The 144,179-nt window shown below is 43.3% G+C and overlaps 2 protein-coding genes across 7 annotated transcripts; one reads left to right on the top strand and one right to left on the bottom strand.

The window, feature by feature from the left end:
* Positions 1-47,052: 47,052 nt before the first annotated feature.
* OTC (ornithine transcarbamylase) lies at positions 47,053-79,165 on the bottom strand. 2 transcript variants are annotated; one of them, XM_068155081.1, is made up of 10 exons: positions 79,039-79,165; positions 77,278-77,416; positions 76,612-76,693; positions 69,472-69,559; positions 64,539-64,692; positions 55,327-55,449; positions 54,041-54,094; positions 53,777-53,926; positions 51,043-51,180; positions 47,053-48,313 (listed from the first exon to the last, which is right to left on the bottom strand). In XM_068155081.1, exons 1-10 carry the CDS (start codon positions 79,113-79,115, stop codon positions 48,254-48,256), a joined length of 1,065 nt encoding a protein of 354 aa, XP_068011182.1. In that variant the 5' UTR covers positions 79,116-79,165; the 3' UTR covers positions 47,053-48,253. The 2 variants fall into 2 exon arrangements, with proteins under 2 accessions (XP_068011182.1, XP_068011183.1); XM_068155082.1 differs by lacking the exon at positions 79,039-79,165 and adding an exon at positions 78,751-78,818.
* A 4,338-nt stretch (positions 79,166-83,503) lies between these two features.
* RPGR (retinitis pigmentosa GTPase regulator) lies at positions 83,504-135,956 on the top strand. Of its 5 annotated transcripts, XM_068155075.1 has the most exons (14): positions 83,504-83,590; positions 86,139-86,264; positions 94,325-94,417; positions 96,999-97,061; positions 99,083-99,241; positions 100,684-100,833; positions 111,268-111,426; positions 122,231-122,386; positions 124,783-124,907; positions 125,647-125,829; positions 127,636-127,801; positions 129,874-129,980; positions 130,988-131,053; positions 132,340-135,956. In XM_068155075.1, exons 1-14 carry the CDS (start codon positions 83,515-83,517, stop codon positions 135,010-135,012), a joined length of 4,302 nt encoding a protein of 1,433 aa, XP_068011176.1. In that variant the 5' UTR covers positions 83,504-83,514; the 3' UTR covers positions 135,013-135,956. The 5 variants fall into 5 exon arrangements, with proteins under 5 accessions (XP_068011176.1, XP_068011177.1, XP_068011178.1 ...); XM_068155076.1 differs by lacking the exon at positions 94,325-94,417; XM_068155077.1 differs by lacking the exons at positions 94,325-94,417; positions 96,999-97,061.
* Positions 135,957-144,179: the final 8,223 nt, after the last annotated feature.

The raw sequence follows: 144,179 nt of genomic DNA, 5'->3' as shown, positions 1-144,179 counted from the left end.
ACCTCTGCTACGAGGGTAGGCTGAGGGAGCTGCGGTTGTTCAGCCTGGAGAAGAGAAGACTCTGGGGAGACCTTATAGCTGCCTTCAACACCTGAAGACATCCTACAGAAAGCCTGGAGAGGGACTTTTCATTAAGGTGTCTAGTGACAGGACAAGGGAAAGTAGGTTTAGGCTGGCTCTTAGGAAGAAGCTCTTCAGTACAAGGGTGGTGAGACTGGAATAGACTGCCCAGGGAGGTTGTGGATGCCTCCTCCCTTGGAGTGTTCAAGGCCAGGTTGGATGAAGCCTTGAACAGCCAAGTCGAGTTGAAAAGCATCCCTGCCCATGGCAAGGAGGTTGGAGTAGATGATCTCTAAGGTCCCATCCAACCTAGGACATTTTATGATTCTATGAAATTTAGGCTGGTTTCTGAAGCAGCACTCCACACTATAGGTTACATGGCATCTCCTCTTTTGAGACTTATAAACCCCCAAATTTATACCAAGAGGTGTTGCCTTACAGCTGGTGTCAGCTTCTTTTAGATGCAGAGACTGGAAAATGAGCATCTTGGCAATGGTGAAAACTGCTTTGTGTTTGGAGAGCAGGAAGTAAAATGGCTGGGCTGCGTCAGTTTTTTTTCCTGCCTCAGCTGCAGAGCAGTGCTAAAAACAGACAACACACCAACAGCTTGCCTGCTTTTCTGGATTCAGGTTGCCCTAGTTTGCATGGCTATACGTGCCTGTGCGTATGCATGCGTAATTACCCTGGGTGAATGGAAAGAAGAGCTCCACCCAGAAGAACTCTCATCTATTTGGGGACTGGTAGAGTTTACAGGGGCACTGGCAAAGGATGGTTAATGCAGCTGGGCATCTCAGTTTAAGGCTGGACAGATCCTCTGTTGCCCCAAGAGGGACAAAAGAATGACACTCTCACAGATGGGTCGGAAAGTGATGGAAAGTTTAAATGGAAAAGCAGTAACTGTTGTACAGAAACTGCAAAGCATAGTGGCAAAGATATCCCAAAGCATACAGAGTCCTTTAGAGCACATCCAAAGGTCTCCCAACACTTCCCTTCTCCCCACCTGAAGGTATACCCAAAACCCCCAGGGCTCCCCCCCCCCCCCCCCCCCCCCCCCCCCACTGCTAGGCTAGTCTCAGGCTGTCCAGGTCTGAGACTGCTCCCTGCTTCTCCTCCTGGCATTAGGCCCAGCCAGGCCTAAGAGTCCTTGAGATACTCCCCCACCGTTACCCAATAGGGAGCATCTCCCATGGGAGCAGAGAGGGAAGGAAGAGGAAGAGAATGACTTTGCAGATGGATTTATAGGGAGCAGGATTTATGGGTATGAAATACTCTGTTTCCTGTGTCCACCTTACTGGGTTGGACACTCGGGACACCAGAGGTGTAACTGATGTGGCAGGAACAGGAGGCACCCAGCCTGAGCTGCCACACTGGAAAAAAAAAGTGGCTCATAAATCAGGAAAAAAGAAAAATAGCCTGCAATGAGTTTGTAACAACCACTTGTGCTTAGCATACCCCAGAGGAGTCAGCAGCGCTGCTGGACACAGAGTGCAGCTGCACATCCTATATATAGATGGTGTAGAAGACCCACATGGCTAGGCTTGCCTTTGCCACATGAAGCATGTGGTCTTTGGTGTGATCTAAAGAGGTAAACCAGCTCAGTGGGCTTTTTTTTTTTTATATATATAATAGAATTTATCACCGTTAATAATAGAATAAATGTAAACAGAAGGCAGCATGCTACTTAATTTATTTTAAAAAGAAATCAAAATGCTGAAATGCAATAAGCAAATTACACTCTCAAGTGAGAATGAATGGGTTAATAATAGCTTTAAAGTGCTTCCATATCAAATTAACACAATAAGCAATCAAATCAGATGATGAGGCTGTCACTTTCAGTCCTTGTCACTAATGAAGTTGTGCTGAATGAGCCAGAGAAAGAGTTGTTTGCTTTCAGACCAAAAGTATCTGGCACCCTACCCAAAACATTCCTTTCACTTTGCTATGGAGGACCACAGAATCACAGAATGTTAGGAACTACAAGGGCTTCAAAAGATCATCCAGCCCAACCCTCCTGCCAGAGCAGGATCACCTAGAGTAGGTCACACAGGAACCCATCTTGAAAATCTCCAGAGAGGGAGACTTGACAACCCCTCTGAGCAGCCTGTTCCAGTGTTCTGTCACTCTCACAGTGAAAATATTCTTCCTCATGTTTGCATGGAACTTCCTATGCCTCAACTTCCACCCATTGCCCCTTGTCCTGTCACTGGGCATCACCAAGAAGAGCCTGGCTCCATCCTCTTGGCACTCACCCTGTACATACTTATAAACATTAATGAGGTCACCCCTTAGGCTCCAAACTGAAGAGCCCCAGCTCCCTCAGTCTCTCCCCATAAGGAAGATGCTCCACTCCCTTGATCATTTTTGTGGCTCTGTGCAGGACTCTTTCAAGCAGTTCCCTGAGGTCCTTCTTGAAGTGAGTGGCTCAGAACTGGACACAATAGTCCAGATGCAGCTTCACCAGGGCAGAGTAGAGGGGGAGGAGAACCTCTCTCAACCTACAAAACAAACCCATTCTGATACACTCTAGAATGTCATTGGCCTTCTTGGCCACAAGAGCACATTGCCAGCTCCAACCCTTACAATGCAAGAACAGCAGAGGTGAGTGATATTCCCCTTTCAACCTAAGTTGTGTGCAGCTATCCAGGTACGAAGAATAACTCTTCACATAACATTTTCTACAGTCTTGTGGCTCTTTCAAGGTGATGAGTTTCATTCCCAATTTCCCTGCCTGCTCACACAGTTTGGAGGGTAGCAGATTCTACCTGCTTCACACAGACAGGATCGCTAAATAATGCATGATGGCATCTTTTGAACAGCTTTCGACCTCCTCACAACTTCCTCACAACTTCCTCACTACCTCAGTGGCAGGCTGACATTTATTTTTATGAAACTGTGAAAGGTGTTTCTGCCTGAGTTGTACACAAACACTCATTTGTAACTGGGGGAGGAAGGTGGAGGGAGGAAGAGAAAAAATAATTGGACTGAAGTCAGCCTGTCAGAAGAGCAATTCCGTGAGGAGTATGCAGCTGTGCTTGGGAGCCAGGCAAGTGCCCAATGTCCTGAGCTGGACCATGCCCAGGAGCCTGGCAAATTCCTGCTGATCCAGGGTGGACAATGCTGAGTCCCTGGAACAGAGCTGCTCAGGTATCATTTGATCCACTTCCTGGAAAACCAGGAAGGAATGGAGGATACACTGCTGATTGATCCCTATGCTACGGGAGGCTGTGCTCTCTGGTGACTTCCATTCTGGAGGCAGAGCTGAACCCCACTGAGTGATGGGGGTGGTAAGAAGGGCTGGCTTTATCCTGCATAGAGATATGCTGAGAAAAAAAAAAAAGTCTCTGGATATTTCTCTCAGTAAAATATTCTCACTAGGAGAGTTCAAAGGCAGATACCAGTAGGCTTTATCAAAAGGAAATGCTTTAAACCCATCAGAGAGCAACAATGTGCTGCCCAAGGAATATGAAGATAAGCCACTGTAATTTCATGCTGTGTTATTTTATTCCGTAAGACAAACTATTACTTGCTTTCACAAATTAATAACAGTGACCATACAATTTATGGTTTGATGTCACAAGCAGTCTCATGTAGGGGAGAGGAAAAGGTAATTGCAAAGTGTACAGTGACAGTAAAAAACAGAGCTAGGTGGTTATGTTAGCAGTTATTCCTGATGCATAAATATTTCCACTATAGCTAAATTTTAGGAGGAAATTTTATTTTAAAGAAAAATCCACCCCAGAACTCTAATAAGGGACAAAAGAAATGGATGCTGAACATTGTGGTGAGTTGGGTAGATAGCAGGAGAGGAGGTAGCAGGAAAGTCAGCTGAGGTCATAGAATCATAGAACCATTGAATGGTCTGGGTTGGAAGGGACCTCCAAAGACCATCTAGTCCAGCTCCCTCTGCAGTCAGCAGAGGCATGCTCAACTAGATCAGACTGCCCAGAGCCCTGTCAAACCTCACCTTGAATATCTTCAGAGATGGGGCTCCAAGCACCTCCCTGAGCAACTTGTTCCAGTGTTCCACTATGCTCATGGTAAAGTACTTGCTCCTAACATCCAGTGTCACCTGTTGATTTCTGACAGCATCAGGGAGAGGATGACTCTGAAGAGAGCAGACATCAGCCTTGGTGTCACTGCTGGCCAAGCAGCTGCTGTGTTGCAGTGTTTGGAGATGCAGTTCACAGACAATGCAAGAAAGCAGTACAACATCACTTCTCTGAGCAGATCACCATAAACAACAACCAGAAAGGCCTAACAGGTGGTGAGAGGAAAGCCCCCGCTGCAGGTCTGAGTGGGTGGCTAGCAGGAGCACAGCGATCTGCTTCTTTTCTGATATTGTGCTGAGAAAAATGGAAGGATACCGAAGACAACCTTGCTGGGACAATGGCATTGACTTTAGTAACTCTTTTAAGTGAGGATTAAGCCAGCAGAATATGGTTTGTGGGACAGAATAAAAAGCTCTAGAATGTTGTGACTATTGCAGTAGGTGCTTGTTCAACATGGCTGGGAATACTGTTATTAAAATAAATATTTGTTGCTAAGCTACCCTGCTACTTCAATAGTCTTGAAATCTAGTTTGTGTCATTAGACTGGAGGTGCAGATGTTTTACAGATGGGTCATTACAGCCACTGCAGGCAGACCTGGGAGGTAGGCAGGGAACTCCTCAAACAGCTGTAAGACATAAAGCAGTTACTAGCAGCAGCTCTGACCTGAAGAGCAGAACTATCTTTGGAATACAAGCAGGCTGTGAGCAGGAAAGCAGTGGTAAAAGAGGAGGGAGAAAAGCAGCAAGATGAGCCACAAGGGAAGGGAGGGTGCTGTCTCTTAAATGCCACCATAATTACAGCACTCATCAGTTAGGTTGTCCTCACATCAGCCAGTGAGGAGAGGCAGCAGGGGCAGACCTTGGAGGCCAAGGAGTGGTTTTCTGACACCAAGAATCTGTCATCCTTACTGCATAAATTTCAGGAATTTTCCTTGCCTGTGACTCTGGAGTTGTTCCATGAGCTGAGGTCCAGTGGTCCAGTCAGTGGCTGGAGCACCATAAGCGTGCTCCTACTGTGTGTCAGTTCTGAGTCAGTGTTATCCAAGCACAAATGAGCACCCACAAATAGCTAATTTAGGTCAGCACAAGGCTACTTTTTAATCCTCTGGCCCATGGTGTAGAAATGCTTCTTCCAGCCTTCCTAAAGCAAATTCTCTGTACCATTAAGAGAGGGAGAGTGGTGTCCCTGGAAACTTCCAGATATGAATTCCGTGCCTTTCGTCGAGCATCTTTCTTTCTCTCTCCATTGATAATTTAAGGAGTGAGTAGGAAATGATGGATGACTCATTCCACCAGAGGTACTGCTTTTCCAAGGAGGATCAGCAGCTTTTTAAAGAAAAGGCAGTGGCAATAGCACATCTTTTGCTTCATCTGCCTCTCCCTACCATCTGACCATGTAATAAGACTAGGGAGATGTGGAAAATGTACATTGAGTGCGAGCAGCCTCAGCTCCATGTTTTTCTCAGCCTAAGAAGATCTAGTTTTGTCTGACAGGAGAGTATGCTAACCTCAGCATGGAGAGTGCTGAGGGACTGCTCCTTCTGTCTTTCATGGTGACAGGGAACCCCTCTGCAATAATTAATGGGGCTTAGCTCCCAAATTTCATGGGGCTTAGCACCAAAGCTAGTAAGAGGGAGTCTTACCTGGGAAGTGGCAGGAGCTTCTGTTCTTTGGGGTGGTTCTGGAGCCCTTATTAAAAGAAGGATCTAGATATGCTGGAATGTGTCCATAGAAGGGCCATGAGGATGACCAGAGGGCTGGAGCTCCTCTGCTGTGAGGATAGATTGAGAGAGTTTGGGCTGTTCAGTCTGGAGAAGAGAAGGCTCTGAGCAATCTGATCCAGTGTGATGTGTCCCTGCCCATTGGAGCTAGATGATCCTTGAGGTCCTTTCCAACCCTAACAATTCTATGATTCTATGATTCAATATGTCAGTAATAACACAAGTGGTCACCTAGTAAGACTCAGGGCTTTTTGGGGTAGGACACTGATTGCCCTTTCTTCAAGGCAAACTGGAACTATTTTCCTCTTGCCTCTTCTGCTTCTGGCTCCATCACCCTCACCTTCCAGCCAGAGAGGGATCAAGGTAAGCAGCAAGATCCTCTGCCTGTTGAGAAGCCTACCAGAAGAGTTCCCAGAGGTGCACTGCACCCTGCCCACACACATGGGCACCAGAAAGGTCCCAGTTCTCAGATCTCCTTACCAGCAACCACATAAAAGCCTGAAAAAAAAATAAAAATGTGACCCCTCTCTTGTTAGAGACTGAGTCAAAGGGCAAAGCACCAGGGTTGGATTCTGGCTTCAGACAGAAATCCTGGGGCAGTGCTGGCAGACAAAGGAAATTTTGCACATATTCCCCCTATTTCTTGAGCCTTTAGTAGCCAATGAATTATTAACCTCCATATTTCTCAATTCAGTTTCTACCATTTCATTACCAAGGGCTGTGCAGGTTGATAGCTCTTGCTTTAGCAGGTTAAGCTATTATTGCCTCCAGCTGCACATTCTGTGCCTTCTTCCAGGTTATAGAACCACAGAATCATAGAATGGTTTGGGTCACAAAGGACCTCCAAAGGCCATTTAGTCTAATTTCCCAGTAGTAATCAGGGACGTCCTCTACTAGATCAGGTTGCCCAGAGCCTTGTCAAGCCTCACCTTGAATATCTCCAGGGCTGGAGCCTCAACCACCTCCCTGGGAAATGTGTTGCAGTGTGCCATCACCTTCATGGTAAAGAACTGGTTCCTAAGATCCAATCTAAATCTAGTCTTCTCTATCCTGAAACCATTGACCCTTGTCCTCTGTAAACAGACCTTCTCCAGCCTTCTTGTAGGTACCTTTCAGGCACTGGAAGGTTGTTATTAGGTCTCCCTGGAACCTTCTCTTCTCCAGGCTGAACAACCCCAGATCGCTCAGCCTGTCTTCATAGCAGAGATGTTCCAACTCCCTGACCATCTTTGTGGCTCTCCTCTCTACCCACTCCATCAAGTTCATGTCCTTCCCATGTTGAGGGCTCCAGACCTGGACAGAGTACTCCAGGTGAGGTCTCAGCAGAGCAGAATACAGTGGCAGAATCAGCTCTCTGGATCTGCTGGCTACACTTCTTTTGATACAGGCCAGGATGCCATTTGCCTTCTGGACTGCAAGTGTGCACTGTCTGCTCATACTCTGCTTCTTGTCCATCAGCACCCCCAAGTCCTTTTCTGCAGGGCTGCTTTCAATTTCATCATGCCCCAGCCTGTATTGATAATATGGATTGCCCTGACCTAGGTGCAGGACCTTACAGATACTTATGACTTTGTAGGCAACAGGAGGGGATATGCATCCAACTTCATCTGCTACCATTCACAATTCCACTCACTAAGACCTTCAGCTAATGCTGTGGAGCAAGCAAGGAACAGGCAACATTTCCTTCTCCTCACATTGCTAAAGGAGCAATAACCTTTGCAGCTGGGAGTGAGTGACAGTTGGAGCTGGTCACATATTAAAGCAATAGCTCAAGTTTCTCAAAGCTTGTGTGTGGCAGGCATAAGTTGTGCTGGACCCAGCAGGACTTTACTTACACATTACTATAGGTACACCAGTTTCAACAGAACAGTTCGTGCTTGGGTGTGTAGCTCTATCACCATTTCTGCTCTTTGTGCTTCTAAGGAAAGCAAAACAAAGCTGTGCTTTATAAGCAAGTTGAACTATCCCGGCAAACACAAACTCTTGCCAGTATAGCTGGATCTGTGCCAGAGGCTTCTGCTGACACAGCTGACACAGTCAAGGATTATTCTTCTTCTCCCTCCTATCAACACATCAGGCTGGAAAATATCTGTTATAAAGACTGGAATAAAAGCAATCACAGTAGTTTGTCTTTTCTGCAGTGCTCCAATTTAAACAGGGTCATAGAGGCATCATCTGTGGGTGCAGTTTTACTGCTGAGATCAATTTCAGTGCCCTGCAGAATTAGACTGGTGGTAATGTAGTGCGGCTGTAAAATTAGAAAGCCCAATTACAGCCAGGCTCTGGCTGTACAGCTCTCAGCTTTGGTTGCTGGAGCCACCGGCACATTCACATGAAAGCAGAAATCTGCCAGAGATGCCCTGCAACCAGCCTCTGAAAACAAAATCCTGGGAGCGTGGAAGAAGAGGAGCGCACAGTTACATCTGGCTGCTGTGCCCTCTGCTTGTATAAGCATTTTTACTGGTAGAGAAGTGATTCTGGTGGAGTATAAACATTGCCACAACAGTTCTGAGAATGGTGCTGAAGGAGAAGCATGGGAATTAGCAGGGATGGCTAGCAAAGCCCTCATGTCACCTCTCTGCAGGGTGATGGAAACATTTTATTATTACTAACCTATGCTAGGAAACAGACATCCTCCAGCCTTTTTCTTTTCCCTATTGTTTGATAATGACTGCTGAACCGTAGGGTGTCCTCTACAGTCTTCAGTCCAAGAACCTGTGGACAAACTACAAAATGCATTAAAACCAAGCAGGTAAAGTCTTGATCCTACTGACTTCAGTGGGACAAGAACTTTACTTTGTGTACATAAACCTGTCCACATGTATAAAGTCCTTCCTTACTGTGATCTGCTGTTGTATAATAGCTCAATTATTTCCCAGTATTAATGTTTAACATAGATTCCCCCCACCCCAACCCCCAGTTACACTGTAGAGTTAATTTATTCCAGTTCTGCCCTGAGTCTCTGTTAGTGAACCATACTTCCTTTGCAGAAGGTATGGGGACCTTATTGAACCTGGTTGGATGTTAGGAAGAAGTTCTATACAGAGAGAGTGATTGCCCATTGGAATGGGCTGCCTGGGGAGGTGGTGGAGTCACCATCACTGGAGGTGTTCAGGAGGAGACTTGATGGGGTGCTTGGTGCCATGGGTTAGTTGATTAGGTGGGTTGGATTGGTTGATGCGATGATTTTGAAGGTCTCTTCCAACCTGGTCTATTCTATTCTATTCTATTCTATTCTATTCTATTCTATTCTATTCTCTGAACCTGGAAGCAGAAGACAAAGAACTTGCAGTGTTGTTCCCTGCCACTCCTGTAGCCGTTTGAAGCAGTTAGCAGTACATGCAGTGCTCCCCAACCCTCCATCAGTGATAATCTCTATTCCTTTCTCAGTGTTGTGAAGAACAACCCATTTCGCTGATCAGTGGAGGGTGAGGCTTACAGATGCCTGCTTCCTCATGTTGCTTACCCTAATAACTCCTCAGGAGTCATAGAATCATGGAATGGTTTGGGTTGGAAGGGACCTGCAAAGGCCATCTAGTCCATGCCCCTCTGCAGTCAGCAGGGGCATCCTCCGCTAGATCAGGCTGTCCAGAATCTTGTTGAGCCTCACCTTGAATATCTCCAAGGATGAGGCCTCAACTACCTCCCTGGGCATCTGGATCCAGTGTTCCACCATCCTCATGGTAAAGAACTGGTTCATTACATCCAATCTAAATCTACTCTTCTCTAGTTTGGAGCCATTGCCCCTTGTCCTATCCCCACAGGCCTTTGTAAACACTTTCTCTCCAGCCTTCTTGTAGACCCCTTTCCAGTACTAGAAGGTTGTTATTAGGTCTCCCCAGAGCCTCTTCTTCTCCAGACTGAACATCCCCAGCTCTCTCAGTCTGTCCTCGTAGCAGAGGTGCTCCAACCCCCTGATCATTTTCATGACCCTCCTCTGGACCTGCTCCATCAGGTCTGTGTCCTTCCTGTGTTCAGGGCTCCACAGCTGGACACAGTACTCCAGGTGAGGTTGTACAAGACCAGAGTGAAGTTGCAGAATCACCTCTCTTGAGGTGCTTTTGTTGCAGCCTAGGATGCCATTTGCCTTCTGGGCTGGAAATTTTGGGCGTTTCACTTATTTCCCCTCCCTTTTTCCTCATATTTATGAACCAGGGATAATATTTATACAGTCTTTCAGCTGTTATGATGACTATTAATTACTGTTCATGCACTACTCTGGAAATTAACATATTGTGCAAGCACTAAGTGTAATTTAATTATCGACTATTCAGAATTATTTGACTCCAGTGGCTATTTTTAGCTCTTGTTTCTTCATCTGTACAGAAAACACACTTATATACCTATTTCCTCCAGTCTGCAGCTGCTACAGAAATATGCAACTCTAGATACTTCAAAACCATAGAAACATTTGCACCATCTTCTATACCAGCTTCTTTCTTCCCTCTCCTCCTTTCTTGATGTGATTTTCCCATGAGATGCTATATCAAACAGACCTGGAGATTCTACCCATGTGGAGACACTTTGATTTGAAGATTGACCCATCCTAAATCTTATGTTCAAAACTCCCTTAAGTTTTCTCCTTCTGATCTCATGCTAATCTCATTATATCTTTTCAAATTTTAGACTAAGGAAAATAAATTCTGGGGTTTTAACAATTTATGCCTGAAAATTGTTGAGGGTTTGGCTGATGTGATAGAATAGAATAGAATAGAATAGAATAGAATAGAATAGAATAGAATAGGATAGAATAGAACAGAACAGGTTGGAAGAGACCTTCAAGATCATCGTGTCCAACCTATCATCCAACACCACCTAATCAACTAAACCATGCAACCGAGCACCCTATCAAGTCTCCTCCTGAACACCCCCAGTGATGGTGACTCCACCACCTCCTCAGGCAGCCCATTCCAATGGGCAATCACTCTCACTGTGTAGAACTTCCTCCTAATAGTGCTAGGCTATGCCTTTACAATTGTTTCATAAATCCTGAAAGTAGTAAAATGTAAATAAATCATTCATGGGTGTTAAAAGGAAAATGAAGATAATTCTAAACAATCCCTTTGGAGAGATATCTATCATAACATTTAGCTCCCAAAACAATGTCTTCTCTTCTCGCTTCTTCACTCTGAGAGAGATACTAACCTGCTTCTGCTTGACCTTGGCTGCACTGCTTTTGTTGTGACTGGTATTAACTTCTCTGCTTCTTGTCTCTTGTCCCATTTGTACAGTGGGGTAAGGGGGAGGCAGGGAGAGAGAAGCTAGTAGCTTCCCCTGGTCTTTGACCAGGGCAGTTCTTCTGCTGTTTATTCATTGTAGATACCTGTAAATATTGTAAATCCTGTATACTTTGTACATATTCATTGCATTTCACTGTAGATTGTAGTTTTGCTTACAAATACAGCTTTCATTCGCTTCCAGCTGAGCTGGTCTGGCAAATTTAATGTTGGGGGCAGGGGGGAATTTTAACCCCCCATAGCTGAACTCTATGTGCATGGCTCAGATAATGAATTTCCATGTCATCAGATATTCGTCAGTCATGGCTTGGCTGAATGGATGTTGCTTGATCTCTGTCTGTCTTCACCAGCTCATGACCTGAGTTGTATGTGTGTGTGCACTGGTGGAAACAGGTAGAGAGCTGTGCTTCCCCTGTGTGGCAGCTCAGGCTGGGTGCCTCCTGTTCCTGCCACATCAGTTACACCTCCGGTGTCCCGACTGTCCGACCCAGTAAGGTGGACACAGGAAACAGAGCATTTCATACCCATAAATCCTGCTCCTTATAAATCCACCTGCAAAGTCATTCTCTTCCTCTTTCTTCTCTCTCTGCTCCAATGGGGGATGATCCCTATTGGGTAATGGTGGAGGAGTATCTCAAGTCCAGGAGGAGAAGGGGGGGGGACGGATGCCCTGGGGGTTCTGGGTATACCCTCAGATGGGGAGAAGGGAAGTGTTGGGAGGCCTTTGGGTGTGGTCTAAGGGACTCTGTGTGCTTTGGGATATCTTTGCCACTATGCTTTGTAGTTTCTGTAAAACACCTATTACTTTTCCATTTAAAGTTTCTATCACTATCCAATCCATTTGTGTGAGTGTCATTCTTTTGCCCCTCTTGGGGCAGTAGATGATCTGTCCAGCCTTAAACCAGGACAACCTGACCTGATCCCTCAGGAACATTGATAAAAAGCAGTGCCTATCTTCTGGGGACTGTGGGGACCATGGGGACCACCACTAAGGAAACTGCATTTGCTCCTTGAGTAGGCTATTGACACTATTATGGCTTTTGTCTGTTGTATGCTGGGTTGTTTTCACACTCCAAAGAAGAGCAGCTCTTCCTCTGTGGAGAACTCAGAAAGATCTCTTTCCCAATGTCTACAGCAGCCAAGGAGAACAGGGTCCTAATATTTGTAGCCAGCTAAAAGAAAATAAAACTCATGCTCTAAAAGCCATGGGGAAATGGATGAAAGTTGCATGCTCAGCCACTCATCTTTATGACCAGATAGGATCGATGATCAGGCAGCAAAAGGTTATAATAAGTTTCTCTACTGGATATTTGTTTCTGCAGACATGGTGAATCTACAGAGACTAACTCAAGAAATGCCCATAATTTCTCCAACTCTTGGGGCTGTGCACTCCCAGTAATTCTGTTCAGGGAGTGCTGGATAAAATCTAAAAGGCTCAGTGACCATCCTCTGCTACAGAAAGAGCACAGCTGCTGCAAATGAACCTAGGGAAAAGGTGATCAGTATGTTTATACTGGAGAGAAGACCAGGAGACTTTTCAGACTGTCCCATAACCTTACTGTTGCCCTTGAGATCACCCTGCCTCGTGTAAGGCATGATTGGGGATGCTATAAAGCCTTCATTGACTCATGCAGCACCTTTTGCAGTAGGAAGAAAACACAAATGTTATGAAGCAATACAGAGCCATCAACTGGTTCTTCTGGACCAGTCCCTGAAGAGGAAGCTGTAGAGGCAGAGCAGGATAAATGGTTGTTGTTCCAACCTGGTCTTGACACATGCACAAATCTAAAAGTCAGTTCTTTCTCTGGGGGGAATGAAAAAGGTGGTGGTGTGTTGTTTTCCCTCCTGATTCAGGCTGTCATTGGGTGACAAATGCAGGCACGAACCCCACTGCCATATAGCAAGGAGATTCCAAAAATGCAGAGAGCAGAGAATCTCAGAAGTCCTCCTACACGTCCTTTATTGCTGCATTGTCTAATCCCTAGTATTACAGAGTCTCGGACTCCCACTTACAGAAGAAGTCCTGGAACCCTTAACAGATGAAGCAGCTAACAGAAGTCCTGAGCATATCCCTTGCAGCATCCCTACACCAAAGCCCTAGCCAGAAGTAGCAGCTAACTAGCAAGCAGAAATCCTTAGCAGCTCTAACCCCTCAATCTACCTTATAGCTCAGAGTGGCTGTTTGTATACTCTTTGTTATCAATTACTTAACCAGTAAAATCCAACCACGTATATAAGGTAAAAATCTTTTCCCAAGGAGTCAGCAGGTCAAGGAGGTGCCTTCTGCAGCACGTTCCAGTCCAAGGCTGCCAACACGAGGATGTTGTTCTTGGCATACATGGAACATTATTGTTTTGCTCTACACAGTGTGCTAAGGAATTGGTCAGATAAGGAATCCTGCACTCTGCACTTGTCCAGCAGTTGCCCCCTGAACAGTGGCTGCAACAGTGATGGGGCAAGAAAGGATCTGTCTGGCCTTAAACCAGGACAAAGGTCATCTAGTCCAACCCCCCTGCAGTAAGCAGGGACATCCTCAACTAGATCAGGTCACTCAGAGCCCCATCAAGTTTGACCTGAATGTATCCAGGGTTGGGGCCTCCACCACCACCCTGGGCAACTGGCTGCAATGTTCCACCATCCTCATTATAGAAAATGTCTTCCTGGTGTCCAACCTACATGCCCTTGTTAACAGTCCCTCAAGGCTTTTCTGTAGGCCCCCTTCAGGTACTGGAAGGCTGCTATGAGTCTCCCCAGAGCTTCTCTTCTCCAGGTTGAGCAACCCCAACTCTATCAGCCTTTCTTCACAGGGGGGTGTTCCAGCTCTCTGATCATTTTTGTTACCCTTCTCTGGACACCCTCCATGAGGTCCATGTTCTTCTTGTGCTGGGGGCCCTAGAGCTGGACACAGTACTCCAGGTGAGGTCTCCACCACAGTAGAGTGGAAGAATCACAGCTCTTGACCTGCTGGCCACACTTCTTTTGATGCAGCCCAGGATGCAGTTGGCCTTCTAGGCTTCAAGTGCACATTGTTGGATCATGTCCAGCTTTTCATCCACCAGCACCCCCAAGTTCTTTTCTGCAGGGCTGCTCTCTGTCACATCGTCCCCCAGCCTCTATTGATAAAGAGGATTGCAGGGACCTTGCACTTAAACCTCATGAGGTTCACCTGGGCTCGCTTCTCCAGACTGTCCAGGTCCCTCTAGATGACATCTCATTCCCCTGGCATATTGACTGCATGTAAAGGACAGGAACCAAATAGGATACAGAAATATACACTGTGTATACTGTGTACTGTAACAAATACCTACAGCAAAACAAACAAACAAACAAACAAATAATTAAGCAACAAAACAACAATATTTTGAAAAGGCAAAGCTTGCAACTTTCTGGGAGGATGAAATTGAGCAAAAGGATTCTTTGCTGGAAAAAGAAGACACAACCTGTTCAGAAGAGGCTGTCTTCAGTGACATCTTGTTTGTCTCTTGGTATGACAATCCCTGTATTGAGTCTTGGGGCATGAATTGTGCTACAGTAACACAAACAATTAAATGTGTCTCAACAATTAATCACATCAGAAAAGAAAGGAAGGAGTACATGGGAAAAAATAAAAGGAAATTGTCATTCCACAGAAGAAAGAGCTTGAGTAACAGTCAGAGCAACTCTTTGTATATTCCCAGCATGTCCATGCAGCAGCTACAGCAGTAATTTAGTAATCAGTTAGAGTCAGGGTGCATTTGAGCTGCTATGAAACACATGGTTTGATCTGGTTCCATACCACAGCTCTTCTGCTATCACACTTATGGTTTTCCATTAGTATATAATATTCTGCCTAACTATGTTCTAAGAGCACACTATGGGCAGTTCTGTACTCTTCCCCAAACACAGTATTTAAACAAAGAACTGTGGATTTTTAACCCACTCATATTTCATGACTAAGATTATTGAATTTCTTACAGCACATCAATGATTTTCTTCAGAGGTCACAGTGGCCTTTTGCTAATAGGCAGCATGACAAGTTGTTCCATTATAATGGGGCCTCTTCTGAAGTTTGAAACTTGGCACCTGAGCAGTAGAAATGGAGACGACATCAGGGTTCTTCCCAGAGACTTCCTGAGCAGGCAGGCACGAAATTATTAAAACAGAGGCAGAAATGTGTGCTGGCTATTGCTTCAGGGATATAAACCAGAACAATGTCCATCAGGAAAGATGGTGTGATCTCAGATGAGGCTACATCAGGTGGTTGAGGCACCCTCCCTGGAGATATTTGGGGTTAGGCTCGATGGGGCCCTGGACAGCCTGGTCTGGTGAAAGATGGCCCTGCTGGCTGCAGAGGGGTTGGACTAGATGACCTCTGGAGGTCCCTTCTGGCCCAGACCATCCTATGATTCTATGTTAAAAAAGCCCTGAACTGGACATTTGGACATAGGCTAAGCTTGGAGAAAGAACTCACAGGAGCAGCTAAAGCCAGACAGATCCTCACCCCAGGGCCTGAGTGGACTCAGTCAGTATTTGACCTAAACCCCACCTTGGGTTCAGCATTATGCATAGACAGATTCATGAATCATTCCCCAGCTGGGGCACATTGTTCCCAGGCTTCTCTGAATGATTTGTCAGCCCTGAGTGTATGGAGGCTACAGGTGATGAAAAATAAACCTATTTGTACCTGGTGTGCTAAGATAACTTCAAGGATGTGCCCTCTGACTTGGGTTGCTCTGCAACTGCTGCAACAGAACCATGAGTTGGTTCCAGCCACTGCGCAACGTGCTGACACAATGCCCAGCAACAAGAGCATGAAGAACTGTTGTTAGTGATTTGGAAAACACAAAATCTCTGATTGCAGGAAGTGGTAGCACCCCAGCAGAAATTGAAACCCATGTACTAATGTCCCTGTTCTGAACAAGTCACAGAAGCTTTCAGCTGCCTTGAGGATGTGTGGTTGAGTATGTCATTAACAGAGAGGGCATGTCACAGGACCACAGGATGTTAGGGCCTGGAAGAAGGGACCTCCAAAGATCATCGAGCCCAACCCCCTTGTGTGGTGGTTTTAGGCTATGCCTTTAAAATTTAGTCACATTTCAACCCACCACACCCTGCCAGAGCAGGACCATAGAATCTATCACAGGTCACATAGGAATGCATCCAGATGGGTGTTGAAGGTTTCCAGAGAAGGAAACTACACAGCCCCACTGGGGAGGCTGTTGCGGTGCTCTTTGACCCTCACAGTGAAGAAGTTCTTCATGTTGAGGTGGAACTTCCTGTGCTGTAGTTTATATCCATTACCCCTTGTCCTATCACAGGGTGCAAGTGAGAAGAGCCTGTCCCCTCCCTGTTGACACCCAGCTCTCAGATATTTATAAGCATGTATCAAATCCCCTCTCAGTCTTCTCTTCTCCAGACTAAACAGCGCCAGGCCTCTCAGCCTCTCCTCATAGGGCAGTGCTCCAGTCCCTTAATCATGCTGGTAGCTCTCTGTTGGACTCTCTCCAGCAGATCCCTGTCTCTCTTGAACTCTCTGTCCCTCTTGAACTCTCTGACATCACATCTCTGCACTGAACATAACTAGGTAAGCATGTCATCTACAGTAAAACAGGACACAAGCATGACTGTGTAACAGAATATATCTCTGGATGACACAGCCGTGGAAATGACCACCTGTCAGCTGTGCACATTTTGGGAACACAGCACAAGGTCCTCATCGGCCAGGAAGACACATGGCAGAATATGAGAGTGCCCAGCGTTACAGACAGCCTGTCTGTAGCATGACTGAGAAGGGCTATCCGTACACAACACCAGCACACACTCAGCACAGTACAAGGTTTGTATCAAGTCAGGTGATGTCCCATTTAAATTAATGTTAACCTATTTTTCCTTGTAGTTCTTGGTAAACTTGAACCTCTGGTTTGTGTAGCTGTGGTTATATTTTTGCTAGAGTGCAATTATCCCCTCTGTCCTCCTTGGTCTTTCCATTTTGTAATCCCCAAGCAAAACCTCATTCTTCTGAAAACTGCTCATAAAGTTGCCCTTTCCATCCGAGCAGCTGATTTGGCATTCCAGGCTTAGTAAGCACCACAACAGCCAGTGCAGGGGCTTGGCACAGCAGTACTCACAAGTTCCAAGACGATTTGCCTGTCAGGCACCCATTTAAATGGCATGGTTTCTGTGATAAGCAACTCTCTCCTCATTATCCTCTCTTAAAAGCCTATACCACTTAATCATTACTTCAAGAGGAGCAGATAAGGGCCCCATCATTTTACATTCCTTATTGCTTGCCATTACAAAAGACCATGGGGATGCTTCACAAGAGAGTTTCTTATATTCAGTCTGGGGGGTTTTGTCTGTGTGTGTGCATTTTCAGCAGCAGTAAAGCTGTTAAAGCAGAATTCTTGTTAGGTTTTGGATGACTAATTGTGAAGAAGTACATTTACAAAAATAAAAAGAAATCAGCCTTCTTTTTCATCTTTGGGAAAAACTTTCTTTGTTGCCAGCACCAGTTTTCTGAGCATGGGCTATGGTTGCAGCAAAACTGTTCATCTCACCTTCTCAGGATGTTGCAGTAGCTCTGCTGAAACCATCAGTGGAGTCCTAGTAGACAGCAAGTTGTCTATGGGACAACAATGTGCCTTTGTGGCCAAGAGAGCCAATGGTATCCTGGGGTGCACCAAGAAAAGCATGTCCAGTAGGTCTAGGGAGTCCCCTCTACTCTGCCCTGGTGAGACCACAGCTGGAATGCTGTGTCCAGTTTTGGGCTCCCCAGATCAAGAGAGACAGACACATGCTGGAGAGAATCCAATGGAGAGTCACAAGGATGATTAGGGGACTTGAGCATCTCCCCTATCGAGAGAGACTGAAATCCCTGGGACTGTTTAATCTTGAGAAGACTGAGAGGGGAGCTCATCAATGTGTATAAATATCTGAGGGGTGGGTGTCAAGTGAAGGGGACCAAGCTCTTTTTGGTGGTGTACAGTAATAAGACACGGAACAAAAGGTTCCAGCTTGAACATAGAAGATTTCACCTCAACATGAGGAGGAACTTCTTTACAGTGAGGGTGGCAGAGCACTGGAACAGGCTGCCCAGAGAGGTTGTAGAGTCTCCTTCTCTGGAGGCTTTCAAAACCCACCTGGATGCATTCCTGTGTGGACTACCCTAAGTGATCGTGCTTTGGCAGGGGGGTTGGACTTGATGATCTCTGGAGGTCCCTTCAACCACTAATGTACTGTGATACTGTGAGAAACAGAAGAGAAGTTTTCCCTCTCCCGGTACAATCACACATTTTTTTTCTGAGCCCAGTACACAGCAGCACAGCATCTTCACGTCTGGGGCACCACTTCACCCTTTGGCTCCTTACTCCCAATGCATGATATGGAGATTCTCTATCCCCACAAAGTAAGAAAGAAGCAGGCTGAGCTTCTCAGTCCTGCATATTTCTGTTCCCTAGCTTGGAGGGGACACTCGAGGCTCAGTTCAGCTGCTCAAACATAACTGTTTTTGATATTTCAGATGTCCTCCCTCCTGCAAATTTCTGTGGGGCTGAAGGAAAAGCATCAGACCCACAATCTTCTGGAGAGATGGCTGGAGAGTAAATGGCATTCCCTAGAGTATTTAATACAGCACCAGATACATCACAGTCTGCAATCAGAGAACACATTCAAACCCTCCTATTCATCTCCACTTTCAGACACTTAAATATAATTGTCTGCAGCACAGGTATCTGCAGGTGGAGGAGTTGTCTCAGCTCCTATTACTGTCACTGGCAGAACCAGTTAGTATCATTCAGTAGAACCCAAAGAGCTGTGAATGCAAAATATGCCTGTTTTAGGGAAGCCATCGATTATAGTGGCAGGATAGGTCAGCGGCTCACATGGAGACAGCTATTCTGGCAGCACCTAACTTAGGTGTCTGGATCTGGAGCCAAGTCCCATCCTCCCCATCTGGGTTTCAAGTCCTTCTCACAATGGCAGCAGGTTGCTATAGCTACATATAATTAGTTCTTTATAGTTTTCCACTCTATGGAAAATACCCTTGGGAGTAACATTAAAAAACCAAAACAAAATGTGCAAAATATTTATGTTAAGAAATGAAATTCAAGTTGTGAAGTCAACACTTGAAAAATAAAACTGCTGTGTGTAGTTACCCCTGGAACACCTCATTCAAGTCAAGGTGCTGGAGCGTGTCCAGAGCAGGGCCACAAGGATGATCAGAGGGCTGGAGCACCTCTTCTATGAGGACAGACTGAAGGAGTTGGGGCTGTTCAGTCTGCAGAAGAGAAGGCTCCCAGGTGACCTAATTGTGGCCTTCCAGTATCTGAAGGGGGCCTACAGGAAGGCTGGGGAAGGACTTCTCAGGATCTCAGGGAGTGATAGGACTAGGGGGAATGGAATGAAGCTGGAGGTGGGGAGATTCAGGCTAGATGTGAGGAGGAGGTTCTTCACCATGAGAGTGGTGAAACCCTGGAATGGGTTGTCCGGGGAGGTGGTCGAGGCCCCGTCCCTGGGGGTGTTTAAGCCCAGGCTGGATGAGGCTCTGTCCAGCCTGATCTAGTGTGGGGTGTCCCTGCCCATGGCAGGGGGGTTGGAACTAGCTGATCCTTGTGGTCCCTTCCAACCCTGAATGATACTATGATACTATGATACTATGATCCTGTGACTATATTGCCATTTTCTAGGTTTTCAAGCATTTTCTTTTTCATATCCACCCTAATTTTGCATTTCAAACTGCTTTCTTCCCATGTTTACTGACACAAACACATTACAAATATCACTACATGAAAGTTACATTTGTTTGGGTTGCACAGTCAAGCACTAGAAAGTTAGGAAATGCTACTGCAAGGGCAGTGAGATACATTCTCTATCCCAGAAATGTTATTTGGATGTGGTGCTTGGGGATATGGTTTAGGGGTGAACCTTGAAGAGTAGGGTAATCTGTTGGACTTGGTAATCCTGAGGGTCTTTTCCAACCTGAATGTTTCTGTGATTCTGTTAATACAAGATGAACCATCTGCTGCAGGGGTAGGAACACACAAATAAGGGTGACCAGGAACACTTTACATGAACTAGGCATGAGCATGAAAAGAAAATGAGGGATTGCCTTTATTTTCTTCTAAGTGGTTTCAGGAGACCTCTTGGCCTTGGTGCTGTTGGCATTCCTGGAATAATGTTCTAAGTAATATCTATATCCCTGAATCTTCTACAGTAGCATCACCAGAAAGAGTGTGCCTGGGGTACTCAGACATGCCTTCCTCAAATACCTGTTGACAGACACATTCCTGGTGTTAGGAATTTACATAATTATTAATTGGGAGTTCTTTTGGCAAAAGTGCATGGAACAAAAATATAAGTGGGTAGATTCAGATTGGATGTTAGGCAGAAATTCTTCACCATGAGGGTGGTGAGACACTGGCTCAAGTTGCCCAGGGAGGTGGTGGAAGCCTCATCCCTGCAGGTTTTTAAGGCCAGGCTGGATGTGGCTCAGAACAACCTGATGTAGTGTGAGGTGTCCCTGCCCATGTCAGGAGGGTTGGAACTAGATGATCCTTCAGGTCCCTTCCAACCCTGATAATTCTATGATTCTATGATTTCATGTTACAGAACATGACTCTAAGCTCCAGTGTAAGGGTAACCCACCCTGAGCCCACTGCCCCGAAAGCTCATTGCCTTGCCATGTGGACCCTGAGGTAAATAGCCTCACTTCATTGTGTACTGGCACATACTTGAAGACATCTTCTTCACAAAGACTTCATTTTGAAGGGGGGTTTGGGGGAGGAATTAATTTTCAGGGGCAGGCCTGGGTGTGTGCATGTGATGATGAACATTGTATGCAGAGTTGTGATCCTGGTCTCTGGGTCTTCGTGTGTAAGCACCTCCTGCTGTCTCTGGAGAGAGAGAATGACATTGATGCTACTTAGGACTCCACATGGGATATTTTAGACATTGAGGACAGAGAAAAGAGGATATAAAATATGATTAGGTTCTCAATTCTTTCTCCATACTAGTTGTTCTACCAGAACCTTGTCTCTGACACAACTCCTGATGTCTTTGAGATGTTTGTGGTTTTTTGCTCATGTACAGGAATGTAAACAACACCACTGTAAAAACAGGCAGTACTGTGATTTCCTTTCCCTTTTGCTAGGCTGGATGAATGCTTTTGCCCAAGCACATCTTTCTCCAGCAGGCTCTGCAAAGCATCCCAAGCTCCTTTGTGTTGCAGGTTTCTGAGGGAGGTTACTGGTGGAAAAGCAGACTGCTGGGAATGCTGGGGAAGGCTTTCAAGAAACTGTCTGAATTGATGCTTTATCTACCCATCTACCAAGATCAGTTTCAGATCTGTGTCTTCACTGTAGGACGTAAGGGTATTTCCCAGCTTCTGGATCTGTCTGTGCCTTCTTCCCACTTCCAGACCCAGGGCCTGAGTCAAAGCTTGGCTATGTATCATTCTCCCACCCCCACACCCCAAATTCTGAAAGCCTGTATGAGCTAGACAGAGAGGATCAGTGGCATGCTTTGCCTGCTCTAACGAAAATAAGAGGAGAGTAGATCTGCAGGAGTCACTGAAGTTTCCCTGTGGCCTGTGCTGCTGTAGCAGTATCTGATACAGTCATGAGCACTTCATACCCCCCTACAATCTGTTTTCAGTTTCTGGTGCATTAGATGATTCATAGCCCAGGGGAGAAGTTAACTAGATATAAACAGCAACTCTCACTATGCTCCTCTTAATCATCACAGAGTATTACTGTCCCACCACATTCCTCCCACTAGCTGATACCCCTCCAGAGTGTCCCTGTCCCATATGCTTGTGTAGCAGAGGGTGGCTAAACAGGCATGAAGCCGTGCCCACGTGCTCTTGCAGTTCTCCCTGTCAATAACCAGTGATTCTCCCTTTGTGTCTCCTGGAATCTCAGCAATCCCCTCCCCACCCATGTGCCCACCACCTGCTTCAGGCTTTTGGGTGCTGCTGCTATACCAGTGTGAGAACAGCTGCACAGAGCTCGTCCTCACAGACATGTCAAGTGTTGCCTTCTTTCCAGCCTAAAAGGAGGAAGTGTGGGAAGGATGTGGAGGTTTCCCCTTTTCTGCTTTCTGGCAGTTTTGAAAAAATATCTTATCTGTAGTGATCACAGCACAGAAATGATCTATCTTATACAATGCTCCTCTTCTTCTCTCCTACACATCCTTCATGCATTCCACCTGGATGCATTCCTGTGCAGACTACCCTAAGTGATCCTGCTTTGGCAGGTAGATTGGACTCAATGATCTCTTGAGGTCCCTTCCAACCTCTAATGTACTGTGATACTGTGATCCTTCCAAACATACTCCTTGCCCTGAACTTTCTTTGGAGAATGTACTATTGTTAGTACTCTTTGCTATTGTTAGTATGGCTTGTAAAAGTGTTTCCTAAGTGTCCTTGTTCCTGTAGGTGGCAAAAATGCAGTACTTCTCTGACCTTTTTGGACTGCTTCCTTTCCTTAGCTACCAACATAAGTGAAAGTGCAACATGCAAAAAGGAGGGAAGAACATACATGTGCGTTGGTTTCTGAAAGTGGAGTCAAGTGAATGAGAGAAAGAAATGTTCTGGATGTATTTATTTTCCTTAGGCTGTTCCACTCTGCTTCTTGGCCTCCACAAGAGCAGGCAGGTCCACACTTAGACTATGCAGTGCCATTAGGACTAGAAGGTTCTCTGGAAATTTTAATTATGCTGATGACTTCAACCCAAGCTACCAAAAGGGGAGTTCATTTCTGTAACTGGGTGATTTTTCTCTAACTTATTATGGAATCATAGAATTGTCAGAGCTGGAAAGGACCTCAAAGAGCATCTAGTTCCAACCCCCCTGCCACGGGCAGGGACACCTCACACTACATCATGCTGCTCAGAGACACATCCAGACGGGCCTTAAAATTAATTCCAGGGATGAGGCTTCTACCACCTCCCTGGGCAACCTGTTCCAGTGTCTCAACACCCTCATGGTGAAGAACTTCTTCCTAACATCCAATCTGAATCTAAACATTTCTATTTTCCCATTCCCCCTAGTCCTATCACTCCCTGACACCCTAAAAATTCCCTCACCAGCTTTCTTTTAGGCCTCCTTAAGATACTGGAAGGCCACAATAAGGTCTCCTCGGAGCCTTCTCTTCTGCAGACTGAACAGCCCCAACTCCCTGAGTCTGTCCTCATAGGAGAGGAGCTCCAGCCCTCTGATCTTCCTCGTGGCCCTTCTCTGGACACATTCCAGCACATCCAGATTCTTCCTACAACAGGGGCTCCAGAACTGGACACAGTACTGCAGGTGTGGTCTCACCAGAGTGATGTAAATCTTGTCTGGTCTACATGTTACTATTTGCTTTCAAAATGCCACCAGTTTCATGTGGGAACTTTCTGTGTCTAGCACATAAGTGGAGGAAGACATGTTATTGATGCAGGTGTGTTGGAGCTCACCTCTGCTACTTTCCATTACATCAATCACCAGGAAACAGCACATTTCCACATAGCAAAAGGCTACATAGTTATCGCTGCTGAAACAAAAGGAGAGGGTGGGGGAGAAGGAAGAAATAGCTTTCTTTTAAAACATGGGTAATAGTTCTACCCAATGACATGGCTTTTGAAAATAGTTCATAACAATTCCCTTCTGCCCAAGGCTAAGTTAGAGGAATTAGCCTGGAAGTTCAGAACTGAAATCACAAATTGAATAAAATATCTTCTGGAGACTTCACAATGGAAGTACTGTCCCCCTGAGTGTTAATAACATATTTGCTGTTGCTTTCTATGCAGGACAAAGAAAAGGAGGTTAAAAACAAACAAAGAAAGGGGACTAGAAGGCACAAATGCAAAAGCATTTATGCTTATGTATAATGCACTGTTATGATTTCTCTCCTAGCTGCCAACAATAGCAACTCTTTGAATTTGGGCTGATAATTCAGCTGGGAGAATTTTAAAGCAGTTTACAGATCAGCAGCAGAACAACTGAAACATGAACAGTCACAGAGACTGAGGAAAACAACAGAAGGCGAAAAGGCAGGCTCTCCATAAGAAGAAAACACTGTGCATCTCGCTGGCAATCCCTTAAGTCCCTGAAGTCCAACAATCAGCCCCTTACCTCTGCAGCAACCATGCCCAAGAAACATAAGCTTCAGGACAGTGAATCAAGATGTAACCTGGGCAAATTGTTTACATGTGATGCTTGAAAGTGGAGCTTTCTGGGATCTCTGAATTCACACTGCAAACCAACAGTGCTTTGTTATCCTTCTGCAGTGCCTCCTCACCACATGTTTGTGATGCCTCCTGTATTTTGAGGCCTGTCTCATGTGATCATTAGTTTATGGCTGTATTCTTCATCTCCAGAGCCTATAATAAGTTCACCATTGGATGATATAGATAATGTCACCCTGGCTCCCTGTCCAAGAGTCTTTAAGAACCCTTTTAGAGTACTGTGTCCAGTGCTGGGCCCCTCAATTTAAGAAGGACAGCACACTTGAATGTGTCCAGAGAAGGACAACAAGGCTGGTGAGAGGTCTGGGGCACAAGCCCTGTGAAGAGAGGCTGAGGGAGCTGGGGTTGTTTAGCCTGGAGAAGAGGAGGTTCAGGGGAGACCTTATCACCATCCACAACTACCTGAAGGGTGGTTGCAGCCAGGTGGGAGTTGGTCTCTTCTCCCAGGCAACCAGCGACAGAACAAGAGGACACAGTCTCAAGCTGCACCAGGGGAGGTTTAGGTTGGATATTAGGAAGAAATTCTTCCCAGAAAGAGTGATTGGCCATTGGAATGGGCTGCCCAGGGAGGTGGTGGAGTCACCGTCACTGGAGGTGTTTAGGAAGAGCCTGGATGAGGCATTTAGTGCCCTGGTTTAGTTGATTAGCTGGTGTTGGGTGACAGGTTGGACTTGATGATCTTGAAGGTCTTTTCCAACTTGGTTAATTCTGTATTCTGTAAGTGTAACCAGTTGTGAGAAAAAAAATTTTGAGGGGATGCTCTGTCTTGCATGGGAGGGGAGGAGGGAGGAAAGGTAATGCAATACATTTTCTCTTTTGTTGCTTTTGTGACCCATTGATCATCTTTAAGATTTATTATTTTGTAGAACTTTTTAATATCTTTTCCTTTAGGTGAGTTTGCAATGTTCAGAAAAGAACATATCACAACATACCATAAATTTGGAGATGCTAGAGACTTGAGGGACCTAGTGGATTTGTGGCAGTTTTAGGCTGTGCCTAGGAAAATTTCCCATAGATTGAGTAGAAATGTGGTAGAATGTAAATAAATTACCATTGGTTGTGAAAGGAAAAATAATGAAGAGGTCTAACTAGTCCCATTGGTCTGATGGCTAACATAAAGATAGTTGTGTAAATTAACTCTCTGTCTTTTTGGCTTCTGCACTCTAGCAGATACTAGCTGGTAGCTTTCGCTCGGCTGTTGCTGACTTTGGCTACGTTCTTGTTGTGGCTAACTACTAACAAGCTACTCTTTGCTCTTCCCTCTCCTTTCCCTTGTATAGTGTGGAGGAAGGGAGCAGGGAGAGGGAAGCTGTTGGTAACCCCCTGGTTTTGTCCAGGAGGGTTCTTGTGTTGTTTATAAATTGTAAATACCTGTAAATATTGTGTATTTTTTATATATTCATTGCATTTCATATTTCTACATTGTAGTTTTGCTTGTAAATACAGCTTCATTTGCTTTCCAACTGAGCTGGTCTGGCAATTTTATTTTGGGGGTAATTTTAGAGTAGAGTAGAGTAGAGTAGAGTAGAGTAGAGTAGAGTAGAATAGACCAGGTTGGAAAATACCTTTGAGATCATCACATCCAACACATCATCCAACACTATCTAATCAACTAAACCATGGCACCAAGCACCCCATCAAGTCTCTTCCTAAACACCTCCAGTGATGGTGACTCCACCACCTCCCCAGGCAGCCCATTCCAATGGCCAATCACTCTTTCTGGGAAGAATTTCTTCCTAACATCCAGGCTAAACCTCCCTTGGTGCAGCTTGAGACTGTGTCCTCTTATTCTGGTGGTGGTTGCCTGGGAGAAGAGACCAATCCCCACCTGGCTACAAGTTCCCTTCAGGTAGTTGTAGACAGCAATGAGGTCTCCCCTGAGCCTCCTCTTCTCCAGGCTAAGCAACCCCAGCTCCCCCAGCTTCTCCTCATAGGGCTTGTGCTCCAAACCCCTCCCCAACTTTGTTGCCCTGCTCTGGACATGCTCCAGCAACTCAACATCCTTCTTAATCTGAGGGGCCCAGAATTGGACACAACCCACCAAGGGACCCCAAGACTATACCTTGAGGCAGCATTCTTAAAAATCCCTTCTCTTTCCCAGGTCTTTGTAACAACTAGTGAACCTTCTGCTTGTCTTAGTTTAGAGCAAGACAGATTGCTCTTTTACCTCTTCCAAAAGGGGTAAAAGAAAAACACTCACACAAAAGGATTGGATAGAATTGAAAAGTTTAAATGGAAATGCTGTTCACAACTACATACAACACTACAGAACATATAAAATACACAAAAATCCATAGTCTGGATTTGACACAGTATCCCATTAAGCCAGAGCTTCACACCAACCTCCCTTTAAACCAGGCTAACAAACCCAAGCCTTCCTGTCTCCCCATACTAAGCCTCTCCACCTTCCATACCACACCATTGTGACACAGCTAATAGTTGGCTTGGCAGCTCCAGGCTCCAGTTAGATCACTCCAGGCCTGATTAGCAGCATTGCCAAGGCCAACACCAGACCTCCCCTGCAAGAGATAACAGCCTGTGCATCCTTCCCGGGAGGAGAGGGGGAGGAAAAAGGGAAGAAAACTGAAACTGCAGCCAGTTTTATAGGGATGCAGGACTTATGGTAATGAAATGCACTTTTCCAGTCCACCTCCTTGGATGTCTCTGGCCTCTGGAGGTCTGCTCCTTATGGTTCTTAAAGGTACCTAGCCTCTAAACTATCACTCTGCTCTACCTCAAAAAAAAATGCTCAGTGATATTTCCTTTACTTTCTAGAGGTAAAAGAGACAATAGGAGATCCAGGCTGTTTACAGCTTGTGCCTATATATGGGAAAAATCAGAAGGCTCCAGAGGTTTCACCAGAGCAATTTTCTTTCAGTTCTAATCAGTAGAAGTAGAAAAGAAGACATAGCTTTGCCATAGCCTGCTGGGTCCATCATTTTTCTTTGTTAGCAAACTACAGTATCTGTGTTCATAGCACAAGAATGCAGCCAACAAAACCTAGACATCCCATATATTTCATGGGTTTAGCAACCCATAAAAGTTGAGAGTAGCATCTGATTTATCTCAGCAAATGGTTCCAGCTGTTCTCAGGGACATATTTTTTTAATCAAAGGAGGAGATCCCTAAATTAAATCCCAATTTGAATCTCCTTGCTCAGGGATATATTTACAGAACTATCTGTGAAATATCATCTAGTTCCCCAAAAACATTTTGAATGCTTTGTTAATGCAGCATGGTGTGCCTCTCCTGCAATCATTGTTTCCTCCCAAAGGAAACTAACATGATGATTAGTAATTGCTGGATTATTAAACAGGGCACAAACTCATTTTCTGCCCTGAGCAAGTTATTAGTGTTTCAGAAATGCTCAGACACACACATTTTTTTCCTACTATACTAATCTATTACAGAAGAGACCACTGAGGAGAGGGCAAATGACCCATAGAGAGACAGAGCAATATTTACTTTCCTGAATGATCTGGGGTTATACTTGCTTGCTGCCTAGTGTTGCTTCTTTGAGGTGTGAGTGCAGTGGATAGCTGCCCCCTGTGTCCCACGACATATTGATCACAGAACCATGAAATGATTTGGAGTCATTTAAAGGTCATTTACTTCCACCCCCCTCCAGTGAGCAGGAACATCTCTAAACTAGAGCAGGTAGCTTAGAGCCCCATCCAACCTGCAGGGATGAGGCATCTACCACCCCTCTGGGTGGCCTGTTGTAGTATTTCACCACCCTTGCTGTAAAAAATGGCTTCCTTATATCCAGGATAAATCTACCTTCCTTTAGTTTAAAACCATGACCCCTTGTTCTGTCACAAAAAAGCCCTGCTAAAAAGATTGTCCGTCATCTTTCTTACAGGCCTCCTTCATGTACTGGAAGGCTACAATAAGGTCTCCTTAGAGCTTTCTCTTCTCCAGGCTGAACAACACCAGCTGTATCAGCCTTTCTTCACAGAACAGCTGCTCCAGCCTTATGATCACTTTTGTGGCCCTCTGGACCTGCTCCAACAAGTCCATGCCCTTCCTGTGCTGAGGGCTTCAGACCTGGACACAGTATTCCAGGTGGGGTCTCACCAGAGTAGAGCAGTTAATGAATCACCACCCTTGACCTGCTGGCCAGAATTCTCTTGATGCAGCCCAGGATACAGTTTGCCCTCTGGAATATGTGTGCACTTTGCTGGCTCATGTGAAGCTTTTCTTCCACCAGTACCCCTAAGTTCTTCTCCACAGGGCTGCTCTCAATCCCTTCATCCCCCTGCTTGTATTGATACTCGCAATTGCTTTGACCCAGGCACAGAACCTTACACTTGGCCTTGCTAAACCTCACATGGGGCCCAGTTGTCCAGCTTGTCTAGGTCCCTCTGTATGACCTCCTGTCTCCCAGGTTTGTCAGCTGCGTTGTTCACCTTGGTGTCAGCTTCAAACTTGCCAATGGAGCACTCAATCCTACTGTCTGTGCCACTGACAAAAATATTGAACAGCGCTGGTCCCAGTACAAGCTGGGACTGTATTGATAAGAAGCTAATGGCAAGCCAAAAGGTTATGCAAATACTTAATGCTCAGCTTGGCCTTGTTTTAAACAGTGAGCTCAGCCTTTACTTACCTGTGACCATCCAGCATGGCTGCTTTACAATCCCTCCCTGCTCAGCTTTCCACCGACTTTCCTATTTGTCCCTGAAGCCAAAATCCAGATATGACACTGAGATGAAAAATCTTCAGGCTGGTCCACATTGGGGAAAAAAAAATAATAGTCCATTGGTTTCCATAAATCACTGAATGACCTTCTTTCTTCCAGAAAGGAAATCGAAAAGAGGAGTATGACAGATACATATATTTGATTGGTTAATACCTAATTTTAACTTGTAGGTGAATGTATTGGAAAGAAAAGGCAGAGAGAGAGGGAGGGTTAGAAGGATTTATTTCCTATCCCTATTTTGGCAAAACTGATAGGGTTTTTTTTTACAGGTACATGTGGCTTTCATTATAATATTTGCTGAAGATGTTGAAATATTCTGTTCTTACCCTTTTTTTGTTGTTTGCTTGCTTGTTTTTGCCACAGCTTGTATGTTACACTGCTGTTTTACATAAATGCAAGGTGAAGGCTAATTAGTAAGTCCAAAGGAAAGAATTTGTCCTTAGTGCTTGAACATTTCCTTCCATGAAAAGAAATAAATAGGATAGGATAGGATAGGATAGGATAGGATAGGATAGGATAGGATAGGATAGGATAGGATAGGATAGGATAGGATAGGATGGGATGGGATGGGATGGAATGGAATGGAATGGGATGGAATGGAATGGAATGGAATGGAATAGAATAGAATAGAATAGAATAGAATAGAATAGAATAGAATAGAATAGACCAGACCAGACCAGGTTGGATGAAATGCAATAAAAGAAAATCCCTGACAGTCACTTTTATTTATGAATCAGAACAAAAGCAAATGTTGAAGCTCTGCAGCTTTCCCAAGGATGGGATGCCTGGTTTCTGACTGCCCCTTCTTTTAGTGCAGGCATGAGGCAGACAGCGATGCTGATCATGGCACAGAAATGACACCAGCAGGATGCAGCACACGACGTGGCCTGAAGTCTCTGCTCTGTGCCATAGGGTCTAACAGCCCCCAAAGCTCCGTTTGGCAGCACCCTTGGAAAACTCCCTTTTTACCCACTCTAGTTGCTTTTTCTTTTCTGATTTATTGTTAGGTTTGGGTTGTTGGGGTTTTGTTTTTGTTGTTTTTGGTTTTTTTTTCTCTTCCAGGGACTCTTTTCGCATTCTTGGCTTGCTTTTTTCTTTCTCTCTCTTCAGTGTGTTGCTGAGTGTAATGCAGTCTGTGCGTAGGTTAGAGAACATGGAAGAATGCGCTTGCCTAGAGGTGGGTAAACTGCTGAAGATTTCTCCCTGAGAGACAATACTCAGATCCCTGCAGGAAGGTGGCAACATGGATGACATAAGACTAGCTTATTTCATGGTGTATGACTTTGATCAGTATGCAAATGAAAGACAGTGAGTGGCTCTTTTTAACACTGACAGCAAGAGTGTTCATTTGGCCACTTTATAAAAAAACATAAGAGATGGTAGAAAGCATCAGAGGCAAGGATGTGACAAGGACATGAAATGGGTTGTCTTAGCCCTTACTTGGGGCTGTGTTGCAGACTTCATTTTTGACCTGGGGAGAGAAATTCCCACACATTTTCAAAACAGCCACTAGCTTCAGGAGCCCAGATTGAAACACTGTGCAAGGAACTCCTCTCATTGTAGATATCCATGTGTGGGGTGGAGTGGTGGGTTGAAATTACTCCCCAGCTGATTTGGAAAAAGTACCCCCAAAATAAAATCCCCAGACCAGCTCAGTTTGGGATGGAAGCAAGTGAAGCTGTATTTACAAGCAAACTAAAACCCAGACATACAAAAATCAGTGAATATGTACAATATACCATTTATGTACTTTATTTATCTATTTATCTACAGAAACTACTCAGAACCCCCTTGGACAGATCCAGGGAACCCATTCACTTCCTTCCCTCCCTCCTCACACAGTAGCCAAAACAGAGATACCCCTGGCAAGGCCATAGGACAGAGAGAGAGGAAAGTTGCAAGCAGAAATGACAGGAGAAGAAAAGAGAGCAAGAACTGTTTATGCCTCTGCTCTGTGTTCCCATTAGCAATCCAATGAATTATATCTGTGTCCAGTTCTGGGCCTCTCAGTTTAGGAAGGATGTTGAGATGCTGGAAGGAGTCCAGAGAAGGGCAACAAAGTTGGGGAGGGGCTTGGAACACAAGCCCTATGAGGGGAGGCTGAGGGAGCTGCGGCTGCTTAGCCTGGAGAAGAGGAGACTCAGGGGTGACCTTATTGCTCTCTACAACTACCTGAAGGGAAGTTGTAGACAGGCAGAGGTTGGTCTCTTCTCCCAGGCAGCCAGCACCAGAGCAAGAGGACACAGTCTCAAGCTGTGCCAAGGAAGGTTTAGGCTGGATGTTAGGAAGAAATTCTATACAGAGAGAGTGATTGCCCATTGGAATGGGCTGCCCAGGGAGGTGGTGGAGTCACCATCACTGGAAGTGTTTAGGAAGAGACTTGATGGGGTGCTTGGTGCCATGGGTTAGTTGTTTAGGTGGGTTGGATTGGTTGATGAGTTGGATGCGATGGTCTTGAAGGTCTCTTCCAACCTAGTTTATTATTATTATTATTATTATTATTGTTATTATTATCATTATTTTCCATTTGCATCCGATGGCAATTTATTTTCAGCCTTTTTAGTCAGAGACTAGGCTAAAGTTCCCCCTTCAAACTGTAACAAGTGGTCACTTATGTTCTATTTATGACTAGGAGAGAGCAGCAGCTGTGTCTAAGATGTGTTGCCTCTGAACTGCTTCGGTTATCCAGATCAGGATAAAATTCCTGCCTCTCAGAAAAAGCTGTTTCTATCCCCAGCCTAAAAGAGCAGCTGACATGGCTAACTCATGCCCAAGTATCATGTCTGAACTTAGGTGAGAGGCATCTGCCCTGCAGCATCTTGTTTGATGCAGCTGCTGAGTGGTTACAAACCCGCTAACCTCATATGACACCAGTACAATGGGCATTTTTGAAGCAAATCCATTTTCTTCTGATCCAGTCCATGGAAACTGGAAATCTGACAGCCTGGCTTCTTTTTATTTATTTATTTTTTTCCTAAGGGAAAATATTCTCTCAGGATCCTGCTGTTTCTGCTTGATTCTTAAGGCTTGGGGCCAAAGGAGAAAGCCAAAGTGAGAAAGACACTATTAAAAAACCCACAGATACTGTTAAGGGCCTAAGCTGTTGTGCTGTTCTCTTCAAAATACCATGGCTTTAGCAAAAAAAATACTTGCCTGCTTTTTGAATTACAGCAGAGGTTGAGTAACATCAACATCTGTGCATTTCAATAAAGGAGATGTCCAGCCTGGAAGATTCAGTGCCTCCCAAGTTGCTAATTCTTGTGTTTATGAGTAGCTGTAAAACTGCTACAGGTCTCGAATAAAGGATCAAGAATCCCTTAAAATGATCAGGTGCCAGAACAGAGAAAACAGAGAATATAGAAAACTCAGACAACACTCCCTACCCATTCCATCTATCCTGTCAATTACTAGAGAAGGATAAAAGTCTTAAAAGCTCTGATGAGACCTCATTGTAGCCTTCCAGTATCTGAAGAGGGCCTACAAGAAAGAAAGCTGGGGAGGGACTTTTTAGGGTGTCAGGTAATGATAGGGCTAGGGGGAATGGAACAAGAATAGAAATGGGTAGATTCAGATTGGATGTTAGGAGAAAGTTGTTCCCCATGAGGGTGGTGAGACACTGGAACAGGTTGCCCAGGGAGGTGATGGAAGCCTCATCCCTGGAGGTTTTTAAGGCCGGGCTGGATGTGGCTCTGAACAACCTGATCTAGTGTGAGGTGTCCTTGTCAATGGCAGGAGGGTTGGAACTGGATGATCCTTGAGGTCCCTTCCAACCCTAACAATTCTATGATTCTTTGCTTTCAAATAGCAATGTAGTGTACAAATGTGCATCCCAGGCCAAATGCAGCCCTCCTGTGAGTGACTAGAACTCTCATGAAGTTGGGAAATCCATGGACTCAGGCTTATGCCTAAATTTGGCTCCTCTGTTATATGAGGAAGCTCTCTTCTATTTTTTCCCCCTTGAAGTGAAAATATGGTTTTCAACCAGAATGTGATGAACCCTTTCAAAAATAATATACAAATTCTCTGTGATAGAAGCTCAGCTATACCAAAGAGAGCTTTGTGCAGCACTCAGAAGTAAAAGAGTAAAGAGCTGCTTCAGCCCTGACACAAGCTGGGATGAACACGATGTGTATTTAACTTCTGGTTTGAATTCAGCAGGCTTCTCCATTCTAAAAGAACAAATGGATCTTGCTTCCCCAAGCATATGGCAGTAACACATGCAATTTACATCCCATATGGGGTCTCTTTCAGGCAACCATCAGACTATAAAATGTCACAAGAAATTGCTTTGGGTCCCAATTATAGGCTGCAGACACTTAGCATTCCTCTATGTAGCACTGTCCATAGCTGCGGGAGAGGTGCATTTAATGTAATTGCTGTTTGTGCTGCCTCAGTACCTGAAAGTTAGGGAGCACTGCAATGCCTCTGCCATCATACTGTGAAAAATGTAGGATTGCTTCAGATGCCCATGGTCTAATTTAGCAGCAGATGAAACCAGTTGGTGTGACACAGAATGAGAAAGAATGGGACAGGAAAACCCATCACTGTGTGGTTATTACCTAGCTTGTTTTATCACTTGGTCTCAAAGCACTTGGTAAACAAGGTAAGCAAAATTATTCCTGTCTCATGGATGGGGCAACAAAGGCACAAGCAGGTGACTTTTCAGAGCTGGCATGAAGACCTAAGACACAGTCCAGCTCTTTGCATGCTTGCACTGCCTCCTCCTCCTCACATACTTTGGTCCTGTTTAAATAGATCATGCAATGTCTATGAATAGTTCAGTCACATGCGTGTAAATGCGTAGGAACAATCCCACTCAGGGCAGGCCGCTTTATTTCCTTGGCTGCCTGCACAGTTGTGCTTAATTGGCACTGTTGTGCAGGCAGCACAATAAAAATGATCAGAGTCAGATTTTTAAAGACTAGTATCAGAAGGGCCTTCTTTCTGTGCTGAAGAAAGCACGCGTGTGCTCAGGGGGAAAGCAGAGAGCCAGGCAAATGAATCTAGAATTTCTGGTGTAGCAGAGGATGCAAATCAACAGATAGAAGCCTGGAAAGAGAATACAGAATATTTGTGCTTGACATAATTATAAGGAAGACAGCAGCAGAAAGGGATAAAACAGGGAAGGAAATCGCTCATGCATTGAGATTAAGTCAGTTTGGAATTAGGCAGGCCAGGAGGAGGATGAATTCATACATTTCCACCACAGTGGACTACTGTGAACACCATCTTGGACACAGCGAGTAACTCAGGCTGTGACAATTCGCTTTACAGTTGACAGGACAAGGAGAGAGGTTAATGAGAGACCACTGAGGACAAAGAGAATGGTAATGACTAAGGAAAGGGCACTAAGATGTGAAGGATATTAATGTTTTAGCCTAATAGTGTCAATTCCAGGGTAGTGACTTGCTCTTATAAGCATACAAGAGTACATAGTGGGGATGCAGACAAGATGACCAACATAAAATCATAGAATCAACTAGGTTAGAAAAGACCTCAGAGATCATCAAGTCCAACCTATTACCTAATACCTAACACCTCATGACAACTAAACCATGGCTCCAAGTGCCACATCCAATCCTTTTTTGAACACCTCCAGGGATGGTGACTCCACCATGGGATTCTCTGTCCAAAGGAAGAAAAGAGACAAACAGAGGAAACTGTTGACAGGAAGTATTAAGAGAATAACCAGAGAGAAAGGAAAAGGTCTTGAGAAGAGCAAAACTGCCAAAGCTAAAGAAAGAAAATATTTCAGCAAGGGAGTAAAACTAATCACACCAAACAGTTAGGAGGCTTAGGACCTAAGCTAGCATGAGCACTGGGACACTGTTCAACCCATTTCCCTTACCCCTGCACAGAGTATATAAGGGAACTTTAGTTGTATGGCCAAAGCCTTATATTGCAGGACATTATTTCTGCTCACAATGCAAGCTTAAATCACATCTCCCAACCATCCTAACAGTGACACCATTGTTAATACAGCTGACTTGACATGGCAGTGGCACAAACCCCAGATAATTATACTGTGAAGACCCAGACCTTTCACAGAGTATCACACAGCTGATCTCCAGACAGTAATTTTGCCTGCAATTTGCCTCCCTGGCCCTTTAGCAAAGAATTTGCGAAATCTGAGGAACTTAGGCTGGACAAGAATGGGATCAATGTGACCCTCTGAAGTTCTTGCAGTCCCTGATCTGATGCTTTTGTTTTACCCCTTCTAGTTATCCTCACCCTGCATATTAAGTCACTTTAGGCTTTACCTTTGTTTGCACACAGCAAGTTTTTTAATGTATGTTTTTTAGTACGTTTTCTTTGGTCTACTCAGGCATCAACTTACCCAGTTCCAAACACCCACACCCAGCTCGATGTCCACAGGAGGTTTTGCATTTACTCCAGTGAGCCAGGTCAAGACACAGTCAAAGCCTCATTCCTGGGAGCCTCACACTGGGCTATAAAACTGAGAATGACATGAGGACAGCAAGCCTGGCGTTCAGACCCAGTAATTGCTCAGCAGTCCACGAGATAAATATTCATAGTATATAGTAAACAGTCAGCATGGAAGACTAGGGAGTCCAGAAAGACAAACATACTGTTCTCCAGCAGAGACCTCTAGATGACTTCTTTCTGTCTCTGTCTAGACTGGAATTAACCTTATGAATTCAGGTAATTATTCTCTGTCCTGACTCTTGTGTGAGCGGCTTCAGAGAGCCTTCTCCCCAGCCATCTCCAACAACAACAGTCTGCAAGGACATTTCAGATCTTAATTGAAAGGGAAATGTTTGTGAAAGGTCAGCTGGAGTGGAAGAAAAGCCCCTTTCATTGTGGCTGGGGGAGAGCAGAGCAAACAAGTATCTCAAGGGAGGCATGGGGAGCCTTTGCAATTTATTTGTTAGGAGGCTGGTGGAAAACAGTTAATTACCTGCCCCTCCTTGGTTGTTTTCGCCTGGTCTTTACAAACTCATCACAGGGCAAGGACATACAGCATCTCAGCACAGTTCTCAAGATTGTCCTTTTATTTTTTATATATATTTTTAAAGCAAATGGTTGGAGTGCCTCATGTCACTTACTGATGACCACCAAACTCTTTGCAAAATGGGCATTCAGAGACCAGAAGGGCATCGTTGTGGGTGTCTGTGGTAGTTTTAGGCTATGCCTTTAAAATTTTTCACAGATCTTGAGCAGAAAAGTAGTAAAACGCAAATAAATCACTATTGGGTGTAAAAAGGAAAATAAAGGTAATTCTAAACAGTTCCATTGGAGAGATATCTACCATAAGATTGGTTGTACCAAAGCAATTCTCTCTTCTCTCTTCTCTCTTCTCTCTTCTCTCTTCTCTCTTCTCTCTTCTCTCTTCTCTCTTCTCTCTTCTCTCTTCCCTCTTCCCTTTTCTCTCTTCTCTCTTCTCTCTTCTCTCTTCTCTCTTTGTGACTCTGGAGAGATACTAACTTGCTTCTGCTTGACTTTGGCTGCATTGTTTTGGTTAAGTCTAACAACAACTTTCTCTGCTCCTTTCTCCCTTCATTGTGTACAGGGGGGTGGAGGGCAAAAAAGGAGAAGCTAGTAGCTTCAGATTCCTTGTGCTGTTTATTAATTGTAAATACCTGTAAATATTGTAAATCCTGCATACTTTGTACATATCCATTGCATTCCATTGTAGATTGTAGTTTTGCTTGTAAATACAGCTTTCATTTGCTTCCAGCTGAGCTGGTCTGGCAAAGTTAATGTTGCGGGGAGGGGGGGGAAATTTCAACCCACCACACTATCACCTGAGACCACAATGCTAATGCTGATGCAGAGAATCAAGTTTAAGAAGAAAAAGGATGGAAAATTAAAAAGGACATGCTAAAGGCCTTGTGGTAGTTCAAGGCAGATGAAGAAAATACATCCCAAATTGTTTTAGCAAGTTCTTCTGCCACACTGGACAACTACCTCTTTGCTAAGCAGTCATTTCCCTATAGACCCAGACATCTCTGACAATTCTCATTCTCTTCCAATTTTTTTCATCTCAGTTAAATATAGGCTCACATCTCTCTTAATTTTGTGGTTACAGACAAAACATGCAGCAACATGTATTCATTATTTAAGGGTGGGGATATTTTTCCTTAAAAAAAAAATCTCATTTGTGGTCTTGTATTACTCCTGGGAAGCTGCAAGATGCATTGGGGTTCTGGGACTGAGAGACGGAATGGGCAGAGGAGAAACAGCTGATTTCACAGCTTATTTTGATAATTCTAGCAGTGCTAACAGTGTCTGAAAACCAGAAAGATCCTGGCTACAAAGCAGTCCCCTTGATGAGCTTCGCAGTGCCAAACTCTGGAGGTGGCTCCATGATGGTCAGAATAGGAGCCCAAGGTGTCAGGCAGCCACAGGCTCCAATGCTTGGAAAGGATGGTCTCCAAAGTCTGTAGGCTCTCTGCTCTCAGCCCATTCAGCAGGTAACCACCTGGGATAAAGGACAGATATTTTCTTCATCAACTTGCTGAGGAAAAAAAAAAAAACACCAAACATGAAGAGTAGCAAAGCACTTCCTAAAGAAAGACTGAAAAACTGACTTGGCAAAGTGTTCTGACACTGAGTGTCACAACTGCAGCTGAAGAAATTGCCACTAGGTTTTGCAGGGGTTTCAGGTTAAGCATGTCCTTCTGCTTAAGCATGTGATTAAGCACATCTCACCTTTGCTTCTACAGCTGCTGTAGTACACATTCTCTGTCTTCATCACCATATTAGGCAACCAGGCACCTCTGTGAACAATGGCTCCCTATCAGCTGGCTGAAAAACATAAGTGCTTCCAGGAAAGGCACTTGCCACCTCTTTTGAGACACTCATTTCACTCAGGACATAAAGGCTAAGGCCAATACTCTGCAGATTACCTTTTTTTAGCTGCATAGATTTTGGCCTAACAGCTCTGACATGCTGTCAGCTTCAAGGGTCTTCTTTATTTTATATATTAGCCTTTGACATGAGTTTTACACAGGCAGTAACCTGGAGACAAGTGGTATGTGCTAGTTTTCAGAAATACTGAGTGCTTAAGTTCTATGCAATTTCTGTGAGTTTATTTCTCCTGATGTCAGGTCCCATGTCTGTAAATTAGCCTGGCAACCCAGCAGGGCCCTGATTATTGTCACTTGCAATGTACGGCGTTCAAAATAAATGTGCTTGTGCTCCTTCTTCTGTCCACTTCAACAACAGGGAGGAGTAAGGGAGCCCATCATGGTCCTGAGCACTGGCATCTGAGAAACAGCTTTATCCTAATGCCCTGCCTACGCACTGACAAACAGGATCACATTTGTAGGAGAGAAGCTTCCAGAGCCATCTGCATTGAAATAGTGGTGCTCTGTCTAGCTGCAGAGACAGGAAGGAGGAATGGGTGACTTTCTGATGTAGTCGTAAGTAAAAACATTCAAAGTGGTGATAACAGCCCACCCCCACAATTCAGAATCCATTCTGCTTTTATAAGCCTGTGATAGAGGTTGGTTCTCACTGCCCTCTCAGAACATCAGGAAAGCTTTTCCTTGGCAGAACCAGTTATTATCCTGCTATATGGATACCTAAAAGCAATGGTTGCTACAATGCAGTCTTTGAGGGGAATTTATTTAACGTGTTTTCCTGAGCTCTTAATTGCAGTCCTGTGAATCCTAGTTATTACTCTGGCCAAATCAACAGTGTTGCTGGAAGAATAACTATAATCCCCTGGTTTCCTTTTCCCAGGAAGGCAACTAGTAAAATACATAGTTCTGCTGTACTGCAACTTCCCACAGCTGTTCTTGATTGCTTTTTCCTCCCTAGTGCTACAATAAGAATTTAACTCCTGTCTCTGGAGCAGTTTTCAGATGCTCTCCTGCTGTGAAGTGATGCTCTGAAATGCCCAGTGATTCACAGCTCTGATATTTCATGTCTAATGGAATTATTTCTGGATGGGATTGTTACCTTTCCTGAGAGAGAGTGAGACACTCATAAAGCTGGTAGGAGACAAATTACATGTGTCTACACTTGTTTCCTCCACAGCACTTCTCAAAAATTAAATCATTTGGCTACACTTTTAGAAATTCCCCCTATTGCCAAAATGTGTGAGCAGTTTAAGGCCAAACGTGGAGCACCGTAATTACTCAGAACAGAGGAAATTCAGGGTTGCAAATGGACTTAAGAACGACCCAGTTGTGTCACAGCAGAGAGGAGTGAGGCAGAGGGATCTGAAAGCTCACTCTTTTTTCCTTTGTAGATCATACTATCAGTAGCTCTGCCTCATAGGATTACCTGTCTGTGAGGCATATGTATAGATCACCACAGGAGATATGTTCTGTAATTGCTGGATCGAGATTAAGACACTTTAGTACTTGAAGTCGGTCTGAGTTTAAAGCTCTTCGAAAACCCTGCGTGGCTCCTGCCGCTGCTCCCTCCGGTGGCTGTGCCCTGGAGGAGTCTGCAGGGCTGCCTTGCCGCAGGGGGAGCCCCCAGAGAGGGGCATGTGTCTTTCACCTACCGGTGCCTGGTCAGAAAGCCTCTGAAACTGCTTTGGGATCTAAAGCCAGAAATCTGAGCTGCAGAGTGGGTTTTGAAAGCCCGCTGGTGACTCATACAGAGAGTTTGTGGTGCTGGAAGACATTTCTTTTCACTTAGTTAAATACCCAAAGTAAGCAAATATCCTTTGGATGGCATCAGTTCCAAAACATAGTAGTCTGTCTGCAACGCTTCACCTATGGGCCACTGTCCCACGCTGGCCACTCCCAGTATCACAGTATCACAGTATAACTAAGGTTGGAAGAGACCTCGAGGACCATCGAGTCCAACCTGTCACCACAGACCTCATCACTAGACCATGGCACCAAGTGCCCCGTCCAATCTCCTCTTGAACGCCTCCAGGGTCGGTGACTCCACCACCTCCCTGGGCAGCACATTCCAATGACGAATGACTCCCTCGGTGAAGAACTTTCTCCTCACCTCAAGCCTAAACTTCCCCTGGAGCAGCTTGAGACTGTGTCCCCTTGTTCTGGTGCTGGTTGCCTGGGAGAAGAGACCAACCCCTTCCTGGCTACAACCACCCTTCAGGTAGTTGTAGAGGGCAATGAGGTCACCCCTGAGCCTCCTCTTCTCCAGGCTAAACAATTCCAGCTCCTTCAGCCTCTCCTCATAGGGCTTGTGTTCAAGGCCTCTCCCCAGCCTTGTTGCCCTTCTCTGGACACGTTCAAGTGTCTCGATGTTCTTCTTAAACTGAGGGGCCCAGAACTGGACACAGGACTCAAGGTGCAGTCTAACCAATGAAGAGTACAGGGGCACAATGACTTCCCTGCTCCTGCTGGCCACACTATTCCTAATGCAGGCCAGGATGCCATTGGCCCTCTTGGCCACCTGGGCACACTGCTGGCTCATGTTTAGGCAGCTGTCGATCAGCACCCCCAGGTCCCTCTCTGTTTGGCAGCTCTCCAGCCACTCTGACCCCAGCCTATAGCTCTGCATGGGGTTGCCGTAGCCAAAGTGCAGCACTCGGCACTTGGACTTGTTGAATGCCATCCCATTGGCCTCTGCCCATCTGTCCAGCCGGTCGAGGTCCCTCTGCAGAGCCTTCCTACCCTCTAACCAACTAACATCTGCTCCCAGTGCTAAGCAGCTAAGCAGCAGGGTGGTAGCTGAGCCCCACAGCACCAGGCAGGTGGTCCTGGGGCAACCCAGCCCTCCAGCTGGGTGCAGGGTGTGGATCAGCCCAACAGTGGGACAGTGGGATCTGCTCATGAGGAGAGCAGTTTGCAGAAAGCTGCAGGGGGTTTGCTGTAGATGAAGCCTGTCCATGGGGAGGGGATGTCCAGGCATTCACAAAGCCTCCCAGGGGAATAGAGGGGTTAGAGATGCCATCATTATGCCACTGGACAGCATGGTAGGCTGATCTGGCAGGAGGTGGCATGTGAGAAAGGCATTCTTACACCTGCATTTCTAGTATCTTCTATAGGTCTATGAGGTCTTCTTTCCTCCTTATCCAGCTAAGAGCAACAGACAGCCATGAGTACTGTCTCTGGTGGAGAACCCAGGGAACAGCAGCTGGCAGTTTGTCAAGCATAACCCTTCAACACAGTGAACAGCCAGGCTACCATCAAGCTGGGGCACAGCAGATGAAGCAGGATGGGAAAGGCTCTGGCCTCCGTTTCATGCCACAAACAGAATCTGTTTTCTGCCAGAGGTTTTCTGTGCTGTGTGGGCCACTCCAAAACAGGTACAACTGGGTAGGTTTAGACTGGACAGTAGGAAAAATCTTTTCACAGCAAGAGAGGTCAGGCATTGGAATGTGCTGCCCAGGGAGGTGGTTGAGTCACCACCCCTGGATGTGTTTAAAGGTGGTTTGGATGTGGTGTTTGGGGATATGGTTTAGGGGTGACCCTTGTAGAGCAGGGTTATTGGTTGGACTTGGTGGTCCTGAGGCTCTTTTCCAACCTGAATGTTTCTGTGATTCTCTGATTTTAACATCACTGTGTTGGTGTTACTGTGAGCAGCCTTGTCCTTACCATCAGAAATGAATGTCCCATAATGGGGCATGCAGAGGGGTTGTGTGTCCTGTGTGTGATACCTGGGGACATGAAGGTGGGTCCCACCTACCACGGCTGGGACAGCAAACCAATTGCACCATACACACTGGTGAAGGAATCAGTCATGTGAGCAGCAAGGGAGCCATGGTGTGCTCCTCCATGTCTGATGGTCCAAACTGTCTGATGAAGGGAAAAGTATATGCATGCTTGAAAGGGAAAAAGTAAATATATGTTTTAAGGGAAAAAGTAAATATGGGGGTTTAAGCATACAAGGGTCCTGTCTTTAGATGATACGATCCTTCCTGGTCTGAGGGCTCACAAGGCCAGGCAGGCAGAACAACTGATAAGGACCAATGGTAAAAGTCATAAACCACAGATAAGAAGGAGGACTGCTGTTTCTTGAAGGAGGGGTTCTGCTTAGTGAGTTCCTGGCCAGGTTTGACTACATTCAAAGGAGGGGAGACACCTGTGTTAAGGGGTTCCTGAACATAGTTTGCATTAACTATGCCTACCCTTGGAAACCTGATGAATATGTATGCCTCTGTAACATAAATAACGGCTCGTGCAGGTGAATTTTATGTGAGATAGGTGAAATGATTCCCCTCATACCCAGCACTATAATAAAACATACCTCTTCATAACTCCATGAGAGTTGTGGGGTTCTTATCTGCAGGTCATGTCCAGGAGTGGGACCATGGCATGTCAATTGGAGAGCATCCACCTCATATTCGGACAGTGGGTGGGTGTTTCAGATGAGGGTGCTGGAGAGGACAGAAGCCAGGTGCTACACCACTGAAATTAAGAGAGACTTGAGAAGTCCTATCACCTGTGTGAGTGGTTTAGCTCTCTCCCTCCAATGAACATTAATTTGTGCTTAAATCACTGTGTGACCTGCATCTGCCTTGCCCACTCTTTGATACTCTTCTCCAGCTGCTGCTTCTCACAGCCAGACTTAAGTCTTGGCTGAAATAAGTAACTTTGATCAGCAAAGTTTGCAATTTTGATGTTTGTCCCTCTTTCTAGATATATTATGCTTATGTTGGAGCCTATTTTGCATGGGTGCCAAACCCCTTAGAACAGGCCTATTAGAAAGCTGCAGAAATCAAGAGTCCTCCAATGTGCAATGCAGATCACAAGGAGCTTTCCAAGGAATTTGGCAGGATCAGGTGATGCTTTAACTGTGGTTGTGAAAGATCTGCTCTCTTAATCATAGAGTCATAGAATCATAAAATTGTTAGGGTTGGAAGGGACCTCAAGGATTATCTAGTTCCAACCCTCCTGCCATTGCCAAGGACACCTCACACTAGATCAGGTTGCTCAGAGCCACATCCAGCCTGACCTTAAAAACCTCCAGGGATGAGACTTCTATCACCTCCCTGGGCAACCTGTTCCAGTCTCTCTCCACCCTCATGGTGAAAAACTTCTTTCTAACATCCAATCTGAATCTACCCATTTCCATATCTGTTCCATTCCCCCTAGTGTCCTATCACACTACCTGACACCCTAAGAAGTCCCTCCCCAGCTTTCTTGTAGGCCCCCTTAAGATATTGCAAGGCCACAATTAGGTCTCCTTGGAGCATTCTCTTCTCCACACTGAACAGCCCCAGCTCCCTCAGTCTGTCCTCATAGGAGAGGAGCTCTAGCCCTCTCCTGGACATGTTCCAGCACTTCCAGATCCTTTCTGTAATAGGGGCTCCAGAACTGGATGCAGTACTCCAGGTGGGGTCTCACCAGAGCAGAGTAGAGTGGGAGAATCACCTCTCTTGACCTGCTGGCTGTGCTTCTCTTGATGTGGCCAGGATGAGATTTCATGCCTCTAGAGAAAAGTCTTCTGCACACATACACAGGGTGGAAGGGATCATCAGCATTTACAGAGGCCACAAATGTTTTGGATTTCTTCAAAGAGCTAGTGACAAGATTGTATAAGAATCAAATAGCCTTGCAAGTGGCTGTGTTCCATTAGTCATTACAGCAAATGCTGGGCTGAATAAAATGTTTATTGTGGCATATGAAGTGTCTCTGTACACATAGTCCTGGGCAAGGCCCAGAAATTCTGGGCTCTGCATTTGAAAGGCAGCTGCTTAAATAGCCGTGGCAAGATAATCTACAAGGCACTGTTTATTTGCTCAATACATTAACCAAGTGATTAAATGAGTAATGAGAGACCCAGAAGAAAGGAGAAACCTTTCCCTTTGTGTGAATTCTGTTTCTCAGACTTTCCACCAGTGTTACACATTCCTTCAACACAAAACTAAGCTCAGTGTCTCTCAGCTCAGTCCTGAAAGCTCTCCCCAGACTCAATGATCAGCTTGGTGCATTGCTCAGACCTTCATGCAGCAACTCCTCCCGCACTTGCAGAACTTGAAAGGTGGTGAAGTAATGGTCACTAACTTCCTGGCCTGTCTTCTGAGGGGTAAATATTAATTCAAGAGTTCTGAATGCAACCAAACCAAGGTGCTGCCTTGCTATTTAATAAATGTAATTAATCTTCTGTTTCCACTTTTAGCTACTCAGCTTCTCACAGGGAGCTCTTCTGGTACAAAACAAGTAAATCTGCTGCAGATTCTTCTCCAATGCAAGAGCAAATAAAGTATTTAATTCTGGTTGAGAGTTCTTCCTTTCCTTTGTTCCCTCCTGATTGTTCAGGCTCCCCACTCAGTCCTTCCTAAGCTCCTGTTCCTCATATTCTTACAAATATTAATTATTTGTAACTGCTTTCTGCAGGCCTCTCAACCTGCTGTAGTTGCTGTGCTGTCTCTTAGCTTTGTAGTACACAGGGGAAAACAAGTTGTTCTAACTCCTTGAGAGAGAAGCATTTTACTCCTCTTTCTCTACTGAATCTCTAATTAAGGTTGCATCCCTTTCAGAAGATGATGTAAGGGTAACCAAAGATTCCTGTCACTGCTGGTGACAAGTGGCAGAACAAGTGCTTACAGAAAGTGTAAACTGCTAATAAGCTATATTGCATTTCCTCTAAAGAGCCATGAAGATGTTGAGAGAGTGGATAGGGTGCCAGAGCACAAGACCTGGAGCCATTTGAGCTGCCATAGGATGTCTGGCCACCAGTTTCTGCTCCAAATGCTCCATCATTGCTGACATCTGCCAAGTCTGTGCAGATGTCTTGGACCCTCAGCTATATAAAATGACATTAGAGTACCTCTGGGCCACGGATCCTTCCCCTGGGTCTCAGATGGGATCAGGCATACCCTGGTCATACCAAAGCCAGATTTAATACTAGCATTGGAACTGTGTCTGGGCTTTGGGCACTAAAGTTATCATGCATATACCCACTTGGGACACAGCACCACCACAGTGACTATCTGCGTGTGAGGTCTGGACATGGCTGTACATGCAGTAGCACACAACCAGATCCACACTGAGAAGGGGCAAGAGAGTCAGTCCTTCCTTTGGGCAGGTGATGTATTAGGCTGGCAGCTCCCCTGCTGGTATATAGTCGTGGAGAGGAACTAAAACATAGCACTGCAAATGTGTGAAGGTGAGATACTGGAGCAGCAGGTTATTGAATCACAGAATCACAGAATATAAGGGGTTGGAAGAGACCTCCAGAGATCACTGAGTTCAATCCCCCTGCCAAAGCAGGATCACCTAGGGCATGCTGCACAGGAACACATCCAGGCAGGTTTGGAAGATCTCCAAAGGAGACTCCACACCTCTCTGGACAGTCTGTTCCAGTGCTCCATCACCCTCACTATAAAGAATTGTCTCCTTGTGTTGATGTGGAACCTCCTGTGTTCCAGCTTGTGCCCATTGTTCCATGTTCTACCACCAAAAAGAGACCATCACCTTCATCTTGACACCCATCCTTCAGATATTTATAGATGTTGGTAAGATCCCCTCAGCCTTCTCTTCTGAAGACTAAACAGCCCCAGGTCTTCCTCATAGAAGAAGTGTTCAAGTCCCACAATAACCTTTGTAGCTCTCTGTTGGATTCTCTCCAGCAGATCCCTGGACTCCTATGAGTAATACGTGTCATGGAAATCATATGTGGGTAAGACTTGGTAGACCTGAACTAGTCCAGGACTGTTCTCTAGGTCAAACAGAAGAGTAAGGCTTTTGTGGAAGGAAGGTATAGGCAATCAGGAGCCTCTCTGTAAAAAGGTGGAGAAGACAACACCTTATCTTTCAAGTGCACTCAGCAATGAAAACATCACTTCTACTGATGAAAGTAGAATAAATGTGATGAAAAACACTGTAAGCCATTAGTGACTGCTACCTGTTGCGAGTTTGGTTTAAGCCTTTTGAATGCTGATAACTTCTTTTCCCCCCCTAGGTAATCTTTCTACATTATTGGTCTTTCCTCTGCTCCTTTCATTTGCAGTCAGCCCTTGTAAGTTCAAGTAATGAATTCATGAGGAGTTTGGATGGCATAATAATGCTATCTTCCATGCTATCACTGCTACTACAGCTACCACCCAGTCCCAGGGTACTGAACCTGTGCAAGTACATCGCAGTGCTGTTCTGCTGCAGAAGAGAAACCCTTCAGGGCACCATATTTCTAGGTCCCTGGGGCAGAAATGTAAATGTCTTTGGTACCAACTCAGTGCCTCTAGGAAGTGTCAGATCTGCTCTGCATGCAGTGTGCAGACAGGCTGCACATGTTTGGCAAATCTGCCCCGCTGGGTCATGTCTGGCTCCCAGCACACAGCACACAAGCTGGGTATTGCACATGCAGAAATGTGCAGCATGTTCAGTGCTTCCACAGAAGGGTCACTCTCCCAGCACATGTGCATTTAGTCCACCCAGTGCTTCAAAAAAAGCATCAGAACACCTGATGGTGCCAGCAGTTTGTGCTCAAGACAGAGCAAGGACTATTAACCTTTGCTGTGTATGTTCACAACAGAATAGAACCATGTGAGCCTGCCCCCCTGGAAATGCTGGACTCTGTTGCTCATGTGCTATGCAGCAGAACTGTGCATCTGTTTTTAAAATGTCAAGGGGGTTCTGTTGTCTGGAGCCCTGCTCAGATTCCAAGTATAAAACCAGTCTGCAACAATCTAGTTGAAGGCTAGTTCTCGTGAGAGCAGAGAACGTAACAGTACAGCTTCATCGTCAATCTGCCTGGCTTCACTGATAGCACATTAGTCACAGAACCACAGAATAGAATCATAGAACCATTTAAGTTGGAAAAGACCTTTAAGGTCATCAAGGCCAACCATTATATTAACACAGTCTTTATGAAAAGACTACAAGAAGTGAGTTGTCTTACCCTCAGATAGCACTAAAATCAGATTAGCAAGGATATCTACCATCCTAAACATTTCAACAGCTCACGAGCTCCAAGAGGACCAACAATGCTTTTAAGAATCTTGCTGAACTGGAACTTTATTCACAAAGCAGAATGCAACCAGAAATACACAGCATTGCATGCATGTTCCTGTAGGTACATTGATTTCTAGCACAGTGACAGAAATTGAGATGTAGCTATAAGGTCTGCCAGAAGCCTTCTCTTCTCCAGGCTGAACAGCCCCAATTCTTTCAGCCTGTCTTCACAGGAGACCTGATCCAGCCCTCCTCCTATGGACCTGCTCCATCAGGTCCAATGTCTCTCTTGTGTTGGGGGCCCCAGAACTGGACACAGTACTCCAGATGAAGTCTCACCAGAGCAGAGTACAGTGGCAGGATCATCTCTCATCCTGCTGGCCACACTTCCCTTGATGCAGCCCAGGATGTGATTGGCCCTTTGGGCTGCAAGTTTCCATTATAGGCTCATGTCCATGTTCTCATCCACCAGAACTCCCATGACCTTCTCTACAGGGCTGCTCTCAATTTCATCCTTCATGGATATCAATACTCTACTGATATTAATATTCTGTTGATATTGATATTCTATTGCTCCATCCCTGCCATGGCTAGATCTCTGCTGAAGTGTAATTTATCACTGAATCATTGAAACCCTTGTAATGGAAAATGTTAATTTTAACAAAAGACATAGAAATGACTGCAAAAACAATGAATCAGTCTTAAGTGGGTAGATAAACAAATGTGGCTTTTATTTATTTTTCAGAGCTCTGTGTGAGCTAGCAGTGAACTCTGCATTTGAAAGGAATGAAACAATGGTTTGCAGCTGGCCAGAAAATAGAAACTCACTTGCAGGTTATTTTTTTTCCTTCCAAATCACAGACATTGCTCCAGTGTTACAGCAGGGTTAAAAAAATCAACAGGTTCTTGAAACTAATTAGAAGCAACGAAGAAGGTGTTGGGAACTGCAATGGGCATTGGAATGGTCTGCCCAGGGCAGTGGTGGAGTCACCATCCCTGGGGGTGTTTAAGCAGTGTGAGGACCTGGCACTGAGGGACATGGACCCTTCAGTACTGGGTCAGGGGTTGGGCTGGATGATCGTTGAGGTCTCTTCCAACCAGACATGTTCCTGAGATCAGCAATTCAGTGGGCAGGTTTAGGGAGCAGGTTATGTCTGCCATATTACACAAGTTCCAACACAGCTATGTGTAGGCTATGCTATGCCTGTGATGGTGGCAGAGCAAATCACTGAAGTACAATGCTGGAACATTTTCCATGCTGCTGATCACTGGAAAGGACAGCCAGCTTGGAGCATGGAGACGAAAAGCAGCTTCTGCAGCAGCGTTTATCGTCTCAAACATTTTCACGCACGCAGTGCGGCATCACACAGCTATCTATATGGTTTTATTAAAGAATCATGCCTTGCCTTGATCCTTTCTGCACAAGATCTATGGGTTTGCAGGCCAGAATATTCTGCTGATGAAGAATATTTTTCTCTTGGCAGGAATCCAAGCATCAAAATGTAGGCTTTTGTAGCTGTGGTGAGTAATCTGTCAGCAGGGAAACCATGACAGCCTAAAGGAGAAGAAAAGGAGAAATTCCAGTCACGTTGGAAACAGATACTCCATAAAACTAAATAAGGGGGGAAATATTCCCCAGCTCTAAAGTCTTGTGTCAAAAATCGTTGTCCTGACAAAAACTGCACTCTTGGATTTATTTGCTAAAATTTCTGATGATGAATCAGGGAAGAGGTGAAAATCAGTTAGGATCTTCTGCCTTGTAGCTGATAGGTTATCTCAGGGTGGACACAATATATCTCTGGTCAGCCTAGGAGAAATTCAAAGCACTTAGGTCAAATGCTGAGGTCTTTTTGGTATGTTGTATCATTTCCTCAGCTGCTTCTGGGAGACACTGTAGGTTACCCAAGCAGCATGTGGGCTTGCTTGTGGGTTTCCAAGGACTTGGAAATTCTGTGGTAAAACCTGGAAAATCTTCACTGAGGTTAATACTGTGTCATCTACCACTTCCTGCCAGCCTCCAGTACTCCAACAACCCCTAGGTATGGCTGTGAAATGGGAGCAATGGGAATGTCAGCTAAATAAAACCGTGTGCTGCAACAGCTCTGCTCTCCTCCCCCCAGCTATGTACAAAACAAGCCTCATACTTGCTTGGTTTTGGCAAGGTATCACCTGATTCACACTGTTATGATTTCACAGCAGTGTCTGACTATGAATTGCTATTTTGGCCCAGAACTAGATTTACAAGTGTTCTCCAGTGAGTGTGGCCTTGTTGCCTGTCCTTCCTTCCTCTTCAGCAGTGCTTAGTGTGACAGGTAGGCCCAGGCACATGGTGGGGACTGAGCACAGCTGTGCAGCCCCTTGCTGCTGCTCAGCTGCACTCAGCTGAGCAACTAATTTATCTTTCAGTTTGCTCTCTGAGCTGAAAGTGATAGTAAATAATATAAAACAAGACCCACATCTTCATTATTTTTATATCTGATAAAACACAAACATGACATTTATCTTACCTCCCAAAAAAAGTGCAGCTGTAGCCCATTGGAAGAGTTTGTTTTCTTTTTAAAAAGTAATACTTAGGGCAATTAGAAACATGTGGGGATTTCAGGGCCAAAAGTATGAATTTAACATAAATTTGTTAATGATTTTGACTCTGTCCAAAATCTGAGTTTTTAGTAACTAAGATACTCAACCATTTATCGACCTAGAGCAGATCTAGAGGTCATCTGAGAGCTATGACTCTGGCATTTCTGGGTTTGGTTTCTGGTTTTTCTCTCTAGCTTTTGTCAACACGATCATTCTAAAGCTGACAATAAATATCAGGCTACTGAGATCTGGCAGTAGTTTTTTTCTGAAGGTCTGGGAATGCTGAGACTTATGCTTGACATTAAATGACAAGTGTCCTCTCATAGTTCCTATGGATTACACAGCATTACCCACACCATAACTTCTCAGGGTCCTTCACAGCTTTGCTCCTGCAGCAATTTCTCAGGCAAAGTTCTTTTTGGTGTCAGTGGCGATTTTTCTGGAGAGAAAACTGCAGAATCTTTAGCTCTAAGTGTTTGGGAAATTGCAATTTCTAAGACCAGCCCCTGAGACCTCTGCATTTAACATGTTTTAAACTTGAGCAGCTGACAATCATTAGAGAAACCCTGTTATTTAAATACTTTTAAAAAATGACAGTTTATACTGTGGATTTCACCTAGTGATAAAAGCTGGATCAAGCACCAGCAAATTATCATCAAAACAGGTCACATTTATATCCAGAAGTATTTGTGCTGCCTATCCCGATGCTGCCTATAATCAGAATCACAATGTGCTGTGGGGTGCATTTGGAATAGAATAGAATGGAATAGAATAGAATAGAATAGAATAGAATAGAATAGAATAGAATAGAATAGAATAGAATAGAATAGAATAGAATAGAATAGAATAGGACTAGGTTGGAAGAGACCTTCAAGATCATTGTGTCCAACCCATCAACCAATCCAACCCACCTAAACAACTAACCCATGGCGCCAAGCACCCCATCAAGTCTCCTCCTGAACACCTCCAGTGATGGTGACTCCACCACCTCCCCGGGCAGCCCATTCCAATGGGCAATCACTCTCTCTGTATAGAACTTCTTCCTAACATCCAGCCTAAACCTCCCCTGGTGCAGCCTGAGACTGTGTCCTCTTGTTCTGGTACTGGCTGCCTGGGAGAAAATGTATGACTGAATATTTACTGCATGGTTTAGTTGATTAGGTGGTGGTGGATGACGGGTTGAACACAATGACCTTGAAGGTCTCTTCCAATCTGGTCTATTCTATTCTATTCTATTCCATTCCATTCCATTCCATTCCATTCCATTCCATTCCATTCCATTCCATTCCATTCCATTCCATTCCACTCTACTCTACCTCTACTTGAGGTTCTTCACCATGAGAGTGGTGAAGCCCTGGAATGGGTTGTCCAGGGAGGTGGTCGAGGCCCCGTCCCTGGGGGTGTTTAAGAGCAGGCTGGATGAGGCTCTGTCCAGCCTGATCTAGTGTGGGGTGTCCCTGCCCATGGCAGGGGGGGTTGGAACTAGATGATCCGTGTGGTCCCTTCCAACCCTGAATGAAACTATGAAACTATTCTATTCTATTCTATTCTATTCTATTCTATTCTATTCTATTCTATTCTATTCCACTATTTTATTGAGGAACTAAGCTGAACCAAGCCTGTAGTATAAGGCAGAACAGAACCTGACCCTAGCCTCTAACTGCTGTTATCTTTTTTTTTTTTTTTTTTTTTTCTTTTTTTTACCATAAATGTCCATTTTCTGTTTTCAGCCTCCTGGAAAACCAGCGATTGTGGAGAGTAAAATACTTCATCATTGACTTCTTCAGGCTTTCTGGGTAAGCAATGTAAAAAAGTCCAATTGGAAGCAGCAGCTTTTGCAGTCTGGAGGTAAAAAAAAAAAAAAAAAAGCAGAAAAATAAAGAATCATAGAACAATAGAATCAACAAGGTTGGAAAAGACCTCAAGATCATCAAGTCCAACCTGCTACCCAAGACCTCATAACTATGAGGATATTAATAAAATCTTTAACTAGTCATAAAGTTCCCACTCTAGCTACTTGGATGCTGAATTCAAAAGAATTCCTCATCTCTGAGTAGAATGGGAATATCCCATTTCAGTCATGAAGAGTTCAGTGTTGACTTCACAAAAGTTCAATACTTGCTCCTATTTCTCTGGCTTTAGTAGGGGGAAAATACTCTAGTGACCTAGTGGATCAATAAAATGCAATCTATATTTGAATGCCACACAGTAATATAGCATTAACAATAATCACAACAAGAGCACAGTAAACCGTGATTTAAAAGGTTATATTTATTTCCTTTTGATATTGTAACTCATAATATATTGATCCAATTCCAATGAACAGTGAATGAAAGCATTTTAGGCTAGTTCAGAGACATCCCCATCAAAAGTATTTTATGAACACTTTAAAATAGAATCAATTGAACAAGCAATTAGAATAGAATAGAATAGAATAGAATAGAATAGAATAGAATAGAATAGAATAGAATAGAATAGAACCGAACAGAACAGAACAGAAGTTGGAAGCTCAAGATCATTGCGTCCGACTCATCACCCAACACCATCTAATCAACTAAACCACGGCACCAAGCATCCCCTCAAGTCTCCTAAACACCTCCAATGATGGAGACTTCACCACCTCCCCAGGCAGCCCATTCCAACAGGCAATCACTCTCTCTATGAAGAATTTCTTCCTAACATCCAGTTCAAACCTCCCTTGGTGCAGCTTGAGACTGTGTCCTCTTGTTCTGGTGATGGTTGCCTGGGAAAAGAGACCAGCCCCTCCACCTGTCTACAGCCTCCCTTCAGGTAGTTGTGGAGAGCAATAAGGACACCCCTGAGTCTCCTCTTCTCCAGGCTAAGCAACCCCAGCTCCCTCAGTCTCTCCTCATAGGGCTTGTGTTCCAAACCCCTCACCAACTTTGTTGCCCTTACCTGGACACGTTCCAGCAAGTCAATGTCCTTCCTAAACTGAGGGGCCTAGAACTGGACACAGTACTCAAGGGGTGGCCTAACCAGTGCAGTGTTGTACAGAATGACCTCCCTGCTCCTGCTGGCCACACTGTTTCTGACACAGGCCAGGATGCCATTGGCTTTTTTGGCCTCCTGGGCACACTGCAGGCTCATGTCTACCAGCAAGGAGAGTATCATTTTTATCTTGGTCAATTAATAGTTTATGACTTTACTCTTTCTCTAGCTGATTTTGTGTTGATAAGCATTTCTACTAGATGATTTCTATTTAATACTTTATTCATTGACAGATACCCAAAAATTTGCCCCAAATGCTGCCCAGGCATTTAAGAGTTAATCTGGGAGCTGCTCATTCTAAACAAAATAAGAAGGGATCATTTCTGGTAGCAAAGCGGAAATTCAAAGTTAGAAATGGCTTTTAGGTCATAAAGAAGTAAAGGGTTAGCTGTCATGCAGATGTTGAGTTAGATCTCATTGGGAAGCTCTGATAGAGACCAAGCCATGTGAAGACTGTAAGTTAGCTCAAACTTTGTTATCTTTGTGGATATTTCAAGCTGGAAGGAGGTTTCCATGTGGCCGTTCCATGGCCTCACTCAAAAACCCAAACAAACAAACTCAGGCTTTACTGATGTTGATTCTTATGATTGTAAACTGTGAAAGCATCAACAAAAAACCAAATCTCAATTATCACAGTATCACAGTATCACTTAGGTTGGAAAGGACCTCGAGGATCATCGAGTCCAACCTGACACCGCAGACCCCATGACTAGACCATGGCACCAAGTGCCACGTCCAATCTCCCCTTGAACGCCTCCAGGGTCGATGACTCCACCACCTCCCTGGGCAACCCATTCCAATGCCGAATGACTCGCTCGGTGAAGAACTTCCTCCTCACCTCGAGTCTGAACCTCCCCTGGCGCAGCTTGAGACTGTGTCCCCTTGTTCTGGTGCTGGTTGCCTGGGAGAAGAGGCCAACTCCCTCCTGGCTACAACCACCCTTCAGGTAGTTGTAGAGGGCAATAAGGTCACCCCTGAGCCTCCTCTTCTCCAGGCTAAACAATCCCAGCTCCCTCAGCCTCTCCTCATAGGGCTTGTGTTCAAGGCCTCTCACCAGCCTTGTTGCCCTTCTCTGGACATGCTCAAGTGTCTCAATGTCCTTCTTAAACTGAGGAGCCCAGAACTGGACACAGTACTCAAGGTGCGGCCTAACCAGAGCAGAGTACAGGGGCACTATGACCTCCCTGCTCCTGCTGGCCACACTATTCCTAATGCAGGCCAGAATGCTATTGGCCCTCCTGGCCACCTGAGCACACTGCTGGCTCATATTCAGGTGGCTGTCGATCAGCACACCCAGGTCCCTCTCTGTCTGGGAGCTCTCCAGCCACTCCGACCCCAGCCTATACCTCTGCATGGGATTGCCATAGCCAAAGTGCAGCACTCGGCACTTGGACTTGTTGAAAGTTACCTTGAATTGTTGAATTGTTACCTGCATTGTAATCTGATAACCTTCAAAAGCTTTTAGTCTTTCTTTCTTTTCATCTTCTTGTCCCATACTTATCCAAGTGTCTGTAACGAGGACGTTGGCACCTTCTGCAGCTTCTAAGGGGTCTGTGGTGAGAAGTAACTTGGTGCCATGCTAATGTGAATAAAAGAAGGAAGATCAGGAAGAAAAGGAACTTCCACTTCTTCATTTAAAACCAAAATAAGCTCTATTCAAATTACTCTACCAGGTTATTTCTTAAGCTCCTACCTCTTTGCAATGCTGTTCAGTTATTTCAGTTATTCTGAGGTCTGGTTCAAAGCCCTGCCAAAAGAGATGGTAGGTAACATATCATGGAACATATGTAAGACCTTTACTGATTATTAACACTGATTAAGAGAATACTGGTTGAACCATTTGCCATGAGAAGAACAATGTCTTTCAGAACTGCAAAATCTGAGGGAATCATGTTGATTTTGTTGAAAGTTTATTTTGGAGACAAACTGGGTGGAAAATGTTCTGACTAGCTAAGAAAAATTAATTCCAGCAGTTGCAGAATGAAATGCCTACACATCATCTATTTCTGTTTGTTTGTTTGTTTGAAACTGATTCTTTGTTTTATATTTGATATTGTACTACAGTGCAGCATTCTAAAAAGTCACATGGCCAACCTGAACCAACCAAGATGCAACAATTCCACCAATCAGAAACAACTTTCCAAACAAGATTTTTGAGAACAGGGCACTGGATGATTTTGCAACACTTTCTTTGTGGCAGTTTTAGGCTGATGCCTAGGAAAAATTTCCACAGATTGAGTAGAAAGTGATAAAATGCAAATAAATTACCATTGGATGCAAAAGGGTAAATAATGATAAGGGCTAAATATTCCCCTTGGTCTGATAACTAATATAAGGATAGCTGTATAAACTAACTCTCTTTTTTGGCTTCTTTGCTCTAGCTGATACCAGCTGGTGCTTTTGCTTGGCTGTTGCTGACCTTGGCTGTGTTCTTGTTGTGGCTAAGTACTAACAAGCTGCTCTCTACTCTTCTCTTTCTCTTGTCCTGGGTTGAGGAGGGGAAGCAGGGGGAGAGGAGGAAGCTGTTGGTAGCACCCTGGTTTTGTCCAGGGGGGTTCTTGTGTTGTTTATACATTGTAAATACATGTAAATATTGTGTATTTTCTACATATTCATTGCATTTCATATTTCTGGATTGTAGTTGTGCTTGAAAATATAGTTTTATTTGCTTTCCAACTGAGCTGGTCTGGCAAATTGTATTTTGGGGGGTAATTTCAACCCACCATATTCTCAAATGGAATTATTATCCTCTGTGTTTTATACTTCAGGTCAGGAATTCCCTCAGCTTTTCTGAAGCTGAACTCAGTAGAATTACTCCTGCTTTGCATCAAAATTACTAACTCAGGATTATGAATATGGGGTCTGAAATCTGGCACTAAAGATACACACAACCACACCAGCTGGGTCTCTTGGGAAGTATCCAAGTGTCTGAGACAAGAATGGTCAAAGTTTGCCTTCCTTAGTCCACAGCTTTCTTACCTTGGGAGTTGCCACACGCAGGTGCATTCCCAGCTTTGCAGCACTTGTCATGATGGAGTGCAGGACGTTGTTTCCATCTCCAATCCAGGCGATAGTGAGCCCACTCAGCCCCCCATAATGCTCCTGAAAAGTGAATCAGACAACCTTGGGGTTATGTTGCAGGTGAGACAAGCAAGCTGATGCCCTAGGAAGGAGTGATTGATCAGCCCGGACTGGTGCAAAGAAGGCTGGCTACCTTTAAATGCTAGCTGCATGGAACCGTCCCTTTAATTGAACTTACTGCAGCTATGAGATAAGACAGTGAGAGAAATCTCCCTGTGTCTTACATGAGGATGCAAATGCTGCAGCTTTCTCCAGTGAAGGGCACATTGACACATATGCCATATGCAGAGGTCCAGTCTAGAGAGACACAGCACCACACATGCCCTAACTTTAGCACCAAAGCTGTAAAGCCATAGTCAGCGCTCATAAATATCAGTGAATGGCAGATATTCCTGATTTAGAGACTGTCCTAAGGCCTAGGACAGCTTTACCCTAGATTGTGAAAACAGCCTGTTCAGATTTGCTCTGGTTTGATTGTTCCTATAGGACACAGCCACAGCAGTGGTCATGCCCTTAGAGTGTATTTTAACCATCACAGCTATACAGAACAGCAAAATGAAATACTCTGAACGGGGCTGTGTCGCTCATGGCCTGCAGAGCCTGAATTTCATTGCACAGCCAAAGTGTGCAGAAGCTTTTGAGAAGTGTGGACTACCCAAACTTGAAACAGCATTACAGAGTTATCTCTAGGTTTGCCTGGTGGCACTTAGAGCCTGTACATGTGTAGCCACTCTGACCCTCAGCCACCTACAGATAAGGCCTAAGAAGGAACAAGCGTAACAGAAGATATTCCCAGGGGAAGACAACTTGAGGCTCTTTGGAAAGCCTTTGTTTTAGGTATGCATGTTTATTGGGTGCTTGGGACCAGAGAGTTTGTAAAGGCATAACCAAATACATCTATATGCCTGGTCTGTAAAACTGAAAAGACTAAAGACATGACAGAGAGCCTTTAATTCTTAGTTCAAAATTGGGTCATGTTACAATCGCGCTGTAGTAGCTGGAAGCCAGACAGTGTTTCAACACTTTGTGTGACATGATTCAATGCTTGTCAGAGAAGATAAGCATTCCCATTGTAGAGCTGTACTAACTGGCAACCTTGCAGGCAGTCATCACAAAGATGCCAAAAGACTGAACAGGAAAATGGCTGGGACTACCCCCTCCTCTCCTGGCAGCAGCTTCGCCTAACCTAATAGTTGTGAAGTTGTTCCAGAACAAAGTTCTTGGCATTTCTGCCAGTGACCACAATTGGATGACATTAAAATGCTGTAGAAATACTAAACCAAGTGAAGTTCTAGGCTGCCTACAATTTAAGACCTAAACCTATGGTATTGTAAAACTACCATTTTTTTCAGTTGAAGCTTGCTGGCAGCAAGCTCACTGGCAGAGGTTTGGTGCAAGGGCATTTACAGGAGAGCAAATCAGGACTTTGTGGACATGGAAGTTATTTTGGTATAACAGCTCTGAAGGTCTCTAAGGATCTTTCACAATGTCCTTCCACATCTCCTAGCAATGGTGTTCCTAGGAGAAGGCCACACTAAAGCATTTATTTCAGGGGTTGTTTCCAGCTAGGGCTTAGTGATAGCTGAGACATGAACAAATGAGAGCCAGGAGCAAATGAGACAGCCCTGAGTTCTTTTGATCTTACTGCTTAAAAATAGACATCACAGCCTGTAACGCTCAAAGCACCGACTAGCGAGTCACAAACACACTGCTGTGTTAAATAACTTCCACCTCATTACTAGCTACTACTCTGCATTAAAAGAAGCACAGAGCATACTAAATACTTTCCTCTGCTTTCCCAAGTTACTAGCTGCCTCAGATAAAATATGAAGTACTAGAGATGCCTGTCTAATGACCCTCAACATGCACCGCAAATCACAAAGCTGCATCTGCAGTGACTATTATAGAGAGTGGACATAGCTGAGCTAATCTTAACAATGGCATTTAGCTAATGGAAGAAGCCACAGACAAGGCAGAATCAAGCTTCGTGTGTGCCACTGGAGCCTATTTTGTATCCTGTGCTAAGCTTTATGCTACCACTGGTACTCTGCTGCTGTGGCTAAAGCCAGCTAGCTATGACTGTGACTGTACTGCTTATACATCTTCAGTTTCCAAGAAAGATGATTGTGGTGGTCAGAGCCTGAGGGCTTTGAGGCAATACAAAAGCTACCATATAGGAGACACATACCTATGCTTATACAACTGCACAGAGAAAATCCTGTTACAAGTATTTTGCCAGTCAAGGTTAAACCAGGACCTCTACAATAAATGGTGACCAGCTGAGGCTTTGAAGATCCTTTTTCCTTTACATCCCTCCTCAGTGTTCCCAAACTCTGTAGGCTTTCAACCTGCTTGGGTGTTCTTCAGTTTCTCGTTACGTTTGTAACCTGACTTCAAAATATTTATGCTGTTAGTAAAGTCATACCAAAATAAATTAATGTATTTAGAATGTCTAGAGCCATACTATCTGACAAACTTGTGATTGATGATGTAGCACCACAAAACTTGGCTTTGCAATTCTCATGGAAAATCCCTGCTAAATAATTCATGTCAATTGTACACTCAACTTCCTCATCCTCATGCTGCTCTTACAGTGTTTCATTCTCTTATTGATGGTAATACATGGCAGTGCATCAAGCCCTGGGAAAAAAAATAAGCATGCTCAGTTATTTAGCACTGCTGTATGTTTAGAGAAGACTGGTCTAACTAATTAGGGACATTTGTGTCTGCCCCTGCCTGGACTTGCTTCCAGCTATACTGCAACTCCGACACCATTATAGATTACTTCTGAAATATTTGACCACAACAGCCATAACAGCCCTCAATTACAACAAGCTTTTGAATAATGAATCAATAATCTGTCAAAATTGCAAATGGAAAGCAGGGGACTAGTTGAAGCTGCAGCCCTTTGGGAGCAGTGCAATCCAGTAACTGAGAAACTGGGCAAACCTGAATCTACCAGCTCTCAAACCAAGCTGACGGCAGATGCTGGGCAAGTTAGCTTTCTTACTCCCACATTGGTTTGTGTCATTGTTATTGGAAGAGTATATTCTAAAACATCAGTCTAGATTTTAGGCTGAGATGTCTAGTTCTTAGAATAATCACACAGAAAACCATCCAGTTGGAAGAGACCTCAAAGAGAGAAGAGAAGAGAGAGAAGAGAAGAGAAGAGAAGAAGAGAGAGAGAAGAGAAGAGAAGAGAGAAGAGAAGAGAAGAGAAGAGAAGAGAAGAGAAAGAGAAGAGAAGAGAAGAGAAGAGAAGAGAAGAGAAGAGAAGAGAAGAGAAGAGAAGAGAAGAGGAAGAGAAGAGAAGAGAAGAGAAGAGAAGAGAAGAGAAGAAGAAGAGAAGAGAAGAGAAGAGAAGAGAAGAGAAGAGAAGAGAAGAGGAGAGAAGAGGAGAGGAGAGGAGAGGAGAGGACCAGGTTGGAGGAGACCTTCAAGATCATCGTGTCCAACCCATCAACCAACCCAACCCACCTAAACAACTAAACCATAAGCACCAAGCACCCCCATCAAGTCTCCTGAACACCTCCAATGATGGTGACTCCACCACCTCCCCAGGCAGCCCATTCCAATGGGCAATCACTCTCTCTGTATAGAACTTCTTCCTAACCACATCCAGATCATCCAGTCCAAACCCTCAACCCAGCACTGAAGGGCCAACATTAAACCATGTCCTTAAGAGCTAGGTCCACACACTGCTTAAACACCTCCAGGGATGGTGAATCCACCACTGCCCTGGGCAGACTATTCCAATGTTTGAGAATCCTCTCTGTGAATAAGTATTTCCTAAGAATAAGGATGATGATGATGATTATGGCTACCATAATTTGAGATCTTTGGGTCATGCATTGAAGAATAAATGGCACCCTCTTCAGGCTGGGCAACACTGTAAATTGTTACACTGTTTAAAGAAGAATTAGTGATGTATTTCTTATGCCAACCATTTCTTTCTGAAAAGGAAATTTGCCTTCAGACCAGTAACATAAAAAGCTAGTGGCATATGGATCTGCTCTAATTACCAGTCTGGCTGTTCTGCAGTCAGCTACAAGTTAATGGATCTGGTCAGTGACATTAATATCAATGGAATCAATGTCACTTTCTGGTTTGCCCCTGAAATACAAATTGTGTATTTCAGCCAAGCTTCACAGAGCGGAAATTGTGAGCCACAGCTTCTGGCCTGAGGACTAAGAAGCACCAGGTGGACTCAGCAAGTGGCTGTTCCATGCCTTCAGCAAAAACAGAGCTGTGGCTCCTCAAGTGGCTATACAGAAAAAAAAAAACAAAAGGCTGTGGACAAGCTGGGGAGAGTCCAGAGAAGGGCTAAAGGACTGGGAAGCCTAGCATGTGAGGAAAGGCTGAACTGAATGTGTTCAGGCTTGAGAAAAGAAGGCTTAGGGAAGTAGATGTTCCAGTATTTAAAGGGTGGCTACAAAGAAGCTGGAGAGTCCCTTTTTTATACATGGAGTAACACTGAAAAGATGAAGGGTAATAGGTACAAATTACTCCTTGGGAGCTTCTGATTAGACACAAGAGGAGATTTTTTTTACAATAAGAACAATAGGGTACTGGAATAACCTCTTCAGGGAGGTGGTGGAGGCTGCAACACTGAACTATTTAAGATTCAGCTGGACAAGCTGCTGGGTCATCTTATCTAGACCATGCTTGTCACAACAAAGGTTGGACCAGATAATCCTTGAGGGCCCTCCCAAACTGATATGTTTTGATTCTATGATACTAAGTGTGCACAGCACCAGCACAAGAACTCATTGTCTCTAAAGGCCAAATCCCCAAACCCTCAAAAATCAGGTTGTGTAATGTTTACAATCATTTGTAGTGGGTTATAACTCAAGAGCAAACTCAGCTCAAAACAGCTTTTACAAAAAATGGTAACAGGCATGCTAAGAACAACAACCAGCCTGGCACAACAGAGGGCATTAATCCTGAGCACAGTATTAAAGGGCAAGAGGATGTTGAATCTGAAGAATCTCACCCCAGTATTCATGACAGGAGCACTCTGTGTAATCTGACAAGAACACACTGAATACAGAACAAGAACTGACAGCCCTGAAAATAAACCAGCTGCATTGTTTGGGGAATGCAGCAGACTATACTAAAACAACCATGCTAACATGCACCTGTGTAAAGGGAATCAGAAGCCATAAGCAAGAATTATAGAATCAGAGAATTAAGAGGGCTGGAAGAGACCTCAAAGGTCATCCTGTTCCAACCCTGCTGCCATGGGCAAGGACACTTCACATTACATGCAGTTGCTCAGAGCCACATCCAGCCTGGCCTTAAAAACCTCCAGGGATGAGGCTTCCACCACCTCCCTGGGCAACCTGTTCCAGTCTCTCACCATCCTCATGGTGAACAACTTCTTCCTAACATCCAATCTGAATCTACCCATTTCTAGTGTTGCTCCATTCCCCCTAGCCCTATCATTAACTGACACCCTGAAAAGTCCCTCCCCAGCTTTCTTGTAGCCCCCCTTCAGATACTGGCAGGCCACAATAAGGTCTCCTCAGAGCCTTCTCTTCTCCAGACTGAACAACCCCAACTCTCTCAGTCTGTCTCCATAGGAGAGGTGCTCCAGCCCTCTGTTCATCCTTATGGCCCTTCTCTGGACACGTTTCAGCACATCCAGATCCCTCCTGTAATAGGGGCTCCAGAACTGGACACAGTACTCCAGGTGGGGTCTCACCAGAGCAGAGTAGAGGGGGAGGATCACCTCCCTTGACCTGCAGGCTATGCTTCTCTTGATGCAGCCCAGGATGCGTCTGGCTTTCTGGGCTGCAAGCGCACAGAAGACATTCTGACAAAACAAACCAAGAAATTATGCTGTTTCAGACTGAAGAGAAAGTGCTCAAAGGGGATTCAAGAAGGCACATAACAAAATTAATAGGATTTAGAAAATGGAAGAATAAAAATGTGCTAAGCATGAAGAGAGGCAGAATGCATGTAGCGCTCCACTGGCAAATCCAGCAGGAGAAATAAGAAGGGAGAATAGCAAGAGCACATTTTGGGTATATACTGACAGCAGGAAGGAGCAGATCCAGGCAGGAAAATATTTACAGAGATAAGGAAGAGACATTTTTAATGAGAAGTGAGATATACAGAATCTCTAGTTCCATTGAAATATAAGGCTGGCAGTGTGTGCCACTATTGTAGTTTGCATGTATGTATAAATCAAACAAATTGCCTTTGCCTTGCAGGAAAGCAGTCCAAATGTTATATATGAACTTTCAACTAATTCAAAGAATCAGTGGTGCTATTCAACATCCCTATATTAATCTTCAAGCAGTACTTGGGTAACACAACATCCTTTTTACCCTGCTGAATATACTACAAAAAGTTTGACTGTGGTAAGTAACAACTTTAGACCCTTCTTCAAGTGTTCCTTCTACTTCTGAGGCCTGGTAAATTCCATCCTATGATTAAAATGCCACTTCATTACATGATACTGGCTTTAAGATCAGTCTCTTCCACCCAGTGTACAGTGCAGGGAGTCAAAAAAAGGCAGCAGATGGGCAGACCAGAAAGGGAAAGGGCAGGCACTGCCAACACAGTGCACTGCTGAGAGCTGCCCCCTGCCTGCCTCTCAATCCTGGGTAAGAAAGCAAGAACAGAAAATGGGTCAGAAACCAGTGGTGTGGCATGCCCTTGGCAAAGTGGGGCAAACACCCAGCTGCCCTCTAAAGACCTCCTGACAAACTCTGGATTAAGGAAGATGCTGGAAAGACTAGGGGAGAGATGGGCACAGTTGGGAGAAAAAACCACTCTGCTTATCTGGCTGATTGGGAAAGGGCTGCAATTTGACAAGCTTCCATGGCTGTCCAAAAGTTGAGCCATTCTTTGAGATGTAAGTGCTCACTTTGTCATGACATCTCTCCACGTCAAATGTTTCATTTGTTTGAGCACCAGCTGCTATGATCCTGTTTTCTCACCACGTGAACCAGACAAGGACATTCTTTCCAAAGACATTCTTCCCAGTGCTTGATGCCATGAGGATGGCCACCTGCTATTGCTGCTGCACTAGGCAGTCAAGCAAAAGGAAAAGTTCAGCCTGTGGGCTCCTATTCACTTGGAGCTTCTACCATGGTTGTGCTGCAGGATGGCCTATACAAAGACACAATGGAGGAAGAGCTGAGGATGATCAACAGGGCATGTACTCATTGTGCTGACCTCCATAGGTTTCCCCTTAAGATCAGTGGAGAAAGAGATGCATCTCTAGAGGGTGACTGAGATGCTCAGCAGTCTCCTTTCATTGACTGGAGATGGAATACATGGCTGCAGTACTCTGAACTTTGGTGCTGTAGTCAGTGGTCTGGATAAAACCAGTTTAGGTGCACAGGTATCAGCATTTGTATAGACTGTGAGTCACAGATTATTTCTGAAGCATGTTATCCACAAGTGATAACATGCTAATAACTAAGGTGTTTGCAAGGCAGACCTCACATCCACCCAAAACATAACCATAAGGTTCACACTCAGTTTATAACTGTACACTGCTTATATGAAATTATGGCATTTAATGACTGATGACTTTCTCATTACATCTTACTGTCTTATATTATTTGACCAATTCATTGAGGTTGGCTCAATGTGCTCTTGCAAATGTGCCCTATTTTCATAGGATGGCTTAGGTTGGAAGGGACTTTGAGATCATTTACTCCAACCACCCTGCCACAGGCAGGGACACCTCTCACCTAGGCTGCTCAAGGCCTCACCTACCCTAGCCTTGAACACTCCCAGGGAGGAGGCATCCACAACCTCTTTGGGCAGCCTGTTTCAGACTCCCCCCACCCCCCACCCTTGTATTGAAGAACATCCTAAGATCCAGTCTAAACCTGCTCTCCCTCAGCTTAAAACCATTTCCCCTTGTCTAATCAGTAGACATCCTTATGAAAAAAATCCCTCTGCAGCCTTCCTGCAGGATCCCTTCAGGAAGGCAGCTCTAAGGTCCCCCTGGAGTGCTCTCTTCTCTAGGCTGAAAATCCCCAGCTCCCTCAGTCTGTCCTCACAGCACTCGTGTTCCAGCCATTGGATCATCTTTGTGGCCCTGCTCTGGACTCACTCCAGAGGTATGTGAATGATATTCTTCCCAACTTCACTGATTTTTGCTGAGCTCTTCACTTTAAGAATTGAAATTTTTATGAAAAATACTAATCAAAGTAAGGAAGAACTAATTTTCCCTGAAGATGTGAGGTTTTCAGTATTTGAAGTTTAAGGCATGAATAATTTAATATTACTCTCACTAGGTCTTTTCCACATACTGAATGTCCCATAGCAAGGTCTTTGACGGCTAAGAAACACAACTGAAGAAATCAGGAAATTATTCTGTCCTTCCTTTTTCAAGCAGTGTGATTTTTATTCATTCAGAAAGTAAACAAGGTCAGAGGAGTTCATCACAGTTGTCAACCAGCACTTGAAGTATAATAATCTTTTTTATAAGTCAGCTCCTCAGCTGTTTGTAAAACAGAACAGTCCTCCTGCTCACAGATAAACATCTGGTATTCCATGTGTAAAACATTATCCTGCTGTCAAATCAACTATCTCACTACACTACACAATAGGATCTTCTCTGAAAACATTTTTTGATGTGAGCAAAGTTTAAGTAGATTTAAGGGCCTGAACACTAGGTGTTTGCACTGCTAACAGTATCTGGCTTGTCAAAACAGCTTTTTGGTCAACCAATTTACTAATATATGGATAGTGATTCTTTTTAAACTGTTCGTTGTTTAGGAAGGGATCAAGAGTGATCCTCTGAGGGTTTTTAAGTCAGTGGAAAAACTTCCACTGCCTGGTTGAGCCAACATCTTACCTTTATCTCATTATGCAAAGCTCCCCTGGATATTTTTTCGCATTTCAATCTAATCCCAATGAAGCACTTCATTTTGTCCTTAACTTCAGTCCCACTACAGCTGATAGGACTGTTTCAAATGAAACAGGTCCTTAAATATATTGCTGGATGAAGATCTCTTTAAATAACCAATGACATTAATTACCACTTACAAAAGAGTAAGAATAAACAGGTTTGAACTTGGCTTCCTCAAATACTTACCAAGACAGCATAAGATACTGTTATTAATCAGGGATTATATCATTACCTGAAGAGTGTGGTAGTCAGCTAAAATCTGCAGAGGATGGAATAAATCAGACAATCCATTGATGACTGGGATAGTGGCTTCTTTTGTCATCAAATGCAGATCACTATGCTTATAAACTCGAGCCAAAATTGCATTTGTCATGCTGGACAGCACCCTAGGGGATGGCAGAAAACACCAACATCAAACACCCTAAGCATATCCCTGTTGCAACACAGAAATATTAATGAGAAGAGGTAAGGAATCAATTTTTGTTTTTCAGCCATCTGAATAATTTATCATGTCTGCACAGCACACTTAAATGCAGACATTTAACAAGCTGTTAATAAGTAAGCAGATTTGCTTATTAACAAGCTATGCTAAGTAAATGAATCCCGGTGCTGCATTTTGTGTTGGGGTGGGGTTTTTTCCCTTCCTTAGTGCTTCATTGTAGCTACAGGTGTAACACCAATCAACACTAAGGTATCTGAACTAAGATAAGAGATTGTGTGACACTAATATTTGAATTTGATAACTTCAGAAGAGATAATATATAGGGTTTCTTGAGTCTTTTAGCACAGAACAAATGTAGCATTGACTGAATATTGTAGTGTCTCTGTATGGCAGCCTGACTTTTGCAAGGATTAGGCATACAGGCCTGTCTCGGATTACCACAATTATTTGCTGATCTTAACAAACACAGAAATGGGAGGCAAACAATACCAGTCTGTTCTTCTACCTGCACACCTGTGTATATGGCACACATGGTATCACTTCTAACTAATGGCCAGATCTGAAACTGTGGGCAGGGACATGCAGGAGTCACTGTACTGCTCTGGATTTAGCCTCATTTGCCAGAGCATGAAAGACTCAGCAATCAGGAGAGTGGATTAGCACAGTAGACTTAATATGCCCTGAATTCTTTAGATAAATTAAATATGGACTGGAGCTCTGCATTGCTCTGCATTTCTGCTTTTTAATCAGGCCAAGAAGCATGACTGTGAAGTAGCATTTTTTGTGTTTTCATGTTGTCTTGAATAGGACCTTGAAACAAACCAAGGAAGAGAGTGAATAGGAGAATATGAAAAATCCTTGTAGTATCTATCTTCCTGATCAGCCATGAAGAATTCCAGTATCTCCTCTGGTGGAAATATGGATGTTAATGCCATGGCTTTTACAGAGACAAATCTGATGAAGTCACTAACAAACATTTTCTACTGACACCAGACAACCCTCACACAAGCAAAACTCTTACAAAATGTTAAAAGATTTCCTGTGGCTCCCTCTCTGAAGAAAAGACAGCAAATAGTAGCTACAAGTGAATAGAAGGAACAGAAAGAGGTATTGGAACAGTTGCTGTTTGTACCATTATTTCTCTTTTGCTCATGGATTTCTTTTTTCTCTGTGTCTGTGTTAATTCCAGCTTGAAGTCTGTGACTGTGGAAAACTTGTTCTGTTCTGAACACAGATCATAAAATTATAGAATGGTTGGGGTTGGAAGGCACCTTGAAGATCATCTAGGTCCAACCCTCCTGCCATGGGCAGGGACACCTTCCACTAGATCAGGTTGCTCCAGGCTTCATTCAGTGCTTTTGGCCTTGAACACTTCCAGGGAGTGTGTATCCACAACCTTCCTGGGTAACCTGTTCCCAAGTCTCACCACCCTTACTGTAAAGAATTTCTTCCTAATATCCAGCCTAAATCTGCCCTCATCAAGCTTCAGTCCATTTCCTCTTGTCCTTTCATTACAAACCCTTGGAAAATGTCCCTTTCTGGCTTTCTTGTAGACCCCTTTCATATACTGGAAAGGCACTCTAAGGTCTTCCCAGAGCATTCTCTTCTCCAGGCTGAACAGCCCCAACTCTCTCAGCTTGTCTCCATAGCAGAGGTGCTCCAACCCTCTGATCATCTTCATGGCCCTCCCCTGGACCCACTCCAGCAGTTTGATGTGGGATACCAGAAATAGACACAGTACTCCAGGTGAGGTCTCATGAGAACAGAGTAGAGGGGGGTAAATCATTTCCCTCCTTCTGCTGGTCACACTTCTTTTGATGCGGTCCAGCACATGGTGGCCTTCCAGGCTGCAAGTGCACATTGCCAGCTCAGATAGGTTCATAGGATCACAAGATGTTAGGGGTTGGAAGAAACCTTCAAAGATCATCAGGTCCAGCCCCCCTGCCAGAGCAGGACCATAGAATCTAACACAGGAACACATTCAGATGGGTCTTGAAAGTCTCCAGAGAATGAGACTTGCACAACCTCCCTGGGGAGCCTGTTCCAGTGCTCTGTGACCCTCACAGTGAAGAAGTTCCTCCTCATGTTGAGGCGGAACCTCCTATGCTGTAGTTTATATCCATTACCCCTTGTCCTATCACAGGGTGCTATGGAGAAGAGCCTGTCCCCTCCCTCTTGACACCCAGCCCTCAGATATTTATAAACATTTCTTAAATCCCTTCTCAGACTTCTCCAGACTAAACCGCCCCAGGGTTCTCAGCCTCTCCTCATAGGACAGTGCTCCAGTCCCTTCATCACCCTGGTAGCTCTCCACTTGAGTCTCTCAAGTAGGTCATTGTCCCTCTTGAACTGGGGAGCCCAGAACTGGATGCAGTATTCAAGGTATACAGAACCTCTATTTCATTTCAAGTAACGTCTCAGACATGTTAAACAGCACTGAAAGGCTTAGAGCTCCTTAATGGGTGGTAACTTGTCTACTGTGTTAGTGTAAGTGGGAATGTCTTGTGAAGCATGGAAGAACTGTATTATGAGCAGGTAATAAGTCACTAAACATATGTTCACAGCAGAAATGCTTTCAACCCTTACCTGAAGCAATTCTAATAAAAACTGGGACTTTTAGAGATCTGTGCCTCTTTTGCTTTAAGTCTCAATTTCAAGTACTTCTAAGGCCTTCAGAGCCATAGATGTATGGCTGTAAATATTTTAAATACCCTCTGGGTCTACTATAGACCTGGTCTTTTTTTTCTTCTTACATTAACTGAATGAAGCTGGCATGCTATACTTCATTCACAAGAAATGACAAGGAATTAATACTCAGGTTGTTCTTTGGGGTAAACTGCTCAGCCTTGATTATGCAAAGTCAGTAATAATTTTGATGCTGAAAGCAGGAGTGAAGCAGAGCATGGGAGGCCTTGTAAGGACTTGGGAACCCACTGTAGGAGGTGAGTTCTATGACTCAGCAGAAGAGGAAAATCCTTAAGTCAGGGTCATAAATGGGGACTTGACCTGGAAGAGGGAGCAGTGACAGAAGAGAGGCTGAAAGCTTGCATGGGAAGTGGGTGTCATGGGAGTTTTCTCCATAGAATGGAGATGCCTCAAAAAAAGGCTGGAAGATTTGCTTGCTTCTTTTTTCTCCCTTTGGCTTGTGCAAAGGTCATTCAAGAGACTGTGAAGCAAAGACTTAATGGCCTTTTATTATCCCATTTGGGAATAAGAAATAACAAAATCTGGCCTACCCAAAGAATGTCCATTTGTGTATCAGTACATACCTGGATTTGCTGCAGGGTTGGCATCTGAATGGCAGAGAGCCTCTGGATGACAGTCCTGCATGTCTAGTGGGATGGTGCCTGGAGAGGTTATTGCAGGGCAGCACTGGAAAAGGGCCCTTCCCCTTCCTGGAGCTTTGGTTGGCTGGGGCTCAGAGCCAGCCTTGCAATAGTGCAGCTGAGGGATGCATCACTCTGATGTCAGGGGGGAGAGGAGGCTCCTAGACAGCACTGCAGGTAGCCTCCATCAGGGCTATTTACCTTCTTTTGGCAGTAACATCTCTTACTGCGCTATAACCATGCTCATGCCACTTATGGGCTGATGTCCCAGCCTGGCCTTTGCCTTCCCCCATCTCCATAGAGAGATGCTTGATGTCCTGGGCTGAGGCTGCCCCTAGCTGCCTCCCATCTGCCTTGCTCTCTGGCTTGGGAAAGAGGGAAAGGTGCAAGCTGATGAGGCCCTGCTTTGCCTGACCCACGGGGTGCTCCCGGCACCTGGAATCTCAGCTGGCTGATTGTGTAGATTGAACTGAGTCTGACAAGCTTGATGCTGCACATCTGTCACCAGAACCAGAAAGACCTTTCAGACACTACTAACCCTCCAACAAACTGAATCAATCTCAGGCTGCAAATACTGAGGCTGGATTAATTGTTAATACATGGAATATGAAAACCAGCAAGAACACCTGCAAAAAATAACCTCATGTTCTGCCTTCTTTCTGCAGCATTGGAGGGAATCCCCTGGAGAAAAGCCCTGAGTTCAGGCCTTCCTTGCTTTGGCAATGGGGATAGGCTGCTAGCTACCCATTCCTGCATGCACATTGGACTGTGCATGATTCCAAGGGTGCCAGTAAGAGAACAGTGCCATAGCCCAGCCTCCACTGCACTTCTGGCAGCAGGTACAGCTGTGGATGAGGACACATGAAATCAGAAACTGGCCACACAGTGTCAGTCTAGTTTAGTGCTGCTGAAATAGGGGGATCAGAGTGACCTTCAGTAACATTCTGTCACTACAAGTAGGCTAAGGCCCAGCAGCAGCTGGCCTAACTAGGGTAAATAAAAACTTTTGCCTTTTGATTTGCCAGTCAGCTCTATCTCTAATCTCTATCAGAAGCAAGAGATCCAGAAGTTTCTAATCTTATTTGAATATATTTTCTGTCATCAGTGGAGCTATATACTACTGAAGTTCATAAAGTGTTTCTGTTTGTGTGACTGTCACTCTCATTAATACTCTATATACCAAATTTGATACAAATATTTCTTCTTGTGAGACACTTTGGAGAGCTGAGCTACAGATTCTGTGAGCTGCTCTATAAATATTTAATAAATCTGGAGCCTCTTCTGACATTTTCCAGAGAACAGAAAAGTTTCCCAAATGGTGTAAGATAGGTTTGAGCCTGATCAACTGCCAAATACAAAGTCATACAAAGTGATCAATCAAGTGACATTTTACCAACCTTGCTGTGTCTGTGAGACTCTCATTAGTGCCCAAATGTATGTCTTGTGTTGTAAGGAAGGAAGGGTGTCCCCCAAGAAGAGCAAATCCTACCATGAGGATAAATCAGGAGAGAAAAAAAAAAGAAATTAAACACCAGCACCACATTTACAGCCAAGATTCAAAATCTTCTTCATGTAAAGAATATTTACAGCAATACAAGTAAAACTCAGCAGGGCATCCAAATGTTTCAAACACTTCAAGTCGGACACACAAGACACAAATAAATGTGCTCTGGAATAAAACCACTCAAATGTGATGCTTTGCTGAAGTTCTTAGGTATGAACTCTCATCTGTGTTCATAGGAACAGTCATTCAAGCTGCAAGGCTATATACTGCCACAAGCATCACTGTGGCTCCCTGTTAAGAGCTGGGTAATCCATTCATCATGCTGAATTTCCACTTCAAGGGACTTAGCATGCTAGAAGGGCTGTGTGAGGCACGAAGTGTAATTCCACATCCTTGCAAGAAGCTTCAAGTACAGTCACTCAGATAGGAAAACCTGTCTCCTCATACATCATAACAAACTTAAGTTTGGTCACAAATGTCTTAAAAATTATAATGTGACAGAGAGAAAAGGGAAGACCTTGGGTACTGCCAGCATCTCTCCACCCAGCAACAGTTAGGAATTTACAAGGTGAGACAAGGAACTGGATGGATTAGGTCTGAAGAATGAAATCTACTCCTGAATAGGAACCATAGAAAGACTTGAACATCATTTAAGAATATGACATGTTTAGGGGAACTTAAAATGTTGTCTGGACAGTATTTTGGATAAAGACAAATTACATTCTGAAGGCAATTCCCAGGATCTGTCCCACCTTATTTCCATTGAACCATCAATAGAAAGCCACCATAAGCAAGCAGCTGACACAGAGAGGGAAACAGGTTTTTTTCACCAGCATTTGAGTCTCCCTGACCTGCTTGGTTCAAGCCTAAAGCCTCCTTCCACTCCCTCTTCCTCAGTGTAAAGTCTGTTGTGGCCACATACTGGGAGGATGGGGCCTAAGAGGATCTGTTTTATGAACTGTCCCACATGGCTTAGCATAAGCCTAGGACAGGACACAAGGCCCTACAACCTGGGATGTATAAAAGGAGTAGAATTTGAACTGGGTTGCAGCTTAGCATTTACTGTGCACTGGGGAAGACTTCCTGCATAAGAACAACTCCCTTCTAATAGAGAAGTTGTCAGGGAGATCTTGCCCTGTCGCTAATATCCTTGATGGAGGAAATTTCCAGAGAATCTTGGTGTGGACAAACCAATCTTGAGAGAACACTGCAGGCGAGTGATCCTTTTATTGTGACAAAAATTTAGAAGGATGCTGACTGTGTTTTTATTTCCAGGAAAAGAAAGGCTGCATCCAGCACAGAAGAGCAGAGACTTCCCTTTTCAACCAAACTATGGTTTCTTGGAGGTGCTAATTTTCATACTGTTAAAAAGAGAGGGGGAAATGGGGTGGGGAAGAGGGCAGGTGGAGAGGGGGGTGGTGGGAAGGGTTAAAATCTGCTCGGGCTGGCTGTAGCCATTAGATGGCACTGCAGATACCCCCAGGACTCCAGCTTCAAGGTGGTGTTTGTACAGCCTGGTCAGATTAAAAGGTTGAGCCCACAGCTACTCTTTGAAAAATTATTAAACCAAGAGTGAACACTGGAACCTTTCTATGATAAAAACAAGCAACTAGGTTCAGGCAGCAGGCATAGGCCCCACAACTGGGCCCCTAACACAGAGCAGCTCTTGTAAACTTCCATCTCCTGCAGGCAGGTGGGCTAAGGTCTTCCACTTTGCAGCTGTTCAGCCAGTCTCTAGAATTTTAAACTGTAATAGATAAAAATAATACTGGAAAGCCATTGCCTTTTGACTGCCTCAATTTCCTTAAAAATCAGATAAGATATAATGGTGCTCCAGACACCTCCTGAAGGGCAAATCTCTGCTCTACCCAGTCAGTGTAATACTCATTCTACTGAATGGGCCTCGTTTTACTTTCCCTTAATCATCTCAACAAGATTAGAGTCAAGCACAGCAAACTATTAAGAACGAAGCATCACTTCTCCCACTATCACCATTTCCTGTTAGAAAAGCACTACACACTTGCTGGTTGCTTTGCCCTTCTTTCTTGGTCATTCAGAAGCATTTTTGATTTAAGGCAAGAAAAATGTTTAGGTTCCCTCAGACACCCTCCTTTCCTCTCTGGAGCTCAGAGACAACCACTGTGTTTATGGGAATATGTATGCAAACTCAATGCCAGTTTTTAAGTTGAGATCCCAAGGATGAAATGTTGGATCACAGGATCACAGGCTGTTAGGGGTTGAAAGGGACTTCTGGAGATCTTTGAGTCCAACCCCCCAGCCAGAGCAGGACCACACAGGAATGCATCCAGATGGGTCTTGAAAGTCTCCAGAGAAGGAGACTCCACAACCTCTCTGGGGAGCCTGTTCCAGTGCTCAGCGACCCATACAGTGAAGAAGTTCCTCCTCATGTTGAGGTGGAACTTTCTGTGCTGTAGTTTACATCCATTCTTGTAGTATATTTTCCTATCCAGCTCTTGTGGTTTATTCTGAAGTTGCATACACTACATCAGTGAATTATTCCCCCAAGATCCACACAAGACAACAACTCTGCATTTTGAGCTTCTACATTCCAACATACTTCACTAGATGTTTCACAGTCCAGGCAGCAGGCTCCTATGGACATGTTTCTGTTTTCTCTAAATGGTGCCCAGGTAGAGGAAGAGGAATTTAGCCATTTATTCAGAACTGTCAAATGTCAGACTGCCCAGCTGGGCCTACCACCTTGTGCCTGTGTACATAGCAGAGTCCTAACGCACTGAGCTTCCCACTCGTAAACTGCAGGGCATGGCAATGTATTTCTATGCAAAATTTTCCATCTGGAAATACAGGAGCTCTGTGCTCTAGCTTTGTGTACAGTGGCAAAGACAGAATCTTTGCTTCAGAGTCTTTCATCCAGACTACTAAGAGGAAGCAAAAAAAAGAGATGACTTTTGAAACTGTGTAGGCACCAGTTCAGCAAATAACTAAATGCTGGAGTGCTGTGCTAAACTGGAAGATCTAACCCTCTTTGTTGTCACAAACTGGTCAAAGGCATGTGGTAAATGCTTATATGAATCTTGCTATCTTCTAAGTGTATTCAAGGCTCATACTACAGAGCCAGAAGAGATCATCATCTCATGTTCTATAACTTCTCATTACTGTTAGTTTCCAAAAAGGGACAGTTCCATCCCTCAGGTTGTAGCATATTTTTTACCCCACTTAAGCAGACTTTTTCATGCAGTACCTGAGTGCTGGTGGCTGTAGAGATATAGGTTAAATCTCTGTTACAGCCTGTCCCTGCTACATTGGGTAAGTAAGTGGGCCAAAGTGAATCCTGTAGTTCATATATTGGATGCAGAGTTGTGGGGCTGCTCTGCCATCACCAGAAGACACACACTGACATCTTCTCAGATTCAAAGGAAGGATTTTTCTATTATTATTTCAAGACAAAGATTTGGATTTGTTAGGTTTCCTCACTGCCTGTCAGGACTTACAATCTAGAAAGTATTTTTCAGTTTAGACTGGTAGTGAAGACTTTTTTTGGGCAGCAGTTACAGGAATATTCCTAAAGCAGAAGCCTAAAAACTGATAAGCAGTTGTTAAATCCTGAAAACTGATAAGCAGTTGTTAAAGCTACTCCTCTAAGTAGACTGTAAGCTAAAAGAGCACTCTTGTTCCCTCTGTTACCTGGCCAAGCTAAGCAATACCAGCCATTCCAAGAAAAAACAGACTCTGCGCTCCTGCCATGTAATACCATCCCCATTGCATTAAGAATTTCTTTGACCATGTGCTGCAGTTGTCAGGCAGGGACATCACGTTCCTCTCACTCTACAATGTAAAAAGGAGTGAGTTGGGAGTGATTCCACTAAAGCCAGCAGCAGTGAAGCTCTGTTAAGCTGTTAAGACCTTGGACATTCCAGTGTACAATAAAAGAAGGTACACAGAGCTTTTATGCCTGTACCTTTTCCTCTCCATTTCTATCCTGTGATATATTGTCTGCATTCAGTGTCTGACACGGTCGAATTTATTTATGACTTGCTCACTAAAACATAACTGCAGCTGTATATTTTAAGAGCAACAGTGACAATCAGAATATTTTACATCAAAGCTGTAAAAAAATGGGGCATTCACCTTTATATCATGCCTGAGAATGTATATTTTACAAGCAATATATGACCATGTGGAATACCTTTGTTTTTCCAAAGTCTGCAGGATTTTATGCAGAATGGGATTCTGACTGCAAACAGATGACATTTTCCAGTATAATAGCAGAGATGTCACATTTTCCAGCAGCCAATGACAACAATAAATCTAGCAGGCTCCACAAAACTGGATTTATTTTGTCAATACCCTGTGAAAGTTACTTGTAGCTCTTCATTAAACTTACAACACCACCACTAATATTAGAGTCAAGTAGCATGGGTTTGAGAAATATGCATTAGGACAAGATTATATTTGTTCAGGACAGTAAAGGGGCAATGAATTACACTATGAGAAGCTGTACATTATTCACTACACAGAATAAAACAGTTTAGAGGCATGGTATGTTGCAAAAGCCACAAAGTGTTCTCATTATCAATTAATATTTTGAGAATCTTTGATTGATATTGGTGACTGGAGAAGTGCTCAGAAGGAAAGCAAATGTCACCTGTCTTCAGAGAGGGAAAGAACTAGAGCCCACAGAATTACAGGCTGGTAGTATCTCCACATCAGCACATTCCCAGGAGGGTGATGGAGCAGTTATTCCTGGCAGATTAATGACAAGAGAATCATCAGGAGTAGTCAGAATGACTTCAACAAGGGCAAATCATGCATGACCAACCTGGTAAACTAGTATGATGAATGACTGACTGGTCTGGTAGTTGAAGGGAGAGCAGTAGGTATTGACTGCTTGGACTTAAGTATGGCCCTTGATACTGTCTTCAGTAAGATCTTCATAGACAAGCTGTTGATATCCATGCTGGATGAATAGACTGTGAGGTGGGTTGAGGACTGGCTGAATGGCTAGGCCCAGAGGTTGGTGATCAGTGGCACAAAGTCTAGTCAGAGGCCAGTGACTAGCAGTGTACACCACAGGTCAAGGGCCCAGGTCTGTTTCACATCTTCATTAATGATCTGGATGACAGAGCAGTGTACCCTCAGCAAGTTTGCTGATCACATTGAACTAGGAAGAATGACTGACACACCAGAGGGTCAAGCTGCCGTCCAGGAGGACCTTGATGGGCTGGAGAAATGGATTGACAGCAATACTATGAAGTTCATCATGAAGAAGTGCAATGTCCTGCACCTGAGGAAGCACACCCTCATGTACCAATACATGATGGGGGCCCCTCAGCTGGGAAGCAGTTTGGTCAAAAATGACCTGGAAGTCCTGGTGGACACCAAGTTGAACACGAACCAGCAATATGTCTTTCTGGCAAAGATGGTATCCTGGGATGCACTAAACAAAATATTGCCAGCAGTTTGTTTAGGCTAATCTCATCATCAGAACTTTGTCCAACAAGTGACCTTTTCCAAGGTATTGAACATGCAACACGTGGAAAATGCCATTTGAGACACTTCAGGTGTTTTACAAATAAGTAGTCCAATTCACTTCAATGTCCACTTGTATTAAGTTAGCTTATTTAGCTAAAAGGAACAACCCTACCTTTACTTCGAGTTAGCAATTACAAAGGAGAAGTCGTTAAAAAGCAGCTACGATGGATAGAGGTTTTATGGACAGAAAAAGCCTGAGTCTGCCTTTGAAATAAAGTCTTAAGCTGAGGGGACTTAAGACCAATTAAGTGAAGGTGTGAAGTTAATGCACAGAACTTAAATTCCCTTAAATTCCCTTGAGGAATTACTCAGAAATAAATTGGTTTTATTTCACTGGAGCTTAATTCCTCTCAGATGAATTTATGTGCATTAGCTCCCATCTTTACGTTAATTTGCCTGAACTTCCCTGAGCTTTCCCCTTTCATAAGTCTTCAAAAGGCAAGGACTAAATAGTGCTTCCCTCTGAATACAGAAGCATAGGCATTACCTGCCTATGTACCAGTATGGCAGGCAACCAGACACTGGACTGAAAACTCCAGAATCAAAAAAGAAGGTGGTTTTCACATAGAGGGAATGCACAGGAAAAACCCATTCATAAGTCCTGTTATCTGGAGAAAACAGAAAGCAGCAACAGAATAAGCAAGCAAATGGCTGTACCAGTGGATATAGAGGCACACTGAGAAATGCTTGCAGTTAACATATATGCTTCTTCCTTCCATTATTTTTTACTTTCTCTCTTACACCTGGTAAAGAAATGTGACTAGTCAACCAGTTTCCTGCCCCTTCACTAGGGAGAAATCAGCCTAAGGGATGCTGGGTCAATGCAAAGGTGAGAAGGACAAGTTTCTCATTCATTGATGCATCACCAGTTCAGAGTTATTCCTTACTGACATGCAAGCACGTGAATGATTTACTTCAGTGGTCCCATTGACTTCAGAACAGCTACTATGTAAATAAAGATATGTATGTATTTCAGTGCTTGCAGGACTGTATCCTAGAAGAATAATGCTCCAGTGCCTGATCTTATTAGGCTAATACCCTGGAGTCTACATTAAGTTATATTCCCCTATAGGTAATTATGTTAAATTTCCTCCCCCTACTATGATTCCCAGCCTAAACACACACTCTGAAATGTAACAACAGCAATGCATAATACATTAGAAAGATACTTATTAAAGCTTGCACTGAATTAAATTTGTGATGCTTATTCAAATAGATGTTAAGGAATGTGCATCTTGCCAGTACAACTAGGAGCTTACACCAGAAATCATCACTTCTTCCCATTACTTTATTTCTGAACTATCATGCTTTGGAATGATCTGGTTAAATCTCAGTGACCAAAGCAAAGTGCTTGTGAGAATAATAGGCAAGGTGAAACACAATCAGCCACCATTCTTTCCTGGTTTTGCTTTCAAAGGTTGGCTTTCTCCTCAGCAGAAATTCCTAAATGCAAAATTATGTTTTTTTACACAGCATACAATTTCATATAAAATCTAACTGTGCCATTGCTCAGATTTACCTGTTTCTGCAGACAATCTTGTTCTTGTGCTTCTCTTCTCAAAAATCATGGCCAAAGACTTTCCTTGCATCAAAGGCAAATACTGGAACATGAAAATTGAAAGCATGTCAATTGTATAGTCATTATACACTTTACAGTGTGAAGTAATTCCACATTTTCATTCAGCATTAGAAAAGTAATACAGGTGTTTTTGTAACTGCAGCTTTGCTCTTCTGCCCTTCAAGGAGTTTATTAGCAGTGGAGAGGTTAAAGGAAGAGAAAGTGAGTCTAGGGGCAAAACGCAACTGCATTTTGAAACTCAATTTGATCTACCATTAAGGAGAACTCTGGGACTAATTTAATCCCATGCAGGGAAGGGTCTTCCATTTCCTACCTTTAGTGCTGCAGGTACACCCTATGTCCATGGATGAGGTTAGCCAACAACAGAGAGCTGGCTGAGCAAAGCTGTTTAACCTTTTCAATTGTGAAATCCCCTGAAGTATTTAAAGAATACCTCTGAACACTTTACAGGAAGGCTTTTTCATTTGCAGCACATGATTTACAGCATTGGAGAGCTCAGGTGATGTTGTTTAGGACAAGACAGCTGAGCAACTCGCTCCCAATACTCTTCAGAACAATACTTATTTCAACATCCAAGTGGCCTAGATGACAGCTGAAGCATTTTACCTCTCCTTTGTGCTTTATTCTTTGTTTCAAATCTGAGGCCATCCACAGCAAATACTCCAGCTCATCTGCTGTGTAATTCTGTAGAGTAAGGAGGTCACGACCTTTCAGCTGAACACTCATTTGAGCTGGTGGCCCATTCCTGTGTGGAAAGAGCAAAAAATATATGCCTGCTGTCATTCAACACTACATTGTACTCATGCTAAAGCAAATGAGCAAGCAGCTGAAATCTCTACCACTCCCCTCATTTGACCCAGCTTGATAGAATGTGTTAATAAGTGTAAATCACTTTGTCAGACACGAGATGATACCATGCCCTGTTATCAGTCACCACCATAACAGTGTCTCAAATTGTATTCTAAAATGTACATTAAATGTAGTTTTTCTTGCCTTCTGATACGTATATGGCTTGATTGCATTCTGCCTAATAAACTTAAGTGCATAAAGCCAGGTAAAAAAACTTCCAGCCATATACTCTGGTCCTTCACCTACCACATGAGGCATTCTGGGAACATGTTTCCCATCCCTACTGTCCACATTGTCTGAAGCTGAAAAATAAATTCCCAAGAAAGAGCATGAAACAACATTCAAAAGTTAAAATGTAACAGGCAGAATTGCAAGGTCAAGCAGTTGGCTTATTCCTTTCTGGTCCAGAACAGCAATTACTTTGGACTGCTAGCACGGACTGTTAAATATTAGGTTAAACTGCAGTACCAACTGCAGTGTGCTTAGCTTGTAATGCTCATAGACACTGGTGATAGCTTATGGCAACATTATGATATTATGTTAAAAATACCCTAACAATAACAAATACATTTGGGATCTTAATAAATGGGATGACTTTACTGGAAAACCACCTTTACTGCAGTTCTTTTCCAAACTTGCTTTTCTACCATCTCTCCTAACCAGAGAAAGTTCTCACCCATGGCTGCAGTGAGAATCCAAAATCCATACACAAATAATCACCACTTTGAAACTGCAGCAACTAAATCACAGCACTTGGAAAACATTTGGTTTTCTATCTGATGCAATGTAGAAATGATAAATAAAAATGACTTATTGCAGCTAGGATTGCTGTGAATGTGAAATTTCTATTAATGCTATTCGTGCCAACAGGAAAACATAGGAAGATGTGGAATTAAATTCTGAGTCTCTGATTTCAGCCCAATTCTGGAGATGTGACAAGCATGAGAAGCAGCTTATTGAAACACTGTCATAGAGGTAATTTTCTGAAGGCACTGGGGAGAGACAAGACACAGAGCCAGATCTACTTGGCTACCTGTCTTCTAACTTTGAATTTTGTATCACCTTTTCCTGCGCATTTCCAGTGTACACTGTGACAAAAAAATACCAAAGCAGAGATTCACATTGCAGCTTCAAGGAGAGAATTCCTCCCTGTACTGCCTATGATAATTGTCTAAAATATTTAAGAATTTTCTGTACTTCGTTCAGATAGTTCTTTATAGATTACAGTACCTGCAGCATATCCTGCCCTCAAGAAGAACCATTCCTTTTTGACTTTGCTGCTACATCCCACAGAAAGAATGAAGAGCATTTCACAAAGATTAAAAGGGAAAATCCTCCAGTCGCCAAAAGACACAGAGCTTGTTGCCTTGGGAGGTAAAAGGGCACTAAAATGGTGGAGAATAAAAGAAAAGCACCTTTACCTGAAACACTTACTCTTTCACAGGATTTAGCTGCTTTTGGCTCCAGATTTCTGATAAAGTGTCACTGAATGCCACGCAAAAATAGAGACAAGCTTACCCAAACTGTTGCAGCAGCTGCTTGCTGGTCCCTGTTAGTTTTGCAGTGCTGAAGAAGCTCCTCGCGTTAAACAGCATCTTCTGCTCGTATTAGACTTCTCTCAGTCCCTCAGACAAAGGCTTGTGAATCAGAGAGTGAGCTGTACTGCTGTGTAGATGAAGGAAAAAACAAGAACCAAAGTCTGCTTTGGTCATCCCAGCCAGGGCTGGGCCTGGCAGGGGCTGAAATTGAAGCTCTTCCTTGGTCAGGAAGAGATTTCTCACAGGGCCCATTGCACCACTCAGGTTGTGCTCTTCCCTGTGGGCCCATCGTGTCACACCTATGTCAACACCATGGATAGCAATTTCATGTCTGCTAAATATTTGTACAGGAGCACGTGCTAGTAGCAAAAGGTAAAAGATTTGTCAGGGCAGCATGAGTGGGTCAGCTCCCTCAGAGATGGGACCAGGGTCATGGGGACTTGGCCCCAGCGTAGCCTAGGCAGAGACTGACAGGATGGTGCTGAGCCAAAATGAGGGCCCTAGGCCAATAGGCATGGGGCTGGGCAGGGCCACCGAGGCTTATTCATAACCTCAAGGTCCTGCAAGGACAGAGAAACACTAGATTTAAAAAATATGTATTTTCCTGGGATTTTTTGGACCATGTTTTCAACTGTATGATGGTAACAGCTCTCATTGAGGCTCAGAAACTTAAATGCTACAGTCTGCACAATCTGATGTTGTCAATTGCTAAGTACTAAAGTGTTTTCATCTAAATTTCTACCTTCAAATATAATTGTCAGATAAGATTTTATGCCACCTCCACTGCAGGTGGCTTTGAAATATGGCCATAACTTTCTCATTTCCTCCTCAGTGGTAAAGAGAAGTGTACTTGTGTAAATCAAGGTGATGGCACATCTGTCACAGAAGCGATATGTTGAAATTACAATGTGAGGATCATATAATTAAAACACAGAGAAAAAAAGTTTGACTTCCCCACAAGGAGAGGATGCTGTGAAAATGTCATGCAGAGTGATAGCTCTTGGTAGGATTTGTTCAGGACTCCTCATGCCAGTTCAACCCTGAGATGTCTTGGGAAATGCATCTTCTGTCATTTATCCGGCAGAAGAGAAAGCAAAACCCAAAATAAATGAATGGCAAGAGAATGGAAGAGCCAGAACGGCTCATAGAGAAGACAATCAGGGCCCCTTGTTTTCCCTTCTCTGGCAAATGTCTCCCATGGCCTTCACAGCCAGATCATAGGAACTATGTGGTATCCAGAAGAATGGGTAGTGGGAGTTCCAAAGCCCCCAGTCTCATCTTGCAGACCCACAGGGAGGGGACAGTGCCAGCACCCCTTTGTTAGGTCACCTGACCCAAGTTCTTATGTGGACCAATTCCCTCATAAGCTCCTGTGAGCAAACAGCAGTGTCAGGCACAGGAGAGCTGAATGCATGCTGACATTCCTGCTGGTACAACACACTTCTCTTATATTTGGGGTGACAGCAGCATCTATCAGCATGGAATCCCAGAGCCACTCCCTGCTCCTGTTAGTTGCTCCAGGCAGCCAGAGCTCAATGTGTGACCATGTGAAAAACTGACTGACTTCTCTCAAGACCATAAGATGCTTCAGTGTTGAAATCAGGATTGAATTGGTTTGGTGTATTGATGTATTCCAGGGCTTGGTATTGAAAATGGAGTAACAGCAATACATGAGCTGAGACACACTGAAGAGAGAATAATGTAATGTAGATTAGCATAAAGGAACGATAGTGATCTTGTCATTTAATATTAACATAAAGCTTCTCTGCTTTCTGAGCTGGCAGAATACTCACCCCTGATAATTCTTATATTGAGGGTAAGCAGCAGTCAGGGTAGGGAAAGGCAAGAAAGGCACCTTTACAGCAGTGCACCAAGAATGTCCATGCTGCTTCCTTTCAACCTTAAATAAACAGCTTGGGAGATCAGTGTCCTTTCATAGTTCATCTATTCCCTGGCATATCACCCTCAGGAAAGGCCTGACTTTGGTGCCTCTCTTTTGCAGAGTGAGCTTCAGCGGCTGAGGCATCTCTGAGGAAGGGCAGGTCACCCCATCATGCACACACAAGCTGTATCGTCCAGTGGTATGTGTCTGGCTGGACATATGTGACAATGCGGTGTAACTGGACCCCTGCCAGCATGACTTCTGCCTGCAGCAGTTGTCTAAAGCCAAATGCCCACTCTATACCACCTTTCCCATCCACCTGTACTCAGTGGTGGCCAGTGAAATCTTCTAGGAGCTCAGCATCTGGCCACTCAGACACTGCTCCATTGTCACTCCTTTCCCCATTGTTCCTATTTCAAAGAATTCCTTGCCAGGTCAGCCATCCCACCAGCAGAGATACATTTGTTCCACTTTGTGAGTTAGCTCCCATCTTTCCCAACCAGATACTGATCTTCAAATGGGATCCCACAGTCACAGAAACCAAAACTCTGCTGCAGACACTTTCTTCTCATGAACATTTCTAATCATTTAATAACCCATTTATATTCTTGGCAGCCACAGTATCTGGTAATTACAATCTCAAGCATCACTTGGTGGAACAATATTTGTTCAGTTTTGAGCAGCTGGATATTCCCCTCATGCCAGACTTAGGAGAAACAGTTGAGACAGTGTGCTGGTTTTGGCTGTGATAGAGTAAATTTTATTTGTATCGTTGAGTATGGGGCTATGTTTTGGATTTGTGATGAAAACTGATACACAGTACTTTGGTAACACAGGGAGGTTTTAGCTATTGCTGAACAGTGCTTATACAGAGTCAAGACCTTTTCTGCACCTTGTACCACTTCAAGTAGGATGGGGATGCACAAGAAGATGGGAAGGGGAACACTGCTGGGACAGCTGACCCCCAACTGAGTAAAGAGATATCTTACACCATATGATGTCACATAAAGCTGGGTGAAGAAGAAGGGGATGTTTGGAGTCATGGCATTTGTCTTCCCAAGTAACCATTACACAACAGAACCTTGCTGTCCTGGAGATGGTTGAATATCTGCCTGCTGCTAGGAAGTGATGAATTAATTCCTTATTTTAATTTGCTTGTGTGCCCAGCTTTTGCTTTGTCTGTTAAACTGACTTTATCTCAACCCATGAGTTGTCTCAGTTTCACCGTTCCAGTTCTTTCCCTAGAGGAGAGGAGAGTGATGGAGCAGCTGTGTGGTGCTTAGTTGCCTGCTGGTGTTAAAGCGCAACATGCAGAAAGCATCAGAGGGGTGTTTGGGTTCAAAGAAATTAAATCCCTGCCTTGTGTAAGGGCAAAAATTACAAACACTTCTTGTTCTTGTTTTGAAAACATGGTCACCCTTGTGTGTATTTATACAGCTACCTAATATTACGCCCCAAGTACATTGATCACACTCTGCATAAAACAAGGCTTAAACTGGTTGTCCAGGCAGCCAGCTGCAGCATTTACTGCAGTACATCATCCTGAAAGGAAGATCTTTTTCTTTCATCAAGAGTTTACCTGGCACAGCTTCAACACACTACAATAGCGAGAAAATGAGAATACATAATCAATCCTAGATTTTTTTATTTTTTTTTTTTTTTGGGGGGGGGGGTGGGGGGTGGAGGGGGTTGGGAAAAGCTCCACTGGACATTTGGGACTGTACATTAAATATGATTAAATACCTACATGCCCCTGGACTTACTACCGTCACCTAAGGGTTCCCGGCTGGCTGGCTGATTGAATGTCTTCTCATGAACTAGATCAGAAGACTACACAGACATTTTTGTGAAAGAGAGACCATTACACACAGGGAATTGCTTTTTAGGACAGCGGCATCCCAGCGATGATAAAATAGTTACTGAATTATGGTCTGTTCACCCAGCTGAGCCAGGGCTGCCCCTCCAATCACTCAGCAAAGCAAAGAGGACCTATCAGGGTCCCGGCTTGTGTAAGCAGCGAGCTCAGCTTAGAGCCCCACTACGAGACAACTGCTTCAGGAGCTGCAGGCAGGGCCAGGCTACAGCGGAAGAGACAGAAATGATGCTACAGAGAGAAGAGACAGAAATGATGCTACAGAGCGAAGAGACAGAAATGATGCTACAGAGCGAAGAGACAGAAATGATGCCGCCGAAAGGGATAGGGATGGCACCAGGAAAGCAGAGCTCTGCTGGAGACAAGGCTCATAAGGCGGTTTCAAGGGAGGTGACTCTTCCCTCCTCTCAGCACCCGTGAGCCCTCGCCTAGAGAGCTGTGGCCGGTCTGCGCTCCGCGTACACGGGCAGCACAAACATGCCGCCGGCTTGGAAGAACTTTAAGATGGCCGGGGTGGGAAAAGCACGCCCCCGCGGGTGGCTTCCCTACCGCCGGACACCGGGGGGCGCTCCTCATCTGCCCGACCTCCAGGCCGGGCTTCCTCCCGCGGGCGGCCTGTTCAGCGGGCGCTGCACCGCTCTCTATGGCCGTTGCCCGTAGCAGGGCCTGTGTTTACTTCCGGCAGCCCGCCGCCGCCGTCCATGGGGCGCGGGGGCGACCGCCCGCCGCCAGCTGCCATGGCCGAGCTCGCCGAGGAGGACGAGCTGCCGGTACCCGGTGAGTGGTGCCGGTTCGTCACACGGGACGCAGCTACGGGCCGGGTTGTGGGGGCATCCTCGTCCGCTTGTAGCGGTCCGTGCACACTTCTTCCACCGTGGCTGGGCATTATCACCGGCGCCGCCTGGTCGCCCCTCTCTGCACTTTGTGGCCGCTCTGGCTCCCTCCAGCCTGGAATGCGAGTGACCCGCGATGCCGGGCCGGAGTCTTCCGGCGTCTGGGGGGCAATACGTGCGCTGACATCAGCGATTAGATGGGGGCGACCTTGCTGCGGGCATCAGCGCGGCAGCCTGGTGCTGAAACGGCCCAGTTTTTTCCGTTCATAAATGAGTTTTGGTCCGCGCTATGACCAAAGGCTGAGGGGAGACCTCATCGCTCTCTACAACTACCCGAAGGGAGGTTGGAGCGAGGAGGGGGCAGCCTCTTCTCCTTGGTGTTAAGTGACAGGATTAGAGGAAACAGCTTCAAGCTACACCAGGCGAGGTTCAGGCTGTGTGCTAGGAAGTATTTTTCACTGGAAGGGTTCTCAAACATTGGAATGGTCTGCTCAGGGCAGCGATCGAGTCAGCACACCCGGAGGTGGTTAAGTAGCGTGTGGCCTTGGCGCTTAGGGACATGGTTTAGTGTTGAGCCTTCCGTGCTGCGTTGAAGGTTGGACTGGGTGATCTTTGAGGTCCCTTCCAACAGGATGTTTTCTGTGATTGTATGCTAGCTTTTGAACACTTGCTGGGTGCCAACATTTGTGTTCTGTGCACATCGTTTAGTAGGACCTCAACTGAGAGGTTTCAGTGGTGAAACGGACGAGAGATGAAGGATGTTTGTGGGTTGACTTGTTTGTTTTACTTAGAGTTGCTTTAAGAAAAAAAAAATATTTTCACATTGATGCTTCTGAAGGAAAAAAAAATAACCCTAGAGCTCTACTTTGTCACAAATGCCAAAAGGATCACTGTAAGCATGTTCAACTGTGCAACGCAGCTGTCTGGCTGGAGATTAAAACCTAAAGCAAAACGGAGTATTTAGATGATCCTAGGGCTTGAACACCTCTGCTGTGAGGATGGGCTGAGAGAGCTGGGGTTGTTCAGCTTAAACAAAAAAAGAGAAGACTCTGGGGGGAACCTTCCAACACCTGAAGGGATTCCACAGGAAGTCTGGAGAGGGACTTTTCATAAGGGTGTCTAGTGATAACACAAGGGGCAATGGTTTTAAGCTGAGGGAGAGTAGGTTCAGACTGGTTCTTAGGAAGAAGTTCTTCAGTCTGAGGGTGGTGAGACTCTGGAACAGGTTGCCCAAGGAGGCTGTGAATGCTTCCTCCCTGGGGGTATTCAAGACCAGGTTGGATGAAGCCTTGAGCAGCTGAATTTAGTTGAGAGGCTTCCCTGCCCATGGTGGGGAGGTTGGAGAAGATGATCTCAAAAGTCCTTTTCAACCTAAGCCATTCTGTGTTCAGTGGTTGTACAGGTGTCTACATAAAATGAACAAAAAAAATCAACCCTTTGTTAGGCTTGAGTGATGATGTACATTTGTGCACTTTAAATTATTGTATCCTCAGAACACAGTATATCAGCACCAATACTTATTCTATTAGAAATTTGTGGATGCTAAGAATAATCAGAAGCACTATAAAGCAAGCCTGATAATGGAGTGGAGTGGAGTGGAGTAGAGTAGAGTAGAATAGAATAGAATAGAATAGAATAGAATAGAATAGAATAGAATAGAATAGAATAGACCAGGTTGGAAGAGACCTTCAAGATCATCATGTCCAACCTATCATCCAACACCACCCAACCAAGTAAACCATGCAACCAAGCACATCATCAAGTCTCCTCCTGAACACCTCCAGTGATGGTGACTCCACCACCTCCCTGGGCAGCCCATTCCAATGGGCAATCACTCTCTCTGTGTAAAACTTTCTCCTAGCCTCCAGTCTAAACCTCCCCTGGTGCAGCCTGAGACTGTGTCCTCTTGTTCTGGTGCTGGTTGCTTGGGAGAAGAGACCAACCTCTGCCTGTCTACAACCCCCCTTCAGGTAGTTGTAGACAGCAATAAGGTCACCCCTGAGTCTCCTCTTCAGGTTAAGCAACCCCAGCTCCCTCAGCCTCTCCTCACAGGGCTTGTGTTCCAAGCCCCTCACCAACTTTGTTGCCCTTCTCTGGACTCGTTCCAGCAAGTCAACCTCCTTCCTAAACTGAGGGGCCCAGAACTGGACACAGTACTCAAGGTGTGGCCTAACCAGTGCAGTGTACAGGGGCAGAATGACCTCCCTATTCCTGCTGGCCACACTTCTAATGCAGGCTAGGATGCCATTGACCCTCTTGGCTGCCTGGGCACACTGCAGGCTCATGTTCAGCCAGCTGTCAACCAGCACCCCCAGGTCCCTCTCTGCCTGGCTGCTCTCCAGTAACAGAAGAAAATATTTCAGCCATTGTGGCTTTTTAAAGAAGAAAATAGACTAAAATGGGCAATTGAATTGATAGAAAATTACTATTTCAAAATGTGTGAGGCAACATTTGTCTTCAGTGAAATTGACATTGTCTGTCTTGTGTTTTAGAATCGGGTGCTGTTTTCACATTTGGAAAAAGCAAATTTGCAGAAGATGTTCCTAGCAAGTTCTGGTTCAAAAATGACAAGCCTGTACTTATATCATGTGGAGATGAGCATACTGCTATTGTCACAGGTCAGTATTGGAAGCGGAGTGCATGCTAATAGGTTATACATTTGGATCTTGGAAAGTGATTATTCTTGTTTGAATCCTGAGGTAATCACAGAATGTTATAGGGGCTGGAAGGGACCTTGAAAGGCTGTCCAGTCCAACCCCTCCACCAGAGGAGGATCACCTATACCAGATCACACAGGAACACATCCAGGCATCTTGAATATTTCCAGAGAGGGAAACTCCACAGCAACCCTGGGCAGCCTGTTCCAGTGTTCTGTCACCCTCACAGTGAAAAGTTTTTTCCTCCTGTTTCCATGGAACTTCCTATGCCTCAACTTCCACCCATTGCCCCTTGTCCTGTCATTGGGCATCACTGAGCAGAGCCTGGCTCCATCCTCTTGGCACTCACCCTTAACATATTTATAAACATTAATGAGGTCACCCCTCAGTCTCTTCCTCTCCAGACTAAAGAGACTCAGCTCCCTCAGTCTCTCTTCATCAGGGGCGATCGTATGAGGCTGTGGAGAGGAGAAGAGGACTGTTCTGTGGGAACTGTTGGATGTATTTGAAGCTAGTGTGAAATGAGAGAAGGTTTTCACGAGGCACGATGAAGAGCTATCATGAGAGAATCTGCAATGACAATGTATCACACAGGAATTAAAACATGACTTGGCTCAGCTTGAATATTTCTTGTGAATCTAATAGTGTTTACTAGGCAATCTTAAACATTGACATCTGTGTCATGGAAGTAAGCAGTATCTCTTGAACACAGTGGGCACTTAGATCTGTCTAAGGATTTGAAGGAGTCAGCTTGCATAGGCTTGCATGCAGCACCATTTCTCTACTGTCTCCTCCCTATTTCAATGTATGCAGCATGCTTTGAAAATGTCTTTAGCTCACCTTTGCTGTTACAGTGTGCAAGTGTGTCACCAGGGAAACTTCTAGATAACCAGATCTTTATTTTCTCAAAGCTTTTGAAGAAAAGGGCCTGTAGAAGCACGAGTACAAAACTTCTTTGGTGCCAAAAGGGTTTTTTGGGGGACATTGCAAAGTAGAGGCAAAAGTGAGGGTAGAATTGTCATCAACGACAAGAAGAGGCAGAGAAACTGCAAGAGTCATACCAAGAAAAAAGGGAAACAAAACCTTTGTCCATCACTTGTTCTTTAAATCCACATGTGCCCATGTGCACCCCACTTTTCTGCTGTTAGATGGAGTTGGATGATACAGTGGGATTCCAGCCCTTGGTGAGTGACACTGATCTGCTGTAACATCTAGAATAAAAACTCCAGAAGTGCATGCCAGTAATGATTTTACTGAGAAGGGTACAGACCTTATGGGAAACCAGGAGCTTGAAATCCAGCTGAACTTGGCTTGGAAGAGATAGAAGACAAACATCATTGAGGAAAGAAAAGTGTGTTGATGTATGCTTCACTTTATTTTTAGTCTCTATTTTCAGGTCACAAATTCCCACCTCCTTTTTTTCCCCCACCCTCTGGAAGAGGCAGTAGGGGACAGTGGGAATATGAGTTAGATTCAAACCTATAGAAGTACATGGATTTTACACTAACATGGGGCTTCTACCACCTCCCTGGGCAACTTGTTCCAGTGTCTCACCACTGTCCTGGAGAAAAACTTCTTCCTAACATCCAATCAGAAGCTACCCATTTCTCTTTTTTTTTTTTCCATTTCCCCTAGTCCTGTCACTACCTGACACCCTAAAAAGTCTCTCACCAGCTTTCTTGTAGGCCCCCTTAAGATACTGGATGACCACAATGAGGTTTTTAAGGCCAAGCTGGATGTGGCTTTGAGCAACCTGATCTAGTGTGAGGTGTCCCTGGCCATGGCAGAGGGGTTGAAACTAGATGATCCTTGAGGTCCCTTTCAACCCTAACAATTCTATGATTCTATGTCTCAACATGACACCTAAAACAGTCACCCAAACTGATACAAAACATTCCTCCAAGCTGGTTAGGGGCAGAAGACAGCTACATACAGCACTGAATCTTGATTGAATGCAAGTGAAGAAAAGAATATTTAGCATTCAAACAAAACATTCAGAAATTTTCAAATACTTCTTTCATCTAATCCAGCATCAATATTCCCATGTGTCGTAGGGTTGAGGGAAAGGCCAGGCCCTTCCCCCCCACTGTGAGTAGAGGGAAGAAAAATTGAAGGGGAAAAAAATACGCACAGCCGGATTAGCAAAGGAGTGAGTGCTGTATATTTACAAAGCAGTTTAGGAAATGCAGGGAAATATATACAGAATTTACAGTATTTACAATATATACAGAAGTATACAACAAAGTCACACAGAAATGAGGGTTCCCTCCTCTACTGAGGGGGGTTCCCCACCCCTGCTCCCCCTTCTCTCCCCCTTTCCCCAGAGAGGGTTAGAATGAGAGGAAAAGAAAAAGAAGTTGTTAATTGGAAAGCAGTTAATACAGGCCTTGCAGTTTATCAGTTTCAAGGTCAAGCCTGGCTGAAAGCCCAGAAAGCTATGAGCTGCAAGCCACCGAAGGAGGGGAAGACAGGCTGACCAGAAAACTGCTGTACTCCCAGTTCAAAAGGTGCTTCCCCCCAATCTACCAATGAAATTAGTTTAGATCCGTCTTTCGTTTACAAATATCCGACCACAATATTCCCTTTCTTAAGGGGACAGCCTCAAACGGTCACACCATGTGACTTTTAGGAAGAAAAGTGTAAAGTGACTCTAAAAGACTCTGTTCTTTGCCTTTCTAAGTCAGGAGTTACAGTCCTATATATTTGCATACCATAGCCATATGTTACAATAGGAAAGACCTGTGATAATTACTGGCTTTGAGCAGGCTTGGTGAGCTAGTCAGAGAAACATTTCTTCTCCAGTTTCGGAGTTGGGGATTGAAACTTGTGTTTCTGTATTCATTTGTTGTCTAGCAACATCTGTTGTCATTTGTTGTTTATCAACATCTTCATTAAAATGAATCTTTCTTAAGCAGTTGACTGACTTAGTTTTTTAGCACAGTTGTGAGCAATGTATCTTCAAGCATCACTTGTAATTTAAGATGGCACTGTGGTTCAGTTGGTAGTGCACAAGACACTTAATGTGGAAGGTCATGAGTTCAAGTCTGCAGTGGGCAGTAGTGTCCTCCCTACTCTAGTCATGAGGTCTGTGGTGGCAGGTTGGACTCGATGATCTTTGAGGTCTCCTCCAACCTTAGTGATACTGAATACTAATATGCTTAATAATATTTCATTCCCCATTTCTGTAATTTTTGGCCAAAAAAATGATGAGAGTCCACTCCCTGCATCTTCTATAACTGCAGGCTTTGGAAAGCAATTTGTTCATCCTGTTGGGGGCTGGCGGGAAGTGATTCAAGATATTTTAAAGAATCATCTCCCAATATCTTTCTATTAATTTTCTGTTCTACAAAATCCTTAAGGGTAACAGCTTGCTTTTTTATTTACTTTGATTAGAGTATCTTAGGCAGCTTGCCCACATTGGGTCAAAGGGACAAGGGGGAAAATGGTGATGACAGAAGACACAGTTTCTGAACTCAGAGCTCAGGAGAAAATTGAGGTCCCCAATGCAAGAGGCTAGAAGGAAAGAAAGAAATATCAAGTGTAGAAATAGAAGTGAAAAGAGGTGCACATGAAACAGCAACAGTTTTGCAAAGCATCAAACATGCAACAATTTATACCAAAGAGACATTGGTATCTCTCCAGGTATTTTGTCACCAGGTTCCATCTATTCCTTCTGCCTAGCAGCAGGCCATCAGAATGTGCCACAGCATCTTTTGTATCAACTGCAAGGGGGAAACGAGAAAGATTAGCACACATTTGTGTTGATCTTTGATGTGTGTAGGAACAAGCAACCTACTGTGTTCTTGTTTGTGTGATGCTAAATGTCCTGAGCGTGACTGCTCTTATTGCTCAATAAAGCTTTTATTTTGAGAACAGAATGACTTGCCTTAACAAAACTGATGTCATTCCCATTTTGCTGAGGTATATTTGAATTGTGTATGAATTTTAAATGAACAGTTAACATAGTTTATTCACAGTGCAAAGAAACAAAAAGCAATTATGGTGCCTGGCATATGTTACTCTGTCCAAAATACTGCCTTTTATGTTTTCTTCAGGTGGAGCTTCTCAACAGAATCCTGTAACAAATGCTCCAAGTCTCCACATTTTATTTCCCTCCTGCACTCATGTAATTTAGAAAGCAAGAGGGGGGGAGGGTGGGGAATATGTGAGACAGCGCCTTAAACACAGGTAGGAGGACTGCTTGGCTGCCTGCTATTATGGTGAAGCATATTAAGGATTTCAGCTAGTATTTCCCAGCTGCTGAATGAATGCCTTTAGCAGTGCTTCGTGAACCGTGGGAGCCCATGATGGAGTTCCTGGGAATCACAGTTGTGATAGCAGCTACTTAAGAGAGATGTACTGGTTAGGAGACACTCTCTTCCTAATGTCTCTCACAAACCCTCTTTTCCTCAAGATAAAATAGCATCTTGTGGCTTCTCTAGTAGCCCTGAATTAATGGTGAAACATCTGCTGGTGAGAAAGTAATGCATACATACTTTGGAGAAATACTCCAGTCTTGCATAAGGTGAAGATGGAGACTGCTTTTGGAAGTATATTTTAATTACTGAAACAGTCTGAGTTGTCCCTTTCTTTATGTCTTCTTGTTTCCCTCCTGGTGCCTGGAGTTATCATCTTGCTCTGCTCCACCTGTCTTCTTCCAGCCTTCCAGATGGCAGATGGCCACAATCCCTTTCTTTTAGCACCAAACTGGAAGCAAAAACCAAGTTTGGAAATGTGATTCTTTCTGGTTTGTCTGCTGTTGAGTTAGTTCTCACCTCTGTGATCTGCAGTGGTGACTGAAGATATTTCAGTATGCAATTATGGAAATAGACCATTTGCATACAAAAATCTGTCACTTTTCTTGGCTAGATTAGATTACCTCATGTCTGTTCCAAAGCCTGATTTGCTATCCAGGCCCAGAAATGTTGTTTCATTACAGGCATTTGTGTAGGTTTCTCTATAGTGCCTATTAGTTTTCGTTTGTTGTTTGAATTACCTCCTTCCCAGTTTTCTCATTTTCTGCTATGCTGCTAAGTATTGGAAATCTGAAATTATACAAGGCTGTCACTCAGTTGGAAAAGAATGTAAAAAATAATCTTCTCATCTATTCAGCTCATCAGCACAGAAAGCAATGCCTGAGAATTTAAAGACTGGTGTAAGGAACAGCTGATTATAGGATGAAAAGCATGACCCATTGGAATTTTGAAAGGTTAAAAGAGAATGTGCTTAAACTGAATTACAGCAGCTTGGCATCACACTCTCACAGGAGTACTACTGTCTTAAAAAGGCAGTTAAAAATATAAACCAAGGATAGGAGAAAGCATATACCAGTAGAGCCTGCCATTTGCTGATAAGTTATTCCCATTAGGGTATGTTTTGCTCTCAGTGACAGACAGCACTGCACGTGCCTTGATGTGGTGGCATTATCAAAAGTCCCATGGTGGTATAAATGCTGTAAAATATCATGAGTATAGACTTGACACCTCAGACTATCACAGAATGTTAGGGTTGGAAGGGACCTCAAAAGATCATCTAGTCCAATCCCCCTGCCAGAGCAGGATCACCTAGAGTAGCTCACACAGGAACACATCCAGGCAGGTTTTGAATGTCTCTAGAGAAGGAGACCCTACAACTTCTCTGCGCAGCCTGTTCCAGTGATCTGTCAACCCCGCAGTGAAAAAGCTTCTCCTCATGTTGATGTGGAACCTCCTGTGCTCTATTTTGCATCCATTACCCTTTGTCCTATCATTGGACATCACTGAGAAGAGCCTGGCTCTGTCCTCCTGACTCTTGCTCTTCACATATAGTTTCATAGTTTCATAGTTTCATTCAGGGTTGGAAGGGACCACAAGGATCATCTAGTTCCAACCCCCCTGCCGTGGGCAGGGACACCCCACACTAGATCAGGCTGGCCAGAGCCTCATCCAGCCTGGTCTTAAACACCCCCAGGGACGGGGCCCCAACCACCTCCCGGGACAACACATTCCAGGGTTTCACCACTCATGGTGAAGAACCTCCTCCTCACATCCAGCCTGAATCTCCCCACCTCCAGCTTCATTCCATTCCCCCTAGTCCTGTCACTACCTGAGATCCTGAGAAGTCCTTCCCCAGCCTTCCTGTAGGCCCCCTTCAGATACTGGAAGGCCACAATTAGGTCACCTCGGAGCCTTCCCTTCTGCAGACTGAACAGCCCCAACTCCTTCAGTCTGTCCTCATAGGAGAGGTGCTCCAGCCCTCTGATCATCCTTGTGGCCCTTCTCTGGACACCTTCCAGCACCTCCACATCCCTCTTGTAATAGGGGCTCCAGAACTGGACACAGTACTCCAGGTAGGGTCTCACCAGGGCTGAGTAGAGGGGGAGGATCACCTCCCTTGACCTGCTAGCCACACTTCTCCTGATGCAGCCCAGGATCTGATTGGCTTTGCGGGCTGCAAGTGCTCATTGAGAGCTCATGTTGAGCTTTTTGTCCACGAGCACCCCCAAGTCTCTCTCCTCAGGGCTACTTTCCAGCCAGTCACTGCCCAGCCTGTATTTGTGCCTGCTTATAATGTTTATAAACATTAATGAGGTCACACTTCAGTCTCCTCCAAGCTAAAGCTTTGGAGCTCTCTAAGCTTTCTTCCCTTTCCAGCTGTTGAAAAGATGTAGTATTGATATGTAGCCCTATGTTTAAAACATTGTTAAATCTAACAATATGATTCTATGTTTGAGACTTTAGATACTCAGTATTGATAGGTGTTGTTGGGGTTGGTTTGTTTGCTTTTTACCTGTGGTTATGCTTATGAAAATAAATGTGTGGGGTTTTTTTTTTTTCCTTTAACAGAATATTTTTAATTTATTTTAAACATTTCAAGGTCTCTGTAAATCATCTTCAGAATCTTCACTGGGAACCTGCACTACTGAATTACAAACAGCCATAATGTTTGGCATTATAATTTGGAATTGTTATGCGTTGCCATTGTGGGATAATTGCTGATGGCTAGGGTGACAGAGTTTAGTTCTGTGACAGAGTCTAACTCACAAAGCTCTGCAGACCTTCGTCAAAAGTAAACAAACTCCTTTTAACAGGTGATGTAAAAGGATTTATTTGGTTGTGTTGCAATTCGGCTTCTATTTTGCAAAGATTGGTGTTGGGAAAAGTGTTTTCTCTCTGGGTGTGAACTTCACCCAAACTGCACAGCTCTACAAAAGGAAATAGTTTATAAAAATGGAATTAATTTAGTTTTTGGCTGTCTAATTTGTATGCCTGATGGCAAAGGTTTTGTCTGCTCTTACACCACGCTCTGCAAAATCCACAACTGTTTGTTGTTTGTAATGATCAAACCTCGTGGACGCATCATACCGGTTTCTGAAATATGTTTCTAGCATTGCTCCTGTCGAAGATTTGTAATCTTATGTTTGCATTTAGGTTTGCAAAACTTTGTGGGTTTAGGTGACAAATTAACAGGGTTTGTGAACACATTTGAAAACTCATCAGAACCTTTGTTCTGAAGAAGTGTAAATTTGTAAATCATTTGAAGAGAAGGCATTTAGGACTGAGAAGGAGAAGATACTTTGCAATAAAATAATAGCACCCCCCTCCAGCAACAAATAAGCTGAACATTACAAATCTAGATTTGTATTAATTATATAAGTGCATTATTCATGCCTGTCTTTGGGGTAAAATACGTGGGTGCTCAGTTAAATGTGCTGTTATACTGTCAGTAGGCTTATAGATCCTGTAGTTTCTGAACTGCAGAGTCTGTCTGAAAGTAGAGCACTTTATCTGTGCTGTACTTAAAAGGAGAGTATGTTCAGCTTTTTATGCCTTCTTCTGGCTGGGGATTTCTTAAAGCAATGCAGCTACTTCTTTTGTATTGGAAAAAAAATCACAAGGATGTTAATTATTGTTTACACTTAACTATTGAATTGCCTAATCTTAAGAAGGAAGATAATAAATAGCATCGTGTGTGAATGACCATCTTGTCTTAAATGAGGTATTCAGACTCCTTTATGGATTCTGGCTGTCCATTTTTTCCAGGCAATGGTAAGCTATACATGTTCGGCAGCAACAACTGGGGCCAATTAGGACTAGGATCAAAGACTACTGTCAGCAAACCAACATGCGTTAAAGGTTTGTTTATGTTTGTTTCTTTGCTTTGTCTTTTGGAAATGAGACCCTTGTGAAAAGGTGCTTGATAGGGTGTAGCTCCAGAATAACTGACTCTGCCTTCACTCATCATGTGTAGCATATTACTGCAGGAGCTCATAAAGGTAGCTGAAAAGGATTCCTGATTGCTTGTCCGTCAGTTCCAGATTCTGAGTCATTTTGTGTCTGATATTATTTCAGATACACAGAATCTCTCCTCAGGGTTCTGATTTTGTGCAATATTTACCTTTTCAGACAGACTACATCTTCATTGTGACTGCAAAGAAGTTAATCATTTGGCTAGTGTCTGCACTGCTGTCTGTGTGCTAGAAATCAGAGTTGCAACAGTGTTATGTGACCTTTGTATCACTTTTGTCTTACCACCTTTATAATGAAAAAATGTATCAGGAGCTTTCTACAAGTACTACTACATTTTTAGCAAGTGTAAGAATTGCCTAAGGGGGGCATAAATGTTAAAGTATTTGCATGAAGCAGTAAAATCAATGCCCATATTCTTTCATGTGTTGCAAAATGTTTTCATTGCACTATCTTCTTGAGCTTTCTTAGCTCATCTTAGCTGGGTTTATCTTGTCAAACAAAACCAAGATATTTTCCATATCTCCATACTTAATTCAAGTCAGATCTGTCCCATTAACATGTTTCTTTTCACCATTAAAGGTTTATCCTCATCCTTTCAGCCAGCAGATCAATTTGTTAACTTACTGTTAAAAACAAATTATACTCCTTGTTCAGACTCTTTTTTTCCTGATTTAGTTTGTTCTACTGCCCTTTATCTGCTCCTCTATCTTATTTCACTCTAGAGGAAGAGTGCAGATACTCTCAGGTTTACATCCTATGTCAGCTATATGAGAGACTGGTTCTTACCTTAGCTTAAATGGATTGGGTGCCATGTTTCGGTTTTACTGTCAAATTGTAATGGAGAATAAAGATGAAGAGAATGTAACATCAATTCAAACCAGACCTGACATCCACTGGAAAGTCACAAGGGGGTATCTTCTCTTGGCAGTACACTGAAGGAGAAAGTCCTGAAGCTTTTCTCACTGGCTTTCAATCATCACTTGGGAAGTGGAGTTGCAGGGACACAATTTCTGCATGGGACCAAGTGGTTGTGGTTGCATGCTTTCTGAGCAAATATAATCTGGGACTTGACTACTGACTAATTAAATTGGTTATGAAAAATTGCCAGCAACATGGTAAATGTAGCATGGCTCATCAAATAAAATTGATTAGCCTATGTGGGATAAAGGTTAAGTAGCACAAGCTTCTGAAGTGATGATTAAGATTATCTGTGAAGTTGGAGGCAGAGTTTTGGGATATAAAACAGTAAATTAAGATTGTAAGAAAAAGTTGACATTGGAAATATTATTGTTCTAGCCTGGTGGTCATGATGTCAGATAGGCAGGAACCAATTCTAACCTTAATACGGACAATTTATGTTTCTGTCTGTGTCACAGACCACAGACAGATCATGCTTAAGTATTTTTTTTAGTGGCATGGTAAAATGCGGAAGAGACTTTAATCTGTATGTTATGAAGATGTTGAAAGTTGATTTGGAGACACTGAAAAAGGGTTTGTGAAAGGCATGGTGGTTCTTGGTTTTGTCATGGACTAAGGCAGTGGAAAAGTAATTAAAGATATATTATGTAAAAATAGTGCTGTTTTAAGAACATTGTATAGGGCCCATGGATGTAGCTAAGAGGAGATAAGTTGTTGGCAGTGATCAGTAACTGGAGAGAGGATGGCAAAGTCAGTGAGATGTTTTGCCTATATTTCTCAAATGAAGTGCACTTGCCAGGGGAGAAAAGTCCCCTCTGCATTCTCTCTTTCCCACTGTTGACTCATATACGTTCCCAGTCTTTCATGGTATCCAGACTGCAATAAGTACATGGAATGGGTGGGTGGTAGTTGAGCTGAAATTGAGAATGGATGTTGTATGCAAAGATAGTAGGCACTGTGTAGTGATCAGTGAGAGGGCAGTGCAGAGCAAAAGCCTAGCAAAAAAAATAGCTTTATATAACGAGGGAAGATGGGGATGATCAGACAAAAGAACAGTATGATTTTGAAGATTTAAGATAGTGTAAAAAGCATAAGGGGGAGTCAAGAATAGTACTGCTGATGAAAATTGAAGGCAGATTTAAGCATGCATTTTGTCCTGCAACTTTGTTTGAGGCATATACCATAAATGGGGTAAATTCTATGGACTGTAGTACTAGGATGAAGTAGCCATCATCAAGTTTACTTGGCTGTCAGCTCTAGGTTTTTGAGGTCTGTATCGGTTTTCTGCTCTCACCAGGGCCTGTTCCCACTGGGGCCTGCTGTCAACATGCCAAGGCCAGAGCTTAGATTTGTAGAGTTTTTAAGTTTGGCTTTAATTGATTGAATAAGTTATGTGTTGGGTTTAGATGGGCAACAAATGTTGTAATCATTCTGTTGGAAAAAATGTGAAAACAATCAGAGCTCCCTCTAGAGCATCAAACACTTTGTTGTTGAACCAGCTCTCACTTTGTTTATAATTTTTTCCCTCCCCCTTGGCTTTTATTCATAGCTTTAAAACCAGAAAAAACAAAACTTGCTGTTTGTGGAAGGAACCACACTTTAGTTTACACAGGTATGTAAGCTATATTATATACATATCAAAGATTCATTTCTTACTTGCCTTTCCTGCAAAATTACATTGGGAACCCCAGGAGTGCTGAGGAAGGAAAAATAAATGAAAAATGGGATTTTGTAAGTTTCTATGTCTTGTTCATTGAATGTGTGATTCTATGATTTATTCTGAGCCAGTGCAGTTATAAAATATTATACAGGAGTTTGCTAGAAAGAGACTGATGAAAAAAAAATTCTTGCTGCCATTCGAGGTATAGTTAACAATTATCAATATTTCATTTAAGCCCTGTAAAGGCTTATTAGTGTTTTTCATGTATCTCTACTTAAATTTACCCCTGACAAGTAATTTATCTTTATTAATGTGAAGTTACGTATTTGAGTATAAATGTAGTAGAATTGAATGTTTTGAAATCATCAGATTCTGTCACACTTTGCTTAGACAAAATAGCCTGCTGTTTCAGTGACACGTTGCTTTATTAAGCTGTAAATAAATAAACTGTAAATTAAACTGAAAAATAAATTTTATGGAGAGACAGCATGCAGAGGATTGATGCAAATTCATGTCAGGCCTCTAAAATTTATGTCGTGGAATAGCCGCCTTTGTGGTTGCAATTCTTTAGCTTGCAGTAATGTTACAAAGAGGATTATTTGATTATTAGGAGGTTTATGTATGTGGAGACCCTGAGCACTGTAAATAAGATCTATTAGAATAAACCAGAACATTTTCATAACAGTTGAGTTGCAAGGCTGCACAGGGTAAATATTAGTCAGTTTTAGTGTACATGCTGGATGGGTAATTTGTGGCCATTTATATAGCAGGGACCATTTATAAATGGTATGTCAGTTGCTTATCACATTTGTGTTACTAATGGGCCTTATCTTTTTCATCAGATATGAGTACTTTAGATGTGAAACATACTAAAATGAGAAATATAAATCTTAAAGTTCTCTTAAGCTGAAGATACCAGTCATCAGCTTTAACTTCAGTTTTATGATTCTAAACCAAAATTTAAATTGAAAGTTATTTAAACATTAAAGTGAGTAAAATGTTTCTAATAAAAACCTAAGTAAAAATAGATTTGATTTACAATACTCAAAACTATCAAGTGATTTATCTCTTTAATTTACATACTAATGCAACTTCAGTTTTCTTGCTTTTGACATCATTCACTGTTTTCCTCCTGCTTTGTCTTAAAGTATCATAGAATCACAGAATTGTCAGGGTTGGAAGGGACCTCAGAGATCATCCAGTTCCAACCTCCCTGCCATGGGCAGGGACACCTCACACTAGATCAGGTTCCCCAGAGCCACATGCAGCCTGGCCTTAAAAACTTTCAGGGATGAGGCTTCTACCACCTCCCTGGGCAACCTGTTCCAGTGTCTCACCACCCTCTGGTGAAGAATTTCTCCTCTAGCTTGGATCCATTGCCCCTAGTCCTGTCACTACCCAACACCCTAGAAAGTCCCTCACCAACTTTCCTGTAGGCCCCCTTAAGATAATCAAAGGTCACAAATAAGGTCTTGTGGGAGCCTTCTCTTCTCCAGACTGAATAACATTATTTGGAAAGGATTTTATGCTGTCTGCCATGGATGCTAGTAATCATTTTCTCAGAACTCTTGTAGAACTTCAAATGATATTTAGTTTTTAGATCAGTCTCTAGAATGGTGAGAAACACAGTCTGTCTAAGTACATGTAAGGCTGTGGTAGTTTTAGGGTATACCTTTAAAATTTTTCACAGATCTTGAGCATCATTTGCTTCTAACTGAGCTGGTCTGGTAAAGTTAATCTTGTGGGGGAAAGGCCTTTAGAAAGTTGTGATCCAAGTGTGTGGAGGAAAGCCTCTTTGCTAGCTACAGCAGAAACTACTAAGTCAGCTCCAGGGTATTTCAGGGCAGTAGACACCAACTGTTCTGTAATGGTTTGCCACCAAGAATTAAATGACTTGCTTCAGTTTCTCTGACTTTTTACCTCTGCTAAGAGTGTCTCCATTCTGTGTATTACATGTGCTTTTCTGTATGCAGAAAAAGGAAATGTGTATGCTGCTGGAGGTAACAGCGAAGGTCAGTTGGGATTAGGTGACACAGAGGAAAGGACCACGTTTCACTTAATTAGTTTTTTTACCAACCAGCACAAGATCAAACAGCTAGCAGCTGGATCATACACCTCAGCAGCAGTAACTGGTAAGAGCAACAGCTAATAAAATCTATTCAAGTGTGTCCAGCCTGGTGTTCCAGTGAACCATTTATTCAAGCATTCTGCCTGCGTATGTGAGTGTACTTTCTGTGCCTCCCTGTCTTCTGTAACCATAGTCATTTTTTAATAGCAAATTGCTGACATTCTTGCCAATACAATCTGGTTAGGAGTGACAGTCTCATTAATTTCCTACAAGTTTTGTGAAAGGTAGACTTTTTCCATGAGCGATGGCCTACCACTGGAGCTCAACCTGTAGTGGTTGAGCAGGAACCCTTACAAAGGAGAGACAGTATGAATACCCTCAAAATAGGAAGAATCTTCAGCTGGTTTCCTGAGAAGCCAGCCACAAAACATGGATCTTAAGAACACTGAGTTTCTCTGCTTCCACTTCTTACTGCAGCTATTTTGGTCTGCTGGTACAGGTTACACAGCGATGCCGTTACTATTCCTCAGAGAGGTCTAACCTATGACCTGTTTCTCTGATGGCAAAATTGTGACACACTGAAGTCCACACAGTTAAATGCTTTCAGTCAGTGAATGGGTGGTCCTACATAATGTAATTTCTCAATTTTTTCTATAAAGCAGCTGTTTCAGTACATGCATAGGACAAGTTATTGAGACTGTAATTCCAGAATGTGACAGGGAGCATAAGAGTGTGTGAGAGAGATGCTGGCCTGCTTGTTTGGTTTGTACTTTCATGTGACATTCTCCTGAGATTTGAGTGATTTTAGTTCCTAACAGCATCTCTGTAGCAGTGTAGGTGGCATGTTTTTTTGTTCACATCTTATTTCCCAGTAGTAAGAAATTTGCAGAGAGAAAATGTCATCTCTGCTAGAAAAATCTAGAGATTTTTTCATGTAGTTTGCTACAGTTTTGTTTGTTTGTTTGTTTTACTGCTGCCATTGGTCAACAACGGCTGATGTAATTAAACCTGGAACAGCTGTTGTGATAATTTAAGGGAAACAAAATGAAACTGATCAGTATAATCACCTGTGCAGCAAACTGGAAAATAAGGCAAAAAAAAGTGGGATGTGTACCAAGGCTAGAACAGAGAATAAGTTTGAAAGCAGAGAAAGTGGTGACTTGCTACTAGAAATAAGAATAAATTCACTGTAATATTTTCATACTGGCCTGTGGCAACTGAATTGTCTTACACACCCTTCCTCTTTATGGAGGATTATTTTTACTTTGCTATTTATGGTCAAACATCATCTGGTGATTAAAAGGGGTCTGTGTCACTTTTGAAAAGATTAAGTGATGTCCTATTAATTCAGGTTGTTTTGTTGCATTGTGAAAGATACCATTATGTATCCCCGAGATCCTGACATTTAGTATCATACAGAGTTTAGGAAATGCTCTTAAATGGGTAGATTAACTCTTCATTAACTCTGATTTTTACATCTGTTAACTGTCTATGTCTTCATTTTAGAGGATGGGCAGCTTTATGTATGGGGTGACAATTCAGAAGGTCAGCTTGGCTTGGCTGATGAAGCCTGTGTCCGTGTCCCTTGTCAAGTGGATGTTGGAAAACCTGTTTCCTCCGTATCCTGTGGATATTATCACTCTGCCTTAATAACAGGTGAGAGAATGGGAATAGCAGTTAGTGGAGACAAGTCAAGTTGTTGTTTTTGTAAAGGTAGCTAATGAGGCATTGTTTACTTTTGAAACTAGATATGCCATAGTTGTTAGAAAGTGCCAGGTGGCAGAAGCTCATCTGTGGATTTTTGTATCACATTGGAAAATTGTACCAGAGACAGGTTCTCTAAAACAAGCTACCAACTGATTTACTTGGGAAACTTGCATGTAATCTGTTGTGGTTCTGTTTATTATTGAGGAATTAACAATACTGTAATAAAAATCTGCAGTTAAATTTCTGCACTTGCACATTGTTATGCAAAAGTATATGAGAAAGAGTAGCTACCTTACCACACTTTGTTTCATGAAGGTTGGGACAAATGTTGTGGCTTAATACTATAGTTTCAGTAATCCAAATTTATCTTGAGATTATTAACTTTGTTAACTGACCAAATCATCATCCTCTCTAGAAGCACACATGTTTAATAGACTTACTATGTTTACTGTGTTTTGGAGAAAAATTAATCTCATATGCTAGCAGTTCAAGAATGTTGTCAAAGCTTGATGCTAATGTATTAAATTTTAAGTTTTGAAGTCAGTTAAACAGGGAGTAGACGACATGAGGAGAATCATATGCTACAGTGAGCCCATGACTGCTCTCCAAACCAACCCACCTGTCTTTGCTTCCCACCTCTCTCTTCCCAGCTCTCTGCTGGTTTCCAAAGTGATGATGCCACTCATTTTTTAACAGTGCCAGTATGGGTGAATTTATCAGTCAGTATTGATGGTATTATGTATGAGCATGCACGAATTCTTCTCAGCCATATAGATTCACATCATTAAACTTTACAGTTTAGTCCCCACAGGGTAATTAAAGATTCTGAAGGATCAATAGTTTTGATTGTAAAGCTTTTAGTGGGTACCCATCAGATATTTTTCTCAGGTTACTTGGTAAATGCTGCTTTTCCACATAAAATATCTGATATAGCTTTCTGAGAACATGCTGTTAGCAAAATTCCTGTGGTGGACAAATATTAATTAGGTGTTATACTGGCAGTGTGCAACTTCTATTACAGATGGTTTATTATGGTAAATTAATTAGATTCCTCTGACTGATCAAGACCTCAGAACCTGTTAGGGAATCTACAGCTTCCTGAACTCAAAATAAATGGGGAAAAAAGTATAGTAAGAAAGTGTGTATTTCTGCCTTAGAGTCAAGAGCTGAGATTCAGGCTAGATGTGAGGAGGAGGTTCTTCACCATGAGAGTGGTGAAACCCTGGAATGGGTTGTCCAGGGAGGTGGTCGAGGCCCCATCCCTGGAGGTGTTTAAGACCAGGCTGGATGAGGCTCTGTCCAGCCTGATCTAGTGTGGGGTGTCCCTGCCCATGGCAGGGGAGTTGGAACTAGATGATCCTTGTGGTCCCTTCCAACCCTGAATGATACTATGATACTATGATACTATGATGCTCTGACAAGTCTGCAGTGGGGTGTGACAGAAGCTTTGATAAGCATTGAAGAGCAAGGGGAGAGCAGTGTGCGTGCCAAGTGCTGTAAGGAAGTGGCAACTTTTAGTGGAGGAGGATGAAAAAAAAGGATTAGGGTAGCAGCTGGGTAAGGAAAATGGAGCCTGTTAAAATATTAATAGGTAGATGGAGTGGTTATCACCTGTGGAAACAGGGAGTTGTTAAATGCTTATTGTTTAAACAGGCCTGAGTGTGAAATGGAAAAATCTTAATTTTCAGCCTTAGCGTCTTGAAGTCCTGCACAAATTGAGGGTCAGTCTGTCTTGTTGAAACTACTGACACACAGATGGCCTCTTTTGTGGTCAAAGGCCAAATATCTTTTTATTATTGTCCTTTGGGCCCTTGCCAACAGTTTTGACTGATACTTCAAACACCATAGAAATTTAGTGTTGGACATCCAGGTAATTTTACTGAATTCATCTTCTGTTGTACTAGTGTCAGGGTGTATCCAGACAGTATTTAAAACCAAAGGTTATGCACTTAATCTAAGAGACCATAGTCACACTGCAAAATTAGCCATTGGATTACAAACCTCTGGTAGGTTCTGCAAGCTGAGGCTGTTTAACCACAAATGTAGTTATCTTTTCTTACAACCTAGTTAAGAAACAAGTCAGGATGCTATGCTTAAAAGATTTTGTTTAGAAAGAAAAGAGGTAATTCTTTTAGGATTCTACTAGGTTGGTTTTTTTTCAGTTGTGGAAAACCCATGCCTGTAGGACTGGCTAGACTAGCTCAGAACATTGGTTCACATCCTCAGTATTCTGTCTCTGTGGAATGGTAGAATCACAGGATTAACCAGAATGGAAAAGACATTTGAGATCATCAAGTCCAACCTATTACCTAACACCATCTAATCAACTAAACCATGGCACTAAATCTTTTTTTTTAAACACTTCCACCTCCCAATCACTTTCTGTGAAGAACTTCTTTCTAAGATCAAGCCTAAACTTCCCCTGGTTCAGTTTGAGACTGTGTCCTCTCGTTCTGTCACTGGTTACCTGGGAGAAGAGACCAACCCCCACCTGCCTACAGCCTCCTTTCAGATAGTTGTAGAAAGCAGTCAGGTTTCTCCTGAGCCTCCTCTTCTCCAGGCTAAACAACCCCAGCCTCCTCAGCCTCTCCTCATAGGGCTTGTGCTCAAGGTCTCTCCACAGTCTTGTTGCCCTTCTCTGGACATGTTCAAGAGTCTCAATGTCCTTCTTAAATTGAGGGGCCCAGTACTGGACATAGTAGAACACAGAAGATGTGCCCAATGTAAGAGCAGACTAGGTTTGAGACCACCTAATGAACGTGAAGGTACACAAGACCATAGGACCTGATGAGCTCCATCCACAGGTCCCGAGGGAGCTAGCAGATGAAGTTTCAAAGCCACTTTCCATCACATTTAAAAAGACATTGCAATCTGATGAAGTTCCCACTGACTGGAAAAGGGGAAGCATAACCCTCATTACTACAAAGGGACACCCAGGGATCTACAGGCCAGTCAGTCTCACCTCAGTGCCCCGGAAGATAATAGAGCAGATCCCCCTGAAGACTCTGCTAGGGCACATGGAAAACGAGGCGGTGATCAGTGACAACCAGCATTGCTTCACTGATGGCAAATCCTGTGTGACAAATTTGGTGACTTTTTATGACGGAGTTGCAGCATCAGTGGATAAGGAAAGAGCAACTGACAGCATCTTCCTGGACTTGTGCAAAGTGTTCAGTGCTTTCCTGTGCAACATCCTGGTCTCTAAATTCAGAGGACATGGATTTGATGAGTGGACCATTTGGTTAGTAAGGACTTGAACATGAAACAGCATCAGCTAATATTCTGTCTTTAATAACAAAACCTAGTTGCAAGGTGTAGGATGTGATAGGGAGCACGGCACCATATAGTTCCCTTTCATAATACATTATTTATCTCTGACATAAGATGTTTACTGGCTAAGCAAACTGCTAGGATCACAGACATATCTGGGTTAAAACTAAAAGGTAGTTAAATGAGGATGCTAGAATACATAGTGTGGTCACAGAGTGCCCTCTCCAGGGCAGGATGTTCATTAATAAGAGACTATTGTGGAACAACAATGATGCAAGTATGAATACCAGCTTGTTTCTTTGAAACAACTGCTTTCAGAAAGAATTTTTTAGTAGGCATTTGTCTTTAAGGTGTTTAACTACTACAAAGCCAAATGCAGTGACATTGAAAAGTAGAGTGCAATCCTGCCACAAAACTTCAGTAGATGAAAGCCACATTTTATGGCAGTTGCACAGAATTCATTCACCTGAACTTGTACTTCACTTCTACAACCCTTCCCCCACCCTTGAAGCTTCTTTTTTCTAGTGGTTCTAAGAAGAAACTTTGTCACCTTTCTTTGCTTTTTAGAAAGTCATCTTTGCAGAAGAGCATTCTTGTACTAAACATGTCAGTTTCCTATATTCTGCCATGGATTCTTCTATATGTACTTTTGCTGGCACCAGAAGTACATATAGAACAGGATATAGCCTCAATTACTTTTAATAAGAAATGCTTCTGAAATTTATATTGGGCACAAGCACAGGCAATGGCTACATTATTTCCATACACAATTTGGGAAGCTGGCCTGGTTAACACACTTTATATTTAAAACATGATGGATTGCTCTCACTTTGTATTCTTGAAAGAATTCCACTAAAAAGAATTTTTTACTTTATAGTTTGTGGCCTTCTTTAGGACTTGAGAAGGGCAATGAGGCTGGTGACAGGCCTGGAGCATAAGCCCCATGAGGAGAGGCTGAGGGAGCTGGGATTGTTTAGCCTGGAGAAGAGGAGGCTCAGGGGAGACCTTATTGCTGTCTACAACTACCTGAAGGGTGGTTATAGCCAGGAGAGGGTTGGTCTCTTCTCCCAGGCAACCAGCACCAGAACAAGAGGACACAGTCTCAAGCTGTGCCAGGGGATGTTTAGGCTTGAGGTGAGGAGAAAGCTCTTCACAGTGGGAGTTGTTAGCTGTTGGAATGTGCTGCCCAGGGAGGTGGTGGAGTCACCATTAAATATGTTAGAATTAAATATGTTAGACCTCTTCTGGTGTTTCCCTTGCCTGAGGTCTGTGGTGACAGGTTGGACTTGATGATCTTTGAGGTCTCTTCCAACCTTGGTGATACTGTGATAACTGTTATCATAAGCAAGGTCAAGATAGATTGTCACTGAGATGTCATCATAGCGAGCTTTGCCAAGTTCCTTGAATTCTCTTTTTTTAATGTGCTTTGTCATTATTTTTAAGGACAAAGTTTTAAAGATCATCCATTCTGCAAACACTTCCATGCTCAGAATGTCAGCATTTGAGGTGGCTTCAACCAATTTGGTCTTGAATAAATACTTTTTTTCCTTTCTTTTTCTTTCTTATTTTTGTTGGGTTTTTTTTCTTACTTTTTCTCCTTCTCTACCACACCCCCCCCTTATTTTTCTCACCCCACCCATTTATTCAAGGGATCATCGAGTGGTTTAATTATTTTGTCTACTGCCCTCATTTGCCACTAGCCAACTCTTACAACTTATATCATCTGTAGTATATGCATTTGCCATAGAGGGACAAAGGTTGCTTCCCATTCACTTGCCCATTTCCTTGACATGCTGCTTTGTCCTGAAGTTTAGCCATAGAGAAAACATTCCATGCCAGGGAAAGCCCAGCAGGTGAGAGAGTGACTCATATGAGAGAAGAAAGTTAAATAACCAGAGTCCCTTGTGCTGGAACGAGTCCAGAGAAGAGCAACAAAGTTGGTGAGGGGTTTGGAACACAAGCCCTATGAGGAAAGACTGAGGGAGCTGGGGTTGCTTAGCCTGGAGAAGAGGAGACTCAGGGGAGACCTTATTGCTCTCTACAACTACCTGAAGGGAGGTTGTAGACAGGCTGATGATGGTCTCTTCTCCCAGGCACCCAGTACCAGAACAAGAGGACACAGTCTCAGGCTGCACCAGGGGAGGTTCAGGTTGGATGTTAGGAAGAATTTCTATACAGAAAGAGTGACTGCCCATTGGAATGGGCTGTCCGGGGAGGTGGTGGAGTCGCCGTCATTGAAGGTGTTCAGGAGGAGACTTGATGGGGTGCTTGGTGCCATGGGTTAGCTGTTTGGGTGGATTGGATTGGTTGATGGGTTGGACACGATGATCTTGAAGGTCTCTTCCAACCTGGTTTGGTTTATTCTAATAAAGGTTTATTCTAATAAAGAGAATGTTCTTAAAATGCACACATACTGGACTCAAAATTTTTCTGTGTTTGACTTGATTGTTTTCATGCTTGATAGCTACACTTTGTAGTTTCTATGCTACTCTTTGCCTTAAAGGGATGTGTAATGTGTTTTTAAAAACATGCTTTAATAAATGAGTTTATCTTTGCTAGCTGGAATATTAAGTTGGAAAAATGTAATAAACTTGATTAGTTTGGGAAGTCAATGGAAGCTTGCCCATTTGAATCTCTAATCCTAATTAATTAGATTGTGATTGGATTAATATTTGCAGTGCAGTAGCGTTTAAGAAGTGCTGGTTTCTTCAAAGAGAGTTAGCATGAATAGCTAACTCCCAAGTGCTTTAGGGGGTTTATCAGCTTGTTTCTAGAAATGTATTACAGTTCCAAGAGTACTAAAACAATAGTGAACATCAAAAAAATACAGGGTTCTTTTTGTTGTTCTCGTTGGGTTGGGGTTTTTTGGGTTGGTTGGTTTTCTTTCTTTCTTTTCTTTCATTCATGTCTTTGTTTGCTTTCTTTCTTTTCTTTGTTTCTTTCCCTTCTCTCTCTCTCTCCCTCTCTCCCTCCCCCTTTCTCTCCTTCTCTCTCTCCCTCCCCCTTTCTCTCCTTCTCTCTCTCCCTCCCCCTTTCTCTCCTTCTCTCTCTCCCTCCCTCTTTCTCTCCTTCTCTCTCTCCCTCCCTCTTTCTCTCCTTCTCTCTCTCCCTCCCTCTTTCTCTCCTCTCTCTCCCTCCCTCTTTCTCCCTCCCTCTTTCTCTCCTTCTCTCTCTCCCTCCCTCTTTCTCCCTCCCTCTCTCCCTCCCTCTCTCCCTTCCTCCCTCTCTCCCTTCCTCCCTCTCTCCCTTCCTCCCTCTCTCCCTCCCTCCCTCTCTCCCTCCCTCCCTCTCTCCCACCCTCCCTCTCTCCCACCCTCCCTCTCTCCCTCCTTCTCTCTCTCCCTCCTTCTCTCTCTCCCTCCTTCTCTCTCTCTCTCCCTCCTTCTCTCTCTCTCCCTCCTTCTCTCCCTCTCTCCCTCCTTCTCTCCCTCTCTCCCTCCTTCTCTCCCTCTCTCCCTCCTTCTCTCTCTCTCTCCCTCCTTCTCTCTCCCTCCTTCTCTCTCTCTCTCCCTCCTTCTCTCTCTCCCTCCTTCTCTCTCTCTCTCCCTCCTTCTCTCCCTCTCTCCCTCCTTCTCTCCCTCTCTCCCTCCTTCTCTCCCTCTCTCCCTCCTTCTCTCTCTCTCTCCCTCCTTCTCTCTCCCTCCTTCTCTCTCCCTCCTTCTCTCTCTCCCTCCTTCTCTCCCTCTCTCCCTCCTTCTCTCCCTCTCTCCCTCCTTCTCTCCCTCTCTCCCTCCTTCTCTCCCTCTCTCCCTCCTTCTCTCTCTCCCTCCCTCTCTCCCTCCTTCCCTCCCTTCACTCAGAATCCCTAATCAAAGCTGGTTTTGTCAATGGAATGTTTTGGCTGCAGTAAACCTTACATTTCAGCTCATTTTTTTGTGGTTAATCAGGTTGCTGGTTTAGAATAGAAAATGTATGCTGCTGTAAATAATGGTAAATATGAGCCTGTTCTGAGTGTAAGAATAAAGTTCTGAATTAAAACAAAGCCACATCAAACAGAAAATCAACCTGAACAGGGAAACCTGCACACAATCCATAGTTTAGAAATTAAATGTGGCTGAGATAATTTGCTGTTTCTTAAAACCAGACAGATTGAAACAACTGCAAAACACCTTAGGAAGCAAGTCCAGGAGAATTCAACAAAGGTATTTCTGCACAGATAGATGCAGCTAAATGAAGTGTTATAATATTGGGGTAGTTTGTGTGTTCAGGAAGGACTGTCAGAATGGACAGAGAAAATAAGGAGGGCTGGGAGGATGAGGTTGCTCCTCTGGCAATGATAGCTGAGAAACACAGCTGCTGTCCTGTTTCACTGCCTTGCTGAAGAGAACCTAGCTCTGTGAATAGGTTGTGGGTGGCTACTCTTAATAGCCTGAGCCCTGTGAGACCCTGGAGGAAGCTTGACATTGTGTAAGATTGCATTATTGTCATTCCCTGATTGTCTCTCTCTGCAGTTAGAACATTCAGTAAAGATAATAAGTCCAGTTGCTACTCGTAGTGGCCCACAAGCTACTACTTGAAGAACCTCTGCTGTTGTGAGAGGCAGAAGTGATCTTGGAAAAATACAGAAACTGTGCAGAATAGCCTAGATTTTCTTTGACTAAATTCCTTTGCAAATTAACTTTGTGCCATCAAAATTAGGTTCTAAATCTTTGGTAGAAGCGCTAGGTAGCAACCTGGTGTTGAGGCTTGGGACCCATTTTCCATTTAAAGTAGAAATTTGGCTTTTGGGGGGAAAAAAAACCAAAAAACACCTCTTCAACAATTTTTGCTCTGTTACATATGTCATGACTTTATTTCCCCCCCCCCCCCCCCCAGAACTTTCAAGGTAATTGATAGATTTATGCATTTAAATTTGGGGTTTTTTGGGGTACTGAATGACATAGTTAAAATTCACTGAAAACCTATCCTGAGGTTTCCTTTGAAGAAAGTAGATCACAGTCTCAACCAGGTTTTAATTCATACAAAAGGAAATCTTAAGTTAGTGTGTTGCCAGACAAAAGCTCAGGAAGATTCAATAAGAATGACACATTTCTTGCGGAAACCAGTTTTGACTTCTTCATCATCAGAAATAGAAATTCAGGAAGATAAAATTCCTGTCTTGACTTGGAGTGCTCAAGTTTTAATACACTCCACTTCATTTTGAGTCATAGCCTTGAATTTCTATTAACTTGGTTATCACAGTTTGAGGAATTTCAGTTGCTTTTTGGACTGCACAGGGAGCTTCAGTTTTTTCTACTTTAGATTTTTCTTCATAGGTTTACTTCTGACTCTTCCATATTTCCTGTTTCTGTGTAGGCTTCTTTGGTCACTGTTGTTGTTCTTAAAGTCACAAATTTTAAGTTGTGGCTGACAAGTTTTCTTATGCTCTGCCTATGTTCAGTGGAGAGAGGGCTGGACTTGACAGGGTGGACAGATGGGCACAGTCCAACAGGATGGCATTTAACAAGTCCAAGTGCCAGGTGCTGCACATTGGCCACAACAACCCCATGCAGTGCTACAGGCTGGGGTTGAAGTGGATGAAGAGCAGCCAGGCAGAAAGAGACCTGGGAGTAATGGTTGAGAGTAGGCTGAACATGAGCCAGCAGTGTGCCCAGGTGGCCAAGAAGGCCAATGGCATCCTGGCCTGCATCAGGAATAGTGTGGCCAGCAGGAGCAGGGAAGTCATTGTACCCCTGTACTCAGCTCTGGTTAGGCCACACCTTGAGTACTGTGTCCAGTTCTGGGCCCCTCAGTTTAGGAAAGATGTTTTGATGCTGGAGCGTGTCCAGAGAAGGGCAGCAAGGCTGGAGAGAGGTCTCAAGCACAAGCCACATGAGGAGAGGCTGAGGGAGCTGGGGTTGTTAGCCTGGTGAAGAGGAGGCTCAGGGCAGACCTTACTGCTCTCTACAACTACCTGAAAGGAGGCTGAAGCCAGGTGGGAGTTGGTCTTTTCTCCCAGGCAACCAGCACCAGAACAAGAGGACACAGTCTCAAGCTGTGCCAGGGGAAGTTCAGGCTTAAGGTGAGGAGAAAGTTCTTCACAAAAAGAGTTATTTGCCATTGGAATGTGCTGCCCAGGGAGGTGGTGGAGTCACTGTCTCTGGAGGTGTTCAAAAAACGATTGGACATAGCACTTGAAGACATGGTTTAGTTGTCATGAGGTGTCATGAGGTGTTAGGTAATAGGTTGGACTTGATGATGTCTGAGGTCTTTTCCAACCTGCCTGATTCTGTGATTCTATGACTTGGTCAATTCTGAACACCTAAATAAGGATAAGGCTTCACATTGAAACTTCCTTTGCACTCATCAGTTTTCATTGTCTATGGGGACAGGCCAGCATTTCTAAGGTCAACCCAACTTACATGTTGGCAAGAAATTCATAGAAGCATAAGAATTTCTGAGATGCCTGTGCATCGTGCAACAGTAATGCCTCTAAATGCTGTGAAAGTAAATTCATGAGCACTAAATACAGCCCTCTGAAAACACTAAATGTGTGGTTCTGAGAGCAGAAGTATATAAAGTAATGAAATACAAATCTGCATAGTTCCAAAGATGTTGTAGGTGGGTGCTGCTGATATTTGAGCTTTCATGGAGTACAGGTTTGGGGTTTGTTATTATCTTGCTTATATAACTGTAGGTATCCCTTCAAATTTCATGTAGAGACCATACACAGCTTCTTGTGATTTACTCTGATTTTGTGTTGTTTGTTTTGCTTTTTCCCTTTATCTTACAAAAAGGAAGTATGGATTTGCTATTAAAATTCTATGCAAAATGATTTTCTGTTTTAATTGAGATGCTTAGAAGCAACTTCTTTTGACATAAATACTGACTACAGATGGAATTACAACCTCTCAGAAGCAGGGGTTTTATGGTTTTGGTTTTCCCTCGGCTAGATTCCTTGAAGGCTAAATATTCTGGTTCTCATCTTGGAGAGGGCTAAAATTTAGCCCAGTCTTATCCCATTAAAGCAGACTTCTTTGCACAGCTGTTTGGACATTATACAAAGATATTCCAGAATCCCTTTATGTTCATATAATTTTCTGTCTTACTGATTTGTGTCTGCAGCAGTCCTGACAGCCCATCCTTTTTTCTGAGTGCATGCTGGAAATCCTGCTCTCTTCTGTATTCTCACAGGAGATGGTGAGCTCTATACTTTTGGAGAACCTGAGAACGGGAAACTGGGATTATTGCCTGAGCAGCTGAAGAACAATAGAGTTCCACAACCTGTACTGGGAATTATGGAAAAGGTCAATAAGGTTGCTTGTGGTGGAGAACACACAGTGGTGCTGACAGGTAAGCAGTTTAACTGGATTTTCTTTTCAGCCCTGTAACTTAGTCAGTAAATTCCATTACTTTATTTACTTCCCACTGAAATGTTAGATGCTGTAGTGAGTCTAACTGGAAGACTGTTGTTCCTCACCGAGGTAGAAATCCATGTAACAGTTAACCTAAAAGCAGGCCAGCGCTGTGCTGCAGGTATCTCTGCTGCAGAATAAACAGCTAATTGTAACAGAAGAACTTACAGGCAGTTGCTGCTTGGTACTGCTGGTCACACCACTTCTATGTCCTTGCTTTATCCTTGCTTTCAGCAGTAAGTTTCCATGTGAATAACCTTTTTATTTGACAGTATAAATGATAAATAGGATTGTTTTGCTTGTAAGAATATCCTACAAGAGGGTCAAAAGACCAAAATGAAGTAACCTTCTGCGGACAATCTGCATAGCATGCTGTGTCTGGTTGGAGACCTGTTCAGTTCTAGTACAGCTCAAGATTCCCAGCATCTGAAGGGATTTAAGCTTATTGATACTATCTTATTTTTCTTTTTGTCTTAACTCAAATAAATAATATATTAAGAAAGACTTTACAGAATTTTGGTGTCTTTCTTACTGGAATTGTAAAAAGCCAACCTCTACTAGTGCAACATGGATTCACAGAGTCATAGAATGCCAGGTTGGAAGGGACCTCAAAGATCATCTAGTCCAACCTTTCAGGGCAAGAATATAGTTTAAATGAGATGGGCCAGCACCCTGTCAAGCTGAGCCTTGAAACTATCTAATATAGGGGAATCCATCACCTCCCTTGGGAGTTTTTTTTCTCTGAGGAACTTGAAAGTGGTAATGATGTAAGGGGCAAAGCTTAGAGGAAAGTTTCTACTCTGTACTAAAATTAAGTGAATATTTATGGGAAGTCTCTTTCCAAGAGGCTGTCTGTTAATAGTGGTGGTGATACACAATCTGCTGGGTGTCTGAACAGATTAAGTGTCTCTTGTCATCATACAGAATTTGCCCGTGACTTTGAGCAGAGTCTTCAGACATGTAAAATGAGTACAGGTGTAGACATTGAACTTACTGTGCAAGATATAAAAATCAGCAAATACAGCTGTAACACCTTAGGTGGCAGGGTTGTGTGTGCATACTCCTTGGCAGACTATACAAGAAGGATGTGGACAGGCTGGAAGGTGTCCAGAAAAGGGCCACAAGAATGATCAGAGGACTGGCAGACCTCTCATGTGAAGGAAGGCTGAGAAAACTGGGTTTGTTGAGCCTTGAGAAGAGAAGGCGTAGGGGACACCTCATAACCATGTGCAAGTACATAAAGGGAGGCTATTATGAGGAGGGAGACTCCCTTTTTGTGAAGCCACATGGTAAAGAACAGGGGTAAGGAGCACAAGTTGCTACTGGAGAGATTCAGACTGTATGTCAGAAAAAAAAATCTTCACCATTTGAACTATTAGACATTGGAATAAACTCCCAAGGGACTGTTTCAAGGCTCAGCTTGACAGGGTGCTGGGCCCTCTCATTTAAACTATATTTTTACCCTGAAAGGTTGGGCTGGATGATCCTTGAAGCCCCTTCCAACCTGGTATTCTATGAATCTATGAAGGCAGTGTATGTTGCTGTATAATTAAATAGTTGTGTGCCAATAGTAAATCAGCTTTTCCAAGAGGTATATGCAAAACATAGCTACGTATTTGTTTCCACAACTCCTGTGGGGCTCTGAGCAACCTGATCTAGTGTGAGGTGTCCCTGCTCATGGCAGGGGGGTTGGAACTGGATGATCCTTGAGGTCCCTTCCAACCTTAACAATTCTATGATTCTATTCTGAACTGTAGTAGTGTAGAAGCAGGAAGGGGAAATTTGGCTTTGCCCACAGATGAACTGGAGCTGTGTATTGAGAAGAGAGAGCTGAGAGGGGATCAGCCAATACCAGAACAAGAGGACACAGTCTCAGGCTGTGCCAGGGGAGGTTTAGGTTGGAGGTTAGGAAGAAGTTCTATACACAGAGAGAGTGATTGCCTATTGGAATGGGCTGCCTGGGGAGGTGGTGGATTCGCCATCAATGGAGGTTTTTCGGGGGAGACTTGACAGGGTGCTTGGTGCCATGGGTTAGTTGTTTAGGTGGACTGGATTGGTTGATGGGTTGGACACGATGATCTTGAAGGTCTCTTCCAACCTGGTTTATTCTATGTAATACCAATGTCTATAAATATCTGAGGGGTGTCAAGTTGAGGGTGATGGTCTCTTTTTGGTGGTGCCCAGTGATAGGAGAAGGAACAGTGGATACAAGCTGGAGCACTGGAGGCTCCACCTCAACAGGAGGAAACATTTCATGGTGAGGATGACAGAGCACTGGAACAGGCTGCCCAGAGGGGTTATGGAGTCTCCTTCTCTGGAGACTTTCCCAAACCTGCCTGGATGTATTCCTGTGCAGCCTGCCCTAGGTGATCCTGCTTCAGCAGGGGGTTTAGACTCTATGATCTCTGGAGGTCACTTCTAACCCCTAATATTCTGTGGTTTAAAACGTATCAGCTTTGGCTCATAGTGAATTCCACAGCTGTGTGATATGCCTGTAATTAATCTCCTCCCAAAATGCAAAAGCTACAGAAACAAGTAGGCTATCTAGGCATCGGTGCTTGCATATGTATTTTGAGAATGCTAAATAGTTCTCTCTTGTCCCCCTGATGGCATGCCTTTAAGGTTATGTAGCCAACGTTTCTGAAATATAAACTGAAAAATCTAACTGAGGGAGATTGTAAGTAAATATGATGTGATTCTATGCTACAAGCCACTGGGGAAGGTGAAGGTGGAAGTGATGTGCTGCAAAAGATTGTGAGTAATGATGAGTCATGCTGCAAGATTCTAGTAGGTTAAAACTCCTTTGGGAGACCTGTGAAGAGGAAATAACAGTAGGAAATCCAGGACATAATGCAAGCATTTGTCTACATTTCAATGACTTTGTCTTTCTTCTTCAACCAACATACAGTCGGTGCCCTGGCAGTATTCTATGTCATAACATAAATTTCTTTACATGAAATCAGATTATCATTATTAGGGGGGGAAAATGCCATAAATTTGGGGGCAGCAAATGTATAAATCATAGCATTATTTTATAGGATATAAAGTGAAGGTTTGCAGAAAGAATTTGATTATCATTATTGATTATATTTTTCACCATAAATCCGAAGCCAACCAATAGATATTTTGTTTTAATGGGATTTTGTGTGATAAAATTTCATTGTAACACATGACTGTTACAAAGATTTATTAGGAAGATGTAGACCTGGGTGACATCATCATTATAATGAAATCTGTACAAGACCTAGAATGAAGAGGCAAAATATAAATGCCCAAAACCAAATAGAGTGAAGAAGAAGACACCACAGTAAGTCAGTGTCTCAGTATCTAAGATTTATTTGCCTTTGGAAATAGTTTTTTCAGCAGAATGCAAATAAATTCAGTCCTGGCTTAGCTGGCAGTTGATGAACAAAGTATTGAATGCCAAAGGGTCCAGCTGAGTCCAGACAAGAGGAAAACAATATCCTCCAACAAAATGCCTTTTCCTAAAAATTAATCATCCTTGTGAGGAAAGATCACAGAGATGTTTTTTTAATGTGATTCAGCTACTGCTAAATAGGCTACAGCTCTGAACTTCTGCCTTGGACAAAAGAGTAGAGAATAATGGAAATACTGTCCCAAGTTAAAGATGCTTTATTAGGAGTGGGTTAACATATAGAAAATTGGGGGGGGGGAGGGGGGGGGGATGGAGAAAAGAGATTTAGATATTGTCATTATTTAGAAAGTGAGTGTGGCATACATGCTTTATAGGGAATGGAATGGAATGGAATGGAATGGAATGGAATGGAATGGAATGGAATGGAATGGAATGGAATAGAATAGAATAGAATAGAATAGAATAGAATAGAATAGAATAGAATAGAATAGAATAGAATAGAATAGAATAATAAACCAGGTTGGAAGAGACCTTCAAGATTATCGTGTCCAACCCATCAACCAATCCAACCCACCTAAACAACTAACCCATGGCACCAAGCACCCCATCAAGTCTCCTCCTGAACACCTCCAATGATGGTGACTCCATCACCTCCTCGGGCAGCTTGAGATTAAGTGACATGACCACAAATTGAGAATTCTAATGAAGGAATGTATCTTTAAAGAGGAGCAGATACATCTCTACCCCTTTTAAGTTAATTTTCCTGCATTAAGAAAGTAGTACAATTTAGAAGAGATTCTGAATTTCATGTACCATCATCTGTGAAAATGGATGCTGCTTGCCTTGAGTATCACAGTATGTACTGATGTGGTTTTCCCCTTATCAGGGTCTTGCCAGCTTTTTAGGATTTACCATTTCAGTCTGAAAAATAAAAGAGTGTCTACCTATTGTGTATTTCCATGTCTCATGTCTCTCATTTAGCATAGGGACAGGATATAGGAGAAAATGTCGTATGGAGAAACTGTTAAACATCTTGGCTTGCTTCTTGTCATCAGTTCTACTTAGGGTTTATTGAATTAGAAGAAAGTATAATCCAGTTATCTTACTGAGTATGAAGCAAGTTTCTTCCTGACTCTCATACATAATTAGGCTATTACAAAGCACTTTGTGGTTCTCTTTTATGGCTGTCTTATCTATTCTATTGGCAATTTTGTATGGCCAGAACTGTTGTTACCCAGGTTATTAAATCAAACTGCTGTTTGCAATCTCTCCAGCAAGTACCAGAGCAAATGATAAAAAGTATATATTAAAGAATTCATATTTTTAGGGGGCTCTGAAACTCCAAAATTGAAAACTTAATTTTTCCCCAGAAAACAAAAAGTGAAACACTTGGGAAAAGCCTTTTTTTAAGATAGAAAGTTCTAGAAACGCTGAATGTTATAGAAGTGTTGAATTGTGAGCCATCATCTTTACAGGTCTTAGTATTACTTCTGCCTGTAATATTTGCAGTGGTTATAGAGAGTAAACAGAACCAGAGTTTAAAATTCTGTCATGCAAAAACTTTCTCTTACTGTAGCAGCACAAATCTGTTCATTTAATGACAGTCTATCAGCCAGTTCAAGAAGATCATATCCTCATCACAGATGATGTCTCTCAGAAACTAAATGAAACGCATCTATCATAGTATCAGTCAGGGTTGGAAGGGACCACAAGGATCATCTAGTTCCAACCCCCCTGCCACGGGCAGGGACACCCCACATCTAGTACCCTTAGTGCTTGCAAGTCCTTCCTGCAGAAACTAAAAGCTGTTGGTATCCTCACTTTCAAAAGAGATATGAGAGCAGCAGTCTCAATAAAGCTTTCTGAAAAGGTAGAATAATAATAATTTGTGAACCTAGGAGATGGAGAAGAGAAAATACCCTGTGATTGGGAGTGGCCTTACTATCTCACATATTTTTTCAGGATGATGGCAAATCCTCTAGGAATAATCCTGTCTATGAAAGGGTATATTAGCTCCTTTTTTCCTCTGAAAGGCGGGAAAGCAAAGATATCTCTTCAAAGGAAAAAGTGAAGCAGTCCTTCAAGAGCAGGTCGTTTGACAGAACAATACAGCACATTAGTGTGTTAGTGTGTAAAAGGTTGGGGTTTTCATCTTCTGTCTCAAGGTATTTTAAAGAGAATAGAAATTCAAGGTACCCCTTTGAAAGAGGATGAGAAAGATGAAAAAGCTCAACTTTTCATGCCAGAACTGACTGTTCAAACCACATAGGATTATTTAGATTTTTTCACATAATTCTAAAGTTTGTATACTCTTTATACTGAATTCCCCAAATCTGATTACCAGCTCTGGCAAAACTCAATAGAGTGTTGACAGCTGATTTTGTTTTTTTTTACAGCAACATTTTTCAGCTGTTTAAAAATAAACCTCTTGTAAGAGTGTAGCCTATGGGCATAATAGTAGGAGTAATAATAACAATAATAATATTCAAGGAAGTGAATCTATGTGGAGAAATACAAGCTTTCCTGGCTGTTTCTGGTTTGCTTCTGTGGATTTTTTACTTTCTCTATAGCCTTAAAAACATAGCAAGGAATGCACAAATCTTTAAAATGCTCTTGTAGCTCACTCAGTTCTTTCAGCAAATAGCATGTATTAAAAAATCCCTGAATCACAAAATGTTAGGGCTTGGAAGGGACCTCCATAGAGCATCAAGTCCAACCCCCCTGCCAAAACAGGATCACCTAGAGCAGGCCTGAGAGGAACTCATCCAGGTGGGTTTGGAAAGTCTCCAGAGAAGGAGACTCCATAACCTTTCTGGGCAGCTTGGTCCAGTGCTCCATCACCCTCACCATAAAGAAGTATCTCCTCATGTAGAATAGAATAGAATAGAATAGAATAGAATAGAATAGAATAGAATAGAATAGAATAGAATAGAATAGAATAGAATAGACCAGACCAGACCAGGCTGGAAAAGACCTTTGATATCATCGAGTCCAACCTGTTATTGAGGTGGAACCTCCTGTGTTCCAGCTTGTACCTGTTGTTCCTTGTCTTATCACTGGGCATCACCAAAAAGAGACCAACACCTTCATCTTGACACCCACCACTCAGATATTGATAAGACCCCCCTCTCAGCCTTCTCAAGACAAAACAGCCCCAGTTATCTCAGTCTTTCTTTATAAGAGAGATATTAAAGTCCCCCAGTCATTCTCCTAGCTCTCCACCTGTGCTCTCTCCTCCAGATCCCTATCTCTCTTGGGCTGTGGAGCCCAAAACTGGATACTGTATTCCTGGTAGTTTCACCAGGGTGGGGCAGAGCTGGAGGAAAACCTCCCTAGACTGGAAAGCTGTATGGATTTTTGCCTAGCACTGTTTTATTTATTATTACAATGATCATGGAGGTTAAAGAACTGTTATGTACCTCAGAAGATACCTGCAATGGTGGAAGATAGCTACAGGTAAATGTCCCTGTTCCTCCTAAAAATACAATGTAGGAAGTAAGGAGAAGCAGTCCAGCATTCCAATGCTAGAGGTCACTTAGAACAGTGAAGCCATTGGCTTCTGTCCAAGCTTTTCTGTGCAAACATTTCTCTTCCTCCTCCAAGGGCTCTTCTTGTGGGCTGCTCCCATGGAGGCAACATTTCCTTCCTTGAAGCAAAGACAGGACTTGTGTTTTGTTTCTTCTGAGTGCTCTGGAAGCAGTGTGGCTTCCCTCATGCTCACATAACTTGCATCAGGCAAAACTCCCCAAAACCTGGCTTTGAGAGCCATGTGGACAGCAGAGACAGTGCAAGTAGGGACTGAAGAGAAATAATGGGAGAATAAGATCTGCCCTTTTGATAGCATTTTTTTTGGTCTCATCCAGACATATCCTTACTGGGACAAAGAGCATTAAGACTTAGTGACAGTGGGGCTGTATCCCCTTTTGGATTCATGCTGTGGACAAAATAATTTACAAATTCAAGTTCAGAATCACAAAATTCACCTCTGCCTTTTTACCACAAAGTCTGTGTAATAGCTTTGTCACAGACTTCTCTTTCATTGTGCTTATAAAGACAGATTGGAGGAACTAACTCATTTCTGCTAAATGAGATGATTGCTGAGGTCTGGCCTCACTTCTGCACCAGGACCATGAATCATTGAAGAGAGGTGCAAGATTTTTTGTCTTCCTGTGGCTTGATAATTGACTAATAAGCAGAATTTAGGCGCCCATGGTCTATAGGGACACTAGAAGAAATCATTCTTCCTATAAAGACACTTTAACCTAGTTCTGGATTGCCCTGTTCTCCTCACTGCTAGTAGAAACAGAGGAGAGAAAAAAATTTAATGTACTTTTAAAGTTAACATGTCCCTCTAAACACAATGGAAAAGGAATTACATATTTTAGCTAGGATTCAAGATAATGTGAGCACACACCTTGAAAATTACAAGGTCTGCCAGTATAAAAAAAAAATAATGTTATGATAAATGTAGTATCATAGAATCATAGATTTGTCAGGGTTAGAAGGAACCTCAAGGATCATCCAGTTCCAACCTCCTTGCCATGGGCAGGGACACTTTGTGCTAGATCAGGATGCCCAGAGCCCCATCCAGCCTGGCCTTAAAAACTTCCAGGGATGAGGCTCGACCACCTCTTTGGGCAACCTGTTCCAGTGCCTCACCACCCATGTGGTGAAGAACTTCTTCCTAACATCTAATCTAAATCTACCCTCCTCTAGCTTGGATCCATTCCCCCTAGTCTTATCACTACCCAACGTGCTAAAAAGTCCCTCCCCAGCTTTCTTGTAGGTCCCCTTAAGATACTGGAAAGCCACAATAAGGCCTCCCTGGAATTTCCTCCTCTCCAAACTGAGCAACCTTAACTCTCTCAGCCTGCCCCCATAGGAGAGGTGCTCCAGTCCTCTGATCATCCTTGTGGCCCTTCTCTGGACATGTTCCAGTATGTCTGAATCTTCCCTGTAATAGGACACTCCAGGTAGGGGTAGTCCAGGTGGGATCTCATGAGAGCGGTGTAAAGGGGGAGGACCACCCTGAGAAAGCAATTTACTACAATGAAGATGAGACTGTGGTTAGCTTAGCTCTTGTCTTTCAGATGCAGTTTCTTGATTTTTTTTGATGCAGATAGTCTCAATGTTACAGAAAATGCCTTCTTGTTTCATTTTGTAAAGATCCTGAGGTGTTCCTTTCTTGCACGGAAATTTGCAGCAGAGGGAGCTTTACTATTATGTGTAGTAGAAACCCAGCTTTACTCAATGTTTTTCATCTACAATCTGAAAAACTGTGAGACCATTTGAGGGTTTTTTATGGTATGACTTCATGACATAAATGGAACAGTTTAACAGAGCTAAAAAAGAAAGACTATTTCCATGCATAGTGTTGCAGTATTTCATCATGGTTTCTTTGAAATCAGAAAGTTCAGTGTGCAGTGGTAGTAATATGGAATCTGATCTGTTCTCTGCTTTCTCCTTCCCTGACAGTAGCAAAGGATTCATTTGAGGGAATAGTAACATAATTTGGTTTAAATGTTTCTCCAGTTTGTGGCTGCTCTGAGGATTTGGTTGCACAGTATGAAGTGCTTTTGTGGCACTTTGCTGTTCCAGTGGCCTTGTTTCGTTGACACAAAGAAGTCTTCAAAGAGCAAGGATTCTCTGTCGACTATCATTCCACACATTCTTCTGCTGCTTTAGAAGGTTATTAATATTTGATTTGATGGAATCTGTGCAGCAGGAGCAGGCCTGCTGTGCTCCATGTTTGTAACAATGATGTAATAATATACTGATCCCAAATCTCAGTTCTTTCTGCTAGATGGAGAATATTATTTTGTCCTTCCCAGTCTTTCCCAGGGTTTCATAACAATTTTGAAGTACTTCAGGTATTATTTCTCTAACTTGCCCTTTGCTGTTTATATGCAGAAGAAAAAGGGGCAGACTATAAAATTCTAGGAAAGCTCCTCCCATTTCCCCAAAACCCTTAATCTTTGATTTTCTCTTTTCAAGTATGACCTCACCAAGTTTTCCAAGCTTTACGGTCTTCCCCTTTTGTGACGGACTGCCAGGGATGGACACACCAAGAATCTTTATTGCTTTGGAGAAGCTCTTACTCTTTTTCCTGGCACAGACAGTCCATTAAATGGACAAAGTAGAAATGTGGAAAGATGATTATTCTGTCACAAGATAACACAATTGTAGTGTTTTCTGTATTGAATGCAGGCCTGATTGGATAGCTGAATGGAATACTAAAATCTGTGCTGTTGTTCTTACAGTCTCTTCTGACACACAAATTAGTATTGGCTTAAAGAGGTCTAGTCTGTTAATGAGGGTCATGTACATGCAGGAAACCAGGAATTAAGATGTACGTGGAAGTGCATCTCTATGTAAACATTGTGGTCGTGAGTTAGTCACAGATTATAAACACCCATATGTTTTTTTATTAGCTGATACTTTGTGTACATGGGAGCTGTGGATTATTATGCAGTTATGTTAGAAAAATGTCTTGCATATTGAACCATTCAAATTTATTTTCTGTATATGTTCTCATGCATTGAATTAATGCTCTAAACCAAAATGAGCTAATGAATTAATGTTCTGGTATGAATATGAAAGAGTTTTTCCAGTGCCTATAAGAGGAAACTCAATAACTTGGATATTAGGAACAGGTTGGATGTTAGGAACAGATTCTTTATCATGAGGGTAGTGGAACACTGGAACAGGTTGCCCAGGGTGGCAGTTGAGGCTGCCCCTGCTTACTGCAGAGGGGGTTGGACTAGATCACAGAATCACCAAGGTTGGAAGGGACCTCAAAGATCATCAAGTCCAACCTGTCACCACAGACCTCATGACTAAACCATGGCACCAAGTGCCACGTCCAATCCCCTCTTGATCACCTCCAGGGATGGTGACTCCCCACCTCCTTGGGCAGCCCATTCCAATGGCTAACAACTCTCTCAGTGAAGAACTTTCTCCTCACCTCAAGCCTAAACTTCCCCTGGTGCAGCTTGAGACTGTGTCCTCTTGTTCTGGTGCTGGTTGCCTGGGCGAAGAGACCAACCCCCACCTGGCTACAACCACCCTTCAGGTAGTTGTAGGCAGCAATAAGGTCTCCCCTGAGCCTCCTCTTCTCTAGGCTAAACAACCCCTTCCAACCCAGATCATTCTATTATTCTATGGTTCTAGTGCTTAATTTCCTTTTGGTTTTGTTTGGTTGGGTTTTTGTTGTTGTTGCATTTTGTTATTAACTGATAAATGTAATCGGTTAGTTGGGAAATTGAGTAATTGATAAAGCATTGATTCTTTTGATGGTGATGTCATGTGAGTGGCAGTTATTATCTATGAAGCCTACCCCTTGCTAATTTTGTCTGTACATTTTCAGAGACAGATGTCTATACTTTTGGACTTGGACAACATGGGCAGCTGGGACACGGTACTTTTATTTTTGAAACTCCAGTACCAAAGTCTGTGAAACACTTGAGGCGGCATAAAATATGTAACATCACATGTGGAGAAAGCCATACTGCTGTCATAGCAGGTATGTATGTGAACAAAATGGGAAGTGCACTTCCTGTGACTCCTTATTATACTGTAAAAGCTTTCTCTGTAAAATGAGGAGAAGAAGAGAGTGCAGAGTTACCAGCTGTAAGGGTTAATTGAACTAGTAAGAAAGCCAGATTCAGTATTAGGAATTTCTGATTCACAGCCGTGCCATACACAGCTCTGCACTCAGTATCTCTAGTTTGGCTTGTCCAGCAGCACTCTGAGCTGGGTTAGGAATTGGCTGGATGGCCGAGCCCAGAGAGTGGTAGTGAATGGTGTCACATCCAGCTGGCAGCCAGTCAGTAGTGGAGTCCCCCAGGGATCAGTGCTGGGCCCCATCCTCTTTAACATCTTTATTGATGATCTGGATGAGGGCATTGAGTCGATCATCAGTAAATTTGCTGATGACACCAAGCTGGGGGCAGGAGTTGATCTGCTGGAGGGTAGAGAGGCTCTGCAGAGAGACCTCGACAGGCTGGACAGATGGGCAGAGTCCAACTGCATGAGATTGAACACATCCAAGTGCCAGGTTCTGCACATTGGCCACAACAACCCCATGCAGAGCTACAGGCTGGGGTCAGAGTGGCTGGAGAGCAGCCAGGCAGAGAGGGACCTGGGGGTGCTGGTTGATGGTAGGCTGAACATGAGCCTGCAGTGTGCCCAGGTGGCCAGGAGGGCCAATGGCATCCTGGCCTGCATTAAGAACAGTGTGGCCAGCAGGAGCAGGGAGGTCATTCTGCCCCTGTACACTGCACTGGTTAGGTCACACCTCGAGTACTGTGTCCAGTTCTGGGCTCCTCAGTTTAGGAAGGAGGTTGACTTGCTGGAGTATGTCCAGAGAAGGGCAACAAAATTGGTGAGGGGCTTGGAACACAAGCCCTATGAGGAGAGGCTGAGGGAGCTGGGGTTGCTTAGCCTGAAGAGGAGGAGACTCAGGGGTGACCTTATTGCTCTCTACAACTACCTGAAGGGAGGTGGTAGACAGGCAGAGGTTGGTCTCTTCTCCCAGGCAGCCAGCACCAGAACAAGAGGACACAGGGGAGGTCCTGGCTGTGCCAGGGGAGGTTCAGGCTGGAGGTCAGGAGGAAGTTTTACACAGAGAGAGTGATTGCCCATTGGAATGGGCTGCCTGGGGAGGTGGTGGATTTGCCATCCCTGGAGGTGTTCAGGAGGAGACTTGACAGGGTGCTTGGTTGCATGGGTTGGTTGATTAGGTGGTGTTGGATGATAGGTTGGACACGATGATCTTGAAGGTCTCTTCCAACCTGGTCTGGTCTATTCTATTCTATTCTATTCTATTCTAGTTTAATTATAACTTCATAATCATGCCTTGCTAACAAGAATTCTTGTTTAGAGACATTTATTTTCTGTACAATTCTGTACAAACAAAATCTTACTATTTTGTTGTTGGGTTGGGTTTTTTTTCTTGTGCCTCATTTTTTTTTTTTACAAGTTGTCTAGAATAAGATCTTGGGCAGTACTTTGCATGCAAATACATGTTTTGACCATATTGATTTGTTGAAAATTTAAGATGAGAGCGCTGTTGGTGAGCAGTGGAGGGGAAAAGGACCTGGGAGTCCTAATGAATGGAAGGTGGACCGTGAGCTGGGAATGCGCTCTTGTGGCTACGAAGGCCAATGCCATTCTGGGGTGTATTAAAAGGGGTGTGGTAGTAGGTTGAGAGAGGTTCTTCTCCCCCCTCTACTCTGCCCTGATGAGGCTGCATCTGGAATAGTGTCCAGTTCTGGGCCCCTCAGTTCAAGAAGGACCTCGGGGAACTGCTTGAAAGAGTCCAGCACAGAACCACAGAAGTGATTTAGGGAATGGAATATCTTCCTTACAAAGTGGAAGTAGAACATCTCTTAAAAGGAGAGACTGAGGGAGCTGGGGCCTTTAGCATGGAGAAGAGGAGCCTAAGGGGTGACCTCATTAATGTTTATAAATATGTAAAGGGTGAGTGCCAAGAGGATGGAGCCAGGCTCTTCTCAGTGATGCCCAATGACAGGACAAGGGGCAATGGGTGGAAGCTGAGGCATAAGAAGTTGCATGGGAACATGAGGAAAAAACTTTTCACTGTGAGGGTGACAGAACACTGGAATAGGCTGCCCCGGGGGGTTGTGGAGTCTCCCTGTCTGCAGATATTCAAGCCCCACCTGGATGCATTCCTGTGTGATCTGCTCTAGGTGATCTTCCTCTGGCAGGGAGGTTGGACTGGATGATCTTCCGAGGTCCCTTCCAGCTGCTAACATTCTGGGATTCTGTGATAATCATTCAGGTGCTGCTTTTGGAAGAGAAATATTCCTTACTCGCATGGCATGTTACTTTGTGAAGGTTTTGTTCTGGTTTTTTATTGGATCTTTGTTATTAATAACATCTGTTTTTTTTCCACAGAGAACGGCCTCATGTTTACTTTTGGAGACGGACGACATGGCAAGTTGGGCCTTGGAGAAGAGCATTTTGCAAATCAGTTTGATCCCACTCTGTGTTATAATTTCTTGAGGTTCACAGTCCTTTTGGTAAAGCTTTTGTTCATGCTTCTCAGACATCATAATATTTATCTTTTTATGCAACACATGATTAATGAGAGTGGAAATCTCCTTATTGAATTATTTCATTTTATAACATTTAATTAGACAACCTAAATTTAAAGAAAAAGGAAATTGTATTTACTTACCACACTGTTAATTTGGTTTAGAATCTGTTTGGCTTGAACTACACACATAGGCTACTTTTGTAGGGTCTTATTTAGTTGTTTTGGTCTATAGACATGTGGCAGCCTATAAAAAGGAATATTTGTTGGTATCAGAGGGAAGATAGTAGTGTGTTCTGAAAACACCAGAGTGTCATCTTTTTGATTGTAACTATTACTTGTCCAGTGGAACATTTTCAGATCTTAAGAAAATATGAGGAATTGCTTTTTGAATCCAAAGGGGATTCAAATCCCTTGAAAATCATCGGGAATGTCTTTGCTTCCTTATGTATCAATAATTTGATAGACTTACCTTTTGTTCTGTTCAATACAAATGCATTGTACTTAAGTAAGAAGTAAACACAGATCACTGATCATTAATAAACATAATTAAGTAATTTTATTTTGTTAAAGTCATTAGGAGCTAAGTTTGAATCAATTCTGTATCTCTTACTTGCTTGTGTTTTTCATATAACCTAAGCCTCTAGAGATCATTGTAAGCAAATGAGATCCTTGTATTGATACTTGCAAATCAAATAATCAGACCTCTTCTTTTGCTGCTGTAGGTTGCTTGTGGTGGTTGTCACATGCTGGTTTTTGCTGCTCCAAGACCTAAAGGATCTGAAGAAGTACTTTTAGAAGATTTATATGAGAGACATTTGACTGCTACTATCTCTAAAATGAGTGGAGAGTCGCTACTAACAAACACCTTGCAGCTAACATCGGCACGAATGCGACGTCGAGAGAGGGTAAATTCAGAACTCTTTAGAGTTGCTATATTTCTTTAAGGAAACAAAATCACTTTTAAAGCTAAAATCACAGCATATGCCCAGCAGATAAATGTATCTCCTTAAAGTACATGTTCAATTTTAGTGTATAAAAAGAATTGCAAAATCACAGAAAACATCCCATTGGAATAGACCCCAAAGATCATCCAGTACAACCTTCGACCCAGCACCGAAGTGTCGACACTAAACCATGTGCCCAAGCACCATGTCCACATGCTGCTTGAACACCCTGAGGGAGAGCGAATCCGCCACTGCCCTGGGCAAACCATTCCAATGGTCTCTTCTCTGTGAAGAAATACTTCCTACTACCCAGCCCAAACCTCCCCTGGCACAGCTTGAAACCATTTCCTTTAGTCCTCTTGCTTGCCACCAAGAAGAGGCTGCCCCCTCCTCCCTCCAAGCTCCCTTCAGTTTGTTGTAGAGAGCAATGAGGTCTCTCCTCAGCCTCCTCCAGACTGAACAACCCCAACTCCCTTAGCCTCTCCTCATAGGCCATGTACTCCAGGCCTTTCATGAGCCTCACTGCCCTTCTCTGGATATGATCCCACACCTCAGCGTCCTTCCTATAGTGAAGGGCTCAGACCTGAACACAATACTCAAAGTGTGGCTTCACCAGTGCTAAAGAAGAGTGATTATCTGCTCTTCTCCCCAAATTCATGCAGAGGAAAACATAAATATTGGTCATATTTTACTTGTTTATTTCTACGAAAATATTTTCTTTTGTTGTTTGTTTGCTTTAAAATTCTCAAATGTGGAACTTGTTCCTTTGCATTTAAAATACATGTTAGGAATATTTTTGAAAAAGAACAAGAACCTGACTTTTTATGTTGTTCCCTCTGAGTCCTTGAATACATTAAACAAGTTTAGCCTTTATGAATTATCAAAGGAGAAAGTTTCACAGGGAGCTTAAAATAATCCTAAAATATTGTAGTTACTCTGAATAGAATAGAATAGAATAGAATAGAATAGAATAGAATAGAATAGAATAGAATAGACCAGACCAGGTTGGAAGAAACCTTCAAGATCATCGCGTCCAACCCATCAACCAATCCAACCCACCCAAACAACTAACCCATGGCACCAAGCACTCCATCAAGTCTCCTCCTGAACACCTCCAATGATGGTGACTCCACCACCTCCCCAGGCAGCCCATTCCAATGGGCAATCACTATCTCTCTATATAGAACTTCCTCCTAACATCCAACCTAAACCTTTCCTGGTGCAGCCTGAGACTATGTCCTCTTGTTCTGGTACTGGCTGCCTGGGAGAAGAGACCAACATCCGCCTGTCTACAACCTCCCTTCAGGTAGTTGTAGAGAGCAATGAGGTCACCCCTGAGTCTCCTCTCCAGGCTAAACAATCCCAGCTCCCTCAGCCTCTCCTCATAGGGCTTGTGTTCAAGGCCTCTCCCCAGCCTTGTTGCCCTTCTCTGGACACGTTCAAGTGTCTCGATGTCCTTCTTAAACTGAGGGGCCCAGAACTGGACCCAGGACTCAAGGTGTGGCCTAACCAATGCAGAGTACAGGGGCACAATGACTTCCCTGCTCCTGCTGGCCACACCATTCCTAATGCAGGCCCTGGGCACACTGCAGGCCCATGTTTAGGCAGCTGTCAATTAGCACCCCCAGACATTTTATTTATGCTTTGTATACAAAGTTCAGACACTGTGTCATCAATTAAAAGAAAAGACCACTTCAGGTATGAGAGGTGGCTTAGTTTTTCTTCTTCTACACTTATTCTCAATATATTTTTTTCAATCTTTTAAAGGAAAGGTCACCAGAACAGTTTACTCGAATGGCACAAACACTGCCTCCACTAGGAGAAAGGTTCTTGAAGTCTTCACTGCCTGTGACTAGCAACACCAGCCCATTCCTTTTTTCTGCAACTAGTCTTCCCAAAGCTCAACCCACGAAGGACAGAAACCACAAAAAAGGTGAGGTGTCCTTATATCTTATCTACTGTTTTCTGATAATTCTGTAGTTTGGCTCTTACCATTCACAGTATCACTTAGGTTGGAAAGGACCTCGAGGATCATCGAGTCCAACCTATCAACACAGACCCCATGACTAGACCATGGCACCAAGTGCCACGTCCAATCTCCTCTTGAATGCCTCCAGGGTCGATGACTCAACCACCTCCCTGGGCAGCACATTCCAATGACGAATGACTCGCTCAGTGAAGAACTTCCTCCTCACCTCGAGCCTAAACCTCCCCTGGCGCAGCTTGAGACTGTGTCCCCTTGTTCTGGTGCTGGTTGCCTGGGAGAAGAGGCCAACCCCTTCCTGGCTACAACCACCTTTCAGGTAGTTGTAGAGGGCAATGAGGTCACCCCTGAGCCTCCTCTTCTCCAGGCTAAACAATCCCAGCTCCCTCAGCCTCTCCTCATAGGGCTTGTGTTCAAGACCTCTCACCAGCCTTGTTGCCCTTTATAAACATAAACAGGTGCTCAGTTTGAATATGAAAGAGGATTTAGCTTCAGTCTTATCTCAAGAGGGTCTGGCAATATAGACTCTCAGAATTGTTTTGGTTGGAAAAGAACTATAATATCTTCAAGTCCAACCATCAACCTAGCATCAGCATGGCCATAGCACCACATCCCAAAGTGCCATGTCCACATGTTTCTTGAACACCTTCAGGGACAGTGACTCTGCCACCTCCCTGGGCAGCCTCTTCCAATGCCTGACCACTCTTGCAGCAGAGAAATTTTTCCTAATATCCAATGTAAACCTCCCCTGGCACAATTTCAGGCCACTTCCTCTCATCCTATTATGTGATACTAGGTAGAAGAGACCAAACCCCACCTTACTCCAACCTCTTTTTAGGAAGTTGTAGAGAGTAATGAGGTTTTCCCTCAGCCTCCAGAGAAATTGCCTCACACTGTTCATTTTTGAAAAACTTGATTAAGGATTTAGAGTTGGGTTGAGTGAAAGAAAAACTTGTGAGCTGTACCTGTGGTTCATCAAGCCTGTAGAAACAGGACTTCACAAAAATACTGTAAGATTTGTAACTGCTTTGAAATGGAGATTTTCATACACACAGAAAAAGGAATTACAGGGAAAAAAAAGTTTGAGGACAATCTTAAAGACACAAGAAGGCCTATGAGAGGCTTTGGTTAAGAAAAGAGGTCTGCTAATTCTTACAGGATCTTTTTTCTTTGCCTGGAAATGCAAAAGTACTCTTTACTCTGTTTTCTAAAATATAAGGGATTTGCAATGTTCTAGCTAGTGCAGAAGTCTGAATAACAATAATACTGATGAAATGCTGGACTTCTTCACAGCTTCTCTCAAGCAGTTCTGGATTTCACCTGTGTTCCTGGGCATGTGTGATTTCCTGGGAAGTGCAGTGCTGAAGAGTGCAGAAAGCAGGGCTTCTAGCTCAGATTTACTGGGGTGGCAAATCCAATTTGAAAGTAATTAATTCAGTTAAAATTAAGATGATTATTTGTAAACTGCCAGCATGTCCATTAGCATTTCTGGTTCCAGGGAAGCAATGCAGTGACATTTTAATTGCCTTTAGGGTCTTCTGAGGCCTAAACCTTCAGGTTTTGTGCCATATGAAACTGGTTACATACCTGATGTGCTTGAGGTGAACGTGAAAATTCTATGGGTACGTTTTTATGATGCTGCATACAAGTTAAGCTCACTGCCTCTCCATCCATTACACAGATCCTGTGCAATGTAGATAAAAGGACTGCAGCTAATTTATTATATTATAGAATATTATATATTCTATTACTAAAGAGAATATGCAACAGAAGCCTTGTGCCATGCTTTGAAAATCTGCAGAAATGATCACTGAGGCCAGATTGCTGAGCTACCTCTAACATCAATACTAACAAAAAGGAAGTGGAAGTGTTTCTGCTGTGTCTTGGGCTTGGGAAACAACTCAGGGCTTCATCTTAGTAAAACAGACAACATCTCTGTTTTACAAGAGTAGGGTGTTCTGGTTGCTATATATTACTTTTTCTTATGGTAATTGTTTGCTCTCCCCCATTTTTCCTTGAAGAAAAGAATCACCACAAAGATAAACCTGGCAGAGGCTCTGCAGAAGACGATTCAGATAATGAAAATAATGATAGATACCTTGGAGATACAACTGACATCCTAAATATGGTAATGCATTCCACTAATGAATCTGTAGTTCCATTGTTTTTATGCTGGGGAAGAATAAAGCAGCTAAATCATATTTCAGGTTCTAGTACAGAACATTCTATGTGGCACCAAGACGTGCTGGTATGCTGTTAAATGAGCATACATTTCATATCATCATCAGTCAATGCTCAGGTTTGTTTCTTTTCCAGGTAATATTGTAATATGAGATTGAAGCACTCCAAGTACTGCAGCTCCTCCCCAGGCTTTAGCTGTGGGTATCAGAAAGACAATGAGTTGGTCACTGGATACCACATGGTGATCTCTCTCTCTGAACTTCTTCTTGATGATTTCCCAGAGAGAGAATTGCAGGAAATCACAGAATCACCAAGGTTGGAAGAGACCTCAAAGATCATCGAGTCCAACCTGTCACCACACACCTCATGACTAAACCATGGCACCAAGTGCCACGTCCAATCCCCTCTTGAACACCTCCAGGGATGGTGACTCCACCACCTCCCTGGGCAGCACATTTCAACAGCTAACAACTCTCTGTGAGGAACATTCTCCTCACCTCGAGCCTAAACTTCCCCTGGTGCAGCTTGAGACTGTGTCCTCTTGTTCTGGTGCTGGTTGCCTGGGAGAAGAGACCAACCCCTTCCTGGCTACAACCTCCCTTCAGGTAGTTGTAGAGGGCAACAAGTTCTTCTCTGAGCCTCCTCTTCTCCAGGCTAAACAATCCCAGCTCCCTCAGCCTCACCTCACAGGGCTTGTGCTCCAGACCCCTCCCCTGCCCCATTGCCCTTCTCTGGACAGGTTCAAGTGTCTCAATGTCCTTTTTAAACTGAGGGGCCCAGGAAGTGGAAAGTTATCTTTTCCTATTCCTAGAAGAGCTTTTCTAGTACAGGTGGATCATATTAAAAGGAAGACCAAAATGCATACATTAGTGCTGTTTAGTAGAACTGGGCTTTGATGCTGCCTTCCCTGTTATTTATATACATTTTTTACAATAAAGATCTTATTTTTTGCAGACACATGCAATGAAATTGAATCCCAGGGACCAGTCCTTAGAATTGTCACCGCTCCAAAAACAAAAGGTACTGTAACTTATGATACACTTATCTGTATATTACTCACAGTGGTCTTTAAAACTTCTAGAATTGTTGTAGTATCCTTGTACTTTATTGTTTTGCTTTGAGTTTTAAAGAAGCCAGGTAAATGTTTCTAGGCCTCCTTTTGCTAATTTTCTGAATATCCACATAGTAAAAGTCTAAGAAGCTGACTGAAGTCAGAGTGAATTTGTGCAGGGACACAGAATTCCTCATATTCAATGTAGTTTGAGAAGAGAGCATAGAATACTTCACCAGTGTAAGGGGCAAGAGACTATCAGATACACTTTGTAAGTTAAGCTGCTATTATACATTTCTACTGCTTCATTGATGTTAAAATATTTTCATTTACTTTTGGGATAGAATGTAAGTAAAGGGTTTGATTACAGATAAAAACTGTGGGGAGTATTTCAAGGAGCACATAGAACTCCTCATATTCAGCATAGTTTTAGAAGAGAGTATATCATACTTCACCAGTGTAAGGGGCAAGAGACTATCAGGTAAAGTTAAGCTGCTATTACACATTTCAACTGATCTATTGATATTCAAATATTTTATTTGACTTTTGGGACACAATGTAAGTCAAGGGTTTGTTTACAGATTAAATCTGTGGGGAGTATTTCAAGGAGCAATAGTAGTGGTTTTAATTATGAAATTGAAATGCTTTTGTGCTATCTATTCCACTCCCTAGCGTTTCAGCATTCTGGTAGATTTCATTAAAAAGTTATTTTAAATGACAAAAAAAGATATATATATATATTCTGGAAAATTTGTTAAATACCTGTAAAAGTTAAAGCAGAAAGACAACAGATTTTCAGACTTCTGATATTGTGAACAGATTTTCAAACTTCTGCATCAGAAGCTTCTCCAAGAGGAAAGGTAGAAGGAGGCGTGAGAGTACTGTTCACACAGCCTCGTGCATTGCATGCGCTTTATGTAGCTTGTGAGACACGATACTGGCTGCACAATTCTTCCTGCATTCGCTTTTGAGTGCTTGGATAGTGAAAAAGGTGTAGTAGTGCATTTACCATCAACAGACTGCTACATTCTTCTAACACATGCAGTTGGCAATTAATGTGAAATACTCTACCTTTTAGACTGTCCCCTTGCAGAAATAGTGTCTTCTCTTGTTCATATGCTTTTGTGTTTGTTTTGGGGGATTTTGTTTCTTTTTTTTTTTGTTGTTGTTGGCTTGTTTGTTTGCTTTCCTGCTGTCATTTGTCTTTAATGCTTCCCTTCTTTCTTTTTAATTTTCTGCTTCTCATGTGGAATAGAAGAACAATAAAAATGTGAAACTGAAAAGAGATGGTAAGGGTGGGCTGAAAACCAAGGCTTCTGGTTTCTTCAAGGAGGGCTCAAAATTAGACTCTGTCTCTTTACAAAAGCAGCCCCTGTTATCAGAGTCACTGGGACAAGACTTAGAAAACAGTAGTGCCTTTGCAGGGAAACCTGAGGCCAAAAAAACCACAATGAAAGGGACATCTGAGCATGCGCCAAGTGTTACTAGTTCGACAAATGGCGTTCAACAAATTACTAGGGACAAGCACAGATTAGTGAAAAAGGAAAAAGAACATGTAGAAAATCCTGAATTTGTCAGAGAGGATTCAACTTATAATCCTCCCACTGAAAAACAAATGTTGACTAAACAACCAAATTCTTCCAGTACAAAGTCAAAAGCAGTTAAATCTAAGCGATCCCTTCAAATAAATGTACTCCCTTCTGAATCCAGGGCTCAGCCCCAGACTGATTCATTAGTTGCACAAAAACTCAATCCTGTTAGAAAGCAAGAACAACAAAAAGCAGTAGAAAGTCAAAATGAAAAAAAGGATGCTGTTGAAAAGTCTGATAAATGTGTCAGAGGAGAAGAAAGTGAAGAGCATAAAGGATTAAAAAAGAAGGATCAAGTTTTGAAGCAGATAGCTGTGACTATGTCATCATCTTCAACTGAGGAAAGTAGCAGTGATCTTGCAAGATACATACTTAAGAGTAGGGTAAAAGAAGAGGACTACTATGAAGGCAGACAGGTCCACAAGGCAATGAAAACAGTAGAAAAAGTGAAAGGTGTGGACTCAGAAAAGGAAGACAGTGAGATCGAGGAGATTCCAGCTACAAACAATGAAACAGTATATGTAGAAAAGACTGATGTAATGAGCTTGAATGAGGAAGAAGCAAACTCTGAAGCTAAATCTGATAACAATGGGCACTTGGAAATGAAGAATAAAGAGGAATCTAATCAAGAGCAGGAGAGTGAAAGCAGTGAAAAGAGTCAAAAAGAAAAACCAGATGAAACAGTCGACAGTGAATGTGAACTAGAGGAGGAGGAAGAAGAGAGTGAGGTTAAAAATTACAGAGATGAAGTTTCAGTAGAAAGAGATGAAGATGAAGAGGAAGAAGATAATGAGGAAGATAATGAAAGAGAGGAATCACAGGCTGAAAGAGACAGTGAGAATGAGGGTACAGATGAGACTGAGAAGATTAATCAGGAAGATGGTAAAGAGCAAGGAGATGAGGAAGGCAGGTTGACAGAGGAAGAAAAGGAGCATATGGAGGAAGAGGAGGAATATGCAAAGGAGGAATACACCGACAAAGAAAAGGAACAAGTTAAAAGTGAAGGAGGAGATGAGAGTGAGGAAGGTGAAGATGGAGTGGGAGGGGAAGAAAATGAGGAGGAAGAAGGAAAAGAGGGGGAGGTAGAAGAGGAAGGAGAAGATGAAAAGGAAAATGAAGAAAGCAAAGTAAGGGATGATAATGGGGGTGAAGAGGAGGAATTAGAAGAATCAGTGGCAGGGAAGGAAGAAGAACGGGTATCTGAAGAAGAACAGGAAGAGCAAAATGCAAATAGGAAGATTAAGGAAGTGGTGAAGAATGAAGTGAAAGAAGGAAAAAAGGGGGAGGATGATGTGGAAGAGGAAAGAGAAGATGAGGATGAGGAGGCAGAGGAAGGATCAGAGGCAGAAGCAGAAGGGGAAGTGGGGGGAAAAGATGAAACTAAGGGAGAGGAGGACTGGGGAAATGAAGAGGAAGTGGAACAAGATGAAGAGGAGGGAGAAGGGGTGGAAGAAGATGAGGGAGTAGGAAAGGAAGAAAAGGGTGTTGAGGAAGAGGGAGAAGAAGAAGAAGGAGAAGAAGAGGAAGAGGGAGGAGAAGAAGAAGAGGAAGAGGAAGGAGAAGAAGAAGAGGAAGAGGAAGGAGGAGAAGAAGAGGAAGAGGGCGGAGAAGAAGGAGAAGAGAGAGAGGAGGAACAAGAAGGGGAAGAGGTAGAGGGGGAAGAAGGGGAAGAGGAGGAAGGGGGTGTGGGGGAAGAGGAGGAAGGGGATGTGGGGGAAGAGGAGGAAGGGGATGTGGGAGAAGAGGAGGAAGGAGATGTGGGGGAAGAGGAAGAAGGAGATGTGGGGGAAGAGGTAGAGGGTGAAGGAGAAGAGGAAGAAGGGGATGTGGGAGAAGAGGAAGAAGGGGATGTGGGAGAAGAGGAAGAAGGGGATGTGGGAGAAGAGGAGGAAGAGGATGAGAGAGAGGAGGAAGAAGGAGGGGAAGAGGAAGAGGGAGCAGAAGAGGAAGAAGGAGGGGAGGAGGAAGAAGGAGTGGAGGAGGAAGAAGGAGGGGAGGAGGAAGATGGAAGGGAGGAGGAAGAGGAGGAAGAAGGAGGGAAGGAGGAAGAGGAGGAACAAGGAGGGGAAGAAGAAGAGGAGGAACAAGGAGGGGAAGATGGGGATGTGGGAGAGGAAGAAGGAGAGGAAGAGGAAAAAGCAAAAGATAAAAGAAAAAGCTATAGTAAAATGCTTCAACAAAAGAAAAGCAAAACCAGGAAGCCAGAGAAGACAGAAAGTCCTGCTTTACCAAACAGCTCTAAACAAAAACTGAAGTCCAAACAGCGTGTAGCAAATGGTTTACATAATTCAGAGCAATTTTGGAACAATGTGCTACCTCATTATTTAACACTAAAGTAGCATAGGCTACTGGAGATGCATTTTAAACCTATTCAGTAAAGTTTGGAACTATGACAAATTGCTTTTTATCACATAAAAACTGTAATGTATTCAAAATGTATTATGATATGTATACTTTAAGTGCCAATTTCTTGAAAAAGACTGAAGAAAATCATAGAATCATTAAGGATGGAAAAGACCTTCAAGGTCATCAAGTCCAACTGTAACCCAGCTACCATGACCGCCGAGCTGGATCCTGAAGCACTACATCTACACACTTGAACACCTCCAGGGATGGAGACTCCACCACCTCCCTGGGCAGCCTGTTCCAATGCCTCACCACTCTCATTAAAAAGTTTTTCCTAATGTCCAGTCTAAACCTCCTCTGGCATGAATTAAACCCATTTTTTCTTATCCTATTGCTAGTTACTTGAGAGAAGAGACCAACACCAGCCTCACTCCAGCCTCCTTTCAGGTAGTCATAGAGAGCAGTAAGATCTTCCCTTAGCCTTCTCTTCTCCAGACTAAACAACCCCAGCTCCCTCAGCTGCTCCTCATAGGCCATGCCCTCCAAACCCCTCACCAGCCTCGCTGCTCTTCTCTGGACACACTCCAGGACCTCAATGTCTTTCCTATACTGTTTTTCCTAGACTTGGGAAGCTTTTATGAGAGGAATCATATAAATGCTTGATACAGACATTTACACAATCATCTTTATCACATGTGACAGATTTTTTTTAATTGCTGAGGAGGCAAAATGTGTCATGCTGTGACAACATGAATTATACATGGTAACAGTGTAATCTTCTTTGCCTTTGAATCTGATTCCTTAAGGTAACACATCAATTTCAGTCCCAGGATAGCTTAATGTGCCTTATATGAAATGAGTGTCAATAAATTATCAAGAGATACATAGTTTTAAATGTTGGTATCACTCCATGTTCATTCTCCCTGCTGTTCTTCTGTTCCTGTACTGCTTAAATGTTGGAGTACTCAAAGTAAAGAAGGGACAAGATGCCAAATTCAAGTGGATCAAGAGATAGAAGGTAAATGGAAATGTAGACCTGGGTAAATGGTGGCCTGGGCTTTCTCAGAGGCCTTTAGGCTGACTTCTTAATTTGGTGACAGCACACATTTATGTGCAATGACACAGACAGGAGGCTAATTGTCTGGCTTAGACATTAAAGCCAGAATGTTTAGGGATAATTTTTGACTATGACATTTGGTGATTAGATATCATTAAGAATTTGAAAATGTACACCTGTAAAACATTGATACTCTACAACACACAAAAGATTCCATACCTGCCTACAAAAGAGTCCATTACATTAGTCATCTAACTCTGAGGGTCTCAAGAAGCAGAAAACATACATTTTGTTGCAGTGTGAAGTGTGTATATGTTTTCAGGTCAGAGCCTAAGCTTCTCATTGGAGGAGACTGATGTTTTACCCTCCTGAAAAATCACACCTGTGATCTCCAAAAAGAGGACAGTGTAGTAAACCGAGAAGCCAGATGGAACAATAGAGAAAGTGGCATGAAAGTCTTTATCCTTTTTTGGAAAAGATGGATGTTATTATTTCTGGAGTTTCCTTAAAACACACAAGCAAGTCTTGCAAATTATTTCTTTAAGGTATTGCATTACTGTTACAACTATTAGTGGTTAAACTGGCAAGAGGAGGGGTAGGGAAACATCATACAGCATTATTGCTTAAATACTATGCTAATGGGTGGTCTGAGAATGTTTTGTAAATAGATCTCAGTATTGACCTTCTCTGGGACAATAGTTATTGAAATCCTATTTGAAAATGAGGACAGGGGAGGAAAGGAATCAAACTGAGTAAATATCAGTCAGTGCAAATGTTAATGGAATCAGTGTTTTCCTTGAGGAACATTTTTAATGTTGTTTTGTAAGATGCCTGCATTAAACTATCTTTGACACTATGTCTCCAGAATTTATTTTCTAAGAAGGCTGTGGTAGATTAATAGTTTGCCAGTAGATTCTAGTCCAAGTCTGTCCTTCCTTCAGTCACCTCTTTTATATACTACATTTGAAGGTAAGATCCCTTTCAGTCACATTGATGTGGCAAACTGAGTTACTACACTCACTGCATTTTGTCACTCTGGAATTTTATTTCAAGCTTTGAGATTTCTTGGAATACATTGTCTTGACATTAGCGTGTGTAAATCTTTGGAAGACAGGAAGTACCCTCATATTCTGCTGGAATGGAATCTTTTAACATTTAGTATGTTAACTTGTCCTTTCTGAAGGCAGACAGCTCTCTCTAACAACACACTCCTCAGTTAATTTGCAGAAGTGCAGTATCACCACTGAACTGCTGTGAAAATACTTACCTTTGAAAATAAGTGGAGCTAAGCTTTGTTGTTTTATCTTTCTTGGGGAAGATTAAGATGTTGCTGTGTTTGAACTTAATGTTGAAAAGTGTTTCTGTAAGCTTAAAAATGCGTTTCTTGGATAGGAGATCTACTTATCCATGATTCTAAAATTCAGCTTTGGAAGAAAACTGCTGTGAAAAAAAATGCCAGTTATTTCTCCTGCAAAATATGGCTGTGGGGCAGGGGGAAATGAGGGCACTTCAGAGCAATCCCACATAGAAATCACAGCATCACAGAAGGTTAGGGCTTGGAAGGGATCTGTAGAGATTGAGTCCAATGCCCCTGCCAAATCAGGGTCACCTAGGGCAGGCCTCACAAGAATGCATCCAGGTGAGTTTGGAAAGTCTCCAGAGAAAGAGACTCCATAACCTCTCTGGGCAGCCTGTTCCAGTGCACTGTCATCCTCACCATAAAGAAGTGTCTCCTCGTGTTCAAGTGGAGCCTCCTGTGTTTTTAGCTTGTACCTGTTGTTCCTTGTCCTATCACTGGACTCCACTGAAAAGAGACCATCACCTTCATCTTGACAGCCATCCCTCAGATATTTATAGATGTTGATGTATGCCTCTCAGCCTTCTCAAGACTAAACAGCCCCAGTTCTCAGTCTTTCTTCATGGGAGAGATGTTGAAGTCCTCCAGTCATCCCCATAGCTCTCCACTGCACTCTCTTCAGTAGATCTCTGTCTCTTTTGAAGCGGGGAGCCCAAAACTCAATACAGTATTCCAGGTGTAGTTTCACCAGGGTGAAGCAGAGCTGCAGGAGCACCTCCCTAGATCTGCTGGGCAGACTTCTCAGTGCATCCCGGGATGCTGTTGGCCTTCTTGGCCACAAGGGCACATTGCCTGTTCTCTTAGCACTGTTTGTTGTTCCTCTTAATATGTACTGATGAATAGAATAGAATAGAATAGAATAGAATAGAATAGAATAGAATAGAATAGAATAGAATAGAAAAACCAGGTTGGAAGAGACCTTCAAGATCATTGTGTCCAACCTATCATCCAACACCACCTAATCAACTAACCCATGCAACCAAGCACCCTGTCAAGTCTCCTCCTGAACACCTCCAGTGATGGTGACTCCACCACCTCCTCAGGCAGCACATTCCAATGGGCAATCACTCTCTCTGTGTAAAACTTCCTCTTAACCGCCAGCCTAAACCTTCCCTGGCACAGCCTGAGACTGTGTCCTCTTGTTCTGGTACTGGTTGCCTGGGAGAAGAGACCAACCTCTGCCTGTCTACAACCTCCCTTCAGGTAGTTGTAGAGGGTAATAAGGTCACCCCTGAGTCTCTTCTTCTCCAGGCTAAGCAACCCCAGCTCCCTCAGTCTCTCCTCACAGGGCTTGTGTTCCAAGCCCCTCACCAACTTTGTTGCCCTTCTCTGGACATGCTCCAGCAAGTCAACATCCTTCCTAAACTGAGGAGCCCAGCTTCCAAGGAAAGTAAAGGAAGCCGAGTTATCTCTTCTTTGTTTAGTCTGGATGAAAATGCATTGAATTTAGGAGTGATTTTATATTGTTTTGTGGATCATTCCTGTGGCAGGAGAATAGCAGAGCATTGCTCCAGCACTTCTAAGGGCTTTCCACAGAATTGTTACATAAATTGTACACTGTTCCAATGTTTTTTGGGCATCGAGGAGACTTTGGAACTCCATTAGCATAACAAGTGGAATTTTATTTAGTTGACTTACACTGGTTTATAAAATTTGCTACTTGCAGTTTTGTGGAAATTCAGAATGTCCTTGGTATTCATTATGGGACACAAAAACGTTTATGTGCAGTGCTGAAGCCACATGGCAGAAGTACATCTGAACCACTAAAACCCCTGCAATAGACAGAGAGAGAAAACAACAGACAACTGCCCAGGACCAAAGGTCTGTGTAGTCTAGTATAATTTTTTTCTACCATGGACTACTGGTGAATGCCTGGCAACAGCGAGAGTAATAGAGCAAGCACACAGTGTTCTCGTGTGCAGTCATTGTGTGTACAAAATATATTCAGTATATTCAACAATCTGTGGTTCAGCAGATGCATCTATTATATTTAGTAGCCTTTGTTCTTCCATTAATTTCTTTCAATCATTTTTTAACCCATGTAGCCTCTAGTACATGTTTTGGAAAACAACTTTTAGATTACTTTATGCATGATTTGAAGAAATAAGTCCTTTTTCCTTGTCTTGGATCTGTCTCTTTGTACCTTAATTTGATGTCTCTGAATTCTGATATTAGAAGAAAAGAGCATTGGTTCCCTCTTCATGCTTTATTCCATCATGGTTGTCCCATGGAAAAAATGTTCAATTCTGTGGTTTAAATCGAATCAAGAATGAAGTGGTTTATTAATTTATCAATAACAGTTAACCAACTACACATCAAAGATGAAGAGCAGCAACACAGTAGGCAACACCACTAGACATCCATAATAAAACATGTAATAAGCACCCACAAATTTCTGAGCACCCTTCTGCAGCTAATGTCAGCTAACTGTCAGCTAAAGTCCTGCACACTTTCACATAAGTGTTCACAGAACTACATATGCACATAGTGCCTTCTAAAGCAGGCATGGATTCATAGACTCATAGAATGGCATAGGTCAGAAGGGAGCTTAGAGGGCATCTACTCCAACCTCCCCACCAAGGGCAGGGTTGCCTTTCAACTAGACTCATCTGCTCAAGGCATCATTCAATCTGCCCTTCAACACCCCCAGAGGGCAAGCATCCACAGCCTCTCTGGGCAGCCTCTTCTAGAGTCTCATGAACCTTACACTGAAGAACTTCTTCCTAAGATCCAGTCTAACCTACTCCCCTTTAGCTTGGAACCACTTCCCTTTGTCCTGTTGCTGGACACCCTTATGAAAAGTCCCTCTCCAAGCTTCCTGTAGGATCCCTTCAGATATTGGAAGACAACTATAAGGTTCCCCTAGAGTTTTCTTTTCTCTAGGCTGAACTACATCTCCCTCAGCCTATTCTCATAGCCGAGGTGTTTTCCAAGGGCAAATCCTCAGCTAATTTCTAAATGTGCAATTCAGATAAAAAACAGTGTTTAGCACTGTGGCATTCTATGAGAAACCGAACAAATCTTGCTGGCACAAATGGCAAATCTATAGTTATGTCCTCAGAGGAGTTCTGAGCGTGTTCATGATCTGAAGCCACTCACTAAGCTGTAGTATTTTTATACACTTTGTCATATGTTTTAATGGAGAGAGGAGAGGTTAGCTTTTGCATATTGAAAGGATTTTGGAGAGATAGCTTTGGCCTCAGAAAAATTGGACTGCTGAATGCCACAGAGGCTTTGTTTTCTTATTGTCAAAAGAAATAACAAGTACACTTTATCACTGGGCTTTTTAAGGATTTGCTTGGCAACCTCATGCTATAAAAATTTAAACAAACATTATCTCAACAACAAATGTTATCTCAACAACAAATGTTATCTCAAACCCCTATACATAGTTTGGAAATAATTTATTATCAGGGGCCTGAAATGTCAAGTGTAAAGACATTTACCATTCTAGCTTTCATAAATGTTCCAGCACTGAAAATCAGACATGATTCTTTTTCTGGGGAGACCTAACAAGAACCTTCTGGTACCTGAAGGGGGCCTACAAGAAGGATGCAGAGGGACTGTTTCCGAAGGCCTGTAGAGATAGGACAAGGGGCAATGGTTTGAAATTAAAGAAGAGTAGATTTAGATCAGATATTAGGAGAAAGTTCTTTACTATGAGGGTAGTGGAACACTGAAACAGGTTGCCCAGTGAGATAGTCGAGGCCCCACCACTGGAGATATTCAAGGTGAAGCTCAACAGGTCTATGGGCAACCTGATCAAGTTGAGGATGCCCCTGCTTACTGCAGAGGGGACCAAATGTGGGCCACAGTTGGGTTTTTTTCCCCCCTCATTTTATGCAGTATAGTATCTTCCAGAGAGGGTCACTACGTTTTTAAGAGAACATCTGCATAGAAACATAGAATGGTTTGGGTTGGAAGGGACCTCCAAAGATCATCCAGTCCAACCCCCTCTGCAGTAAGCAAGGACATACTCAACTATATCAGGTTGCCCAGAGCCTTGTCAACTTTCACCTTGAATATCGCCAGGGATGGGGCCCCAACCACCTCCCCAGGCAACCTCTTCCAGTGTTCCACCACCATCATAGTAAAGAACTTGTTCCTAACATCCAATCTAAATCTACTCTAAACATTTTCTGGTTTGGAGATGCTCATTATATTCCATCTGTTTTGCTTACGTACACAGGAGTAACCTTGATATATTATTTCCAAATAATATTAAATGGAATTTATATTCTTATGTAAAATAGCTCAGAAGAGATTATACCTGATGTAAACTGTCTCCAACTTGGTTTATGATTCTTCAGAAAACACCTTAAAAATCATTTCTAGTTCTGTAGAGGTGTGGTTTAGATTTGCTATTTTTTTTCCTTGCTTTTCACCTTAGGAATTCATGTTATGTATTTGCTCTCCAAAGAAAGTAAACTTAGAATCATAGAATGGTTTGGGTTGGAAAGGACCTTTTCTAGTTCCACACACCCTGCCATGGGCAGGGACACCTTCCACTAGACTAGGCTGCTCAAAGCCCCACCCAATTTGACCTTGAACACTTCCAGAGAGGGAGCATCCAAAGCCTTTCTGAGCTACCTGTTCCAGTGCCTCACCAGCTTGACAGTGAAGAACTTCCTTATATCTAGTCTAAATCTCTTTTCAGTTTAAAGCCATTAGCTCTTTTCCTATCATTGCATGCCCTCATAAAAAAAGATTAATTTCCAGCTTTCCTGTAAGCTGCCTATACATACTGGGAGGCTGCTAGGAAGTCTCCCCCAAAGCCTTCTCAGGCTGAACAGTCCCAGCACTCCCAGTCTGTCTTCACAGGAGAGATCCTTCAGCCCTCTGATCATTTCTTGTGGCTGTCCTCTGAACCCACTCCAACAAGTTAATTTCATTTTTACATTGGAGGCCCCAGAGCTGAAAGCAGTGCTCCACATGGGGTCTCAACAGACCAGACTAAAGGGGGAGAATTACCTCTCTCAATCAGCTGGCCACACCTCTCTTGATGCTGTCCAGGATATCAACACATGGCTAATACACATGGCTAGCTCATGTTGAGCTTCTCATTAACAAGCACCCTCAAGTTCTTCTCTGCAGAGATGCTCTTAATTCCCCCATTGGCCAGCCTGTATTTTTGCTTGGGGTTGCCCTGACCCATGTGCAAGACCATTTTTGAGAAGATAGCAGTTTTGTATATGAAACCTGTAGTACCAGCAAAATGGTGGGTAATATGATTGTGGAGAATATGATTGAATATGGTTTTTCTACCTAGTCCTCTCCAGTCTTGCATAGAAAAAGAAGGATGGTCTGGAGAAATGTATTTTGTAGTTGTCTTTACCAGTGCTCTGTAAAGGGAACATTGTGCAGTTCAACATGACAGCATCATGCCCATTGACCAACCTCCTTAGGCCTGATACCCATCTACTGAGTGTTTTCTACTTCATAGTGAAACTCTCCTAGTTGTATACTCCACTCAGTTGTTAGGCAGGCATGTAAGAGAGCTATGACATGCTTTTGGGCATGTAAAGGTCATGGGTTAGACAGGTAATGAGAGAAATCTGTTCCTTAAAGAATTACAAACTCTGCTAAGTAATTGCTGGTTTATTGCTGTTTGGCAGGAAACCACCAAAGAAGCAGCACGTAGCTAACTCCTCATTCTCATCTCTCTTTAATAATCTTATGTGAATTTGCAACAGTTTCCAGGGCAACTGGAAACAGAAATAGCTTTTCTGCAAACCAGAGCTTCCCAGAACTCTCCATTTCCAAGTGGTACATACAGTAATTACAGATTTCTCATCAGTGGTTTTGAGATCTTCTTCCCTGGAAACATAAAATGGCGGTGGCAAACATAAAATATTTTGACTTCCTGAAAAGGCTTGGAAAGATACCATAAGCCTTCCATTCTGAGATGTTAATTATGAGCAGCCTGTCTGCCAGAGCTCAGTTTCCATAAAGGATGCAGGACAGACCCACAATGAAATAGTCACAGTAGTGTAGAGAAACAGTTCACAGCTGTCATTTGGGCAAGGTCTACCGTGAGTCATGTCTCCAGTCTTCATTGAGACTGCCTTTCAGACAGAGCATGACACCAGGTGAGACAACAGTATGGAACAGAATGTTTTTTCCCCTCACTCTTGTAGATGTAAGACCACATTTTTACAGGGCATTCAGGAAAGAGGTATCTTTATTCTATACTAGTCTACCCAGAGAAAAGCCAGCAGTGGCCATTTCAGCAGAAAATATACTCATTCAATTGCCCAGTGAGGCAATATTTTGGTCAAAACTGTGAGTAAGGTTTATTTGTCCCCTGAAACTCAGATGCACAAAATTTATCACAGAATCATGTAAAGATTTGGGTTGGAAGTGACCTCCAAGGATCATGTAGTCCAAGCCCCCTGCAGTCAGCAGGGGCATCCTCCACTAGATCAGGTTGCTCAGAGCCTTGTCAAGCCTCCCCTTGAATATCTCCAGGGATGTGGCCTCGACTACCTCTCTGGGCAACGTGTTCCAGTGTTCCACCACCCTCATGGTAAAGAACTTGTTCCTAACATACAATCTAAATCTACTTTTCTCTAATTTCAAACCATTGCCCCTTTGGAAGAAATAGTCCCTCTGCAGCCTTCTTGTAGGCCCCTTCAGATACTGGAAGGCTGTTACTAGGTCTCCTCCAGAGCCTTCTCTTCTCCAGGCTGAACAACTCCAGCTCCCTCAGCTTGTCCTCGTAGCAGAGATATACCAGCCCCTTCATC

Source organism: Melanerpes formicivorus, unplaced genomic scaffold (assembly GCF_026170545.1).
Source record: "Melanerpes formicivorus ecotype bairdi unplaced genomic scaffold, bMelFor1.0.p_v2 SCAF_30, whole genome shotgun sequence".
In the NCBI taxonomy this organism is placed as follows: domain Eukaryota; kingdom Metazoa; phylum Chordata; class Aves; order Piciformes; family Picidae; genus Melanerpes; species Melanerpes formicivorus.
The sequence above is the reverse complement of the archived record's forward strand: the minus strand, read 5'-3'. Positions and strand labels throughout refer to the sequence as shown.

What these genes read in the sequence shown, in the direction of transcription:
- OTC (XM_068155081.1), bottom strand. Translation starts at nt 79,115, where the DNA reads ATGCTGTTTAACGCGAGGAGCTTCTTCAGCACTGCAAAACTAACAGGG. An exon ending in AAGATTGTCTGCAGAAACAG is followed by an intron (nt 69,560 to 76,611) that starts GTAAATCTGAGC and finishes TCCTCATGGTAG; the next exon opens with GATTTGCTCTTCTTGGGGGA. An exon ending in ACAGAAAATGGACATTTATG is followed by an intron (nt 48,314 to 51,042) that starts GTAAAAAAAAGA and finishes CTTCTCCTTTAG; the next exon opens with GCTGTCATGGTTTCCCTGCT.
- RPGR (XM_068155075.1), top strand. Translation starts at nt 83,515, where the DNA reads ATGGGGCGCGGGGGCGACCGCCCGCCGCCAGCTGCCATGGCCGAGCTC. An exon ending in CAACTGACATCCTAAATATG is followed by an intron (nt 129,981 to 130,987) that starts GTAATGCATTCC and finishes TATTTTTTGCAG; the next exon opens with ACACATGCAATGAAATTGAA. An exon ending in CACCGCTCCAAAAACAAAAG is followed by an intron (nt 131,054 to 132,339) that starts GTACTGTAACTT and finishes CATGTGGAATAG; the next exon opens with AAGAACAATAAAAATGTGAA.